Source organism: Salvia splendens, chromosome 19 (genome assembly GCF_004379255.2).
Source record: "Salvia splendens isolate huo1 chromosome 19, SspV2, whole genome shotgun sequence".
In the NCBI taxonomy this organism is placed as follows: domain Eukaryota; kingdom Viridiplantae; phylum Streptophyta; class Magnoliopsida; order Lamiales; family Lamiaceae; genus Salvia; species Salvia splendens.
The window spans coordinates 25,935,627-26,071,206 of record NC_056050.1 but is presented as its reverse complement, the minus strand read 5'-3'; the positions used below and the strand labels follow the sequence as shown (position 1 = coordinate 26,071,206).

General features: G+C 39.0%; 18 protein-coding genes and 1 long non-coding RNA gene across 22 annotated transcripts; 5 read left to right on the top strand and 14 right to left on the bottom strand.

Moving 5' to 3' along the window:
* Positions 1–8,497: 8,497 nt before the first annotated feature.
* On the bottom strand, positions 8,498–15,141 carry LOC121780039 (protein FAM135B-like). 4 transcript variants are annotated; one of them, XM_042177562.1, is made up of 16 exons: positions 14,951–15,141; positions 13,717–14,178; positions 13,517–13,602; positions 12,913–13,067; positions 12,606–12,670; positions 12,245–12,439; positions 11,998–12,067; positions 11,442–11,645; positions 11,218–11,351; positions 10,932–11,121; positions 10,755–10,814; positions 10,408–10,659; positions 9,999–10,257; positions 9,718–9,923; positions 9,572–9,617; positions 8,498–9,160 (listed from the first exon to the last, which is right to left on the bottom strand). In XM_042177562.1, the coding sequence occupies exons 2-16, from the start codon at positions 13,971–13,973 to the stop codon at positions 8,865–8,867; spliced, it is 2,475 nt and encodes an 824-aa protein (XP_042033496.1). In that variant the 5' UTR covers positions 13,974–14,178; positions 14,951–15,141; the 3' UTR covers positions 8,498–8,864. The 4 variants fall into 4 exon arrangements, with proteins under 4 accessions (XP_042033496.1, XP_042033495.1, XP_042033494.1 ...); XM_042177561.1 differs by having other exon boundaries at positions 8,498–9,155; positions 9,567–9,617; positions 13,717–14,183; positions 14,951–15,139; XM_042177560.1 differs by having other exon boundaries at positions 8,498–9,155; positions 9,567–9,617; positions 14,951–15,139.
* Positions 15,142–18,144: 3,003 nt separating this feature from the next.
* On the bottom strand, positions 18,145–21,536 carry LOC121778242 (TORTIFOLIA1-like protein 3). Its single transcript, XM_042175565.1, has 5 exons — positions 20,616–21,536; positions 20,349–20,457; positions 19,252–19,817; positions 18,728–19,141; positions 18,145–18,536 (listed from the first exon to the last, which is right to left on the bottom strand). Exons 1-4 carry the CDS (start codon positions 21,426–21,428, stop codon positions 18,764–18,766), a joined length of 1,866 nt encoding a protein of 621 aa, XP_042031499.1. The 5' UTR covers positions 21,429–21,536; the 3' UTR covers positions 18,145–18,536; positions 18,728–18,763.
* A 6,764-nt stretch (positions 21,537–28,300) lies between these two features.
* Positions 28,301–30,319, top strand: LOC121780179. The gene is made up of 3 exons (XM_042177698.1): positions 28,301–28,508; positions 28,848–28,914; positions 29,165–30,319. Exons 1-3 carry the CDS (start codon positions 28,437–28,439, stop codon positions 30,079–30,081), a joined length of 1,056 nt encoding a protein of 351 aa, XP_042033632.1. The 5' UTR covers positions 28,301–28,436; the 3' UTR covers positions 30,082–30,319.
* A 900-nt stretch (positions 30,320–31,219) lies between these two features.
* Positions 31,220–35,293, bottom strand: LOC121780455 (serine/threonine-protein phosphatase 2A 65 kDa regulatory subunit A beta isoform). Its single transcript, XM_042178089.1, has 13 exons — positions 35,136–35,293; positions 34,189–34,608; positions 33,812–34,058; positions 33,507–33,619; positions 33,092–33,171; positions 32,855–32,996; positions 32,688–32,768; positions 32,488–32,592; positions 32,224–32,406; positions 32,051–32,143; positions 31,819–31,958; positions 31,642–31,708; positions 31,220–31,561 (listed from the first exon to the last, which is right to left on the bottom strand). The coding sequence occupies exons 2-13, from the start codon at positions 34,579–34,581 to the stop codon at positions 31,442–31,444; spliced, it is 1,764 nt and encodes a 587-aa protein (XP_042034023.1). The 5' UTR covers positions 34,582–34,608; positions 35,136–35,293; the 3' UTR covers positions 31,220–31,441.
* Positions 35,294–36,106: 813 nt separating this feature from the next.
* Positions 36,107–38,370, top strand: LOC121779241 (serine/threonine-protein phosphatase 7 long form homolog). The gene is made up of 5 exons (XM_042176558.1): positions 36,107–36,234; positions 36,675–37,536; positions 37,604–37,691; positions 37,772–38,218; positions 38,299–38,370. Exons 2-5 carry the CDS (start codon positions 36,680–36,682, stop codon positions 38,368–38,370), a joined length of 1,464 nt encoding a protein of 487 aa, XP_042032492.1. The 5' UTR covers positions 36,107–36,234; positions 36,675–36,679.
* Positions 38,371–43,000: 4,630 nt separating this feature from the next.
* Positions 43,001–46,084, bottom strand: LOC121778230 (aluminum-activated malate transporter 9-like). Its single transcript, XM_042175543.1, has 6 exons — positions 45,737–46,084; positions 45,519–45,656; positions 44,321–44,590; positions 44,100–44,233; positions 43,874–44,020; positions 43,001–43,791 (listed from the first exon to the last, which is right to left on the bottom strand). Exons 1-6 carry the CDS (start codon positions 46,041–46,043, stop codon positions 43,150–43,152), a joined length of 1,638 nt encoding a protein of 545 aa, XP_042031477.1. The 5' UTR covers positions 46,044–46,084; the 3' UTR covers positions 43,001–43,149.
* Positions 46,085–47,732: 1,648 nt separating this feature from the next.
* Positions 47,733–50,415, bottom strand: LOC121779848 (aluminum-activated malate transporter 9-like). The gene is made up of 6 exons (XM_042177305.1): positions 50,088–50,415; positions 49,869–50,006; positions 48,990–49,259; positions 48,760–48,893; positions 48,543–48,689; positions 47,733–48,460 (listed from the first exon to the last, which is right to left on the bottom strand). The coding sequence occupies exons 1-6, from the start codon at positions 50,248–50,250 to the stop codon at positions 47,819–47,821; spliced, it is 1,494 nt and encodes a 497-aa protein (XP_042033239.1). The 5' UTR covers positions 50,251–50,415; the 3' UTR covers positions 47,733–47,818.
* Positions 50,416–52,623: 2,208 nt separating this feature from the next.
* LOC121779849 (30S ribosomal protein 3-1, chloroplastic-like) lies at positions 52,624–53,454 on the top strand. The gene is made up of 2 exons (XM_042177306.1): positions 52,624–52,940; positions 53,092–53,454. The coding sequence occupies exons 1-2, from the start codon at positions 52,719–52,721 to the stop codon at positions 53,365–53,367; spliced, it is 498 nt and encodes a 165-aa protein (XP_042033240.1). The 5' UTR covers positions 52,624–52,718; the 3' UTR covers positions 53,368–53,454.
* Positions 53,455–53,546: 92 nt separating this feature from the next.
* On the bottom strand, positions 53,547–60,433 carry LOC121779240. The gene is made up of 5 exons (XM_042176557.1): positions 59,961–60,433; positions 59,594–59,687; positions 59,402–59,439; positions 59,183–59,318; positions 53,547–53,962 (listed from the first exon to the last, which is right to left on the bottom strand). Exons 1-5 carry the CDS (start codon positions 60,309–60,311, stop codon positions 53,547–53,549), a joined length of 1,035 nt encoding a protein of 344 aa, XP_042032491.1. The 5' UTR covers positions 60,312–60,433.
* An 11,305-nt stretch (positions 60,434–71,738) lies between these two features.
* LOC121778089 (serine/threonine-protein kinase prpf4B-like) lies at positions 71,739–80,031 on the bottom strand. The gene is made up of 16 exons (XM_042175371.1): positions 79,418–80,031; positions 77,818–78,857; positions 77,556–77,719; positions 76,944–77,140; positions 76,728–76,796; positions 76,490–76,562; positions 75,999–76,155; positions 75,605–75,896; positions 75,396–75,510; positions 75,146–75,309; positions 74,970–75,044; positions 74,456–74,870; positions 74,094–74,157; positions 73,698–73,751; positions 73,534–73,554; positions 71,739–72,156 (listed from the first exon to the last, which is right to left on the bottom strand). The coding sequence occupies exons 1-12, from the start codon at positions 79,919–79,921 to the stop codon at positions 74,682–74,684; spliced, it is 3,039 nt and encodes a 1,012-aa protein (XP_042031305.1). The 5' UTR covers positions 79,922–80,031; the 3' UTR covers positions 71,739–72,156; positions 73,534–73,554; positions 73,698–73,751; positions 74,094–74,157; positions 74,456–74,681.
* Positions 80,032–80,579: 548 nt separating this feature from the next.
* On the bottom strand, positions 80,580–81,188 carry LOC121779477 (heavy metal-associated isoprenylated plant protein 6-like). The gene is made up of 3 exons (XM_042176807.1): positions 81,078–81,188; positions 80,912–80,993; positions 80,580–80,841 (listed from the first exon to the last, which is right to left on the bottom strand). The coding sequence occupies exons 1-3, from the start codon at positions 81,087–81,089 to the stop codon at positions 80,645–80,647; spliced, it is 291 nt and encodes a 96-aa protein (XP_042032741.1). The 5' UTR covers positions 81,090–81,188; the 3' UTR covers positions 80,580–80,644.
* Positions 81,189–81,649: 461 nt separating this feature from the next.
* Positions 81,650–83,072, bottom strand: LOC121778791. The gene is made up of 2 exons (XM_042176188.1): positions 82,637–83,072; positions 81,650–81,988 (listed from the first exon to the last, which is right to left on the bottom strand). The coding sequence occupies exons 1-2, from the start codon at positions 82,812–82,814 to the stop codon at positions 81,828–81,830; spliced, it is 339 nt and encodes a 112-aa protein (XP_042032122.1). The 5' UTR covers positions 82,815–83,072; the 3' UTR covers positions 81,650–81,827.
* A 1,198-nt stretch (positions 83,073–84,270) lies between these two features.
* LOC121779869 lies at positions 84,271–88,162 on the bottom strand. The gene is made up of 6 exons (XM_042177324.1): positions 87,776–88,162; positions 86,511–86,581; positions 86,290–86,412; positions 85,424–86,203; positions 85,118–85,334; positions 84,271–85,010 (listed from the first exon to the last, which is right to left on the bottom strand). The coding sequence occupies exons 1-6, from the start codon at positions 88,059–88,061 to the stop codon at positions 84,568–84,570; spliced, it is 1,920 nt and encodes a 639-aa protein (XP_042033258.1). The 5' UTR covers positions 88,062–88,162; the 3' UTR covers positions 84,271–84,567.
* Positions 88,163–95,283: 7,121 nt separating this feature from the next.
* On the bottom strand, positions 95,284–97,038 carry LOC121780377 (heat stress transcription factor C-1b-like). Its single transcript, XM_042177969.1, has 2 exons — positions 96,694–97,038; positions 95,284–96,167 (listed from the first exon to the last, which is right to left on the bottom strand). Exons 1-2 carry the CDS (start codon positions 96,907–96,909, stop codon positions 95,427–95,429), a joined length of 957 nt encoding a protein of 318 aa, XP_042033903.1. The 5' UTR covers positions 96,910–97,038; the 3' UTR covers positions 95,284–95,426.
* Positions 97,039–100,065: 3,027 nt separating this feature from the next.
* Positions 100,066–102,931, top strand: LOC121779494 (dihydrolipoyllysine-residue acetyltransferase component 4 of pyruvate dehydrogenase complex, chloroplastic-like). The gene is made up of 6 exons (XM_042176819.1): positions 100,066–100,998; positions 101,390–101,581; positions 101,681–101,768; positions 101,850–101,920; positions 101,994–102,077; positions 102,638–102,931. The coding sequence occupies exons 1-6, from the start codon at positions 100,171–100,173 to the stop codon at positions 102,740–102,742; spliced, it is 1,368 nt and encodes a 455-aa protein (XP_042032753.1). The 5' UTR covers positions 100,066–100,170; the 3' UTR covers positions 102,743–102,931.
* A 100-nt stretch (positions 102,932–103,031) lies between these two features.
* Positions 103,032–104,583, bottom strand: LOC121779495 (ACD11 homolog protein-like). The gene is made up of 5 exons (XM_042176820.1): positions 104,454–104,583; positions 104,109–104,364; positions 103,473–103,645; positions 103,242–103,387; positions 103,032–103,168 (listed from the first exon to the last, which is right to left on the bottom strand). The coding sequence occupies exons 1-5, from the start codon at positions 104,507–104,509 to the stop codon at positions 103,062–103,064; spliced, it is 738 nt and encodes a 245-aa protein (XP_042032754.1). The 5' UTR covers positions 104,510–104,583; the 3' UTR covers positions 103,032–103,061.
* A 142-nt stretch (positions 104,584–104,725) lies between these two features.
* LOC121779493 (protein NRT1/ PTR FAMILY 3.1-like) lies at positions 104,726–108,187 on the bottom strand. The gene is made up of 4 exons (XM_042176818.1): positions 108,042–108,187; positions 107,727–107,944; positions 106,741–107,306; positions 104,726–105,660 (listed from the first exon to the last, which is right to left on the bottom strand). Exons 1-4 carry the CDS (start codon positions 108,115–108,117, stop codon positions 104,772–104,774), a joined length of 1,749 nt encoding a protein of 582 aa, XP_042032752.1. The 5' UTR covers positions 108,118–108,187; the 3' UTR covers positions 104,726–104,771.
* Positions 108,188–117,862: 9,675 nt separating this feature from the next.
* Positions 117,863–121,293, top strand: LOC121778321. The gene is made up of 2 exons (XR_006045656.1): positions 117,863–119,951; positions 121,096–121,293. It is a non-coding gene; the product is annotated as an uncharacterized LOC121778321 (long non-coding RNA).
* A 1,797-nt stretch (positions 121,294–123,090) lies between these two features.
* On the bottom strand, positions 123,091–124,009 carry LOC121780265. Its single transcript, XM_042177807.1, has one exon. The coding sequence runs from the start codon at positions 123,900–123,902 to the stop codon at positions 123,306–123,308; it is 597 nt and encodes a 198-aa protein (XP_042033741.1). The 5' UTR covers positions 123,903–124,009; the 3' UTR covers positions 123,091–123,305.
* Between the last annotated feature and the right edge of the window lie 11,571 nt (positions 124,010–135,580).

Genomic DNA, 135,580 nt, shown 5'->3' with positions numbered 1-135,580 from the left:
GCATAGTTCTGACTCTATCTGCACATCTTGACTGATTTCTCAGAGCTGTCTCGTCAAACATCAATTCTCTATTTTCCATGTTCTTTGACCTTTCCTTCTCTAAATGATTTCATTATTTCCCTCATTCCACTTCCTTACATTTCATCTTTCCCTCGTCCCACTTCGTTACAATTCATTTTCCCTCGTTCCTCTTCCTTACAATTCATCGTTCCCTCGTTTCATTCCTTTGGTTTTTGTGAAGTTGCCTCTGTAAACATAACCGTGGGTCCGAACTTGTGTTTGTTTTATGTAAGTTCTAAAGGGTAATTTGCACAAGTGGTTTGTTCGGCAAAGGTTTGTGGCTGTAGGGTTACAGTGGTATCCACATTTTAGGGGATTCCATTTGTTCGGTATATGGAATTTAGTGGAATTCATCTGGAATTTAGGAAATTTAGGGTATACCACAAGGGTTTAGGGTTTAGGCGATTTCATCTGGATTTTGATTTTGCAATACTTGGTCGAATTTTGCAATTCTTGGATGAAGTTTAGGCGAAATTGCATTGCTGATTTGAATTTTATATTGTTGAATTCAATGCAGGTCGTGTTGCAATGTCTTCTTCTTCTTCTTCTCAATCTTTCGGTTCAAGCTTCAACTGGAATTGGCCTCGACCCGAAATTGTGAATTGTAATCACGAGCTTGAGGCTGAGCTTGTGACTTCGAGGACGGCTACTAACCCGGGTAGACGGTACTATCGCTGGCCAATATGGAAGGTTAAAATCATGTGTTTTTGGTCGTTGAATAATTTTGTACGCAGAAAGTTTTAGGAAAAAGTTTTATGCAGGAATATGATTGCAAGTTTTTTCGATGGTTTGATGCGAGTCTATCCCCAAGCCAAGACAGTTACTTTCAGAGAGTGAAACTTGAGCGTGACCAATTCGAATCTGACCTTCGAGCCAAATCGCTACTTGAGAGTGTTCTTCAAGAGAATTTGCGCCTAAAAACTGTGGAGTTTGAAGCCTTGAAGTTACAACTTGGCATGAAAACTGAAGAGTGTGAAGCATTGACGCAAACCATTGCTAAAACGGCAACAACTGTCCGAAAGTTAAAAATCACACTCTTGTTGTTATGCATTGTAATTTTTCTACTTTTGGTATAACAAAGCTATGTCCTGTTGACTCCGATAACGTCTCTTTTGATGTTATTTGAATTTGAATATGTTGTGTTTGCATTCATTTGTTATCACAAATGAATGTGTTAAGACATTCAAATATGCCATAAATCACGAATGAAGTTTACTCCTCTATGCCTGTAATCACGAATGAAGTTACTCAACTATGACTGAAATCACAAAATATGTTCCCATTTATGCCTGCAATCACGAATGAAGTTACTAAACCCTTAAGCAACTATGACTGAAATCACAAACTGTGTACACATCACATGAAAACCAAACCGACGATTTACTGTATCATTTGCCACCCAAATACACTAGAGTAGTTTGTTACAAATCAGTCTGTAACAAAACTCCGATAACGTATAACGTACATATCGTATCATGTTTTCCACAAAATATAAACCAAAATATTGACCAAACAAACACAAGGCCAGTCAATCTTGATCACCGCGCCGGCCACATCTCTGAGGCTGAGTCCTGGTTCGAGTCCTGGTTCGCGTGCTAGGTCCCCGGTCCGAAACATTAGGCTGCAACAATTAATAGTATATTAAGTATATATGAAAATATAGGTACAGATGCTCATTGAATAGTACCTCATGGCGTCGGCGATTGTTTGATGATTCAGACAAAGTATTCTCTTCAATCTCACGTGCCCCGTTGTGCTGCGAATTCTCCCCAACCTGAGAACGAGCATCTGTCCGAGGATCATTGCTGCATGTCCTCCTATTATGACCTTCTTGACCGCACCGGCGACATTTCATCACGAATGTTCGGCGCAATGACTCACTTCCGTCAGCATGAAGACGAACCTGTGGCTCCTCACGCCTCAATTTCTTCGGCCTACCACGCTGTCTCTTTGACCTTGGGGGCGCCAGCTCCAACACACCATCAGAAGTATGCTTGGGCCAATTGTCTACCCCATTGATTGGGTAAAGGACATTCTCGTACAGCATGACCATTGTTGTCTTTAAATAATAGCGGGAGACGTGTCGCGCGACATCATCACCATTCTTGTTGATTGTGGCGATAGCATGAGTGCACGGGATTCCGGTTATCTGTCACAATCTGCATGAACATGTAAAATCGAGCATGTTGACAACATATTGGCCAGCCGGCCCTGATACTTGGTACGAACACTGTCCGTTCCATGTAGCCCTCCATGATGAAGCCAGCGCGTACCACTTATCCAAAAGCTCCTTGATAACAGGAGGGACTGCTTGATCGTAGCTTTTGATCCACTGGCCTCTGATCTGAATCCTTTCCATTTGACTTGTTCGAATGTCCTCCAACATGCTGATAATTGCTTTCTCTCGTGCCAATGCAATTTTCGAATTGAACGTCTCACAAATGTTGTTCAGGAGCACATCACAACAAGTATGTGGAGAGAAAAATGCCTTCACCCACTTTTCTTTGGGAGCAACTCCAGAAAGCCACTGATGTGCTTGTGGATACTCGGTCTTGAGAGCATCCATCTTACAAATGAATTGTTCGAGTGTGGTACTCGAGGCAATCTCCCACAACCGTTCTTTGAAATTTTCACCAACAAATCTCTTCTTGAAATTGTTGTATATGTGTTGCACACAGAAGCGATGCTCGCTCTGCGGAAATTCATCAACTATCAACTTTGCAAGGCCCTGGTGTAACACAACAAAACAATAAGTATCACAAAATCACAATTCCAGTACGTAATGTATTGATCAAAACACAGATGATAATAAATCACATACTGAGTACATTAAGTAATACTGAAATCACGGAAGCCATACCTTTTGTTGGTCAGACATAAACACGTATAGTGGTCCATTTGCATGCAAGTTAAGGTCATCAGCCAAGTACTCTAAGAACCACTTCCACTGGGCATAACTCTCGGCCTTAGTCACAGCCCAAGCAATCGGCCACCAGCCATTATTGGGATCAATTCCCATTGCTGAAATGAGTTGTCCTTTATACATTCCTCGCAAGAAACACGCGTCCAAAAAGATAATTGGCCGACAAAACTGCATCCATCCTTTCTTCAATGGTCCTAGACAGCAGTAGAACCGGAGGAATCTCGGACCCACGGCACCAGAATCTCTCGTATTCTCATAATGTATATGTATGCTGGAATCAGGGTGCGTCCGCTCCAATTCGGCTTTGTAGGTGAACAAGAGCCTATATTGGGTTGCTGCAGATCCGAATATGCCGTCCAGTGCGTGCTCTCTAGCCCGATATGCCTTCATCCTGCCTATCTTCAGCCCAAAATCTTCATCGACACACTGCCTAATAGCTGCCAGTGGTATGTGAGGGTTGGCTTTGATCTTCTCTATGTAACGCTCACCTAACCACTTTGCCGTCAGCCACTTCAAATCCAAAACTTGAGAGCATGTGTGCGCGTGATCGCGGTGCATATTCATCACCACATAATCCTGACCGTTGTGTGTTTCGAGCTTCCTTAAGTACACATACCACTCACAGTCTTGCCCTTTACAAATCACACGAAGTTTGTCGCCGTCATTTCTCCTCACTAAAACCCGCCTTCTGGTCATTATTGCATACTGCCTCAACACGTCATAGAAAAAATCTCGATTCTTAAACACATCACCAGGGTTCCACAACGGTAGCACATCAGGCATGAGCTTGAACGGGGTAAACTTTAACCCACTCTTCTTCAAACCCTCCAAATCGTCAAGGTCGTCCTTATCTTGTAGCTCGTCCACCAATTCTTCCTCGAATAGTGGGTTATATGTCATGTTCGGCTTTTCCACATAAGGCGAATACCTCCTCCGCCGTTTATCCTGTGACCCCCCTGACTCCCTTGTAGCCGCTACGCCGTCACCTGACCCCCCCGTCCCCGGCTGGGCTTCGCCGTCACCTGGCTGGTCTACATTGTCGGGGTCCTGATTCACAGGTTGTTGCTGGAAAATGGATTCGTAATATGAAGTAAACAACTGCTCATCTCGGCACATGTGTGCCAACGAGATAAAATGGTCCATCTCCTCATCTTCATCATCAGTCGGGACTCCCTCGTTATGGAGATGGCAGCCGTCCGGAACGAACTCAAACGATGGAATGTATACCTCCCCTTGAGGATCTACCTCCGACACATTAGCATTTACAAATGATCCACACTGTACTTCGGGTCCAGCTTGTACTTCCGGTCCAGCCTGCACTTCAGGTCCAGCTTGTACTTCAGGTCCATAATGTTCAGACTGTTCGATTCCGAACATTAGCATTTCATCTGCAATCTCCTCGATAATGGGATCATCAGACTGCAGTTGACATTGATGTCCTTCTGAAAAATCCAGCGTTGGGTTGTACACATTTGCGGGAACATGTTGACAGTCTTGGCTATGACTTGATTGCCCCTTCTGATTGAAACATAAAATCACAAATGAGCACCATACATACAAACTTAAATCACAAATGTCGTACAACGGTGTGCACTAACCTCTGCCACGCGAGCAGGTTCTTCAAGTGCCTCATCTTCATGCTGTACTTCTTGGTGGGAGTGATTTAATTGTCCAATCTGACAAAAAAGATTTATCACATTTGCAAACCAAACATAAATCTGAAATCCCAAACAAAATCCCAAGTGATGTACTAACCTCTGAATGGTCGTCTACTGATTCGCATGCATTGACCTCTCCTTGTCCAACAACTTCGTCTACTGCATCATTATGTTCCACCTCAACCTCTTCATCAACCACAACAGGTGCATATTGTGCTCCTTCTGTACTACATGATGCAAATGCATCCAACAGATTCTTACGTGCTGCCTCCTCTTCCATCTTCCATTCCCGACGTTTGTCTTCTAAACTGCTGGTCAAATACGCTTCAAACTCTACATCCCTAGGGTACCACTCAAGCATCAATAATGGTGGTGCCGATGGGTTCCTCTGTTTCTCGGGCTGATGTTTCTTCGTTTTCGGTTTATGCTTCGGCACAACAACTGGTTCTCCTGAGTCTATTTCTTCAATGACCACCTTGCTTTTTTTACAAGATTTGACAAAGTCTAGAAACTCCTGCGCTTCTTCCTTTCGCTTCTTCAGTAAGGCTGCCGCCTCCGTTAACTCCACCACATAAATGTGAACTAGCTTTGTGCTAGTTGCAGCGACTTCCATAAAAGGTTCCAGATGTTGATCGTCAATCATGGGCAGCAATGGCCCTCCTATGTCCACGCCGGTACAGTCAGGACTGTACTTTGGATGAACATAATAGAACTCACAAACGGTTTTCCTAGGATACCCCACCCGCAACACCATACTGGACAGATCTAAGAGCTCAAATTGGAGAATATTGCAAAAGTCAAAGAATGTCACTTGCCCCCCAACATACTTCTTCTTTCCATTGAGTTCGAAGAGTGACCCTCGATGATGAAAACCAACAGAAAACATCCCGATTTTGTCCTCTGTTAGGGTTTGTTTAGAGTTAGAAAAAGTCCAAATTTAAACCAACAAAACAATTTCACACAAATCAATTTCACAAAACACACAATTTTGGTATCCTTAAATCACACTCAACATCACATGCTTGCAATTTTAAATTTCAACTTACTATATTCATCTTCCGGGACAAAGAAATCCAACATAGGATCGCGGATGCTCCATGTTTCTGGGTCTACATCGACTATCTGCGGTCCGCGGCCGTATCTAGGTGATGCCGGAGGTGACGGTGATGATGCCGCAGACGGTGGCAATTGCGTCTTCTTTTTGCGTCGTGAAGACCTACGAGATGAGGAAGCTCCAGCGGTACCTCGGTTCCGTTTTGGAGGCATTGATGAGAAATGGTGCGTAAGATGAGAGAGGGGAGGGAAAATGATGAAATGAATGAAAGTGAAATGGAGGGAAATAGAAGAGAAAAAAAGAGTTATAATATCAATTCTGAGTTTAATTAACCAAAATCGTGCACGATTTTAAAACAAAACATTAAATTTCAATGCAGGCACATGCCTTTTCACAGCAAAAACTAAAATTTCAAATGAGGGCGTCCCTCTACATTCTAGGGAAGAGAAGTGAGATGACATGTGAAATGATGTTCAATGTCACATCAACACAGGCGGCGTGTACATGCAGCAGAAGAAATGAGTCAAATGTCGCATTTGCCCTTTTAAGCCTTGAGGGCACTATGGTCCGAAAAAATCTCATTCGTGATTATATATTTTGTTAGATACCTGTGTAGTGATTTTTAAATGTTAGGGGTGTCTGTTGTTACAAGGCGAAAAGTTAGTGGTCTTTTATGTAGTTCACTCATTTTAAAATGACCAATGAAGTCAAGTTTCTTTATTATTTTGCCAGCTGTTTGAAAGAATAAGCAAAGTAGTAATTTATTGGTATTAAGGTAGTACATGAGAATTTGAAATTGGGATGTGAGAATTAATATGCTAAAGATTAAAGACAAACACTAAGCTTGAAGGATTAATTTCTTTATGAAAATCAAGAAAGTACCTTATACATATTTAATAAGTTTATAGTCCTTCATGATGGTGTATTGTCACCATTATCGAAATAGTGTGATCAATTATTGCTTCGAAATATAAAGAACTTTTTAGTCTCAACTGCAACATCTACCAAATTGCTAGTACTTAGATCATCTCCAGTGGTTCTGGACTTGCAATAGCCCTCCCATAGCCTTGTCACTGCCACATCATCAACACTAAAATCCTCCTGCCACATTATCTGGACATGCAACTGGACATGCAATAGCCCAGCCACATCACTCAATTATGAAAAACAAACAATTAACAATCACACAAAATACGGAATTAAATATACGACACATATACGCGAAAATATACTATTTTCATTTAAATTAAAAAGTACATTTAAAAAATATACTATCTAGCTCTTCGTTCATCATACGCTCGTACTCATCAGCATCCTCACCACGGCCACCACCACTACCACCGGCATTACTCATTTCTCGTTGTTGATCTTGTACAGAAATTAAGATAGAGAGAGTACTCGTTAAAACAAGTTGTGCGAATGAAAATGACGTCCAAAGCGCGTATGTATAGTGTTTCAAAAAATTAAAAGAAAATTAAAAATCTGACGCCGGTATGACGCCGATCCGGAGCCTACAATGGCGCCGTGCGGATCGGCGTGAGAATCGGCGTCAGCCCAAGAATCGGCGTAGGCACGCCGATTTCGCCGACGCCGGCTGCAATGGTTCGACGTCAGCACCGGCGTCCGTGAAAAATCGGTGTGCCGGTGCCGACGCCGCCATTGGAGATGCTCTTACTACTAGTATTGAATTTGCATTCTACTAATACTTTTCCAAAAAAAACACCAAAATTTGGGACACCAAATTCAATTATTCATAATTATAAGATTGTTTTCGTCTCTAACCAATAGTCATGCGTGTTTTATATTATGATTCATTTACAAAAATTAATTATATTTTATTATCTGGCAAATTTTTCTCACGGTGAAGTTCATTCTCTATTAATATTACATTGACAACTGTTTCTCTTTATTTATCATATATTTTACCAATTTTTAACTAAAACTTAGTATTATCATTGACTGTCAAGATTATTATCAGTGGACAGCATAATTACGAAATTACTAATCTTGAACTTGCTAAGTAAAAGCAAATACCTTGCATTATCTAACTAATGCTCGAGGTAAATGAATGGAATGGTGCTACATATCTATTATTAATTGATGCCTTTAATCTTTACACGTATAGTAGAATATATAAATTACTTAGTTTGACATTAGTTAAAAATTAGGGCAACCTAATAACATGACTACATATGAAATGATTCTAGGCACAGCAGCCAACGTGGTACGATAATTATAAACTAATCAAGGTTACTATTGGTCTAAGGCAAGTGATACTAAATATACTACTCCTACTAATTTTTTTTAAGATGACAACGTTGTCTTAGACAAACAAATTAATGGAGGATCTGATGATTTGTTAGAAATTAATTAAATAAGCAATCTTCAATCTTTAGGAGTGATTAGAAATTTAGGGATGGCCCCATCTCCATTATTAATATATTAATTAATTCATGAGAATTAAGTCTTCTATTCTTTTATTAATATATATACAATACATGCAAAACTAATTTTAAATGCAGAAACATAACATGAAGGTCATTGGTAAATAACAACGGAGTTCATTGTTAGTTTGTTTTTAGTATCAACCATAAAAACACACTCATAATGAATTTAGTATTATGTAACAATGACCATTTTTATTTGGATTCTACGTTCTGCATTTAAAATTAGTTGTGTTTCGGGTTCGGGTTCGGGCTGGGGTGGACTCAGGTCGGGTTTCAGTTAGGATCAAGTCCATGCCGACCAGTAAGCGGAGCTCCGACCGGAGAATAAATAAATACCACGGTAAAAACATGGCAATTAGATAGCAAAGAAATGGTTTTAGCCTCTATAACTGCACATCATCAACCAAGCTTTTTACATTGACTATTAACTAAGTTTATGGTAAAATTTTAGGCTTTAATTAACCATGCTAAATTAACAAAAGATACATCTCTGAGGGGTCTCTAACTGAATTTGCATTCCAGAAACTAATTTACACTGCCATGGAGGGCCGCTGTCGCGTCGCGTCGTAGGTCATCCGCACCACGCCATCCCCAAGATTCGGTGACACTTGGCCCCTCGCGTGCAAAAAATCGGAGGTCGGATGGCGCTGAATACAGCTCAGGCGGCGCCAGAGACGCTGTATTCAGGAGGAGGAGAGATTTATTGGCGAGCCGGCTGCGAGTCAACGGAACAGGTCCGGGAAGGACCACATTATGAATTTGGCAAAGATGTCCGTCTCGAGGAACTCGATGTGAGCAGCACGGCCGATCAAGGTGTTCAGGCTTCTTCCCTGCAGGGAGATGTCGAAATTGACATCGCAGCGCAGCAACACGCGGTGCTCGGAGGAAGGTGCCCGTATCTGGTCCAGGTATTCGTTTAGCATCTCGAGGAAAAGCTTGCCTTTTTTTGAGTAGTCTCCTGACGATGCAGGACACATTTCGATCCTCGCAGAATGATGTGGAACGTAGCCATCCTGAGAATTAGATCATGAATGCTCTGTGTTATTTTTGCAACAGGTTCGTTCAACAGTCGTCGTTCTTGGTTTCGTTAAAAAGAACCTTCGCCCAAATTTCGGTTTTTTCTCAAATGCACAAACTTCAAATTGCAATTTTCTCCTAATTTCGTTTTCTTGGAACCATCACGCATACAAAACAGCGTAGTTTTGTCTGCCAACGATGTCGTTTTACATTTCTCGCCAGAAGTGAATTCAGGAGAAAATTGCAACCAGTGAAAAAAGTGTGTATTTGAGAACAAGATTTGGAAGTCATTGTGCATAACTGTGGCAAAGTTTTGTATATTTCGAAGAAATTAACCCGATTTTACCAATAAGTTGAAAGGAAGAACAAAACAGGGGTAAAATCAACCAACAAAGAAGGCAAACTACCTGAGGTGAAGATAACAAAATGATGTTTTTGAAATGCTCCAACGTTTTCTCCTGAAAATTTTATGATTTTAGAAAAGATTATTAGTAAGCTCGTAAAACTAGCGTACGAATTCTACATTGTAAAATGACAGCGAGACTTTTTAAGTTTTACCTTGCAAAGTTTGTATAAGAAAGTATTTTGTAGATCAGGATCATCTGTGAAAGTCAGCTGATGAATGGACTGTGTGCCTTTGAGCTTCTTCAGGAGCCACAAACCGCCATTAAACAACGAGTTTGAACTGTAAAGATAACCAAGATGTGGGCCAGATACCGATAGATACGTGTGCAGGAATCTCAGATATGGTTCCATAATCGTCTCTGCATGGAGGATGCGAAAATTAGCAACGGACAAGTCAACTGAGGAAGGTTTCTTTGAGCTTTTAGAGTCTAAACCTGTAAGTGCAGTTCTCAGAATGATGTTTCCGATGGAATGTCCAACGAAGCTAAGCTTGATTGTTCTCAAGTTCCCGGATCTAGACGCCTTATCCATTTTCTTTTTCACGAAAGATACAACTTCCTTTGCTAGCCTCTGACCCATTTCTCTAAAGTCTCCAGATGTTTTATCTTCATTAACTTCCGACATAAGAAATTCCGCCTTCGGGTCTATTAGAAGCCATTGGTTTCGGACGAGACGCAAGTCCAGATGATGGCCCTGCACATTAAATGAAACTATTGCAATCAATAAGTGGCAACTACACACCAATAGTGTCGTTTTAGAGAAGCCATGGGCGACAAAGCATATGAACGCAAAGTTGCATTTCGCAGTGTTAAATAAAGTGAAGCTGTATATTACGAGCACCACCTGGAATCCATGGACAAAAACTACAATCTTGAGGACACGGCCAGTTTGACGAGTGGTGCCAGATAGCTTGTTTGAGGGGATAGAGTCAGCTCCAGCAACCAAGCCATTTGTATATTTTGGGTCCAGCTGATTGAAAGAAAAAATTCCTTTGGTTGAACAAAGAGGTGCATTGACAGCTCGCTCTACAATTACGATGGGGATGCGTGATGGATCTCCAAACATATACAAGTCTTGGATAGAACGATTATTGATCTGCAGTTACGCGAAACATTCTGAAAATCTTTGTATTTTTGCTCGAAACTCCAACCAATGAGTGAGATAATACCAAAATTGTAAAGAAAGCTAACCCTCATTTGTGCGATACTTCGCCTATGGAGTTCCGCCCTCATAGCAGCAGTCTGAGCAGGCTATAGAGTGTATCCCAAAAAAAGTGAAAAAAGTGAAAAAAATTGAAATTAAATCAACACCGATTGTGTAAAGAAAATACTGAAAATGATAAGGAAGTCGTTATGATGATAAATTACATCGCCAGTTAACTTCCGTAGTGAGGACCCTCGACCACGTAATCCACGGATGGTGGTATCATCCACTACACTGCTTATATACTGATGTGGCATCTCAGCCTTAGTGTAAACCATCCAGATTGACCATTCAGCTTTGCGATCAACAGCCCACTGGTTGCAAAGAGATTCAAGAATCTTCTTCGCATTAGCCCTGAAATGCCCACAAAAATATTTTGTAATTACGATTGGTCCACGTTTGGAAAGATGCTTAGTACTTGATCAAAACAAGTTAACTGGGAAGCCAAACCTGTGGAAATTTAAAAACGTGCTCCACAAGTAATTCACTCGATTGCTGACCAAATCGAATGACTTGGCCAGCTTTTCTTCAGAGAACGAATAGAGAAAATCATCATGCTGAAAATCAACTTTACCATTTTGTTTCTACAAAAAGGAATATAGCAAAAGATTAGGTTGAGATAAAAAGGTCTGTAACGGTGATAAAAAGTTCATAGCCTGAAATCCGCAAAGAACCTGTGAAACATTTAGGGGTTTGCTTGAAATTTGGACTGGGACTTCAGCATCTTCCGAGTCCTGATCAGATCTTTGAGCGAAACCGAATAATATGCTAGAAGAAATATCTTCCATTTCAATTGGTACGTCAATAGCCTTGCTGAGCTTTTGTAGCTCTTCTAGAAGTATGTTGTGAGCACTTGACAACGCTTTCAAAAGCATAACCTGTTCACAAGAAAACATTACGCAATGACAAATGGAAGAGAATGGACTGAACATGTCAAAGGCGTATATGCAACAACACATGAGTTTAGTCAGTGGAAGTTCAGTTGGATCACTCAGAATATTATGGTTTCAATTTTCAACATGAAATTTTGTATACAATATTTGGAGGCTTGATATTTGGATTGGGTTATTGAATAGCCAGACTCTAGAGAGAGCAACAGAACAAATGCAATCATAAAGATATGATTTTAAATGTTAGATATAAGGAAGCAAGAGCAACTGCAACAGAAAGAGATATGATAGTTTTATATGATAGGTTGCGTCTATAATGAAATCTAACGAGAAAACATACTTGTTTTGATTTATTTTGCTCCACAGCAAGGTCATGTTTGTCATCTGTAGGATCACTGGGAAAACAGAAGCTATTGTTACTTCAACAGAGTATTCAAAAGAATTCCGCAAAAGAATGCCTAGGATTATGGTTCAAGCTAGGTACATCATAGGTGGTCATTGGCAACAAGCTACCAAAATTAAAAAGCATATGGAAAAAACAAGCAACAGTCCTGAGCACTGATAAGATTTAAAGAAAGGAAACAAACCTGGGTACCTTCAGCGAGGAAGTGTGAACCTCACTTTTCAGAAGGCTTGCATGTACACTTGTATCAACTAATACAGCGTGAAATGCATCAAAATGAACTGGACAGTAGGCATGCAACCCTAAAAGAGCTTTAGGGGGGAGCCGAAATTCATGGACTGCAGCAGGGGTTGTATCCAAACAAGCATCGACATTATACCTAGAGCAGTAGATTCAAATGACTCAGGTCAAGTTGAAATAGAGCTCAGCATGTTGGTTCATTGTTGATTAACCCCACTCACTAAAACATTCAATAGAGAGGAAACCAGAGTTGTTTCTGTCAATTTCACGAGAAATATATTACAAAGTGGATTAGATCTGTTAACCTGTTCTCCAAAACAGGAGCATACAACAGCTCAAACTTCACAATAACAGCAGAGGTTGAAGGATCCTGGAAAATGAAACAGAAATTCAGATGCTACATAAACTACAATACAAACAATATAAAAGTGGATGTGAAAAATAAAACCACACAGAAGAAAATATGGTGTTCTGCTATAAGACAGTGTCCTGCACAACCTATAGTGTGTGTATGCCTAGATAAATTTGTACACATGGATTGCACATGTCCTGTGCACATAACCCCCCCACCCCTCCCCCCCAGAAAAACAAACATATAAAATTGAATATTACCTCAAGTTTACTGAGAGATAAGTTGAAAGAGACCATCATTGCCAACAGTATATCCTGTCTTGCATATCTGATTCGAAAAGGTTGCGTTGAAAAGCTATGGTCAGTGTCATCAATTCTCCAGACACCATATATATCATCAGAACCCAAATCAGGTGCTGCTCAGATACAAAAACTATATCAATCCTTACAGTTCTCAGAAAAGTGAAAGAGAAGTAAATCCATTAAGTATGGTACCAATGTTTTTCAGCATTCAATCCTGAGTCAACCCACAGAATAGCATGTCTATCGTCTAAAATAGTAATTTTGTTAAGCGAAATCACGTCAACAAAGTAGACAGAGAAATTCATGCCTTGTCTTAGAGAGTTTCGAAACAAATAACGGAAACATGTTAGTACACACCAGAGTCATGGGGGTTGAACCTTCAGTGCCTAATTCTAACTCAAGTTCATGAGAGGGGAGAACATTAGAATCTGGAAGTCATTCTACACTCAAGCTCATAGTATTACAGAGAACGTAAGAAAATTTGCAAAATTAAATATTGCAGAGCCACAGATTAGCTTACAAGCCAGGAGATCTACCAGTAAACTAAAGCTAGGACATTTACCTTCATATTGAACAACTCTTGCTGGCGTTCCGAAGGAGCCAGAATCTTCATTCTCCCACCTAATCGTAATCTTGAGTTGATACCATCTAAGAAGCCACAAAAGTAAACAAAAAAAAAGCAAATAGAATTTCTTAAATACAGCTAAGCATGTGAAAAAAGTTCAGCAATGAAATATAAATTTAAGCTAAAATTGAACTCACCCTTGCTGAAACAAGTCAAGGTTGTGAAATCGGTGGATGTAAATAGAAATCTTATGTATAGCCCCTAAAATAGGCAATTGAACTGTGTCGCTGTTATGTTTGACATTGATAGGATCCAATGGAGACTTATGGGGCTGAACAAACTTTGGCTGATGTAATGGCTTGGCATCAGGACCATTCAACCTCCTAGGACTCATTGATGATGATTTATCGAAACCATTGATCATCCATTTGAAATGCTGGAGTAAAACTGACATTTATGATATACTTCCCCAGTAGAAGTTAGCATCCCTCCAGTTCCTCAAATCCAAACACGATTCTTCATTGGTTTAGATTCTTTCCGCAAAACAAGTTTATAGCATCTCCATAACAAAGAAACTTCTTGTCTGGGAAAAGGACGTTGAAAACCTTTTCCCTACTATATATCAGTCTCTAAAAACCAGCCCCTTCACCAGAGATCTTCTGCACTATGATACAAAGACTTTATCACTAAAATCATAACAAAATAAAGACTTGAGAATACTTGAACTGTGAGAATTACAGAGCAGCAACGAGAGACTTGATGCACGAGTTTTCTAAACTTGTTCCTAACAACATAGTAAAAAATATACATTTCCCCTAGGCAATTGAGTTGTCTTTGAACAAATATTGTGAGCATCTTATTCCAGAAATTATTGACACAATCTCAAGTAAATATTTTAGAAATCAATTGTCCAGTCAATCTTAATTACTCAACGCGTCTTCTCATAACATTAAAGACAGATTTTTTAATCTTCTAGAGCTGGTACAAACCATAATTAAAAAAGGTTCTAAATTCCTACTAAATTTCAGACGAAAGAAATTACTACATTAAATCCTCCCATGACAAACACTGGTGCAAGCAGGCTAGAAAGCTAGCATTTTGACATAGCTACGAAAAAAATCAAGCATCATTCTATAGCAAGCAATTAAAGATCTGACAAAGATCACAACATTTACTAACATCAAATTGTTAACATGCCCCAAACCTCAATTACACTAAATTTGCATACTGCTGAAACTCAGTTAAACTCAAAATAGATACTCAGCATATCCAAGTTGCCTCACACAACAGCAAATTTAAGTAATAAACATAACAATCAGAGTGAAAATTGAATCCCAGATAGATGATAAAACCAATTAGAAAAACATTTCGATGCATTGCAGTTGAATCCAGTAATCTTAACAACAGGGTTTAGCTAATGAGTTAGCAAACCTGGGAACGGGGCCTCCGTTCACCTTAATCCGGCCGGAGGATTAGCGGTAGTTGAAAGAGATGAGGAGCTTTGATCGCGGCGGAGACGGCGGCGGCGCGTGGGGAGACAGAAACAGAGTATTATTATTATGAAGTAAAGGTCGTGTTTTGGCAGCTCAGAACTGGCATTTCTTGTAATTTTCCTCTTTGTCACTCTTTTCAAAGGGTATATTTGGTAGACAAACTTATAGGAAATTGTTAAAATAAAACCCATAATTATTAGTTCAAGAATCATAATTATCTCTTAAGGAATTTTAATTTATTCAATAATTTTATGAGACCGAAAGAGAATATAAGATTTAAAATAAATATCTCTTAAGTATTGTGAATCTGTATATAATCAATTTAAAAAAATTAATTATAGAATTATTTGAGCTCATAGAGTATATTTAGATCGAACTTAAGTTTTGCTAAAGTAGATTTATGAGGGAAAATTGTTGAGTGGACATAACGTTGGCCCATAAGGCCATCCGCAATTGGGCGGACGATGGCACGCCCGATGGCGCGCATCGTCCGCCCCATTGCGGGTGCGTGACATAGGCCGCGGACGATCGTCGCGCCCTATACTAAGGGCGCGGACGATGCTCATCGTCCGCGCCATCGTCCGCCACATTGCGGCCTACGCGGACGATAGGCCATCGTCCGCGCTATCGTCCGGCCCACTGTGGGCTACGCGGACGATGGCACGCGGTTTCGTTTTTTTATAAATAGAGTTCATTTGTAATTTCATTTCACGATTTCACTTTCGAAACTTATTACATTTACATAATTACTACGAAATGAATTCAAGTCCCAATAGTCCTATGTTTAGCGGAGAGGCGGGTTGGCCGGGTACAGAACCCGGCGAATATCATTCGTTCGATGCCGATACCCAGTACGATCCCGATTTCAGTACGGAATCGTACGGGTTGTCTGACATGGAGCCGTCTCCAAACCGACCAAGCGCTCCCTCCCGCCGTGACGCCTCAGCGGCCGATCCCGAACCCGCCGCAACCGCTTCCGCCCCAGCAAAAAAGAAGCGGAACCAGCAGCGAGCGCATAAGTTGCCGCCTCCCGGAAATTTCGATAAGTACGCCCCCGGCCGTACGAACTACACCGACGACGAAACCCTCATTTTGGCCCGGTGTTGGGTAGATATATCGGAAGACCCGATTTTCGCGAACAACCAGAGGCAGGTCGCGTACTGGGAGCGCATCGCCGGCCTCTACAATGAGGCCAAGCCGCCGACCGCGTACAAGCGCAAACGTGAGCAACTCCGCAAGCACTGGGATCAAATGAAGAAGCAAGTGAACTTGTATGCGGCGGAGTTCGAGAAGTTCACGCGGGCACAGGGGAGCGGCGAGAGCTTGAGCGACGTGCGCGCTAAAGCGTTGTTGTCGTACCGGTCGATGTACGGCGACTTCAAGCACGAGGCCATCTGGGCACTCTTGAGGGACAAGCAGAAGTTCCAAGGTGGAATTCTGCACACTGGTGAGCCGAAGAGGACGAAGACCACCGAAGCTGGTGATTACACGAGCAGCGGCAACGGCAATCACCCGGTTGACCTCAACCGGACGTACGTGGATGAAGGGAGTTCCGACACACAGGTGTCCTCCCGGCGTCCTCCCGGCGCCAAGGCTGCGAAGGCCAAGGGGAAGGCGGCCGCGACCTCATCCTCTACCGCTGCAAACCCATCTCCGTTCCCGGAAACGCTCCCGACCCAGACAGCCACCGCGTTTGAGTCGTTGGCAACACTGTCGATGGCGATTACGTTATTGCAGACGCACAAGGCCCTCAAGAAGTGTACCGACCCCGACGAAGCCGAATATCTCCGGGCGTTAATCGATGAGCTGCGTCGGAAGTTGGGAATTGCACCGACTTAGTTTTTTTTTTTTAAGTTGAGTGGTGTAACTTTTTATTAGTAATGCGTCGTCATTTGTTATTTAGACGTTTTTATTTACTCGTTACTTGTTATATGAAAACATTTAAATTAATTAAATAAAATAATAAAATGATGATGTGGTGCGCCATAGGGCGCGCCTTAGGGCGCCCCATTGCTGATGCCCTAAGGTTGATGTATTGGAATTTTTGGAACTAAAACACGAGTACGTAACAGAATTCAATTGATAGTTAGATTTGAGATGTGAAATTTATGCTTCTTGATATGCTTTGTTTTACATAAAAAAAAAATTATTCATGTCACCGGCGGATCCAATTCATAACAAGATCGTACAATTGAACCCCAATATTATGTATAGTAATAATTGTCTAACAGCCACTAATAACATAGTAGTCACATTGGTCCAGTGGTAATGAACTCCTCTCACAGTAGTTATAATCTAAGGCCATCCGCAATGATGTCTCTTATCCGTCTCTTAACCGTCTCATCTTTTAACTATTCATGGGTCCTACTGTACTTTTCACTCCATCTCTTAACTAAGATACAGAATAATCGTCTCATCTTTTAACTATTCATAGGTCCTACTGTACTTTTCACTCCATCGCTTAACTAAGAGACAGAACCCCGTCTCTTAACCAGTGGTAATAATTTTGCTCGATTACACGGAGTATTTATTTATCATTTTTTAATCATGTTTTATTATTTCCTTTTTTGAATTTTTATTTGAAGTAATAATAAATTTTTACCCTAATTTTAATAGGTAAATTATCTTTATTTTTTATTTACTGATTTTAATTACTAGATTTATGGATAATTTTTTCTCAAAAAGATCTCGAGCCATTGCCACCACTCACTCCACTCCAGCCAGCGTCAGCCGTTGTTGAATATAAATAAACTCAAAATTGAATTCAATCAGTAATGTGAAGCAAAATTCAAATAAAGTTGTGACACAAATATGAGTATAAAATAGGTGTGAGTTGTTTGTTAGTATTACTATTTCAAATCACAGCTACGCCTAAATTACTATGGTTGTAATTGGAAGAGTAAGATGCCACTAAACCAACACAAACATATAGGTCCAAATTTTATAGTGGGTTGTTACTTCAGTAATGAACACAATCATTTCGTGTAATGAGAAATGTATATGTATCCATTTTTTTTATCAATCTAATTATGATTTTGATCACTTATTTCTGAATATGATTTAATTTTACAATTAGAAATTAATTAAAGTGGATTTGGTGTACAATTCTTCTGTTCATAATATACCAATCACTTTTAGAAACACAATCAAATTTCTTAGAAAATAACATGTGACATTACATAGCGGTCTAACATCATTGTAACTAAATTTTACAAAGATATGAAGCAGAAGTAATCATTTCTCGACCTTATATGCATCCATACTTGCTAAAAGCAGGATTAGTTCCATTTCTCTCATGACGGGGTACACGTGTCGTACCTTGGATGGACGGGACAGTCTCCGTCTTCTGTGACTCAATTGTGCCTTGTATACACGTGCAGAAACGAAGAATCAAAGGGCTGATACTGGTGTGAGGATCATGCTGTTGATCCTCGTTTCACCAAGGAAATCGTGTATATATGTGGGTATTGAGAGTGTTAGTATCCTTCAAAATGAGCTATAGTAGGCTCTATTTGGTCCATTACCTGCATTAGGAAGCCGGAGATAAAGAGTCTATCGAGCCTTCAAATACATATGATCGAGCGTATGAAGGATAGACGATCAAATAAGCTCAAAATTGTTTCATCTACTAAAGTATGTGGTGGATGCTTAAATATATGCCATGTGAAATCCATAATCAAACGAGTCGGGTTGATAGCTACTGATGAGAGGGTACCTTGAGTAGCCTGGGCATGTAAATGGATGGCACACATCAAGCAGTACTATTATTTACGGCTCCTGTTGAGGAAACTTCAGGTAATCCTGGGGAGCCACTAGGAATGTTGGCCAGTGGGTTTATGACAAGCGCATTGCGACCTTGGAGAAACCTTCGGTGTTCCATGGATGGATTTCCACCAGAAGAAGCTGGTAATCGAGGAGCTGAAGAACGAGATCCTGCTTTTCTCCACAGCTTTGAGCTCAAGAAGTCAGTGCCAGGTATCTTGCAGCACATAGCTCCTGCTGCACCATTTTGGGACATCCTTCCAGTTGAGACCGCTAGGTCAAACGAAATTTCATCCAAAGCAAGCTCAAGACCGTGCACACGTGCCTCTAGGGAATTCATTCCTTTCTGTGAACTTCCAATAAATTTCTAGATTTTGTACAAGAATGTAATGTCAGATGATCTACTGTTGCAATATCTGAGAATGTAGCTGAAGGGGAAAATGTTTAGGGAATTACTAGTGGAAGAATGCTGAATACCTGAAGCATGTCCATCAAATTGGATTGCTGACTTTCAATCTGAAGAAGTTGATTCCGTATCAAAGATAAGTCGTCACACTCTTTCTGGTTCCTACAGATATCTCCCGTTTCATTACTAACAACAATGCTGGTGTCGCCACACGGAACAACACGAGAGACACCTCTGAAGAACCCAAGCTTATGCTTCCCATTGTTCTCCTTGAAAAGGGCACGTTTAATTCCTGACTTTTCAAATGCTTTCTTCTCTCCCTCACTGGTTCCCATAGCATGTTCTCCTCTACCATCGGATGATTCCACTCCATAACAACCAGCAGGAGTGACGATTTCAACTTTCAAGTCAGAGGACTTCTTCCGATCTAACTTCTGGAACATCGCTGGGCCTGTTTTCTTCACATTAGAACCAAGAGGACTTCTTTTCCTTGCAGTCGAAGCTGGAGAGCCATCAGCATGCGGCGTCCTGGTAGCCGGGCTATCCAGAGGGCTTCTTCTCCTTGATAAAAGAGTATTAGACCCAACCGAGCAGGGAGTCTTGGAGACAGGAGGGTAACGGCCATCATTTGCATTTTCTGAACTCGGAAACAAAGAAGTCAATTAAGTATTCTAGGAAAAGAAGCACGAAAATGAACAGATTCAGATGTAAGTATATAGTCATATCGATGTCTGAGACAAAAACGCATGTGAAAACGATACCACGAACCAGCCTGGACACAAAATCTACAGAAAAAATGAACAAAATAACAATTCCAAGCACTAGAAGCAGAATAGATATTCAATAAGTCAAAAGTTGACAAGAACATGGAACATATTAATATAAACATCTGCATCTCAAAGAAGGAATTTAATACAGAAAAGTGAAAGAAAACAACAAAGGCAAAAAAACAAACTGACACCACAGTTCATAACTGCATAAGAGCTGAAAAAGCATAATCAACACAATAAAGCATTCAGCACATGACACTAAAGCAATGATTAAATCACTTTAATCCATTTTCTGAGGAAAGTTTGTCCTGGCATGATTTACACCATGAATTAACTTTGGAAGAATGAATAAGAAACAGTAACAGTTGTAAACAGCAGATGGAAATCATGTATCTTACGCTTAGACGATGCCTCTGATTCCGGTACCGGCGAGAACTCCTCAGGCAGATCTGGAATTTCATTCCAAGCTTCAATCATCTGATTCATCGTCTCCCTTGCTGCCTTCACCTGATCAGATCAATCCATACTCATAAACACACACAATCACAATCTATTTGTTAAGAAACTGAATTCTAGGTCATTATAAAAAATCAATTGATTCAGCAAATTCACTCAAATTTTAGGTCATTGAAATCAATCATTTAAATCAGCTTAAGATCACAGACCTTATCAAATCTCTTGGCCTCAAAAGTCTTCAAGCACGACGCCTTATACTCAGAGAGCGATTCCTTCTCCACGGAGGCGATCTTCACTAACGCCTCCGCAGCAGCCTTCCTCGCGGCCCAGTCATCACTGCTCAGGAAATCCACCAACAAATTGAGCAAATTCCAAACCACATTCCCCGCGCCGACACGCAGCACTCCCTCCACCGCAACAACACTCCCCACCAGCGCCAGAAGCGCCGGCTTCGCCTTGAAACAGTCACTCCTAGCCAGCTTCTCGATCCTCGGTAGCAGCCTCCTCAAGCTCGCGGCGTCAGGACTCCTCGATCCTTCAATCGCCGCCGCCAGGCACAGTGCCGCGCCTGCCTGCGCGCTGGAATCCTGCTCCGTGAACAGCGATTCGACGAACGGCTTGATCAACGACGCGAACGGAGGGGAGGTGACGTGAGACGAGATGGAGAAAGACGCGGCGACGCAGGCGGCGCGGACGGAGGAATCGGCGTCGCGGAGGCGGCGGACGACGGAGGAGAGGATTTTCGAGAGGTAGGGCGAGAGAGAGTTGCCTTGGCTCTCGGAGAGGATCGAGACGAGCTTGAGGCACTGGCGGCGGACGGGCGACTTGTCGGAGGAGTCGGTGGCGGAGACGGAGGAGATGAAGGAGGGGAGCGCATCGGCGGAGAGAGCTCTCGCGATCGATTCGAGCTCCGACGCCGCGGCGGAGTGCGTGTCCCTATCGGAGAGCTTGTGGAGGCACGTGAGCACGCGGTGCCTTAGGTCACGTGCCTTGGCCTGCTTCACGGAATTGGAGGCTGACATTGTCGATATACAGCTCGAGAAATGTGAATCCGTGGTGAATTTAATTTTTCAGCGGTGGCGGAGGCGCCGGCGGCATCTCCGGCGACATTAGTCGGAGAAGATGGTTGAGTCTAGATTTACTATTTCTCCTTCGGGAATATTTATAACGGTGCGGGGTAGTATTGTAATTTAGCTTGTTCTTCGTAACTAACCATGTCAAACGGTGCCGTTTAATGAGTACGTGATTTTATTATAAGTAATTAATTACTGTTTTAAATTCTTAATCAAGAAATATTAATTATACTTTCTTTGTTTTCGTCCCATGCATTCCATAATGTGGAAAAAGGAGATTTGAGTTAATACGAGACTCCTAATTAAGGAAAAACAACTCATTTTTAGCAATTATGGGGTTTATTTAATTTAAATCTCTTGGATGCTCTCTCTAAATCAAGAAATTGAAACCATAAGTATTTAATAGTGATAACTTGTAAGCATCATTTTCCCTCTTTCTTACACAAAAAAAAGAAGCATCATATTCCCCAAAATAAGGTGACAAATCTTTGAACAAATGTATTAATAAATTTTGGTAGTTGATAAGATAACTTGTTAATTAAATAAATATCCAATTCATTATAATATATTTTGAAAAATAAATAAACTACTCTTAAACATGAATGAAGTGAAATTGATTTAGGAGATTGAGGTCTTTGCTATATAATAGGTACACTTTGGATTCGTGGCTTAAGTCAACCATTAAGCAAATAATTAGAGATAACATTGGGCCTAATAATTTATAATCATGATTTATTCAGCCACACTTGGAAATCTGCATTCATGAGTAAATTAACCTTTTTAAATTGATAATCGATAAACTACAATAACTGACACATCATAATAGTTGTCATTTGAAAGGATAAACTATAATTACTCAATAAATTTAAAACTATTTTCAGTAATATATTTATATAATATTATTTGTTGGTTATATTTAATAATTAAAAGGGGAAGGAGTGTAGAGTTGAAGGTAATTGGCAATCATTGTTATTCTTTGTCGGCTAAAAGAAATGTGTTTTTCTTTTTGCATCTTACGTTATTAAGCCTTACTATGATCAAGGTATTGTTTGAGGATCAAGCATCAATGATGCAAGAAAAAGAAAAAAAATACAAAGGGCAAACAAATTCCAACATTAATTTTAATTTATAAAAACATAACATTAAATATTTATTAGTTCGAAATGCAATATATTTTAATAATTATATATTTTCATAGCTCATTGAGCATTACAGACTAATCCATCATAATTAAGCATCAAAATTACACGTACACTACAACACATAGGTTCGATCTAATTATAATTTGACTTTTGGCTATAATTAAATTAAACTATGCAACTGGAATCAAATGGCATTCCTTCTAATTTGTTAATCGCGAAATTCGAGTATGATCGCATAAACATCCATATTATATAAATATACAAGAATCATATAAAATAAATATTACTCCTGTAAGCTAATAATCAATTTTAGGCTGTAGATCACATCATCATCATCATTTTGTTGATTAAATTAATGATCTTTGAGTTTGAATCCATTGAATGATGAAAATTATGTTATTTTCAAAATCATCATTTTCACATCAAATTATCATAGTTTATAATAAATTCATTCTTCTCTAATTTTTTAAATTTTATAGTATTATAATACTTAAGTTTGTAAGGTATACCTTATACTACATATATTTAACATATCCATATTTAATATTTGAGAAAACTTTATCCACCATAATCGATCAACTATGCAATGTTTCAAACATTTATAAAAAAAAATAAAATCTCTTTCACTGACCATAAATTCAGAACATAGTCATTATTAATTGATTCAGTGAATAAATACTTTAAATATTATTTTGCATGAATATAGTATGCCATTTGTTATCAAGTCGCACTCTACCCTCATAAATCGAAACCTATTATTCTCCTTCTTCTAGAAATAATAAATTGTGAATTCATATATACATGCTTCCATTGCTCCACGACCAACTATATATGTTACTCTACTACTTAATTAAACATATTATTTAATCACTTCATTTACATGCAAATAATTTAAAGACAGCATTATTATTATGGGTTTAAGTTGGGAAATAGAAATTTCGTGTCGGTTGTATTTAGCCATTTTGTTAGACAATCAGTCGTATCTCAATCACATCAAACCTATTTTACCAACCACTTTATTTCAAATGATTTCTCGAATCTATTTTAAGACAAAATAAGGGATTAATTATAGATTGGTGGCCTTCTTTTATAGAAAGAATTATTATTATACGATACCATACTCTTTTGGGAATTGTCACTATGTTTGGCTTCATATTCACATTTTCTTATTTTTATAGAAAAACAAAAATTGTTTGGTCCCTTCAAAAGTACTCCTAAATAGTTTTTGTTACATAGAAAATAAAATTTGTTTGATCCCTTCAAAAGCAATAAAAATAGTAGTAATTCATTATGAAAAAGTGTGAATGTGTGATAGCTATAAAATTAGGTAATTATAATATTTTCTCACACAATCAAACATCGCAAGAACTAGACCAATCTGCAACCGTTTGCACAGAACCACAATTATAAACTGTTAATTATAGTTTAACTAAGACACTAATTAGCGTTTTTGTTAGGATTTATTTGTCTTACCATGGAGGTGTTTTGTTTTCCAAATAAAAAATTACTCGTATTAATTTATAAAATATAGTAATGAATTTCAATTGGAGACGATTAGTTATATGCTTCATTAAATATTTTGATACGTTTCACAAAAACCTTAGATAAATGAACGTGAGAATTAATTCATTTTCAGAAAATTGGTAGAGTGTATTTATAGACATAAAACAATATATTCAGTTCTCATTCAATTCAATATCCGCTAAAGTCAACTTTTTTTATTAAATGGAAAATTTGATTAACATATATAATTTCGAAGAAAAATTGCACATAGAAATGCCGACACCGTCAAAACTAGGGTTTGGTATATTAATGTAGGGAGACACATTTATTCAGCATAATTGGTAGATGAAATGTCACACTCAAATATTTTACATATATATTAACATAAATAAGCTAAGGGAGCTAGTGGTCACATGAGCAAACATTCATGGTTTTATGCAATTAGTTAGATTAAATTTATCCCGAATATGTACGTGATGATCTAGTTTGTAGTATTAGGATAACCTATTGAATGAATGGTTATTTGTAATTACTACGTACTAATTTAAAAATATGTTCCATGTTGAAATAAATTAAATCAAAATTCAATGAATTTGGACCTACTTGAAAAATAGGTTATGTATTTCTCTATCAAAAAGATCTTGCATAACAAGTAGACTATCACTTAAGTAAGATGAACTAAAAATTGAATTATTGGTATTAGCTAACACGATATTGACTGCAAATAGACCTTAATTATTTAATATTTTCCTACATACTATGTGAATTAAACAGTGAAAGTAGCCAACTTGATTTGTTTAATTTGTTCTCTTCTTGACAGAATAGTGTCACTTTTTTGGAGATATAATATCACTTAAAACCCAAGGAATTATTGATAGAGTATTCTCACCAAATAAATGAATTGTTTCCAATCATGTAATTCTATATATAATTTTGAAAATATATGGAGTGAAACTATCCATTTTGAGAAATTGATTAGTAGGCATGTCGTCGCATAAGAAATATTTGAAGTAAAGATAGGAAAAATACTGGGAAATTTTCCTAGAAAAAGATAAGGGAGATTTTCAAGGAAAGAAAATATTTGAATAACACTCTTTTTCTTTATTTTATGGTATGACTGAAACTGTAAATTAAGGTTCCCCTGTATCTCATGTGGGATTGCTTCATTTTCAGACAATGAGTAATTGAACTAGAAAGTTTGAATAACACTCTTTTTCTTTATTTTATCATAGGTGTACAGAATCCGCCTTTATGAAATTCGACTAATCCTGCTCGACTGGGTTTGCGGAGTAAGGTCGAAAATCTCCCAGCGGATGGCGGGATTGAATAACACTCTTTAAATAAGTTCAATATTCAATTTGATCAACTAGTTTATGTTTTCTTTAGGAGTCACAATGTGAGAGTTCAATTTTAATAATCAAACAATGTTCATCTCCTATGGGACTGTTAGATTGCAATATTTACTTGTGATCAGAAGCGATGTCTATTCTTAACTATTGTTCGGTTATATTTTTCTCAAAAACTCAACCCTTGATAATTTATCTTGATCCATCTTCATAGTGCTAATATGATATTGTATCTCTCGATTATCCATCTCACATCCAATCACATGACAAAAAAAATCATGAAAACTACCTTCAAATCCTTCAGCTCGAACGGTTCAAGTTCACATCATTAACTTGTTTTAAAATGAGGATCAATAAGTACTATCTTTTACTATTGTAACTGTTGTACCTCGAACCTAAATTTATTGATTAGAGGAGAAACATCTTATCAACTAAGTTACAATTCATTGTCGACGATCTCGCATTGACTAGTTGAAGGTTTGTTGGTTTAGTTCAAATGGAACCAAAATTCAATGTTCATTTATAAAAATTAAATTCGAGCATTTGGACTATATCTAAAATGGGCTTTTTGTAGTGTTCTCTTTCTATATTTATTGTCTGTGGCCTATTAAGATATTGGGCTTGTAAAGTTCGATAAATCAAATGTAGCCCATTTAAAATCAAACAACAACCGTCTTCTTTCATTTAGTAGCAAATTATGAAGATGGCTTTTTTTTAAAAAAATATTGTATGCGTAAATTATTCATGTTTTCACATTTATTTCCATCATAAAACTTACAAAACCTTTACTACGTATATTAGTTCAGTTTACATATATAATTTTATATCCATTCTTGTGGATTTCAAGAGAGAATACTTTATCACCAACTTACTGTAATATAACCAAATAGCACTATTCATATTGAAAATATATACATAAAAGTTAAATACTGCTTATATGAGCTTTAGTCATATGAATATGAATGTTGTTCAGTTAGATGGATATGGTCCGATGCTTAATTTTGAGATAGTGTCACATGAGATTAGTTTTAACTTAAAAGTCTTGATTTTACTCTTAGGAATCATATTCCCGGGATTCATTTTTTTATGAATCATTTTCCTTGCCAACTTTACTTTCTCGTCAACCAAACATGGCCTTAGAGCCAAATCTAAATAATCTCTACCTTAACTTTAAGCTTAGCTACACGTGGAAAATCGTTTGCCCTCTTTTGCGGAATATTGAACTTCCTTTTTGTGCTAGTTGGTTACTCAACGTGTACACATAGGCATCTCTCACTTTTGTGTACACATATATTACTTGTCTTTCTCTCCTTTTTATAGTCTCTTTTTTGTTAGATTTTAAGAATAAAAAGGGCACAATTTGCTTATATGTACCAATTATAATAGGTGCATATTCATAATATAAGAATTGTATAATGATTAAAATAATGGATTTGAGCTAGTCTCTCAATCCAACTACTTATATGAAGTATAATTTTATATCGATTCTTTATAGTCAGTCGCTATATGACCAAATAACACTATTTATATTGAAAATGTATACGTAAAGGTGTTCATTAATCATTTACATAGACTATATAAGATTTAGTCTTACAAGTGTTGTTCAGTTAGATGAATTTGATAATTAATCTCGGGATAGTGTCATGTAAGATTAGTGTTGATATGTAATTTCATCTTCCTCGAATTATGTAAATATTAATTTTATATTGAAACTTTCAGTGTTTTTGGTACATGGTATGGTACGATGCATGAGTGCCTAGAAAATAAAGTGAGTTTGATAGGTTATATGAAAATTAAAATTCAAAGCAACATTGTATTAAAGCATTATTATAAGCAAAAATGAAGGCCAGTGCAATTTTCTACACATGAAATTCATATCCTTCGTTTTGTTTCTCACTTCATTCCGACACGAGATTTTATCACCAAAAATTCCAAAATTGTCTATTAACTTAGATATACTAATTGATTTAAAATAACTTAGAAACTATTGTAGTTTAATATATCATTTTCTTTTATTTTAAAAAATATTGAATTGAGTTATTACAGATGGCATTAATTTTATAAAGTCGAGATATTAATTGATTACATCAAAGATTTTTTTTTTTTTAAATTAACTTCATATATTTATAAATTTTATAAAGTCGAGATATTAATTGATTACATCAAAGATTTTTTTTTTTTTTAAATTAACTTCATATATTTATATCATATATATGAAGGAGGAAATTACAAATCAACTCCTATAACAGGAGGAAAGACAAATTACGCCACCCTGGGTTCGAACTCAAGACCTCCAGGATAGACGCGGTATCCAGCACCCTTTACCGCTAGGCCAAGGGGCTTGGATTGATTACAGCAAAGATTAGACTCGCTAATTTATTGGAAAAGAAAAAGAGTTTTATGTGACCCTATGTATGAAACACAAAAAAACATAATTATTGTATTTATGATTTTTCGCCGTTTTTCAATATTACTACTCCATATAATATCAATTGTTGATTATAATTAAAATAAATTTAGATAAATTTTTTAAGAAATATTTTTAAGCGAAAATTGAAACTTTGGATTAGTATTTCAATTACCTTAAATCCACACTGTCACAAAATGCTAAAATTAACAACATAAAATCTATTACTACTTCCATAACAAAAATATCATTTCTCAACCATATACTAATATTCTGTAACAATAACAATAGTATCACGAAAAAGCCCTCACAGATCCCTAACGACATACATCGGAAAGAAGGTGGAAGGTAGGGGCAAAATGGTCAAACTCGCCGTATTTAAGCAATACAACTGCGAAGCTGAGAAAAGTACAAGAGGAAAAAACGAAAGGGTTGAAACGAAGCAGAGCAGTTGCCGTTATCCACATTCTCTCTCTATATCTAGCGTTTTCTCTCTCCACCCGTTTCTCCGATCAATCTGTTTAGGGTTTTTCAGATTCTGCAACGAGCTTACTTAGCCATGGTTTCCGATTCGATCCCCAACGCCTCCATCGCCTCATCGAACCTTAGGGATTTCGCCAAGAAGAAGAGGGTGCGCGTTGCTTTTTGTCTGTTTTGATTCGTTTGAGAAATGTTTATATCCGCATTTTCATAGCTGCGTGATTAATTGGATCGGAAATTAGGATTTCTGTTGTTTTAGTGATTTTTTTGGGGGAAATTCTTTGATTTGTTGTTTTTTTTACATTTTATCGTTTCGATTGATTTTTCTCTCGTTTTCAAATTTCGATTAGTGATTTTTTAAGGAATCCGGCAGTTTCTAATCTTAATAGACATTGAGCTAGAGATATTTTATTCTCCATTTTAGAAATTTGTGGTGATTATTTGTTTCTGCAATTTCTGAGATCGGCTATTTGTTGATTGGAAACTGTAGGCAAACCGCTCGGCGAAATTGAAGCAGTGCAAGCTCGATGCTCGCCGTGAGCAGTGGCTTTCTTACGGTTTGTGGATTTTCTATTTATTTGATTTTTTTTTCCTTTTTCCGAATGCACAAAATGGATCTTGTATTTGAGGATGATATTTCTCCACTGTTATAAAGCTCCTGCTTTTTCATTAATTGTTGCATTTCCTGTGAATTATTTCAATAATTGTAGCTGTATTTGTGATTTGCATTTTCTGTGAATTATTGCAATAATTATACCTGCATTTGTACGGGATATATTTGGTGATTTGGGGTTTTTATGGAACCAGTGAAAAATAAGGGTGAAAGTAAGGCGGAGGCCAATGGTGGGGTGACTGCATCCACTGGGGCATCTGTGCATTTGGAAAATCTGAGTAGCCAACCGATGGGGAAGCTAGAGATTAAGATGAGAAGTGAGGAGGGGATATACGGAGATGGTTCACCGATGCATCATTACAGTGACTCGGACTCCGTTCAGTCCAACAGCCCGACCAGCCACACCAGTAGTGTTTCGGGAAGCAACGATTCTGGGGCCACTTTCACTGGAAGCAGCGGAAGCAGCAGCAGCAGTAGTACTAATGGTTTCTGTTCAGGGAACATGAGCGATGAAGATGTAGGGGATGCTGGTGATGATGATTGCTTGGAGGATTGGGAGGCCATTGCTGATGCATTGGCTGCCACTGACGACACGCAGAAAGATTCGCCTCCTCCAAAGAATCATGACCATTCTACAGAGTCTGGTTCTCAGGTGGATGCAAGTGACCAGATCCATACAGCCAGTGCTGATCCTGAGAGGGTAAGAACTGCTAATCGTAGGTCCCTGGTAAATTGCTGTGCTTGGAGGCCGGATGATGCTAGTCGTCCCCAGACCTTACCCAATTTGGCCAAGCAGCATAGTTTTCCAATGAAGTCTGAGCGCCATTTAGACCAAGGATCAGTATGGGTCTGTAAAAACGTCAGACCAATCCCCACTGCATGTCCGATATGCTTTGAGGATTTAGACTACACCGATTCAAGCTTTTGCCCCTGTGCGTGTGGTTTCAGGCTCTGCCTTTTCTGTCACAAGAGAATACTTGAGGAGGATTCCCGTTGCCCAGGCTGCAGAAAGCAGTACGAGGTTGAACCTGTTGATGGAGAGGCAACGCTGGACGGAGTTAGCTTAACCTATCGATTGGCTCGTTCTTGTAGCATGGTTGCAAGGTCTTGAAAGTCTCTGTTCCTTAAACTTGTATGTCGGGTCTCTCTTTCTGCGTGCGTTCTTACTATTAGACTGTTTTTTAACAGCCTTTAGATGTTGGTATATAATATCTTTTGAAGCTCAGGGAATTAATCTTTTGATCATGAGTTTTCTTTATGTCTTTTAGTTGTACTGTGGTTATGTGATGTAGAATACCTATTATGTGAATAGATAAAAGGGCAGAGAAATAAAATCCATTGAGTTCTCATCTTGGTATCTTGTTCCATTTTGAAATGATTAATTCTTGATTGTGACACACACTGATTTTTAAATGCGTATAGCAAGCACTCTAGTTTGAGCAAAATTGTCAAGATTGTTGAGACTTTTTAGTTTCTTTCATGTGCAAATATTCAGATGGTTGATTCTTTAAGTTCCAAAACTCCAGTTGGCTTGATTTTGTGAATTTAGAAGGCTTGGTGATCATTGTGATTACTTTGGTGGTGACTTGGAATTTGCTGAAAAGGAACCTATGCTTGAAGAGGACATCTTTGCAATTTATTATTCTGAATCATGAGTTATGTGATGATCAGAGTAAGAATCTTGCTAAGTTTAAATGCAAAAAAGCACTTGTCCATTTTGATCGATTCATACAACCGACTTTTGTTGAAGAACAAGTATACTTTATGAATACCATTAATATAGAGCTTTTCTTTGAGAGTTATAGAGCTTGTTTTTCTAATATCATTCTACAAATTCTACAATAAAATAGAGAAGGTAACACTGGATGAAAGACATGTGATAGTGCATATGGTTCAACATTATCAAATATTAGGGCATGTGTTTCTTATACTAAAATATGTTAGTACATAATTATTAATGCTCCATTCTATCCCTAAAAGTTATACAACATTTGAAATGACAAAAATTTTAATGACCAATTGGTAAAGAGGGATATAAAGAATAGAAAGAAAAAGTGATTGGAATATTGTTAATAGAGAATAAGACTTATCTCCTTAGAGAAAAAAAAATTACTTAAATAAATATGGTCTATTTTTAAGGGTCATCCAAAAATGACAAACGCAGTCTATTTTTAAAAGACGGAGAGTATTATTTAATTAGCTTGATCAATATATTACTAGGCTTAGAAAAACAACCAGTAAAAAAACAATTGGACAAAAAAGGGCTAAAATTAAGACATGAGAGTTGATTGTCTAGTTTTCGACTGTTTTAACCTTAGCTTACAGACAAGAAACTCACTACACTATAAAGACACTATCAACTGCAGATTTCACATAAAAAGGAAGCAAACAAAAACAATGAAACAAGATACAAATGATTTGCATGTTAAATAGATGGTCCAGAAACAACAATGGCTGTCACCTCCATTTTTCTAGCTCGACATCATGGCATTATCGATCGACTGGAGCGCTTGGTTCGCGAAGAAACGGACATCAACATCAGGGTCCTCGGAGAGCTCTACCAAACTGGGACGGATCGTCTTCTCCACCACCTATGAAGAAGCAAGAAAGGCATTTTCAGAGAGATGGTGACAGTTAAATCGAAGCAGTGAAGGGGGTTTGTTTTACTCACGGATTGATCAACGATGGGGATCATCGACTGCAGCACCTTGGCCACGTTGAATTTGATGTTGGGCACCCTGCCAAAGTTACGGGAGGCTCAGATTATCAGAGCCCGTTCGGCCAAGCTTATAAGATGCAACGTCTAGCTTACAAGTTGACAAGGTGTTCGGACAATTGAGTATGTTACCTGTCCTTGGTCGCGTTGACAATGACGGGCAATAATTTAGAGCATGTTATGTCGGAGCCCATGACCGGAGCGAGTAGCGAGATTGCCTGTAGCACGGTCATACGGTACAAATAGTGCGGGTTCGTCACCATTTCCAAGACCTGCATAGGAAACCAGGGAAATGCTCGAGTTTCAACATATACAGCGAAAGAGGGTAAAATAGGAATACGACGAAATCTAAGAAGCAACAGACCTGAGGAACTATATGCTGCATTGCCCATTCGGGACCAAATTCCTCGGCCAGACGCTTCAAATTATTAGCAGCAGCTTCTCGGATAGAGTAAACCTGCAGAATGTAGTACGCAAACTCTTAGAATACGATTGAGGGAGTCTTGTGTAAGAGAGCAGTTGGGATGAATCACGAACCTTATCCTGCAGCCACTGCATGCAAAGGGCACCGAGTTTGTCGTCGAAAAATCCAACACCCAACTGGCTAGCCAACAGAGGAATATACTCTATGATGGCAAGTCTGACTCTCCAATGTCTATCTTCTGCCAGCTCGACAATGGCTGGTAGTAAAGATTGGGAAAGTAGGTCGATTCCTATAACCTGTGCGGGCAGGAAGAAGATATTAAGTATGGTGTGAATAAAGTGAAACAAGAAGAAGAACCGAATCGTGGAGGCACAGACCTGATTGACTTGGTCCAGCTTGCTAATGATATTGAGGCGAACATCAGGGAATTCGTCTTTCAAGAGGGAGAGGAATATGGGAAGAAGTTGTTCGATTGTTGCATCCTGAATAAATTTGTAGAATATAACCAAATTTGAAATAAATAAATCAAGACGTTAGAGCTGATATAATACTTCCAAATCAAGCTGGAAAATTTTACCTTTCCTAACACGGGAGCCATTCCCATGATGACAGATGCCAAAGCAGATCTTACATGTTGCGAAGAATCAGATGACAATTCCTGCAAACGATGATATGGGAAAACGATTAGGGCTAATTCTGTAACAAGTGAATAAGTCGAGCTAAAATTCGGGCCTAGAAGGTTACCTTTACGCAGGGGAGGATATGCTGGATAGCAAGTTCTGGATCAAGAATCCTACAGAATTTTGTAACTTTTCCGGCAGCTGCTATTCGCACTTCAGCTTCATTATCTCGGAGCAGGCGCACATATGCAGGAACTAAATCAGTCCTGAAACATATAAAATTACGTTTAATCATGAATACAACTCATTGTAAAAAGAAGGGAAAATCAAGCTAAGCATCGGATCAGATATAAACACTTACTTAGTAGGTTCAGGTCCCACGGCCTCACAAAGCTCATACAATTGATTGGCGACCATGTAGCGAACACGCCAAGACTTATCCTGATGAGAACAAACGTGTATCAAAAGGCTTTCACTGGAAAAGAGAGGAAAAAATGGCAACATAATCAACTTGGACAGAAGAACAAGTATTTGCAGTTGAAAACTATCATGAGATACCCATACTCAAATGCATAAAAAATAGTAGCTTCAAGCTCACCCAAATTCATAGCAGTATACAACATAATGAGAAATCAAGCGCAAACAACATCATCGAGGTTATATATACACTTAAACTACTTCTTACCAACATTACCAAGGAAAATCTTCAAGCAAGTAACTATAATAAATTCAAAATAAACGGATATAATGCTGCATAGCAATAGTTCCGACTGTACCTGTGAGAAGTTGACAATCACAGGGAGAATGTGGGCAACACAATCTTGAGGCTCCAACAACTTGCCAAGAGCAGCGCAGCTCTCAACAGCTAGTAAGCGAACAGAATCTTGATCTGGAAAGAACAATTGAAACGAGTCACTTTCAGTATACCAACAGTAACATTTACAATCTTAACTTCCAATCGTCTGTAGCTACTTGTGATTTAAGACAACAGAAGTAACAATTCAACAAATTTAACTTTTTCTTGCACTTTTTTGCATATGGTATCTCAACAATGATTTCGAAGACTCAAAACTCAATTTACCATCTTGTGTGAGGTCCTCGAACATAGACATGATATCAGTCTTGAGATGAGCAGCTTCGACCGTAGCAGCAAACTTTCCCAAATTTGTTGCAGCCGCTCTTCTCACCATCGGCATATCATCTTGACACAATTGGCTGTACATTGACCTTAATTCTGTCTTTAGCATATCCGGGGCACTTGGATATGCAATATGAAATAAACCACAAGCAGAGACACGGGCCGTAAACCACTCGCCTGCTGCCAGTCTCTGTATTTTTTAAAAATAGAAACAAGTTGAGTCAAGACAAACGCATAACTAACACCATTGGTGCCTAACCAATCATCTAGACTCTTCAATAGCATAAGAAATGAAGTAACACGAGCAAACTAAATCCAACCTTCACAAGAGGAATAAACGAGTCCACTAAATCACTCTCCCTCATTTGTGATCCAATTCTGCACAACGACTCCACAGCTTTGTCCCTCACACATGTCTCCTCCACAGTGCAAAGTGTTTCTAGAGGCTGGAGCAGCACGTGAGCGTGCTCCTCTCCTCCAACATATGGAATAAAGACACCCAACTCTTCAGCCATGGCAAGCAGCACCTCATCATCGTCATCATTGTTCTCGCTCAAGAATGGAATCAACTCCTTTCTAGTCCTCTCCTCCCCAAGCGCACGCGCAATGGTGGACAGTCTACGAATGGAGTTCAACCGCAGCTGAATGTCTTCGTTCTTCAACTCATCTATCAGGACTGCTATTGGATAAAGTGGCTCATCCACCATCGACATTGTGCCACAAAATAACAGTACGAAAATCTGTAATGCCAAAAACAAAAACAAATCAAGAACAACATCAGCATACCAAACACACATATACAATTGAACCTTTATTTACACAACCAAACACAAAATGAAACTAAATTCGTTTAAAAATCACTCTTCAAACAATATCAAACCCACATGATTAAACTACTCAAAACTTCGTTTCCCAATCAATTTAGACAGATCAAATAGATGCAAAACAGATCAGAATTTTCATAAGAAAGAAGAATGTATGAGAACTAGTATGATCTAACCACGAGATCCCATTACTAATCATGCCAAAAATCACCAACTCAAATGAAAAGGGCTAAGCTCAGGTCAAAAACAAGAAAGAAAGGCACGAAAACTTTATCCTCTCCCACCTAAAATAGGGGAAGCGAATTGATATTATAGAAAAAGGCAGATCAAAATCGATGGGGAGAAATCCAAGATCTGGGCTTTGAATCCCCAACCAATTAGGGCAGATGGAGAAAATCTCAGATGCGTACAACTATAAAAAGAAAGAAGGAGAAGAGATTTACCTAGGGCACCGGCTCCCTCAGATTCAGAGGCGTTTTGGGAGAGATTCAGAGGGGTAGAGAGAGGGAGATATTTATGAATTTGTATTTGTGTTTTCAGACCGATGATTTTCATGTAATTATACAAGAAATGCTACCCAAATACAGTGTCATCAAAAGAGGAGATAAAAATTGGATTTTTTTACTTTATTCATATAAAATCCCCTTATCCAGTAAAAACCTCTTCTTTTATTGTAATAAAAGCGGCAAAGACCAGTAATAAAACCAAATCAACAAGAATATGAAATATCTAATATATCGTGAAGCAATCAACTATTAAGACCTAAAAGTTGCGTCTCGAAACCTAATTTCCTCTCTGAAAACTAAAAACATTTTTAATTAGAAATTTCAAAATTTTTAAAAGTGAAACTGACCCATCCGATTTTGGCCAAGAAATTTGAAATTGTTATTTAAAAGAGAAATAGGCACATAAATTTCTAATTTTATCTTGCCTGTCTAAGATCATTAAGCATGCTGTTTATTAGTTAATGCATATTTAAAAGTTGGGACAAATCACAATATAATTGTATTTCCAAAAGTAAAAAATAACATAAAATTGGGTTTATATTGTAAACAAGATAAATGCACATCTTTGTGGCAACCCAAAAACAATGGGTTTTTTCTATTTTTGTTCTAAAATAGAACTTAGATTCCTCGTTTGTTCTAGCGTTTTTTTTTGTTCCGGATTTGGGAGAGACGCATGACCCTCATGCGTCTCTTTTTAATGAGACGCATGACGATCATGCGTCTTTTATAGAGACGCATGAGGGTCATGCGTCTCTATTTTTTTTTCGTTTTTTTTAACGACGCATGAAGGTCATGCGTCTTAGGTATAGACGCATCTCTCTCATGCGTCTGTTGTTTTTTAAAATATAATAGACGACGCATGAGCGTCATGCGTCTTAGGTAGAGACGCATGAGGCTCATGCGTCTCTATGTCGAATTAAATCAGTTCCGCGAGAGGCAGAAGGCAGAATACACGCGAGAGAGAATTCTGATAGGCGACTTCCGGCGATTCCTTGGCGATTTCTTAGCGAATCCGACGATTTCCTCTCTTTTTCCGGTAAGTTTCATTCAATCCTTCAACATTCCTTCCTTATTTGTTGTTAATTTGCATAGTTTGTTTAGATTTCCCCTAATTTTTGTAAATTAGGGTTTATAACAAATTGCTCAATTTTGTCCGATTTTTTGGTGTTTAGTTAATTGTAATGGATTTTAGTGGCTAAATTCATTCTATTGTATAGTTATTCATATATTAGAGATGCTTGGTGTTGTGATTTTGGTTGATATTGAAGAATAAAGTATAGGTTGAATTGTATATTTTAATTTAACCTTCTAATTTAGTAGCTATATGTAAATTAGGCCTTATAAAGCATGAATGGTGTTGAATTGGAGTGAATCAATCATATGATTTATGATTTGTTGTTATTTTGAAGATGAATTTGAATGGATATGTAATTTGTGTTGTAATTTGTATTTGTTGTTTTGTGAATTTGTACTTAGATTAGATGGAGACTTCAAGTTCTAGTGAGCAATTATTATATGGACCCGAAGACCCGTCCTTGCTAAATTTACAGAAACATCACATTTCACATAAACTCATGAAAGAGGGCACAACCCAAGTATTTAAAGTCCGAAGGACAGAAAGCAAGACTTGGGACGTCGAAATTCACGAGAATGTTAGATATTGGCTTGACGTCTTTGGTTTCAAAGGCGTGATCGATTGTGGGAAGCCCATGAAGGTGGACAACGAGCTGATCACGGCGTTGATTGAGCGTTGGAGACCGGAGACGCACACTTTCCATCTACCGATCGGTGAGGCGACGATCACCTTGGAAGATGTGCAAGCCATTTGGGGCTTGAGGGCGGATGGTCGCGTTTTCACAGGGCGTGACTATCATGACAACTTTTCAGACTGGACCAGCAAGTGCCGCGATCTGTTGGGATGGATACCAGATACTTCCACAGAGACAAAGCAAGACGGTTTGCTGATGACCGCACTGATCAACCAGACAAGGATGCCTCTGGGTGATGACCTACCTATGTACGTATACATCCAAAGGGCACGTATCCATGCCCTAATTTTATTAGGAGGTCTCATTCTACCGGACACCACGGGGTGTAAGGTGCCATTTATGTGGTTGAATGGGCTTGGGGATCCAGAAGAGGTGAAGAATATTAGTTGGGGAAGTGCGGCATTGGCCTACCTTTATCATTATCTGTGCGAGGCTTCCATGGATAAGAGAAAAGAGTTAGGCGGGCCTATGATGCTTCTGCAGCTATGGGTGTGGGAAAGAATGCCCACATTGAGGCCTGCGTTCATTGGACCAGTTGTACACGAGCCATATACACCATGTGGCGCCAGGTATATATCTAAATATTTATTTATTAATTTATATTGGATTATTTGCTTACATCAAATATATGTACAGGTGGAAAGGAACAACGCAGATAGGAAATGCTCCTAGACATTCGGTTGAGCATTATCGTGACCAAATATCTCTGATTAGACCTGGCCAGGTGAGTATTATTTCGGTTTAGACTTCATTTATGAACTTATTACGGAATTATTCAGTGGCATTTGCATTGCTGTTTTGTAGTTTATCTGGACGCCATACGCACATTGCATACTGCCTGACTACTGCAATGATGTGACTGGATGCTCTCTGTGCGAGACCTACTTGGTATGTTGGGCCTATGTCGAGGCCCATGAGCCTGGACGAGTGCGACGACAGTTCAATCGGTACCAGGATATACCGCAGAATGTAGACAGGATGCTAAGGAACGCCGATCATTTAGGCAAAAATGATCGGCGTGGTAAGAAGGGCAACAACTGGGCAACCACGCATCAGTTCTACATTGGGGAGTGGGACATGAGGTACGAAAGGTTCCAAGCTGCCGAATACGCCGCACCAATGTCTTTGGATATTCCCATGAGCCCGAGTTATATGGAGTGGTATAACAGAATTACAGTGACGTACATGACTCGGCCTGGGGCACGGGCCACTGCTGGGATGAATGAGTCGGCTGCTTCGATGCGACTATTTGTAAGTTTGTTATATTAAACTATATGCTTTCATGTGATATAGATTGTTTCTTATTGATATTGGTATCATTTTTTGTCTAGGTTGAGGCTTTTCAGAGGGTTTTCCATTTAACTACGGAAGACGAAATGGACCCCCGAGTGCGCCAGATTTGAGAAATTGTTAGGACTACCCTCGAAGATACGAACAACGGTGATGTCATGGAGTACCCCGCTTCTCAACATCAGGATGTGGTCATGCCGTACCAAGAAGAAGTAGTTCCACGGCGTCGTGGAGCGCGTGGTGTTCGGACTGGGGGACACGGCTACACAAAGCAGTTTAGGATGTCTCAGGCGCCTCCCGATTATGTAGCACCAGAGGCGCAGTATCAAGAGCATGACCCACCCCAGTGGTATTCACACCCGACGCATGAGTCTCAGTCGCAGTGGGACCGTCCACTGCATTCTCCAAGCCAGCCTGAGCCCGATTGGAATCGTCGCCCATATTCACAAAGCCAAGACATGTCGCAATGGAGTGGGGCCCGAGCGTCGGTCGATTCATTCTTCCAGAATTATCAGGTCATGCCTCCTGTACAAGCTGAAGAAGAAGACGATGATGAAGAAGAAGATGACAATATTGTCGAGGCACATGAGGAAGAAGACGTTGTTCATAGCATCCATGGCCAACCTCGTCCAGCTGCGGAGGGTTCATCACGCAGCGGGGTTGGGAAGCTCGTGAGCAAAGTGTACAAGAGACTATCTTCGAGGAAGAACAAGGGGATTGAACCGGCTAAGTACACTCCGTCGTCGTATAAGTAGCATGAAGAATGATGGTAGAATTGCTCGGATTGATTGAACTGTTTGGTGCTCAAATTCATGTTAATGTTTCTATGTTGATGAATTAATCATGTTTCTATTCTATTGAAAAGTCTTAATTGAATATTAATATATTACTATTAATGAATAACTAAATAGTTTATTAATTATGTGTTATAAATATAATTAAAGTAGGTAAATGTGAAAATAATCCGAAAACGCCCGATCGGGCGTTTTCGGATTATTTTCACATTTACCTACTTTAATTATTCAGTGGAGTTGAGACAAATAATTTCCATTTTCCAATAGTCCGAAACACAAGTTTAGATTTAATTGGCAGATACACATAAACAACGTTTCATAGAAACTACACAAAACAAATTAACTACAGTGCTAGTGACATATAGAACAAACTACAATTCATCATAACACATCTCTTCTCCTGCTAAGTCCTCTTTGTCTCAAGCTCCTAAACAAAATAAAAACAAAGAAAGTTATCTTCTTACTTCATGCATACAAAGGTAAATTAAATATATAAAATCAATAATTGAGAAGGAAAAATACCTGCACTGCAGATGTCAACAATTTAGTCGGTGAGGATCCTACATAACACGACCAACTGTGCAATTTCTACGGTCATGGCCCTCTACACCGCAATTCCTGCACTTGCGGGAAGCTCTCGGTTCATCTTCCTCGCGGACATCCATTTGATTAGGAATCCTCCTTGTTCTGCCTCGTCCACGCTTTCGCGGAAGCAACTGCTCTGGTGTGATACGTAATTTCCATCCAGGATTTGCCCAATAGTCTTCGTGTCTTGGTGCTTGAAATGAGACACCATAGTACTGTGCTTCCCACGTAGCTTTGTGGTTGTGTTTATCAATGAGTTCAAACATAGAGTTACCTCGATCTCTGGCAACAGTGCACGCATGGGAACAAGGAACTCTCCACATCTGCCACTTCCCACAACTGCACTTTGAATCCATAAACTCGACGTCTTGTCTGTTATTGCCCTTTGCCTGTCCCTTTTCAACACGGGGACGACTTCGAACTTGGTAATGACCTTTTTCTCGGTCAAGTACTGAACAGTAATGCATTTGCCCCTTTGCATCATACGCAGCAAGTTTGTCCCTCGCCCACGGGGTCAACCGACCTTCGGTATGTTGTATTTCTGTCTTTCTCTCTGCCCACCATTCCACTGTTCTCCAAAATGTCAGATCAACCAAAGCTCTAATAGGTAGCTCTCTTATACCTCTCAACACGTTGTTGTAGCTCTCTGACATGTTTGTTGAGGGCACCCCCCATCTCAGTTCATCATCGTAACAAAGAGACCAGTTCTCTTGTTTGGTTTTGTTGAGCTCGTGTATCGCAACAAGACTTTCCTCCCGTAGTGCACGTCGCCGTCGCACGTACTTGCGTACTTGATTTGTGACACCCAATGCCCATATCATGCCTTTCGCTTTACCTCCCTTATCCTTAAGTTTAGTCAAGATATTTTTCCTCACATGGATCAAACAAAATTTGTGGTGACATATCGGCGGCTTTTTCCATTCATCAGAACGCATAGCCTTTAGGATTCCTTTATGCCTATCCGAAATGATGCACACCTCCCTTTCGTACTTCACCACATGGATTCTGACATGATCCAAAAACCACTCCCAGCTGTCGCCAGTTTCTTCATCGACAACAGCATATGCAACAGGCAGACATCTCTTGTTAGCATCAACACCACAAGCAACAAGAAGCTTACCTTTAAATCTTCCTCGAAGGTGAGTCCCGTCTATTGTTAAAACGGGTTGGCACTCCTGGAAAGCATGTATAGCAGGCCCAAGTGCCCAGAACACATAATAGAAGACTTTAGTACGGCCCTGGCTCAACAACTCGTTGTGCCTCCACTCAACGATTGTGCCTGGATTCCTATACTGCAGTTCAAGCATGTAGCCTGGCAAATCCCTAAATGACTCCTCCCATCCACCAAATACAATCTCTAAAGCCCTTCTCCGTGCATACCATGCCTTCTTATAACTGATTACCACATGAAATTTGTCATGAACAAAATTTCTTACGGCTGCGGCACTGAACTCGGCATTTTTAAGCAACTGATGTCGAATACACAAAGCAATCATTGGTGATGAAAAGTTAGCATGTCCTCTATCATTACGATGGCCTTCACAACTATGTCGTCCACACCACTTCCTAATCTCCCACATATCATCATGGGCCATGTGTGTAACAGAAACTTTCCACCGACATTCATTCGCTTTATCAGCGTCGGTCTCGCTGATAATAGCTGTCCCATCTTCTGTCCTCCCTGCCGGATATTTGCACACGGCATGCCACCTTCTTACTTTGCTCTCAACCACCCTAAATTGCCGGTGTTGCCTCAAACTCCACATAGTAATAACAGTCTTCACATGCAGTTTGCTATCAAATTTTGTTCCCGCATTAATCCGATATGGGTGTTCTTCATCCCAGTACATGGTACTGCGTTCATTACCAACTTCAGGTACCTCAGAAGGACCACTAGGCAGTCTGCGAAAATATTTCAACCCGGTGTGAACGTATTCTGGAAGTGGTTGTTCACCTTGCACGACGGGTTTATACACTACCTCCTCATCACTAGAGTCAGCACCAGAATCATCACTTAAAATCTCATCAGACGAGGATGACGACAATTCTGGATCATCAAGGTCTCTTCGTACAACATGAACATCATCATGCTCTTCTACATTCTCTTGAGTATTCAATCCAACATCAGCAGCATCTGCAACATCTGTTTGCTCATTCATACCGCAATCCATGCTCAAAGGTTCAAACCTCGTAGATGATCCAACACCATGATCAACAATTGGTGGGATGAAGGCATTTCCAACATACGAATACTCAACAAATAATTCAATATGTCGAGTAGAATTTAGAGCCGCATTGAACATATAAAACACACTTTGATCACTGTCAACCGCAGTACATACATAACTCGTACCGGTACCCAAGAAACAATGCCTCCAAGATATTTCGATGAAGTGTTGGTTTGAATCTATTCTTATCTTAACACATATCATTGCAACTAATTCAGATAATGAGACACATGAATCCAATACGATGGAAGCTCTCGCACGAGGAGGATCATAACAAATACCCACTTGAGGAAGTTGATATATTCTACCACCCCAATATAAACTCACGTATACTTGCATGATTTCTGCAAAAATATATATACAAACCAACAACAATTAAAGACAATTTTTTTCATTAAACCCTAATATAGTAAGTATACAAAAGATTTATCAAAACCCTAATAATATGCAAATAAACAACAAATACGAGAACAATGTTGAAAAATTGAAGGAAACTTACCGAAATATGAAGGGAATCGCCAAGAAATCGCCAAGGAAATCGCCAAGGAAATCGCACGGGTTGTCTTCCTCTCTTTCTCTCGCGTATTCTGCCTATTCTGCCGTGGGAACTGATTTAAGCAAGTTAGAGACGCATGAGCGTCATGCGTCTCTACCTAAGACGCATGACGCTCATGCGTCGTCTATTATATTTTAAAAACAACAGACGCATGAGAGAGATGCGTCTATACCTAAGACGCATGACCTTCATGCGTCGTTAAAAAAAACGAAAAAAAAATAGAGACGCATGACCCTCATGCGTCTCTATGAAAGACGCATGACGATCATGCGTCTCATTAAAAAGAGACGCATGAGGGTCATGCGTCTCTCCCAAATCCGGAACAAAAAAAAAACGCTAGAACAAACGAGGAATCTAAGTTCTATTTTAGAACAAAAATAGAAAAAACCCCAAAAACAATAGAAGCTAAAATTCTGGATATTTATTGACTGAAATATGTTGTTCTTGAATTTTATTGATCAAATATCAACATAATTTTCAGATACCCAACTCCCACACAACAATTGACAGTTTAAAGATCAAATCTTTGAAACTTTTGCAGGCAAACTATACAAAGAAATCACCTCTTCGATCTCAACTCTACACTAAAGTTGTTCTTGAATTTTATTGATTCAAATATCAACATAATGCCAACATATATTTCATAAAACCCAACTCCCATACAACAACTGACTGATTAAAGATCAAATCTTTGAAACTTTTTGGAGCCAAACTATATACTCCTAAAAATCACTTCTTAAACGTCAAACTCCTCACTAGCCTTGTCCAAAGGCCTCCACATTCTGTTAGAACAACAACATCAGGATCTATAAACCCTGCCTCCTCACTAAGCTCCTCAAAGCAGTCCACCACAATCTGCAGCCTCGCCACGAACTCAATCAGAAGTGAGGCGAATGTGGCCAGTGACAAGGCGCTCGCGCTCTCATAAGTCTTGGCCTCGTCGTCTCTCACCAACACCCCATCACTTTCCACCAGACAGAATGAGGAAGGCCATGGCACAAGCCTCCTCACATTCTGCTTATGCAGGAAATCTTTGTCTGGCAACCGCGTTAGAGGCTTTTGCACGTAAATGGAAGTCTCACTCAAACACTTTAGCCCAAGATGTTGCAGTGGAGGGTCATCTAGTTCTTCTAGATCCTTCCTCCGGCTGCCAACCTCCCAGCTCTCGGAGTTCACAAGGAGGAATGATCTATGGTCTATCTTCTCCTGCAGCTGCTCAGCCGCCTCGTGCACTTGTTCTAGGATGTTCTTGAATCGTCCCAGTTGCTCCATCTTGTCTATCTTGCTTCCCAACTCGCGCAGAACCCTTGCTCCCTCAGAGCTCACCTGCTGGAGCTCTTCACGGAACACCCTCCTTTTCTCTGGTGGAGCCTGAGATCTTGTAAAGTTAAACCCGAGTAATCTAGCTAACAATGTTGAAACATGACAGAAACTAAAAGGTTAAGTGTCACACCTGAATTTCAGACATAATGCATCCATGGAGTGCCATCACAGTGTAAGCACAGTGCCTAACAGCGTTGCTCGCCTTCACATACGTCCTCCACGGATAATGAAGCTTTCTGTAGCGCCCGTGAGGTGGCTCCCATAGAGCAAAGCCCAACTACATATGGTTTAGAGTTATGTTACCATCTTGAGGCACTAATTCATGAACTAAGTTCAAGTTTTTATTTTTATTTTACCAAGGTTTGCTCTCTGCTTGCAGATTCTATGACTGATTTGTAGCCAAGATACATCTGATCACTGGATGCTGGATCCATGAACCGGCTGCTCGTTCGTTCGTAGTTAGCACTCCTCAAGTAGCCATTGACACAGCCTGATCAAGAGTTCAAGAAACAAAAAGGTGAACTTTTTGGGAAAGAATATGCATTTGTTGTGTTTTTTGTATGAACTAGATTAAGACCTTCCAAAGATGTAGCAAGCTCTTTGAAATTATTCACAACGAGGCGGTGCAGATCATCTCCGGACCAGATAGGGTACACACATATGTTGACGATGAAGCAAGTGCAAGCACCGAGAGCAATCAGCACAAGTCTAGTAAGAATTGCCAATACATAGCCCCCATTTCTGTTCCCAGCTACCATTAGTATGCAGAATGTGAGCACAAAAACACGGAATCCATAATCATATGGCGCCATTGTCGGATAAAGCCTCAAGTACGATGCACAATAGCCTGCAAACCATGATAAAACAGAGTAAAAACCAGTCTCATAAACCTATTTAACTTCATTTAGCAGAAAAAAAGAATGAAATCTTGATTAGTCCCATTTCTTGAAACTTATTCAACTTCACTTAGCAGAAAAAACTGAAATCATGACTAATCCCTTTTCTTGAAAATATTAAAAACCAATCTCATAAACCTATTCAACTTCATTTAGCAGAAACTGAAAAAAAGAAAACTTGATCACTCCCATTTCTTGAAACAGAGTAAAAACCAGACACATAAATTTATTCAACTTCATTTATAAAATGAAATCTTAATTGGTCATTTCTTGATACTGAGTGAAGACCAGTTATACAAGTTTTATTCAGCTTCACTGGGTACAAAAAAACATGAAATCATGATTAATCTCATTTCTTGAAATAGAGTAAAAATCAGTCTCATAAACCTATTCTACTTCATTTACCAAAAAACAGAAAAAAGAAATACTACTATTGATTAGTCCCATTTCTTGAAACAGAATAAAAACCAGTCATATAAAATTATTCAACTTCATTTACCAGAAAAAACTGAAATCTTGATTAGTCCCATTTAAAGAAACTAAGTAAAAAAGCAGTCTAATAAACCTATTCAACTTCATTTAGCAGAAAAAATTGAAATCTTGATTAGTCCATTCCTTGAAAAATAGTTAAAACCAGTCACATCAATTTATTCAACTTCATTTACCAGAAAAAATGAAATCTTGATTAGTCCCATTTATTTAAACAGTGTAAAAAACAGTCACACAAACCTATTCAACTTTATTTACCAGAAAAAAAATGAAATCTTGATTAATACCATTTATTCAAGAATAGTAAAAACCAGTCACATAAACCTACTCAACTTCATTTAGCAGAAAGAAAAAATGAAATCTTGATTAGTCCCATTTCTAGAAACATACCAGTGATGAAGAAACTTATAACAATCACAATCTTCTCCCATGGTCCGGCCAATATCGACAGCCCTGCAAATAAAAAGGCCAGTATTCCAGCCGAAAAGGTGCCTAAACCACGGTTGAACCCCTTGATGAACGTCGCCCCTACACAAGATCACACAAACACACAATTAGTCCTCTCTCTTCCATGCAAGAAACACGCTGTGATCAACGCCCATGCCTACCTATACTGAACTCGAACATCACAATGACAGTAAGGATAGCCCAGATCGAATACTGGGACACATCTTCAATAGGCATTTCCCATAATATGAGCAGTGAAACAAGGGCTAATGCAAAGCCCATTTTGAGTGCATACACCACTTTTCTCGGATCCTTCCGCCCCATCTCCAACGCCTTTCTGGCGAAATCACAAGAGTCGCGCCACCGCTGCTTGAATCCGTTGCACACTGAGGCCAGACACAAGGAGCTGCTCGTGTCTTCCTCAATGTTTCCCATGCTACCTAGAGAAAGCAAGCTAGTTTTGCTCATTTTTTCTCTTTGCTTTGGAGCATTATTGTGATTGATCAAAACATATATAGGGAGTTAGGCATCACATGTGATTGATTTATTTCACAGTTAGTTACAAGTTACAAGTTACCAATTGTAGTAAAATAATACTTGAGTCAACATCAATCACAAATGCTGACGATTTTAATTAGACTTGCTTCCTCAAACTTAGCTGTCACTAACCAGATTCCAGATCTTAATTCTTTTGTTTAATATGTGCAAGAACGTGCGCAAAGACTTAAACTTTATGCATCATTTTCCCCTACAACTGATTTCAAACGTGTTTATGGTGTCACAATTTGCCTAATTTCGAAAAATCAAAAGTTCATCTTGGCATAGCGGTAAAGTAGTAAACACTTGGAACCTTTACTACTCGAGGCCAAAGGTCTTAAATTTGATGTTGCAAGAAATTAAAAAAGGGAAAACTAAAAAGGAAAAGTTGTTGATGGTTCATTCAAGAAGACATAACATCATGAATGATGATGGAAGTGATGAAATTAAATAATTATTCGAAGCTTGTCTGGAAAAAATCAACTATTAATCAACACAGGTGTAAGAGATTTCATTGGCTCTCTCAACTCTGAATCGATATCAATCTCTTGAAGAATTATTAAATGATAAATTGTCGCATTCCACTTTTTATTAATATGCATTTACATGCCATCCAATTAGGTGCTTTCACGTATGGTGCTATTATTGAATATAATACATTTGCATGAATTATTCACATATGGGATTTCACCTCAAAATTGGAACTTTTATCAAATACCATTACAATTTTCTTGTAGTTTTCCATTGATGTGGAAAGGGATAACGTTATTTTTTCAGCACTTTTGTTCATTTCCTTACAAATTAGTAATTCACACATGTCAACAATCATAGATAATTTTTTTTGTTATTTTGGTACATTAAAAAAATCATTTAATTTCTAATTACATAAACTATTACAGATATAACTTGTTTGTTGTCGAATTATTATGCAAGTTAATAATTGAATGATTTTTTTTACGATTTTTATACATGGAGACAGTCGTGTGTAAGATCTGTAGTGCATGATTTTTGTTGGCTTGTTTGATTCTGCAGATTTTCGTCTGACAACCTCCAATATAAATATTTACATGATGACCTACTATTAATAAATTAACCAATAATTTAAGTATTAATTAGCCAATGATTAAAATCTGGTCTTTCCGAAAAAACGTTTGAAATCAAGATAACGCAATCAAAGTTTTTCAAAATAAATTAAAGATAAAATTGTGGGAAAAAAAACCCATGAACTTTTGTCAAATTCTCCTTCGTCTCCCAATTTCAAAAACCAGTAGTAAAACCTACGAATTTTAATATTTTTCTTGATGAAATATTTTGGATTCATATTTGCTCAAATTCATGATTTGTAGTAGCATCTATTATTCAAAGTTATGGAGACTGAGTCAAAATATGATCAATATTATGTGAGGTGCCATAATTTAACAAAAAAAATAGTAATTTGATTTTTCTTAGTAGTACAATTTATCCTTAAAACTCAAGTATTTTATTGGTGTGGGCCTAATTCAATCACAAATCTTATTGAAAGCCAAATTAAGTTAGAGGCCTTCCCTCTTTTCAAGATTCATACCTCTCGTTTCTTTGGAAAATAAACATAAATTTAAACCATGTCAGTTCAACCAAGCATTAAGGGGAGTATAACTAACTCACTGATTAAATCATTAAAGATCAAATATTTGAAACTTTTTACATCCAAACTATACAATATAAAATCACTTCTTAAACCTCAAACTCCTCACTAGCCTTGTCCAAAGGCCTCCACATTCTGTTAGAACAACAACATCAGGATCTATAAACCCTGCCTCCTCACTAAGCTCCTCAAAGCAGTCCACCACAATCTGCAGCCTCGCCACGAACTCAATCAGAAGCGAGGCGAACGTGGCAAGCGACAAGGAGCTCGCGCTCTCATAAGTCTTGGCCTCGTCTTCTCTCACCAACACACCATCACTCTCCACCAAACAAAATGAGGAAGGCCATGGCACAAGCCTCCTCAGATTCTGCATAGGCGGGAAGTCTTCGTCTGGCAGCTGCGTTAGAGCCTTTTGCGCGTAAATAGAGGTTTCACTCAAACACTTTAGGCCAAGATGCTGCTGTGGAGGATCATCTAGCTCTTCTAGATCCTTCCTGGGGCTCCCAACTTCCCAGCTCTCTGAGTTCACAAGGAGGAATGATTTATGGTCTATCTTCTTCTGCAGATGCTCAGCCGCAACGTGCACTTGGTCTAGAATGTTCTTGAATCCTCCTAGCTTCTCCATCTTGTCTATCTTGCTTCCCAGCTCGCGCAGAACCCTTGCTCCCTCAGTGTTCACCTCCTGGAGCTCTTCACAGAACACCTTCCGTTTCTCTGGTGGCGCCTGAGATCTTGTAAAGTTAAACCCGAGTAATCGAGCTAACAATGTTGAAACATGACAGAAACTAAAAGGTTAAGTGTCACACCTGAATTTCAGACATAATGCATCCATGGAGGGCCATCACAGTGTAAGCACAATGCCTAACAGCGTTGCTCGCCTTCACATACGTCCTCCACGGATAGTGAAGCTTTCTGTAGCGGCCGTGAGGCGGCTCCCATAGAGCGAAACCTAACTGCACATGGTTTAGAGTTATGTTACCATCATGAGGCACTAATTCATGAACAAAGTTCCAATTTTTTTACCAAGGTTTGCTCTTTGCTTGCAGATTCTATGACTGATTTGTAGCCAAGATACATCTGATCACTGGATGCTTGAGTCATGAACCGGCTGCTCGTTCGTTCGTAGTTAACACTTTCCAAGTAGCCTTTGACACAACCTAATCAACAGTTCAAGAAACAAAAAAAAGTGAACTTTTTGGGAAAGAACATGCATGTGTTCTGTGTTTTTTTTTTGGTATGAATCAGATTTAGACCTTCCAAAGATGTAGCAAGCTCTTTGAAATTATTCACAACGAGGCGGTGCAGATCGTCTCCGGACCAGATAGGGTACACACAAATGTTGATGACGAAGCACATGCAAGCACCAAGAGCAATCAGCACAAGTCTAGTAAGAATTGGCAATACATAGCCCCCATTTCTGTTCCCAGCCACCATTAATATGCAGAATGTCAGCACAAAAACACGAAATCCATAGTCGTATGGCGCCATTGTAGGGTAAAGCCTCAAGTACGATGCACAACAGCCTGCAAACCATGATAAAACAGAGTAAAAAACTCATAAACCTATTTAACTTCATTTAGCAGAAAAAAAATGAAATCTTGATTAGTCCCATTTCTTGCAACAGAGTAAAAACCAGTCACATAAAAATTATTCAACTTCACTTAGCAGAAAAAAACTGAAATCGTGACTAATCCCTTTTCTTGAAAATATTAAAAAACCAATCTCATAAACCTATTCAACTTCATTTAGCTGAAACACAAAAAGAATAAATTTTGATTAGTCCCATTTCTTGAAACAGTGTAAAAACCAGTCACATAACTAGTTCTACTTCAATAGCAGAAAAAAAATGAAAGCTTGATTAGTCCCATTTCTTGAAACAAAGTAAAATACAGTCACATAAACTTATTCAACTTCATTTACCAGCAAAAAAAATGAAATCTTGATTAGTCCCATTTGAAGCAAAGTAAAAAACAGTCACATAAACTTATTCCACTTCATTTAGCAGAAAAACTGAAATCTTGATTAATCCCATTTCTTCAAGAACAGTAAAAACCAGTCACGTAAACCTACTCAACTTCATTTAGCAGAAAGAAAAAATGAAATCTTGATTAGTCCCATTTCTAGAAACAGACCAGTGATGAAGAAACTTATAACAATCACAATCTTATCCCATGGTCCAGCCAAGATGGATAGCCCTGCAAACAAAAACGCCAGTATTCCAGCCGAAAAGGTGCCTAATCCGCGGTTGAATCCCTTGATGAACGTGGCCCCTACACAATATCACACAAACACACAATTACTGCTCTATTATTCAAGCAAGAAGCGCAGTACGATCAACGGCCAGTGCCTACCTATACTGAACTCGAACATCACAATGACAGTCAGGATAGCCCAGATTGAATACTGGGACACATCTTCAATAGGCATGTCCCAGAATATGAGCAGTGAAACAAGGGCTAATGCAAAGCCCATTTTGAGTGCATACACCGCCTTTCTCGGATCCTTCCGCCCCATCTCCAACGCCTTTCTCACGAAATCACAAGAGTCGCGCCACAGCTGGTTGCAAGCTATTTTTGCTCATTTTTTTCTTTGCTTTCGAGATTGATTGATTGATTGAATGAAGGAAGGAAGGCAGGAATGCAGAACTCTTCAGTTTGTTAACTGAAGATATTGCAGCATTATTGTGAGAGATCATAATTAAATAGGGATTTAGACATCACTTCTAATTGACTTCTTACACAGTTAGTTACAACTTACTCATTGTGGTAAAGTAAAACTTGAGTCAAAATCATATACAAATGCTGACAATTTTGCTTAGATAGCTTCATTACCATACCTAAATTCATTTTAATATATTCAAGCAAGAACATGTTGAACAAAGACTTGAACTTTATGGAGTAGTACATTATTTTTTCACTACAACTGATTTCAAACGTGTTAATTAATGGTGTCATGATCTACTTAATTTCGAAAAAGCAAGTGTATTGGCATAGCGGTAAAGTAATGTATGTGTCTGAAGCTAAAGGTCTCGTATTCGACTTTCAATCTTTAAATTTAATGCTTAAATTGTAAAAAGGAAAAAAGGAAATATTCTTAATTGGTTTATGAAAAGAAGACAAATAAACACCATGACTACTGCTGGTACATCATGGTAGCGATAAAATGAAATACTAATTAATTATGATACTAGAATCATGTCTGAATAATTCAACTTTGAACACAGGTGTAAGAATGTCCATTGGCTCTCCAGCTGTGAATAGTATCACTTTTTTTAATAATTAATAAATGATAAAACTGTCGCATTCAACATTTTGTCAATATATATTTTCAAGCCACCTAATTAGGAGTTTTCACGGTTGTGATATTTATGAATAATTCATTTGCATGAACTATTCACACGGCCTTTCACCTTAGAAATGGAAACTTTTATCAAATATCTCAATTTTCTTGTAGCTTTCCATTGATGTGGAAAGGGATAATGCTCTTTTTTCAGCACTTTTGGTTGTTTTCATTACAAATGAGTAAATATCACATGGCAATAACCATATATATTTCTATCTATCATATAACATATTATCCATATATCAAGTTGTTTATCCTTTAACGACATAAACCACAACTTTTCTCCACACAATCACTTTTGTAAGTTTGTTAATAAGTAACACTGAAATATGAGATGGGGAGAAAATACAGTGAAAGAGAGAGTAATCGATAGATAGAGAGAGTTTAAGAAAATAATATATGGATTATATTAAAAAAATATCCCATAGTAAGCAAAATAAATCATATAAATAAATCAAAATTTTAACAACCATATAAATATATCATAAAGATAATGCAAAATAATAGTAATATACAAAAATATATGTGTATAAGTCGTTGTCAAGAAAAAAGTGTTTCTTCACTTGTAAGTGGAGTACAATACATAGACTATTTAGGAACAAAGAATGTATATACTTTATCCGTCACTAAAAAATATTTTATTTTGGTCAGTCTCTCAAAATTGATCTGCCTTTTATTTATTTTTTTAAATTCACCACACATTACACACTACTAATTTGGTGAATCTACTAATTTTTGTCTCATTATCAACTAATACTGCTTTAACTAATTTTCTCTCTCATATTTTATCAATTTCGTATTAAAACTGATAACGTGGCCTTAAATATATTTTCAATGAATTTTGTATCTCTTTCGAAACTCCTAGAGCCATTCGTCTGTTGGGAACGCGACTAACATGTAAACTTCGGGACTACTACTTTTGAAGAGATTTCATTGTCAAATCATTATGCAAGATATTTATTGATATAAACATTCTTTGTTTTATGATTTTATTTATTTATGGTTTCAGTCGTTTGTAAGTTAGTGATTAATTATAGTACATAATTACTGTTGACTAGTTTGATTCTCTAGATTTTCGTGTGACATCCTCCAATGTAACTATTAAGTTGATGGCTTACTATTTGGTTAGTCAATGTTTAATCTTTTTTTCGTCCATCCTTAATCAAATACTCTACCTTTGGTATAGAGTTACCTTAAATCTCAGTCACATCTTTCGATGTACCTATAATTGAGCACAAAGCAGTCTTAAATCCATGACATGCTGTCACATCCTTCAAGGTACCTATAAATCGGCATGACAACACGTGCAATAATCATTGGATCCGCCGATGCGATACCCATGGTCTTCAACCAAAGAAATCTGATTTTTTAGCCAAAAACGTTTGAAATCTTAAAATCGCAATCCATGTCTTTTTCAAATTTTATTCCTCCGAATAAAAAAATTAGATAAGAAAACCAAGCCTATTTGTCAGTTGTGGGCTTAAATCGATCCTTAGTATTAAAAGCCCAATTGAGGAGAGGCCCATGGCCCCTCCCTTCTCTTCTAGATTGGATACCTTATCACATCAATCCTCTCCATCTCTCCTCCTCTCCTCTCCTCTCCTCTCCTCTCTCTCTCTCGATTTTAAGAAAAGCAGAAGATGTTATCCATGTCAGTGCAACCAAGCATAAAGGGCCCTATTACAAGCCGCCCTTCCTCTGTTTTCAAGAACATCTCCTCCCCACCCTCAAAAACCTCATTTTCTGTGAACCCAAGAGTTTCCCGATTGCGCTCTACTCACCTCAAATTCAAGCCCGCCGCCGCCGCCGCCACTGAAGTAGCTCCGGCAGAAACAGCCGCCAGACTCGTCCCACAACCTCAGGTTCACCTGCACTGCTCAATTAGCTTTTCACCATAAAAATAGATTTAATTTTTATTAGCATTGCTCTATCACAATTTATATATCTACTGTTATACATTACCAATCATGAAATGCACATACTGAGTGTGTGTTTTCGATATATTATTACCAGTCAGCTGTGAAGCAGCCCGTGGGGCGGCCGCAGCTGGTGCTGAAGTTCATATGGATGGAGAAGAACATCGGTCTCGGGCTGGATCAGAGCATACCGGGGCATGGCTCCGTGCCGCTGAGCCCTTACTTCTTCTGGCCGAGGAAGGATGCATGGGAAGAGCTCAAGGCGACTCTAGAGAGCAAGCCGTGGATCTCGCAGAAGAAGATGATCATTCTTCTCAATCAGGCCACGGACATCATCAATCTCTGGCAGCAGAGTGGTGGCAATCTGTCTTGAATTCAACACTTCATGTTGTAATATTTTGACTTTGTGATGTAATTTACCTGCTTGACTCTCAATAGAAAGGGCCCTTTTCATTGCAAACTTATCAAGATATAACACACATTCAAGAATGAAGTTTTAGAATCTGTTAAATAATCAAAGCATTAGTAACAAATGTGTAGTAGTATATAAGGCTATGTCTCTTTGCTGGTGTCTAAACAGAGGCAGTAGGCTACTAGGCCGACTACTGGGACGAATCTGAGAAGATTAACCGAAGCAATTTTGTCTTGTTGGACATTTTGGAGGTTGTCGCCGATCAACCATGGCTGGAAAACTAGGTACAGGCAGATATCCCAGATGAAGGCATAGGCGAGTCTCTCGGATCCAAGATAGTTTTGCAGAAACTCCAGTCTTTCTCCCAAATCTCCAAAATTACCATCTCCTCGGCCGTAAAAGGCCCAAACTATCGACAGCAAGCTTACAAGCCCACCAGTGAGTCCAACAATGGCTGCTCCGTTTGTCATGACTGAACCAAGTTGAGAGGTCTTTCTTGGAGTGTCGTCCTCTTGAGCCTCGTTCAGACGTATGGCCATGTAAGGAATCAAGAACGCTGCAGCCAATAAAAGTAACAATTGAGGACACAATCCGAATCATTAAAACTATAGAATTGGCAAAGGAATATCAAATGACTGTGTGTGTGTGTGTGGCAAGCACAAACAAGTTGAGAAGCATACTGTTTGTTGGGTTTTACACACACAAGACTTTCACACACTCAAGAAGATCACACACACACTCACTGTTGTATGAGATCACACAATGCAGAAACACACACACTCACACTTTGAGTATTGAAGATGATAATCTTGGAGAGAAACTGGAAAACTCTTTATTGATAAAACTACTAACTACATACACGGTTTATGAGCTATTTAAAGCTCTACAATCAAGTAGCAACTGCTACTAACTAATTACAACAAGAATCAAGAAAACAAGAAGAATAACCGCTACATCTCAGCTAACTAACTGCTGCTCCAACGGCTAGTTTCTCTAGGTTGCTTCTTCCTTCTCGGCTCAAAACCGAACTCCTTTCTCGGCTCAAAACCGAACTCCCTTCTCGGCTCAAAACCGAACTCCCTTCTCGGCTAGTTCCAGCTCAAAGCCGAGCTTCCTTCTTCTGCCTTCTTCTTCCAACTGAAATGAGCACTCCATTATTACAATTCTCCACCTGAGGGCTTATCTCAGTTCTTGCATAAACATTGATCAACTTCTTGCAATGATCAAACTTGTCTCTACCTAGAGACTTTGTTAGCATGTCAGCCGGATTGTGCAAGGTGTTAATCTTAATCACCTTCACTCTCCCCTTCTCAATCTCATCTCTAATAAAATGCAACTTTATGTCTATGTGCTTGCTCCTTTCATGAAAACCCGGATGTTTAGCCAAGCACATAGCTGAGCTGCTGTCACAATGAATCACCATTGTCTTTTGGTCAAAACCAAAGTCAGAAATCACTCCCTGAATCCAAAAGCTCTCCTGTACAGCTGCAGTGAGAGCTATATACTCTGATTCTGTTGTTGAGAGAGCAACAACACTTTGCAAACCTGATTTCCAGCTGATTACAGTTCCAAACATGGTGAAAAGATAACCTGTTTGGGACTTTCTGTTGTCCAGGTTTGCAGCATAGTCTGCATCACAATAGCCCTGCACAACCTCCTCAGATTCACCTTCCCAGCCATTGAAGACAATTCCCCAGCCACTGGTTGACTTCATGTACCTCAATATCCACTTAAGAGCATTCCAATGCTCCTTCCCCGGGTCAGCCATGTATCTGCTAGTCACTGAGATAGCATGTGCCAGATCTGGTCTGGTACAGATCATAGTATACATAACACTTCCAACCACACTAGCATAAGGAATAGACTCCATCTCCTCAGCCTCTTGCTTAGATTTAGGGGCCTGCTCCTTTGAAAGCTTAAAACTCTGGGACAGAGGAGTTGATGCAGCTTTTGCATTTTCCATTTTGAATCTCTGCAAAACTTTCTCAATATAGTCAGTTTGAAACATCCACAGCTTCTTGCAGCCTCTGTCTCTCTGAATGTGTATGCCTAGGATCTTCCTTGACTCTCCTAGATCCTTCATTTCAAAGCTAGACTTCAAATCCTCCTTGACTTGCTGAATTTCTGTCATAGAAGGTCCTGCAAGTAGCATATCATCCACATAGAGCAATAGATAGGCAATAGGTGTTTTGCCCTTCCTCTTGATGTAGATGCAATCATCAAACTCTGATCTAATGAAGCCAATCTTCTTCATTTGAGCATCAAACTTCTTGTTCCACTGTCTAGGACTTTGCTTAAGACCATAAAGACTCTTTTGTAGCAAGCACACCTTGCTTTCTTCACCACTCTTCACATAGCCCTCTGGCTGATCCATGAAGATAGTCTCCTCTAGGTCTCCATTTAGGAAGGCAGTCTTCACATCAAGCTGCTGCAATTCCCAATCTAGCTGATTCACCACAGCCAACAAAATCCTAATAGAAGTGTGCTTAACAACCGGAGCAAACACCTCATTGAAGTCAACTCCTTCTTGCTGTGTAAATCCCCTTGCCACCAGCCTTGCTTTGAACCTGATTCTGTCTTTATCAGTGGTCTCTACCTTCTTTTTAAACAACCACTTGCAACTGATCAGCTTCCTCTCCTTTCCATCTGTATTCAGCTTGGATTTGTCCACCAAAATCCAGGTTTTGTTCTTGAGTAAAGACTCTATTTCTTCATTCATGGCCTCTATCCATCTCTCTCTGTCTTTGCTTCTCATGGCCTCTTTATAGGTGAGAGGATCAGCAATATCAATACTCTCAGCAGTACACAGTGCATAATAGACCATATCTGCAAATTTCTCAGGAGGCTTTGCATTTCTCCTTCCCCTATCTCTTGCAATCTGGTACTCTCTGGTAGGATCTGCTGTGGGCTCATCATTTCTTCTACCTTGAGCTGGAGCACCATCACCCTCTGGATCAGGTTCATTTTCTGAGTCAGTGACTCCACCTGCTCCTAGGCCAACTCCCATAGGCTCCACCTTGAAGAAATCACTCTCAACTTCACTGGAGTCACTGGAGTCCAGCTTATCTTTCAAGTAGGGCATCTGATCCTCCAAGAACACCACATCCCTACTCACCACCACCTTCTGCCTACCAGGCTCAATACACCAGAGCCTATACCCCTTGACACCCCTCTGATATCCCAGCAAGATACATTTCAGAGCCCTAGCTTCAAGCTTACTTTGCCTAGCATGAGCATAGGCTGCACACCCAAACACCTTGTATTTTGAGTAGTCACTATGAGCTCCATACCACATGTAATCAGGAGTTTCAGATTTCAGGGCAGTAGATGGGCATTTATTGATGAGATAGGCTGCTGTATACACCGCCTCTCCCCAGAACCTGCTGCTCAAACCAGAACCAAGAAGCAGGCACCTCACCCTCTCTAGGATAGTCCTATTCATCCTCTCCACAACACCATTTTGCTGGGGATTACCAGGAACAGTACGGTGCCTCTTCATACCCTTCTCTTTGCAAAATATATCAAATTCAGCAGACAAGAATTCCAAGCCATTGTCAGTTCTTAGACATTTAACACTCCTTCCTTTCTCTAGCTCCACCTCCTTACACCATATCTTGAACTTAGTGAGTGTTTCAGATTTTTCCTTAAGAATATATACCCACAACTTCCTTGTATAGTCATCAATGATAGCTAGATAATACTTTCCTCCACCAATTGAACACACCGGTGAAGGCCCCCAAAGATCACTATGTATGTAGTCTAAAGGGGCTGTAGAAGAGTGAATACATGTAGGATAGGGTGCCTTCTTTGCTTTTCCAAGTATACACTGCTCACAGGGGTCCATCTTGTTGAAATCTCCAGAGATCAGGCCCTTCTTGATGAGTTCTTTCAAGCTTCCTTCTGCTGGATGGCCCAGCCTCTTGTGCCATAGCATTAGGGAATCATCTGACACAGCATTGCTTTCTCCATCAACAGCCTTAGCCTTCAAATAATAGAGAATATGCTCTCTGTCAGCCTCCATCATCACTGCATCTCCAGATTTCACAAACAATTTTCCTTGACTCATTAATATAGTGAACCCCCTCTGCTCCAGCATTCCCAATGAGATGAGGTTCCTCTTCACTTCTGGAATATACCTCACCCCAGTCAGGATCTTCACAGAGCCATCTTGTAGGCTTAGCTTCACTTTCCCTATCCCTTTTATCTGACAAGTATGATTATTTCCAAGAACAACCGTACCCGATGCTTCTTGAAGATCATGAAACCAGCTTCTATTGGGGCACATATGGAAGCTGCACCCCGAGTCCATTATCCACCTGTGACTGACCCCACTGTCACTAATATTCATAAGTTGAGCCGGGGGATCAGCACTCTCCACACAATCAGATTGGTTGTGTCCCTCAGAGGCCATCTTTCTCTTCCATGCATGACAATCTTTCTTCAAATGTCCAGGTTTCTTGCACCAATAGCAAGCTCTGGTTTCCTTCTGAGCATCAGAACTTGAGGGTTTAGGGCCCTCAAACTTCTTCTTGAAGTTCTGCTTCTTGAACTTCTTCACATTCAAGGCCTCTGCAGCTTGAACATTGGAGCTTGCAGAGCCTCTGTTGGCTGTCTTCTGGAGTTCTTTGGCCATCAAGGCTGAATAGACTTCTGCATAGGTGATAGGTTTATCTCTTCCATAGATAATTGCATCACTTAACTGGTCATACGAGCTAGGCAAGGCATTCAATGTGAGAATGGCCTTATCCTCATCTGAAATCTTGACATCAACAGATCCCAGGTCATCAATGATCTTGTTGAACTCCTCTAGCTGCTCAATGATGGACCTATCTCCAGAAAAACTATAGGCATACAGCCTCTTCTTGAGATACAGCCGGTTAGCCAAGGATTTGGCCAAGTAAACTTCATCCAACTTGTCCAAGATCTCCACCGCAGTCTTGGCTTCTTGAACATCCCTCAAGACCTTATCTCCAAGGCACAGAATCACTGCAGAATGTGCCTTGAGCTGCATCTCCTCCATCTTTGCCTGAGCTTTATCATCAAGCACTGGAGCCTTTCCTTTCTCCTCTGGTTTTGCAAGAACTGCGGCCAAGCCTTGTTGAATCAAAACCGCCTTCATCTTCATCTTCCACAGGCTATAATCATTCTTGCCTGTGAACTTTTCTGCATCAAGCCTTGCTGCCATCTCTGAAACCGTTTGATCCTCTGCAAATCAGCTTCAATATCCCTTCCCACAGACGGCGCCACTTGTTGGGTTTTACACACACAAGGCTTTCACACACTCAAGAAGATCACACACACACTCACTGTTGTATGAGATCACACAATGCAGAAACACACACACTCACACTTTGAGTATTGAAGATGATAATCTTGGAGAGAAACTGGAAAACTCTTTATTGATAAAACTACTAACTACATACACGGTTTATGAGCTATTTAAAGCTCTACAATCAAGTAGCAACTGCTACTAACTAATTACAACAAGAATCAAGAAAACAAGAAGAATAACCGCTACATCTCAGCTAACTAACTGCTGCTCCAACGGCTAGTTTCTCTAGGTTGCTTCTTCCTTCTCGGCTCAAGACCGAACTCCCTTCTCGGCTCAAAACCGAACTCCCTTCTCGGCTCAAAACCGAACTCCCTTCTCGGCTCAAAACCGAACTCCCTTCTCGGCTCAAAAACCGAACTCCCTTCTCGGCTAGTTCCAGCTCAAAGCCGAGCTTCCTTCTTCTGCCTTCTTCTTCCAACTGAAATGAGCACTCCATTATTACACTGTTTGTGAGAAACATCTGAAAGCCCCATAATACATCAATTGATCCCTTGAATCTGTCTCTCAGTTTATCAGTGTAAAGCAGAGGAGCAAACATCAACGTCCACGCAATAACAAGGTTGAATAATCCTTCAGACATCTAAGCAAAACAAGATAACAGTATAAGAAATCAACCTAAAACAGAACGAGGCCCTAAAAGTTTGCTATACCAGTAAAACTTACTGGATGGAGAACTGGTGCCTCGATGAGATGAATACCGACTGCTCTGCCAAAGTACAATCTCACACATGATCACGATACTTCCAATAAGGCATAAAACAGCAGCACATTGATATCACGTAGCATTAAATTCAAGAGTAAGTAGCATATCCGTATAAAATACGACGATGCAACAGAAGAAAGTACTAGTATTACCTAAGTTTGTCAAAGGCAGAATAAAGAAGAAATTGAGTGAAAGGCCTATCAGAGAACTGATTGTGTCTGAACTAATGGCCCAGACAGGATCCCCCTACAAGCAAATATGAAGCAAATAAATCAGCAGTAAAATTCCAATTCATTTCAAAGTTGCATTATGATTTATGCCTAAAGAGCAACATCTGCAATCACATTCTCCTCAGAATCTCAAACATTAATGAAATTTCATAGATACAATCAAACTGAAGTATGAATGAATTGATCCATAAACAGAGCTGCTGCGGAAATAAAAATAACAATACCTAAAAAAGTAGAGAAAAATAGAAATCAGGCTAAATTATTGATTAAATAAATGAGCTATACTTACAGGAGCATAGGGAAGTAAGAAGAGCCAAACGATATAAACAGCCTCAGCTATCCACAGAATGACCTGCAGTAGTTTCCTAGCGCCGTCGTTAAGCTCCGAAACGGAACCACCGCCGCCGCCGCCAGCTGCGGCAGTGGTACTAGAGATAAAATTTCGATTCAAACGCAACCGCCGCGCACATCTACTAGAAATAGACAGACTGCGTCGTTTTCTACGGTCATCGCAGATAAAATCGACAAGTGAAATCAATACAGGTGTTTTGAAATTGACAATTCTCAACGGTCTGATTGAAGCGCAATTGATCGCCGGCGGAAAAGCGGCGGTGCATAATGTCACCGTGGAGGATTGCATCTCCGAATGTATTTAGTCCGGTTTTTCTATTCGACGGCGGAGAAGCGGCGGTGCATAATGTCACCGTGGAGGATTGCATCTCCGAATGTATTTAGTCCGGTTTTTCTATTCGACGCCGGAAAATATCGATTTCACGAGCTAAGAGTTGAGAGAGGGCGGTGATGGGGTGCGTACTAAACAAGCCCAACAGCAACGACGGCCCATCAGCCCAAAGCCCAAGGAAGAGTATGAGTTCGGCATTACCAAAGAGTTCGGCCTCAGCCTACAGCTCGGTAAAAGCCAACCAATCAAGCTCTGCTCTCAGGTCGGCATCAAGCTCTACTCTCAGATCGGCAACCAAAGCAGTTCGGTCTCAGTATTCGACCGAACAAGGAGTTAGTGGACCCATACAGGATTTCCACAACTTCCAACACACCCACTGCCACGTGGTGTCAACTCAGGCCACGATCGTAGGCCATGACCTACGCTACATCCACGATCTTAGGCCATGACCTACACGACATCCACGACTTAGGGTGGTGATGCAAGCCACGATCTTCGTTCAATATATAAATAGAACTTAGATCTGATAGACAAGGTTTTAAGCTCTCTAGAGATAAAATATCATATAGCAAGTCTGTGTTGTAAGCTGTAATCCCAGATCAAGCAATATAATCTTGCCCTCCCTTCTTCCCGTGGACGTAGATTTACTTCAGTAAATCGAACCACGTAAATTCTTTGTGTCGTAGTCTTTATTCTCTACCAGCATTTACTAACATCAGAAATTCGCGGATCCATCACTGGCGCCGTCTGTGGGAAACAGAGAACAAAATTTGTGATAAAGCGAATTTTTGACCCTTTTCCACCCCAAAAATGCGTACCAGATCACGTAACACCCGTAACACCGTTCGCGATAACCAGGAGGAAGCTAGTCCAGCCCGCAGCTCTGGGAAACAGCCTCGGGAGACTACCTCCTGTTCTCACGGTGAAGGAACTAGCCGCTCCAAAAGCCGTCACACCGAGTCTTCCCAGCAGCCCGATTTGAACGAGGCTGTCAAGCTGTTTTTGGCTGAAAAGCAGGAGGAATTCTTAACCTTCCTGCAAAAAAGCCAAAAGCAGCCGGAGACGAAAACGGCGGATTCTCCCTCTCCCTCCATACGAGACAGTCACTACCGCAGTAGTGTCATGTCTTCCAGGAGAAAGAATCCTCGGTACCGGAATCACAGGAGAACTCCATCTCCTCCATACCGAAGAAATGTCGGGTTCGCCATGTACGGAGCATTGAGGACTCCGTTCTCGGACGATATTACCCGAACTCCCCTACCACAGAACTACCGAACTCCGTCGATAACCTATGACGGACTCGTGGATCCTCATGATTTCTTGGGACGCTATCAATATAACACGGCGAACCAGGGTCTCAACGAGGTCCACATGTGCAAGCTGTTTCCCGAGCTGCTCATCGGGAACGCAAGAAGGTGGTTCGATAGCCTCCCCCAAGGCAGCATTAGATCTTACCGAGATCTAATGGATGCATTCCATAGGAGGTTCTTTCAGAAAGCGGAAGTCCGAATCACTTCGGCTCAGCTGCTTTCCATTCGTCAAGGTCGCGACGAAAAAATCAGCGACTTTATGACAAGATTCCACAAGGAATGCCTGCAAGTAGACGATCTCAACGATCTGCTTGTCATCTCGGCATTCCAAAATGGAATCCTGCCCGGAGCTCTCTACAGGAAGCTCGTTGAGTGCGGTCCGCAGACAGCTCAGGAAATGTGGGACATTGCGGACCAGTACTCCCGGGCCGATGAGGCAGACCGTCGCAAACGGTCGTTAGACAGCTCATCGTCCCGAGGAGACAGAAGGAAGCCCGATCATAGCGATCAGGGGCATCCTCGCCGAACTCCATTTGAAAGAATTCAAAGGGCTCCGGTGCAAGACAGATTGGGACCCCGTCTCAATCCCGGGAAGCCGCCCGCTCAGTTCGTACCGCTGAACAAGCCGAGAGCGGAAATTTTCGAACTGCACTCTGACCTGTTCGAAAAGCCAAAGCGGATGACGAAATCAGCCGCGCGCCGACCCCAGGATAACTACTGCTCCTACCATCAAGACCACGGTCACGATACCGAGGAGTGCAGAAACTTGGCTGCAGGTATCGATGTTCTTGTGAAGGCAGGGACATTGAAAAAATACCAAAGCAAGCAGTCAAAGAAGAATAAGAAGCAGAGAGGTGCGAACTGCGCTCCTCAGGATCCGAAAAGGCAGCCGGATCCCGAAGACGATGACGAGCCGCAATATGATGGAGTAATCCAGACTATTGACGCTCTCCCTGCCGGGAAGACCAAGTCGTCCCTGAAGTCAGAGCGCAGAGGCTCCAATCGAGAGGAGCCAACGCATAAAAGGCTGAAGCAGGACGAAGTGATTACGTTCTCGGATGCTGATCCCGTCCCGGCCATCTCTCCTCACCAAGACGCCATTGTCATCCAAGCCGGAGTGGCAAACAAACTGATCCACAGGGTGTTTGTGGATACAGGAGCGTCAGTCAGCATTCTTTTTAAAGAGTGCTTCGACAAACTAGAAGTGGACCCAGCTCGGCTCAGTCCGGCTCCGCTTCCCCTGAAGAGCTTCGCCCAGGAGGACACCCGCCCTGAAGGTATTATCAGCCTTCCGATCACGGTGGGGAAAGCGCCTACTAGCTCCAGTACGATGATTGAGTTTTTCGTGGTGAAAGCTCGGTCCCCGTACAACGTCATCCTGGGAAGAGACTGGCTCAACACAGTTCGGGCCATTTGCTCCACTTATCACCTCACCATCAAGATCCCTACTAAAGGAGGGATAGCGGTCATCCGAGGTGACCAAAAGAGAGCAAAGGAATGTCTGCAAATTGCGCTTAGAAGTGCCGAGCAGTCAGATCGGCACCACCAAGCATAGCAATCACAGCAGCCGGAGTCAGAGGCAATGACCGAAGTCATACCGGAGCCGAATTCGATGACAGTTCAGCTGTACGAAGACGATCCATCCAGAACGGTTAAGATCGGCTTCGCGGGAACGCCTCTACTTCGGGAAAAAACCATCCAGCTCCTCAAGGAGTACAAAGACGTCTTTGCATGGTCTCCGTTGGACATGACCGGAGTGCCCCCTGAGGTAATCACTCATCGTTTAAATATTGATCCTTCGGTCCGGCCGATAAAACAGAAGCAAAGACTCTTTGCGGCAGAACGAAGTCAAGTCATCCATGACGAAGTCCGTCAATTATTGAAGGCGGATGTGTTATTCGAAGTGAAGTATCCTTCGTGGGTGGCCAATCCTGTCATGATCAAGAAAAAGGAAGGAGGATGGCGGATGTGCATAGATTTCACCGATCTAAATAAGCACTGTCCGAAAGATTGCTATCCCCTTCCGAACATAGATAAAAAAGTAGAAGCTTTGATAGGCTTTGAAATTTTTTGTTTTCTTGATCTGTACAAAGGATACCATCAAGTTTTAATGGATGAGATTGACGCTTCAAAAACGGCCTTCATTACTGATTTCGGCATTTTTGCTTATAAAAAGATGCCATTCGGTTTAAAGAATGCCGGAGCCACTTATCAAAGGATGGTAGACAAGCTTTTTCGGCACCTGATTGGAAAGGAGGTCGAAGTGTATGTTGACGATATAGTCGTCAAAAGCAAAAGCACTTCGGAGTACGAGCACAACCTCAAGTCCACTCTCAACGTGCTCAAGAAAGCCAACCTCAAACTTAATCCCCAAAAGTGTACCTTTTTGGTAGATTCGGGAAAGTTTCTGGGTTGTTGGGTTTCAAAGGACGGACTCAAGGCAAACCCCTCAAAAGTTCAAGTCGTTCAGAACATGGCAATGCCGAAGTCCATACATGACGTGCAAAGGCTAACCGGATGTCTAGCCGCACTGAATCGATTCCTTTCCCAAGCAGCCGAAAAGCAACTGCCGTTCTTCAAGGTGTTGAAAAAGGCACCAAAGTTCGAGTGGGGAGCCGAGCAGAAAAAGGCCTTTGACGAGCTCAAAAGTTATCTAGCCGAGCTTCCTATTCTCTCTGCTCCAACCGAAGCCGAAGTAATATTCTTATACTTAGCGGCATCGGATCAAACCATCAGCGCGGTGCTTGTACGAGAAGAAGGCCTAAAGCAGCTTCCCATCTATTTTACAAGCCGAGCACTAAGAGGTCCAGAAACCAGGTATCAACCTCTGGAAAAGATTGCTCTGGCATTAGTAAATGCAGCAAGGAGACTGCGGCCATACTTCTATGCTCACAAGGTATGCGTCTTAACTGATCTGCCACTTCGGCAAGTGTTGACCAAACCAGAAGCATCAGGCAGAATCGCCAAGTGGGCTATAGAGTTGGGAGAACACACAATTGAATATCTACCTCGGAAAGCCATCAAGGGACAAGCCTTGGCAGATTTTCTTGCAGAAGCAAAGTTCGATCAAGCAATTCCTGTTATTGCCGAACAGAAGAATTCTGCCAATGCCGAACTAGCACAGCCCTTGGAATCCGAGGTAGAGCCGCCGGACTGCTGGAGCGGATTCGTAGATGGAGCTTCAAACAAGATGGGAAGTGGAGCTGGTATTTTACTTGTCGCTCCCGACGGACACGAGGTAACCTACTCACTTCGGTTCCTATTCCCCACTACTAATAATGAAGCCGAGTACGAAGCCCTCCTGGCCGGACTCCAGTTAGCGCAAAGTCTGCTCGTCAAGTCTCTCAAAGTCCATTGTGATTCACAAGTCATAGTAAATCACATGTTGGGTACAAGTGAAGCTCGTGACGAGAGAATGAAGAAGTATTTGGACAAAGCGCAAAGCATCAGCCGAAGTTTCTCCTATTTTCGGATAATCCGCATTCCCAGAGCGGAAAATAGCCGAGCAGATACCTTAAGTAAGTTGGCCTCAGATCCGAGCTCAAAGGCGGAAGAATTAATGCATCGAAGCATTGATGAAGCCGAGGTACATTCAGTATCCAGCTCGCCGAACTGGATGACGCCGATCTTGCAGTATCTGGATCAAGGACAATTGCCCGAGGATAAGAGAGAAGCTCGGAAGATCACGTGCCGAGCACTTCGGTACGAACTTCATGAAGGAGTCCTCTTTAGAAAGTCTTACCTCCAGCCGTTATTGCGGTGCGTAGGACCAGAAGAGACGGACTACATCCTCAGAGAAGTTCATGAAGGATCGTGCGGTAGCCACATCGGAGCCAGAGCTTTAGCTAAAAAAGTTCTGAGATGGGGATATTATTGGCCAACCATGGTACAAGAGGCAGTGCAGCTTGTCAAGAAGTGTACGAAGTGCCAAATTCATGCAAATGTCCCAAGGATGCCGCAGACCGATCTATACACTATGCAAAGCCCTTGGCCTTTCATGCAATGGGGCATAGACATAGTGGGACCACTTCCTCAAGCTCCTCGGCAAATGAAATTCCTTATCGTTGCCGTGGACTACTTCACGAAGTGGGTGGAGGCTGAACCATTAGCTACAATAACGAGCTCAAAGGCATTGGACTTCGTCTGGAAGAACATAGTGTGCCGATTTGGCATACCCCACATCCTCATCTCGGATAATGGGACTCAGTTCACCGACAAGACGTTCAAGAATTGGTGCCAAGAGCTGAACATTCAACAGCGGTTCACTTCGGTCTCCCATCCCCAAGCAAACGGACAAACGGAAGTAACGAACCGGATTCTGGTGAAAGGGTTAAAAGCTCGGTTAGAACAAGCCAAAGGACAATGGGTAGAAAATCTCCCTCAAGTCCTATGGTCCTACCGAACTACACCCAAAACCTCCAACGGTGAAACTCCGTATAGTCTGGTGTACGGCACTGAAGCCGTAATTCCGGTGGAGATCGGCGTACCCAGTCCCCGAACTCTAAATTTCTCCTCAGAAATGAATGACGACGGACTGAGAGCAGAACTAGATCTCGCCGAAGAAAGAAGAGAATTGGCGTGCATAAAAGCAGCCAAGTATAAGGAGCAAGTAGCCCGGTATTATAACCAAAGGGTGAAAAAGCTTCAATTTCAAGTGGGAGATCTCGTCTTGAGAAACAACGAAGTAAGCCGAGCAGAAAAGCTGGGCAAACTCGAACCCACATGGGAGGGTCCATATCGGGTGTCAGAAGTCCTCGGCAAAGGGTCTTATAAATTGACTCACATGTCAGGAGAACAAGTACCCCGAACATGGCACGTCTCCAACCTCAAGAAGTTCCACTTGTAAGAGACAAAAGTCCGGTCAGTCCGTCTCGTGTCTAGTTCGGTCATAGGGGTATATGTTTTTATTTGTTTGTTTCTTACTTGTACCTTTTACTTGTCGTTTTTTAAAAAAAAGTTTAAAGTTTTTTTTCCTTCATCTTTTTCATTTTTTCTCTATGTGTTTTGTCTCTATGTGCTTGTCGTCTCTTACAAATGGTACCAAGGTATATCGTTCTTTAAAGACTGATCCCCTTTTTAGATCGATTATTAAAGACTATTGTGAGTCCGAGCTTCTAAGGAGGATACAAGACCACAATTCAGCTTAACAAGCAGTCCGTCTGAAACGAACTGCAACAAGCCAACGACTGTGAGTCCAAGCTTCCAAGGAGGATACAAGACCGCAATTCAGCTTAACAAGCACTTCGTCTGAAACGAACTGCAATAAGCCAACGATTGTGAGTCCAAGCTTCTCAGGAAGATACAAGACCACAATTCGGCTTAAGAAATAAGCACTTCGTCTGAAACGAACTGCAATAAGGGAAAGTCCGATCCACGCGATAAACCTCACCGAATTAGGACGACCAAGTTCGGTCAAAGAAGTTTACCTCATAAGACCGGGGACGACCATGTCTAGTCAAAGAGGTTTACTGCATAAGACCACTTCGGTTAACTGGGAAAGTCCGATCCACGCGATAAAACTCGCCGAATTAGGACAAGGGAAAGTTCGATCCCGGCGACAAAAATCGCCAAATTAGAACACAAACCAAGTCCGGTCAAAGAAGTTTCCTTCATAAGATCAAAGACGAGTCCGGTCAAAGAAGCTTACTTCAAAGTCCAAATACGAGTCCGATCAAAGAAGCTCACTTCATAAGACCGATGACGAGCACGATGAAATTGTTTCGCAGAGCTGTAAGTAAGCAGTGATAAAAGCGAAAGGAAAAAATTTCATTTATTAAATCTCGTTCGGCAGACAATTCAGCTCCCCTACGAGAAGGCATTACGCCATTACAAAGGACTATTCTACTGTCCTCGGTTGCTAAAGTTAAGCCACCTATCTGCAAAATCCTCTGGAAGCCGAGTTCGGTTGTTCCGAGCAGATGAAGAATAAGCAGGTCGACGAGATGCTATCCTCGACCCAACACCTCTTCCGCGAGCCCCAGAAGCTCTAACCCCTCGGCGATGAAGAGTCTCTGCAATAAGCATCTGCTGATCTTGCTCGCTCATAGTCACAACTCCTCGGCGAATTTCAGTCCGTCCCTGTCTTGACGATTCCGGTTGCTCCTGAGCCCGTTCTCGTCTTGACGTTTCCGGCTGTTCCGGAGTTCGTTGTTGACTTGGAGTAGGATTTTGAACAAGGGAACCAGAGGCTTGATCTGGAGTGCGAGCATCTGTTGGCGGGAAATGCCTAAGGAATCTCTCGATTGAGGGACGCCGGGAAAGAATGATGTCGTACCGAGAAGCCCAGCGCCGTAATGATTTCACAACTTGTTGGCAAGCCGAGCTCTCCAGCGCATTGTTCCTCCGGAGTACATGATATTCCTCCCACAGTTCGTCAACTCGACTCTGAACATCTGATATGGTCACTCCCCCGCGCACACGGATGTAATCCTCGTACGCAGTCCTCTCAGCAATGGTCGTATTCAGCTCGGCCTCCAGATCCTTCTTATCGGACTCTAAGTCCTTATTATCGGCCTCCAGCTTCACTAAACGAGCCAGAAGCTCGTCATTCTTCGTCTGATCGGCTATAGCTCTTTTCTCAGCTTCGTCTAAAGCCGAAGAGTACAGCCGTTTCCAGTGAAGTATCTCCATCTCCTTGAGTACAAAGCAGCTATATTAGTTCGGCAGCTGTACCGAGCAGATAGTAAAATACAACAGGAATAAAGGCGAGTACGAAAAGCTATACGAAGACAAGTGTAGAGAATTTTTCATTCACAAGGAAAATTTTTTACACTAGGAGGGCTTCAAGGCCATTTTACAAGGAAGAAACTAGACTAAGAGAAGGGAGACGAAATCATACTCCGCCAGCTTCGTCTCCGGCTCCTCGGTCTGGTTCAGCTTCTTTCTCCTGAGCTACCTCAGCCTCGGCCTCGCATCCTGCCGGCCTCGCCTCCGCCTCCTGATCGGCTTCCTTCTCCGGATGCCCGGCCCGCTCGACTTCGGCCTCCTGCTCCAGCGGCTCGGCCTCACCCTCTCCGTTGTAAGTCGAAGCGGGTGAAACGGGTCCCACGGAGGCAAAGATAGCCTCCAGGTTCTCGTCCCGATCAGCTCGACAACTCCGGACTCGGTCTGCAGAAAGCAGGACCGAGGATGAAGCGAGCTCCTCAAGGAGCGGCAGATTCTGAAGCCGAGCTGCTATCTCTCGGCTGTACAGAGGCAGCACGACGTCGGCCCCCTGCTCGCCCTTATCGGTAATTAGCCTTACCAGACTACCGACAAAGGCCGAGAACTGGCTGCTCAAAAAGAGTTTCTCCGTGTAAACACGGAGAGCCTCCCCCTGGGCAGCCACGGCGGCAGCCTCCTTCTGAGCCTCCCGGTGCTTCGTCTGCTCTTGCAGGATGATGAGCTGGTTTTTGGCTGACCGGGCTTCATCCTGAGCCGAGATCCTAGCAGCTCGGGCCCTCTCAAATTTGGCCTCAGCCTGTTCGGCCAGACTACGAGCAAGATGCAACTTCTTCTACATCTCCTCGTAGTCGTGGGATGCTTTGGAGAGCTCCACGGAGACGAGCTTGGCTCTCTGAAGATGAACAAGGAAAAAACTCAACAGAATGGCCATCAAAAAATGGGGAAAAGAAGCCAAGTCAGAAAGCTTACCTCCACAAAATTCGTCGGCCATTGAAAAGGCTCAGGGACGTGTTCCGGGATGTCTGCAACCACCTCGGAGATGACCAGGTCTTTCCCCGGCACTCTTGGGGACTCATGAAATTTCCCCTTCCCTTTAGCCGAACACGGCTCCGGCTCTTTCGGATCCGAAGAAGAGGTTTTTTGCCTCTTCGGATTCTTCTCGGCTTCAGACGCCGAGCGAGGGGCTCTCTGCCTCTCCGGCTCCACAAGCTCGGAGGACTTTCGGATAGCCTTATTCAGCAAGTTCACTGTCAAAAAACAAAAAAAAAACAACAAAGTCAGATTTTCTTCGTTAAAGCAGTAGAGCATAAAGATAAAGAGAAATCCTCACCCTCGGCCTCTTCGTCCGAAGACGAGATGTCGAACACGACGTCGCCCTTGACGAGCTCAGACTCCGTGTATTGTTTCCTAACTATGGGAATCTTGTTGAGCTCGCCATCGAGCTCGTCCAACGGTTCAGGCCGAGGATGACGGATAACGGACTTCGGCCCTCTCCAGGGAAAACTAGGAGCCGCGGTCCTATCATAGTAGAAGAAGCGGTTTTGCCACTTCGGCCACTTCGTTTTACAAAAGGCCCTAAAGGGCTGTACAGGGATCAAGTAAAACCAAGACCCCTTCCTCTTAAATTGAAAGAATTTAAGGATCGCCTTCAAAGACAAATCCCTTCCTAACTTACGGAGTTCGGCAGCGAAGGCCGACAAGTGCCTCCAAGAGTTCGGAGTCACCTGGCCTAAAGGAAGCTGAAAAAAATCTAGTAAATCTATAAAGGCAGAAGGGAGGGGGAAACGAAGCCCGCATTCTAAGCAGGCCTCGTACACGGTGGCGTAACCCTCCGGCGGGGAGTCAGCCCTATGATCACCGTCAGGTACCACCGCCTTCCCCCCAGGAAAAAAGTATTTTTCGGGTAGGGATATCACAGTATCCTTACTCAAAATACTATGGAAATACTCTACGGTCTTCTCCCCGGACTCTTTCCGGCCAGAAGACCCCTTACCGCCTCTCCTACCGCTACCCGACTCCGAAGAAGAAGAAGAAGACATTTTTCTTACTTTTTGAAGGTGAAGAAAGTCTGAAGAAATTCTTGAAAGCGGAGAGAGAATTTTCGCAAAAAAGAGAGAGTGCAGAAGAAGCAGTCGCAAAAGTGCTTCAATGATGAAGAAAGAAGGTATTTATCAGATTCGGCGAAGATTTCAAAATCGTCGCACCGTTTCGAATCCCACCTTTTCAGGATTCAACGGCCGGTTTTTACTGTCGCATTTAATGCAGTCACGTGCAAGGCACGTCCCCTGACATCAGCCTCCCCCTTGCCTTTATCCAGAATGCCGAAGTGACTCACTTCGCCGAAGTGATTCACTTCGCCCTTCGGGGGGGTAGTGATGGGGTGCGTACTAAACAAGCCCAACAGCAACGACGGCCCATCAGCCCAAAGCCCAAGGAAGAGTATGAGTTCGGCATTACCAAAGAGTTCGTCCTCAGCCTACAGCTCGGTAAAAGCCAACCAATCAAGCTCTGCTCTCAGGTCGGCATCAAGCTCTACTCTCAGATCGGCAACCAAAGCAGTTCGGTCTCAGTATTCGACCGAACAAGGAGTTAGTGGACCCATACAGGATTTCCACAACTTCCAACACACCCACTGCCACGTGGTGTCAACTCAGGCCACGATCGTAGGCCATGACCTACGCTACATCCACGATCTTAGGCCATGACCTACACGACATCCACGACTTAGGGTGGTGATGCAAGCCACGATCTTCGTTCAATATATAAATAGAACTTAGATCTGATAGACAAGGTTTTAAGCTCTCTAGAGATAAAATATCATATAGCAAGTCTGTGTTGTAAGCTGTAATCCCAGATCAAGCAATACAATCTTGCCCTCCCTTCTTCCCGTGGACGTAGATTTACTTCAGTAAATCGAACCACGTAAATTCTTTGTGTCGTAGTCTTTATTCTCTACCAGCATTTACTAACATCAGAAATTCGCGGATCCATCAGGCGGAAACAGCATTGAGACTGTTGACAGAATAATGCCGATGCCGAGGTGGCATGATACTAGTCATTAAAGATTTATTTGCCTCCAGTTACTTACCCCGCTGTTCGTGCAATTTCAACTGAATTTGATGTACTTAATTTTGCCGTGTCGTTCAAATACCAACAACACAGTGCACTTATCGAATCAAAAAATACAAAAAATACAAAAAATATCAAATTTTTGTATATCGAAAGATTTTAAATTTTCAATACAATAACAATATGAATTTGTGTATAGCAATATTTCATAACATTTCAATATATTGGATGTTATACTATATACTGAAAATTGATACACTATAAAAGTACAATATATCGAATTTCAATCCGGCATACCAACAAATCAGTTCGGTAACAATATCGAAAATTAACATACTAAAAATTTAGCATTTTCGAAAACAATTCGTTAAAATTAAATGTGTTCGATCAAAATAATTTCTCTAGTACTATGTAATAATCATTCAAATAGTTTGTTTAATTTTTTCAATACCAGAAATCGTCGCCAACTTCTTCAATACCTTAATATACTTGAGGTATTCTTTAGCTGGATTAGTTTACGTTTTGGTCCAGTTATTTCAACTACATTCAATTCTTATTTCAAACGGAGGGACTTGGTCTCAAATACAGATGAGGATCGTGGTGTCGGCTTGCAGTCCTTCGATGACACGAGGCGAGGCAGGGCATGGCATAAGAGCATCCACAGTGGTTATAGCCCAGCCATAGCCTAACCACAAACTCCTCCTGCCACATCATCAATACTAAAAATCCTCCTGCCACATCAGAAATAGCCCAGCCATAACCTAGCCATATCATAAATAGCTCAGCCACATCAATAGACACATCACTAATAACACAATATACGGAATTTAATTTACGAGACATATACGAGAAACATTAATAATACTATTTTAATTTTTTTTAAAAAAATTACAATAAATTAAAAAAAGTACAAAAATTTTAAAAAAGTACATTAATAAAATAAAATTACATTAAAAATCGTAAAAAGTACATTACAAGTGGTGCGAATGAAAATGAAGTGCAAATCGCGTATATATAGTGTTTCGAAAATTAAAAATAAAAAATAAAAAATCCACTGGGCTATGCGCTGGGCAATCCGGGCGCTGCAATGGAGCCGAGCGGATCGCCCAGCGCATAGCCCAGCGGATTTTGACCGCCTAGCGCTAGGCGAAATTGATTTCCGGAAAACCGCCAATTTCCGGAAAACCGCTCGGCGGTTTTCGGATCCTCCAATGGTTCGCCTAGCGACCGCCTAGCGCCGGCGCTCGGCTAGGCGGTGCGCTAGGCGCCATTGTGGATGCTCTAAGCAACGGAATCCAAACGCAAATAAGCAATTTAGACGAAAATTCAACAGTTTGTACATGGCAGTGTATGTTTAACTGCTATAAATTCTGATAGTATAAATATTATTGCAACAATTTCTAATGAGGAAAATAGAAAAGATAAATATGGATGCTTTATTGGGCAAAGGGACTGTAAATTAAAAAGAACGAAGCTGAGAACTCTGCCAAATATCATCATCTCACAGAATTTGCATATCATTAAACAAAAAATTAAACAGAAAATGTTGCATTGTTTCTGCGTGTATGAAAATGAACAGTGGTAGAAAGTGAAGTTACAAAGCAGGAAGGAAGGAGAAATAAGACCAAGAACACATCAATGACAGATTTAGTCTCTATACATTGGTTCATCGACCAATGAAATAATGCATCACTACTTGTGACCCTCCGGCAATCCAAATTGAATTTCGGAGATTGGGAAGTTTATTCAAGTACACAAAATTCCTAAGGTATTTATGCTTTACGAACCCAGCTTAGCATCGATGCTCTTCACATGGTACACGTTCACATCATATTTTCAACGAACGCAGAAACATTATATTTGAAGAAAAATCCCCAACAAAGTATCAATGAGACGATAATATTGATTATAAGCTTGCCAAAGGCAGCAATAACTTTAAAAGCATAGACAAAATTGATCAAACGATCCTTTTCCAGGGTTTGTCAATCAAAAGTATGGAAACGAACTGGGCAGTAATTTGGATGAAATCGAATAAATAGATAAACATGATGCCAAGGACGTCTTAGCATCAGAAACCTGATTAGCAGCAAAAAAAAAAGAAAGAGACCGAAAACAATAGGCAACACATAATCACTTACCAGTTTGAAGGGATGCTCAACCTACAAACACAACAGATGCCGGTCATGATTTAGTTTTGGAACAACTTAATGAATGGTACATTACCAAAACACCCTCCCCCACCAACAGAGAAAGATAAAGATAAAAAGAAAAATGGAACAGAAATATCAAACGCGAAACTTACAAGAGTTATTTCATGCTCCAGAGCAGCATCCAAACATCTTCAGGGCATACAGTCCTCCAGAACAACCAAACCATGGATCAGATATATGTCAACATCAATGTACGTAATATGAAAGTTCTAAGGCAGAAGCAAGAAAACAAAACCCATGCGAAGGCACATATGGTGCAACAAAAAGCACAGTAGACCAGCAATGAATTTACTAGCAAGCATTCATTCGAACATTCAGATGCTAATAGACGAGTCACAGAGAAGGGCAAATATTGCTGTCAAATTTAGCATTCATTAACTTGGCTATCTAAACCAATTTGACTAATAAAAATCATTAGAATAATTCACGTTCAAATTGGTTAGTTCTTAAAGGCACCACATAAACTCCTAAAAGACAAACCAAGGTACCTTCTCCAGAATGCCTTTAATCATCTAAACCATTGAACAGTTTCCTCATAGCATATGAAGGGTCCTGAATGAAAGATTAGATTAGACTCTCCAGAACCAAGTCCTACAATAGAGTATAGGAATAAAATCCCGAAAAAGAACCAGATTTAAAAAGCATGTCTTATATACATATATATGGGTGGAGGTAATGTTATTCAGATCTCTATGCTGAGGAAACTAGAGCCAATAATGTAACTAATAATACCAGATTGAGAGTAGAAGTAAACCCGAATGACTGAAAAACAATGATTTCTAACGCTTTCTTGATTGTCATCATTAACAATTAGTACAAGCAAAGTTAACGCCTGCAGTGAATTTCTTACAATAGAAACAGAAAACAATCCATGGATAGAACTCCATAACTGCCTTCCCCAAGATCATCTCAAAGAACTCCAACCATGCCCAATTCAATGTCCCCTGAACTCTCGCTCCCAGACAGAAGACAAAGACAGATAAATGTCCAATTAGATAATTCAGTATTGAGACGAGACCAAATGCATGAGTATCTAATGCAACAGCAGTTCTGTAGTCAGAAATCATCATCATGGTTCACTTGCCCGTGATGAAAGGATGGCCCAAGGCCTGTGATACATTCATCCTCTTATCTGGATCCAAGACAAATATCTTTTCCATAAGATCTCTAAAATTAGCAACCATTTTTGGATCCTCGCCCGGAGATCCTGAAATTAATGTGCTAAAGTCTTTTGGCTTGATATTCACAATCAACCTCCTTATTGGCTGCCAAAACAGAGTGAAAATTCAACAAAAGCAAAGATGACATGAAAGTGGAGTATCATCTATAGGGATAGCTAAGCAATCTAAACGTAGCATACCAACCTTTTTGGAGACTGGATCCTCATCTGTTGCAAGAAAATTTAGATCCTGGTCAAAGTGCTGATCAGTAAATGCTCCCTGGAACAAAGTAGCAAGTACCCATGACCATCAAATAACAAAACAAATCAAATAGGGGCATCAAACAATGCCCAGCACAAACAACCGAACTTCTTACTTACCTTACGCAGCATCTTTTTCGGGAAAGGACCTTTCAGTTCCATGTGAAGACGAAGCATGTCATTGTTAGTAGCACCAGGAAATAGGACCTTCCCGGTGTAAAGCTCAAACAAACAGCAACCGACTGACCAAATATCCATAGGATGATCATATGATAGTCCTAGAACTGAAGCCAGAAATAAACCCGATTAATTATGAGAAAAAAGAATAAAAAATAAAGCAATATTACATAGCAAATAGTGTCACACTTACTTATCTCAGGGGCACGATAAAAACGGCTAACAAGATATGGTGTGATTTCATTTTTACCAGCAAACATGGCATTACCGAAGTCGCAAAGCTTCAACACATTTTTTGCATCATTCACCTAGAGAAAGAAATCAAACTTATCAATTCAAAATGGTATACAGGAAAGCTAAAACATAATTAGAAAATAAAAGAAGAGGACGCTGCCAGCATACCAGCATATTATCTGGTTTGATATCACAATGAAGAACACCACAATTTTTCAGGTGTTTCAATGCTATGAATAGTTGCTTAGCATATGCCCCCACAGCTGTAAGCTTCAGACCAATATTACGACCAAATTTCTTCAGAACTTCACGTAAATTCATATGAAGAGATTCAAAAACTAAGCATAGATGGTTCCTGTACTTGAAGGTAGAAAGAAAACGAACACAGTGGCGCTTTTTCTCAGGGTCAGCACCGACTAACTTCTTTAGAATGACCAACTCTTCCATACCTGCCTTATACCTGTATTTGAAGACAAAACACGAACATTAAGATGGTCAGCACCGGGCTTCCAATGATCGCAACTATTTAAAGCTAAATATAAGGAAAAAGAAAGGTAGTCACATTGTTTCATTGTTACGTATGATTTTGATTGCTACTTCTTCAGCATCATCAGATTTTGCCTTTAGATCCTTTGCTCGAACAACAGTTGAAAATACACCTTTTCCGTGGGCAGCTATTATCTCATAACGGCCATCAAGTACTTCCCCAAAACGGTGGCCTGGTAGTCAAAAACATAATAAGGCTACAATTAGATCCAACAGAAAATTTACACTTTCAGAAATAGTGCAGATACACGAATACAAATAGGCATATATAGATCTTGGGGGTTTGGCAATGATCCAAATCATGAAAATGAGACTTCACCAAACCCAACTCCACCAAAAACTCCAATTTTTACCAAGTGTGATGTTTTGAGTTATAAAAGAAACATCTTTTAACAGGATATAGGTATTTAACCAAGCCAAAAGCATCATAAAGATGATATCATGGATCATTATAAAAACATGTATACAGACATAATGAACCAGAGATATTAATGGTCAGGCTCATACCATAGTAACCTTCAGCGTCATCCCAATTGTCATTAAGTCCACTCTTTTCAGCAGCTACACCATCCCCTTTACCCTGAAGAAGTGTATGATCCAAATAAGAAGAGAAGCAATAAATGGCTCCTAAAAGAGAAGCACATAGAAGAACTACAACATGGGAAAGATTCAACAGACTCCAGGGGCTAATAATCAACATGACATCAATTAAAATTTAATTCAGTAAAAAAGAACCAAGACTAACCGTTTTACGAACTCCAGCAGGTGATTCTCCAAAAATATCATCACAGAACATATCATTGGATCTCTCGCTCTGCAACAATTCCACAAGGAAACACATCATTCTCTGACAACTGACATGATATTACAATATAAAGACCACACAAACAACCAACAAAAGGTGTCATTCATGATTGCTGATGATACACAAAATGTTTTAAATCAAGGGCAACAACAATACCTTGGGGGTACCCTCTCCTAGCCCACCAGTTCCAGTGGCCATTTCAACAGTTGAAAGACCATTTTGCGAAGGCGATTTCCCCACCACAAAGGATGGTTCAAGAACATAATCATCTGCTCCTTCAGCCTGATTGTCAGAGTTTTCCGGTAGAACTTCAGCAGATATCACTTGTGCTGAAGATTCTCCCTCTGTATCCACTACTGACACGTAAGATGCAAGAATTAACGAAGCATAAAAATACCATAAGAAAAAAGCAAACATTAAACAACATATTAACATCCAATATCCATATTGACTATGTTGTCATAAAATGAAGTAAAATTTCATATTTAAAAGAGAGAAGAATTTAGGATAATTCAATTATATCCAGCATAGACATCATCATAGTATACTAGCAAATACTGTTATTTCACAAATCCATCTCTATCTTGAATGTAAAAATACGACGAACTTGTGAATACCAGGTAACTTAATAATATGCCATAAAATTGCACATAAAAGTAACATAATATTGAGAAAGTGTTGCTCAAGCTTAACTATTTGCCAAACAGCTAGAGAAATACTCATGTTAGCAAATAACAAAGAGTTAGCGCATATTATCTTTTCTGATACCTTGTAAACGGGTTTCGGGTTTTTGCTGTTTGTTCTTGTACTTTTCAAGGATAGCTTGCCTTCGCCTCCTACTTTCCTCCTTGATTTTATCAAGATCATCCTCTTCCTGCTCAGCAAGTTGCACTGCGATCTTTTCTTGATAGTCCTCTTGTCTATCATCTTCTCTGTGACCACCAAAAGCACAAAATGAACAATTTTAGAAGGTGGGTGATGGAGAAAAAAAAAACATAAATCAACTAATTTCTTTAAAATAAATATATACCTCTCCAACTTCTCATTACCCAGTTTATCTTTAGACCTCTCATTTTCAAAATCACTTCTCCTAGTGTTCTCTGTATGGTAATCTTCATAGTTTCTTCTGTGCCTGGATTCATTAACCCTATCTCTAACAGCATTTTCACACTTGTCATATTTCTGGCGTCTGCTTAATCTATCGATATCATTATCCCTGCTTCTAGCTCTTCTGCTATCTCTAACCCCTTGTCGATCTCTCTCCCGATCCCTGATCTGGTCTTCTCTTACTCGATCCCTCTCCCTGTCTCTGTCTCTCTCTCTCTCCCTGTCTCTCTCCCTTTCCCTGTCTCTTACTCTCTCCCTCTCCCTATCTCTGCCTCTCTCCCTTTCCCAGTCTCTATCATTCTCCCGCATATCTTGCTCCCTCTCTCCTAGATATCTATCTTGAAGCCTGCTTCTTTCTCTTTCCCTTCCAATATCCTCTTCCTTCCTTTCGTTGTCTCTAATTCTATCTCTATCCCTCTCCCTGCTGCCCTCCCTGTGTGTGTCCCGAGCCTCCCTGCTATAGTGTCTTTCTACTCTCTCCGTATATCTGCTGCTAGAACTACGCTCCCGTTCTTTGTCACTGATGTCCCTACTGCTGTGTCTGTATGCTTTGGCATCTCTAGCAGTCCGTTCATCATTAGATCCACTCCGACGTTTCTTCTCCCTACGATAGGGGTCCTCCACGGAAGCTTCACGTACAATACTTCGGGACCGGGACCTTCCCCTAGACAAATCAGGTGACCTCAATAGGTTACTATATGATCTCTCTTTCTCGGAAGATGAAGATTTCCTAAAACTTCTTCGGTCAACTTCATCAACAGAATTTCGAGTTTTCTTATCATCACGGGAGAGATGTGTACTATCCACTTCCTGATATTTATGTTCATCACCCCCATTTGCAAGACCAACGGAATTAGATATTCTCTCCTGATCTATCTCACCACTTTCTTTGCTATCTGTTTTGTCCTTCCCCAGTTTCTGAAATCTTTTATCAACTCTTTCCGGACTATCTTCATTAACTCCCTGAAAAAAAACATATGACAGAAACATTACTCGACAAGCCAAAAATATATATAACCAACTGTGCTTGCAAATTAAGTTCCAAACACGTAACCAAGTCTTACAATCAATTCAAGGCCATCATTTCAGTCTTCTGGAAAGTGGAAACGCCTAAGGGAATTTTGCCTGACACCAAAATGTAAATACGGGGTGCAAGGCTCTTATTCATAAATTTTCAGGATCCATGTTTTGCAGCAAGAATATTTGCATGAAAGCATAACATAATCCTATCAATACAAATATGATCAGAAACTCGACGCAATAAACATAAAAGGAAGTCATCGGAGCTCATGATATCCGGTTCCAAAGAACTGACTTTGGGTCACTTTGCCAGTTGGAACATGTCATATACAAACTGGGAGACAACAGCGTTATAAGAAAACACAAAAACCATGTCCATGAAACATATTCCAGTGAAAAAACTTAGGCAGTAGACATTCAAAGAACCTATAAAACACCATGAAGCAATGAACACCAAATTGGATGAAAAAAATGTAGATATAAGCAAGGGGATCTGAACACACCATGTCAAAATCAACACATCCGTTCGTCTTAATTTCCCCAAATTCAACATCCGATTGCGAATTCTTCTTATTTCCCTCAAATTCAGCATCCGATTGAGAATTCTTCTTAATTCCCCCAAACTCAGCATCCGATTGAGAATTCTTCTGCAACTTATCAGAATCCTTGTTAACCAAATCAGCTAAACCATCATCCTCCACTATCTCTCCTTCCTCCATCTCATAATCCAATCCGTCGAGATCAGATTTATGCTTCACGAAAGAAGCTCCACCGTCCTCCGCAGTACTTTCTAATTTGATTTCTTCAACCTCAGCCTCATCGATTCTATCACCTTCCAATGATTCCAGCTCCGTCGTTTCTTCCTTCTCTTTGCTGCTCCGGTGGCGGTGGTGATGGCGATGCCGGTGGTGATGGCGATGTTTGCGGCGCTTCGATAGCTCCTCCGCGTCGTCGGCGGAGGATCGGTGGTGCTTGCGGCGCGTCGCTTCAATCGAATCGCCGGCCATATTAGCTGGAATTAGGGTTGAGGTAAAACAATCGCAGATTTAGGGTGAAGGCTTAAGGGTAAAAGTTCGCCAAATCTAATTGAATCAAATTTCGCAAACAAATAGCCAAAGAATTTGTGATTTTGAGAGATCGAGTCTAATATAATGAGGGAGAATGTGGGATTTTCAATTTGCCCCTAACTGTTTGAATAATTTGCATTTTGAACCCTATCAAGAAACTGATATTACTTTCTCATCCATCAACTATTCATTAATTGGAAACCTTTCCATATGATAACGGCTGCATTTTCGTGTGGATGTATGCGCGGTGTTATTCTTTCTTTGAAAATCTTCGATATAATGCGGTTTTAAATATTCTTTTGACGTAAGTTTTCAGTTCTGCTAACAATTCAAATTAATCGAAATATTGGAACCTTTTTATCGTCGATGAGAAACTACGTAACAATTATTCTATTATTAAGGACTTTTGCATATGTTAATAGCCGCATTCTTGTGCGATCTGAGCGGTGACACTCTTTCTTTGAAAATATTCGATGTAATGTGGTCTCAAAGGTTGGGTGTTTCGGAAAATTAAATTTCCTTATGAAAGTATTCAATTTAGATCCTTTTATTCTCGATAGGCTAAATGAGAAACAATGTAAAAGTTAAACTCCCTCCAAGCAAAAAAGTATTTTATTTTTATATAGTACAAAAAATAAATTACATAAGCATTTATCTTTATGACTAATAAACTGGTTGTGCTAATACAGGTGGCATTTGATCTATATGTCCATTAACATTGTTACCTAGTTCTTCAATTTCAAGAATCTCAACTCTTCGCTTCATCTTCTTCCTTATCTTTATGGCTAGATCCGCGGGGACGAATCTTCCACACACCGTCACCTTGTTTTGTTGCTTCTCTATCAAATGCGTCTCGATTTCTATCCAAAAAACATGTTTTATTATTATGTTACATTTCGTATATGACTATTACTATAGTAAGGGCGATACCTTTCATCCGAAGGAGAATTCGCCTCATTTTCCGGCAACAAGCATTGCAATCGAGGTTTATCCTCGTCACCATGCAATGAGCCTATGCTTAACAAGAAAAAATTGTTGAAATTATTTGTAAAAATAGTTTAAAACACACACACAAACACATAGTGAAAATACTTGCCTCTTCTAGCATGGAACTTTGATGAGATCCCAGTTTTGGGTGTTGAATTGCCCTAAAAAGTTGTGGAGAAAAGGAGAGGGGAAATTGGTACTTTTTCTTTGTTGAAAAATCATGAATCTTTACATGTCTTGTTTTTTTTTTCGATGGCAATATATATATATATATGTTTGTTTCTTTGAACAAGGAATCTAGTTCTGTTTTGTCCAAGTTATGGAAACCTTAGTTAACATGGATTTTCATGATTCCTTTCCTAGTGAATAACATGATGCTGTCGTGTTCTTGGCTCACTATCATTTCTTGAATTCTTGTTTCTCCTCCACAGAGGGGAACCTCAAAAAAGTAGTTTACGGATAAAGTATATTCAATAGGTTGAGAGTTCGAGTCATAACAGTTACGAAAGTAATTGGGAGAACCACTATTTTACTTTTGTTCTTTACGAAGTAATTGGGGGAATCACTCTACTATACATTTTTTCTTCTCCCACGGTCTCATTTATTGTGTCACATATAACTGAACAACATTTGTAAAACTCAATCTTGTATAATAAACCGTATACTAATAGCATAAAGGGATAGAGCCACTAAAATTATGTTTCATCTATCATTGTAATCATCAATGTTCCAAACATTATTTAACCATGCCAAAAATTATTTACACATCTACAAAGTGGTAACAATATGTGATATGCATCATATATTTTTTTACTTTTCCGATCTCTTTTTTTTGCGTCGAATGTTCTTAGTTTAAGATTTAATTACATGAATAGCGAAAGAGGCGCAATAATAGAGAAGTCTTGCTCCATGAACTCCGGTGAGCAAGTTGTCGGCCGGCCGGCTTTTCATTGGTCGGAAACAAATACGTCAGCGTCACCTTCTTCTCCAAAACACTTACCACCACGGATTGAGTCTCCCCTGCACAACCAAAACGACCATTTAAAACTCTGTAGCTTCTCCACCAAAACTTACTTAGATAAAATGTTTTCCTCATATAAGTACTCCACTTCTTTATTGCAAAAAATAAAAAATGACCAATGTAATTAATTAATTAATACTAGTAATATCTAATTTAGTCAATTGCTCAATAAAACCAAAAAATATAACTCCCTCAATCATTAATTAATCATCCCAATTTGGTATTATTTCCGCCGTGAATAATTATCTCATCTGTTTTTACTAATTTTGTTAACAGACCTCACTTCGACTAACCTTTTCCATCCCTTTCCATTACATTTCTTAAAATCTGAATTAGTCAAACTAAGTCTATTATTGCGGACGAATAGAGTATAAATTTATCAGAAAAAGAAAAGTGAGGCTATGTTTACTTACCCTATCCAAAATAATAAAGAAAAAAATAAATTTACACTGACTAGAAAGGGCCACCATTATCATGAAAAGGGTATCCTATGATGACATCCACAAACAACGCCCCAAATCAAGGTTGTCATGAAAGCCACTACCCATGGGCTACCACCCCGCCGGACCCGGCACCGCCTCCTGCGGCGGCGCCACCGCAAAAAGCAAAAAAGAAGCACAGAATTGAATTATAATTGCGTTACATACCATTCATTTTGGCCATAATCTCAGCCACTCTCCGCTGGCATTTCGGGCACCGGAAGTCAGCCAAGAACACGACCTCCTGCACCCGAGGCAAGGCCAGCGATTCCACGGCCGCGAGCGTTGTGCCGCCGTGGAATGCTGCCACCGAATTCTCCTCCCTCGTCCATCTCCCCAGAGACATACCTTTTGCACCTTTTCACTAGTGTTAATTCTTTGGAAAATAAATAAATAAATAAATAGTAAAAAGATGATCACGAATAAAGGGGAGTGGAAATGGTCATTTTCATGTTGGTGGAAAAAGTGGTCGAAAAAATTTATGTTGGTGGTCGGAAAATGATTTTGCAACACAAAATACAACGATGCTATGTATGTAGGCAAAGAAATGTGGCAACTTTTCACATAAAAAACACACAAACACACAGTGAGATATATAGATATAGGTGTGTGTGAGGAGGTGAAAGTGAAATGGATTGAATTCTTGACACATAATTATAGGGGTAAGGTTGGTTTGAAGACTTTACAATCTTAATTACTACTCATTATTAGTTGTAATAAACCAATCAGCTTCAATTTGGATTAGGTAATAAATAAGATCTCTGTCCGCGAGTAGGAGTCTCATTTATTCATTTTAGTCCGTCCTTGATTATGAGTCTCAGTTCATTGTTACTATAAATGGTAATAAGGTCGCATCTCCTACTAACTCATCTACTCACATTCCATTTAAAACTAATACAAGTGAGAACCCTATTACACTATTTGTTTCACATTTTTTCTTAACATTTCTTAAAATTCGTGTAGGAATGCAATGAGACTCCTAATGACGGACAAAAGGTGTAATATTCTTCCATGTCCGCCTGTAAAAGTCTCATTTTATCATTTTTTCATCCACCAATATAAGTCTTCTACTATAAATAGTAATTAGTAAGTAGATCTTATATTACATTAACTCATTTCATAATAAGGTATTTCACATTTCAATAACTTTTAGTAGTACTATTTACATTTCTTTGTGTTTCTTATAACTCATGTAGGAAAAAGTAAAACTCTTATTCATGTTCGCCTTTCTTCTACCCGTGTCGAGAATAAGTAAGGCTCTTATCTTATTATTGGTCACATTTTTTCAAACCCGTGTCAGAGAAAGTAATGACTCTTAAAACAATCCCAGAAAATAAATAAAAAGTAAGGCTCTTATTACTAGACGGTATTAAGGGTAAAAAGGAATATTTTTGGGTGGACGGTCTTGTGTTGGCTGATAGTTACAATACAAATACATTATCATTTTGTGGATTAACTAAGACTCTGTCTGAATTGACTTATTTTGGCTTAAGTTTGGTAGTTACAATACAAATAGATTATCATTGTTTGGATTAAGACTGTCTGAATTGACTTATTTTGGCCTAAGTTTGGTGGTTACAATACAAATAGATTATCAGATTCATTAACTGTGGAACAACCTATATAATAACTTTGAAGATTTGTTATAGCTTAAGTTTGATAATTACAATACATTCTTGAAATAGAAAGACTTGGCAAAAACAAGGAGTTTTTTACTTGGACAACCCATCTAATGCCAAAGGTCTGGACTTTTTTTCTCTCTAAAATTGGGCTTCCCACAAAAAAGAATAGTTAATCATTCATTAGAAGCTAAAGTGAAAAAACTTTGATTTGAAAAGAATAATTACAGTCTACAAAAGGATTTCCAGTAGAAATCAAGATCCTACTTTTCCTATTACTGGTCAGCTACACCTTTCTTGCTATGTCAAAACTGCCTGGGATCAACATGGCACGCCCAGGCCACCTAATTTATACAAGGGGCAAGCTCGTCGCCCGTCACGATTTGTTAGCCATCTCTCTAAACAAACTACAACACCAGCCACAAATGTACGCCACAAACTACGGGGAGCAGAGCAGCATCACCTTGACATAACCAGGTGTCAAATAGGTGACACCACCGACGAACTGAAGCGAGAATCTCTCGAAGATTTGCAGCGGTCCGGATCTAACTTCATGGATGAGTTAACAAAGACGCCCTTGAATGTAGACAGCCCTGCCTCAGCACAGGACTTGACAGGGCTCCGTCCGCGACTTCTTTTCCCTGATGATCGCCATCGCAGCTTAGCAAGCAGATAATCTCTTGTCAGGTCTCGGGCTGGCATCTTGATCATCTTTTGGTTCAAAGCATCATTGTCCAAGGATACAGCAAGTTTAATTTTAACCGAGGAAGGTGGCTCATCTTTCTTGGTTTCCGATATTTTCTCACTGCCATGGAGTTTCGAGACGACGTCTGGCTTTGGCTTGATATTCTGCCACCCATTGTCGAACCATTCCTTCGAATACCTTAAATCGCCAGCACTGAAAGTATGTTCTTGCTTTTCATCTGGTTGGAAGATGGTGACAGTATTAATATTAGCATATACAGTTATATCAGATAAAACAATAAACAAAGTTAAAGAGTCAACCAACAAGGAAGCTAATCACACGTACCAGGAAAGTACACATTAAACCGATCATCAGATTCTTTCTTCACAACAATCCCTTCCCACCATCCATCATGCATCCAAGCATCAACAACAGTGCCGACAGTTGCTGCACAAGATACGTTTTCCTTTTCTGATGCCAGGCTTGGTCTGACAGTGGTCCTTCCAGACAAACGAATACCAGATGTATCTTGTGTAGCTAGTCGAGAGGCCAATATCCATTCCTGCAAAGTGGAAGAGCAAATTAGTAACTCCATCAACAAGGAATCCTACTTTTGACTAACTAAACCACAAAAACTAACATCGTTCTTACCTCCAGATTTTTTGCATCGTCAACTGCATCCTTGAGATCCCTGTACTGTACTTTGACCTTATCTTTGTGTTTCTTAATGATCAAAGCCCTGAACCAGCAGCCCCTGATGCCACTATCTTGAGAGAGCACCTCAACTTGGGAGCCAACAGCCAAATATTGCTCAGATTTGCATGTTGCAGCATTATCTCGACGAGGTAAAGTTACAGAGGAGCCATGTTCCTTCTTACTACCTTTCTTTAACCTTCCTTTACAGTCTAGATGAGTGTCACTGCTGACTTGCGAACTGGTCACAGCAGACTCTCCGTTGTCAGGGGACTTCGAATATAGCTCACTCTCTTTAGACCAGCGAATTCTCTTGTTGGGCCCTAATCCAACAGACTCGCCTACAGTTTTGTTTGACTTCCTGAATATTTCCTGCTTCCAATAACCTTTAACTCGGGTAATGTCAAAAGGCTTGACATCATCGTTATCAAAGAGTTTACAGCACACAAAAGGCATCAACGCTGTATTTGCTGCTTCACTTATGTATTTCGCATAATGCTCCGGACTGAGAATAGTTGCTAGTCCATCAATGCATTCTATGCTGAGATCTTGAAGACACAGAGAAAAGAAAATCTCTCTGTCATTATAATCATGAGGCAAAACAAAACCAACCTCATCAATTTTGTGAAACCATCGTACCACAACCATCTTGTTGCCTCTGATATCTTCATACATATCATCTAAGTAAGCAACAAGTCTTTTGCCTTCTTCAGCCAATACATACACAAATTCTTGAGCCTGAAAGTCAAAGGGAGGTTTTTAAGAAAAAAGCATAAGATGAGTTAACAACTTAAAAAGGTAACAAATCAGGAACTTATGCTTACAGAAATCACAGCTCCATTGCGACAGAATGACTGGTAATGTGTCCGCTTTTTCCGGCAGGTCCAGGAAGAACCTATCCATGCAGATTTAGTCTTACATGGACCCAACTTCTGTTTCATGACATCCTAGAATGATCAAGCAAAGAGGAGACAATGAGATAAATTAATCACTGACGATAAATGGTTCAACCATAAGACAAACAAAAACAATGTCATTAACTAACCTCAATTACGTCATCATCTAATTTCCTATCCATCCCACCTCCAAATTGTTTAGATCCATTAAGCTGCTTACCTGAAACACCAGGTACAAGAAACAATAAGCACAACAGTAAAAGACCAAGTGATATAAGCTTCACCAAATTCAATAAACTAGCATGTTAATTCACAGTATAGGCTCAATTAAAAAACGGATTAAAGCAAAAATAAAACCGTTAAAAATACGCATTAAAATATTAGATATCTATCTTCAACATCCAAATTATGGCCACCACAACCCAAAGGGGGAAAAGAAGGCAAACTTATAACAAAACAATAGTGGCCGTGAGAGAACATTCAGATGTTAACCTAGAAAGGGAATTTGAATTCCAGAGTATCTCGACCAGCTTTTAGAAATTGGCTTAATATTCCTGCACCCCAGATAAGTGTCAGTCTTTGCGAGCCTCAAGGAAGTCAAGGCAATATAATTCAAGATTGAACAAGAGAAAGGTGAAACAGGGAAATCAAATAAGAACGATTTCTCATTAACAGTGCAACACAGCCTACCATATGCAACATATTTTTAAGCACTACAAAGAAAAGGCTATTATTTTAGGGGGGGGAAAGCAATATCTGGGATACACTAAATTATGGCAAAGAAACTCATTTTGCTGGTCAAGTATATTTGGCTTATGCTCAACACAAAAGAAGTAGCAATAATAACAATTTTTATTCTCATTTCTCACAGCAATATTATCGAAGGGCTGCTAAAAGATGAAAATAGCACGCAGGACAAAAAGATGAATGCCCGAAATGATATTGAATTTCCCAAAAATAGAATTTTAACCTAAAACATGAATCTGCCGTATAAGACTAAATTGGATGCCTCGTCAATACAGTTCCACCCGTTACATTCATCAACACAGCAATTTTAGGATTAAACAGAAAAAAAATACTTCATTTTTTTCCCTTTTACTCACAGATGACAGATCCAGCTGAAAAAAGAGGGGGAGAGAAATAGATTCTCTCCCTTGAATAGCATACCGAGAAAAAAAGAGGAAAACCTTATAAGCTCAAATATTCAAACAGCTAAGGGCTCAGATCTAAATCAACATAACACAAAAAAACAAAAAAAATCGAAACTCAATTCGGCAAACATATCAAAGAGGGACAAGGTGGAATTTTTCGTAGAACTAGAAACTAGGGATAAAAAATTGATAGCCCAATACCTCAAATTTAACAGAGAAAATCAAATCACCCAATAATCAACAAAGGGGAAAACGAACATCACCTGAAATTATCGATTCCAGCCAGTCAACAACCTCACGTCTCGACCTCAGCTTCACCCTCGAAGCGCAGCTCAAAATCGATGGCAATAATTTGCCATCTTCAATCTTGTAACGATACGACATATGCGTAGCGGTCTTCTCCTTCCCCACAACCACCAGATCTCTTCCCCCACCGCCGCAGCGCCTGAGGTAATAGTGCACCTCCCGCCGCCCCTTCTCCGTCGACACCGCCACCTCCTCCCAAGCGGCATACGCCGCCGCTTTATTTCCCGTCGCCGTTGCACCCATCAATCGAATTAATCTCGGAATTATTGGATAAAGTTTTAGGGGAGAGGATGGGGATAGAGAGGAGGATGAATTGGTTTCGAAATTTTCGTTTTTTTTTTAAATTGTGGATTTCGAAGTTGAATTTCGGTTTTGAAAGTAGTTTATATAGTGGGCGGCCTAGGGTTACTCGATTCAAATGGACGGCTGAGATCAAGTTTGAGCGCGGCGATTATACGGAGGAAACTCGCACGAAGCTACGTGCGTTATTTTTCGTTTGCACAAAGGTCCCTAAGCTATATCTTATTTCCTAATGTTGCATTTTCCAAAATTCCCTTTGTTTTGTTTCTCTTTTTTATTGTTTTCGAATAAGAATATGATAGTAGTATAATTTTGGGTTTCAAATATGTGAAGCTACCGAAAATAATTAACTCACAAAAATTAGTTTCATAGCATAAATTATCTTAAATGATAAAATCAATGATTACATGTTCATATAATTAAAATCCCACTCAAAAAATTCAATAATAATCAATTGAGTGTGACCCATTATTTAACTATATAAGAACTAAAGTACTATAAAGTCTAATTTTAGAGATTATGGGGAATGAGGGGATACGCCAAAACTGCTGCACTTTCTTGGACATATAGGTGTTGTGTTGTGACATGGTTAAATTGGAATAAGCTTATTATAGTTATCAAGTATTTAGTTCTATAACCAAGTGCCTGCATATACATCTCAATGAAATATTTGGATCTATATAGACAACTGTTGGGTTATATGAGTATCACTGTATCAGAGCATCGGTTCATTGCATTAATTTGTATCAGAGCGAGAGTTCTTAGCATCGGCTATGTAATGCTAAAATATCAACGAGCAAGTCATAAGCTCAAGTCAATCTCAACGTTGAATTCATAAGCAAAGCGAAAGTTCTAAGCATTTGCGTTATAAAGTCCAAATATCAACTATCAAGTCCTAAGCTCAAGTTAATCTCAACTGAATTCATAAACAAAATGAAACCTCTGAGCATTATAATGCTCAAATATCAACTATTAAGTCCAATGTATCTCTTCAAGACATCTGAAATGCCTATTCAGGGGTAAATACATGTCTAGTATTTGTAAGATATTGACCGTACAACCTATGAATTATTAAAATGCATGAACTTAATATACAATTTCAGAAAGGGCAATTAATAAATAAATTTTAATATTTTTATAATAAGTTTTATTTATACATATATATGAGAAATTTGATGGAGGGCATTTATCCTCGTGCTAATATGCTAGATGCTCCACATGAAACTAAAACAAAGTCAAACTTAAATTTATAACTCTACTATATTACTATTCTAAGGGCGTCCACTATGGCACGGACGCCCGACCGCCGCGCCGCCCCCCCTTCTCGCACAGCCGCCCCACCGCCGCGGCGCCCGCATCCGCCCCGTTTCCACACTATAGGGCGCCGCGGCCATCGCCCCACCCATTCTTCCTCCATTCACCCCAGCCGCGGGCTTGCCCCGAACGCGGCTATCTCGCGTCCGCCACCCCCACTGCCGCGGCGTGTTGTCCGCCCACCTTCCCCACTATAGCCGCCCCGCTTCCGCCCCAAACGCGGCTATAGCCGCGTCCACATTATAGTGGACGCTCTAACAATCACATCTTCATTTAATTTGACTCGTATTTAACAATTTTGATGTAATCCTTTGTCCATATATCAAAATGATTGGACATTACTTTTTAAAAATTCATTTAACTATATCAAAAGATATAGGAGTAAGTGAAAAAAATGACATAATTTGAATTCCTCTTTTACATGGAGTATTAGTAATTTTTATGTGGAGGATTAGTTCAGGAATGCGGGTTTACTGGTGACTGTAGCGATGGCATATCATGTGAGTAAGGCCATTATCGAGTCAACTGATAACAACTCAATCTAAAAAAACCTAATTAAACTAGACTTATTAATGAAATTTTTAAACCGAACATGAACTTGATCTGCTACCTTCAAATCTGAACGACACCTACACACAATATGAACTCGTTAACGACATAATATACCATGCGTTGACACGACACGATAACAAGACGATAACGACATGAACTTGATTTTCACGATAAAACCTTATATGATATGATTTAAACTGATTTACATGATAAAAATATAATTCAGACAATTAAAATCTGATATTACACGCTTGAATTGGATTTCTAAACATGATTTATACGATAAACCCTAATTAATACAATAAAAGCATGACATTACACGAAAAATCAGATTTTTAAATATGATTTACATTGACCTAGAGAATGAAATTAAAGTACTACTCCCTCCGTCCCGGACTACTTGCACTTATTTCATTTCTGGGCGTCCCAAGTTATTTGCACTCTTTCCATTTTTAGTAAAAATTATCACCTACAGCCGCAATTGTTGACTTTGCTATACACTCATTCCTTAATCTCCGTGCCGAAAAGGAAATGTGCGAGTAGTCCGGGACGGAGGGAGTATAACTTTAAAAATAATTTTAAAAATAGTACTCCCTCCGTCCGACAATAAGAGTCACACTTTGTCATTTTGGTCTGTCCCACAATAAGAGTCACACTTCATTTTTACCATAAATAGTAAGTAGGTCTCACATTCCACTAAATTAATTCACTCACATTCTATTATAAAACCAATATAAAAAAGTGGATCTCATGTTCCACTAACTTTTCCAATCCACTATTCTTTACATTTTTTTTAAAACTCGTGTCCACAATAAGAGTGACTCCTATTGTGGGATGGAGGGAGTAGTATTTTTAAAGAGTTATCTGAACCTAACCCCACCCAATCCAAAACAATTGGGTCTTTAACGAATCAATCTGATTATAATACAAACTAATATGTCTTAAACCAAATCCATTAATTTCATGCATGTTCATGTCTTATTTTTTGTGTGGTGCTGAAGTTGACAATCCTACTAAATATGAGATTAATTTATGAAAAGAAGTAAATAAATCATTATATAGGTTGAATAAATACGTAAGTAAAATTGAAAGTAGAAAAATATCAGCGTATACACCATTTATCAAAATAAAATGCTAAACAACATGGTTTTACTGAATTACCTCAAGCTGCAAAGTTGAGACTTGAGACATTCAATGTTCTCTCCAGCAAGAGATTTTTAATTACTTTTTTTCTCTTCAGCTAATATAATATTTCCCCACACTCTATAATTGTAATCCACTGATAAAATATCGTCTTCATTGGTTTTATGTGGTATTAATAGTAGTAGATTTTACTACCTAAAACAAAATATGCAATATAAATCTTAATTATATTATATATCAATGAATCAAATTACCAAAATCTGTGTGTCATACCATAATTACGCATGAATAAATATTCAAACCAAATATATCACGTTTTATTAGGATTTAAGAGTTGTAAGTACTCCCTTCGTCCTATAAAAGATGACATACTTGGATAATAACATGAGATTTTAGGAGATACTCCATTTGTTTGCGAATATTGAGTCCTATTTTTCCATTTAGTCTAATTGCGAATAAGAGTCTCGGTTCATTTTTACTATAAGAGAGCGGTAATAGGGTCCCACGTCCACTAACTCATTTTACTCACATTTCATTTAAAGCTAATCTATACAAGTAAGACCAATATTCAACTATTTTTTTTACCCATGTTTTTAATATTTCTTAAAACCATGCCGACGAGAAATAAGACCCCTAATGTGGACAGAGAGAATATTATTGTTTTGTGTGTTAAGTGGAGAGAGAAAATAGTATACTTATATTAATATGAGAGAAAACTTTATAAAAAAAGAAAATATGACATATTTGATGTGATAAACTAAAAATAAAAGTGTGACATGGACGAATGAAGTGTACGGAGTAATTTATAAGCATAGAAAATTTATCGAATATAAGGCCCAAACTGAAGAACATGTTTGGACCATAATGTAAATATACAGAAATGGAGTGACTAGTGAGAAATAAAGGCGTAGAATCCAATAGAGGGATTGTATAACTATAAATAGATGAGTATAAATAAAGAATACAAGAAAAAAAAATTAAAAAAAATAAGTAAATTTCGAATAAAGGCAAAATAGCTGTAGTAAGTCAAAAGGATACAACCAGATGACAGCTAAGCTGCCGGCCCACCGTATTCTCAAAGAGGCGGGAAAATTATTTCTTTCTAAATTCCTCATTTTCGCTTCAAATTATTCAATTGCTCAAGATTATTACATCATTTAAATTTAAAATTTCTACTTGATTTATAATTGTTTTAGATTAACTTCAATAATCATAAGTTATGACTAATATTACTATGTAATATTATCTATTACGTATTAAATATGAGATTATATTACAAATCAAATACTTATTATTTCCATAAAAATATGAACATATGATATGACACGAAAATTAAATTAACTTAATGGTAAAACATATTCATAATTCGAATAAATGAATAAAAGCATACAAAATTATTAAATTATATATTGGTTCTTAAAGTTACTATAATGTAGTAATCTATAAAATACTTCCTCCGTCCGATAAAAATATGAGCAATGAATATGTCACGCGAATTAAGATAAAATTGATAAAATAAGATAGAAGAAGAGAATGGTATGTTAAAGTAGTGTCAGTGGATAATGTGACATATATTATTAAATTGATATATCTTTTCAAAAATGGAAAGCATATATTTTTATGGGACCGGCGAAAATGAAAAGTGCACATATTTTTATGGGATGAAGGGAATATATTATACACATAAAAATTTAGAATATTTGAAAATTTTCTATTCATTTCAAATTATGCAATTTTTTTGCTTTGAATTCTCGGATAGTAACACAGAAATTGAATTTTTGGAACGTTCATTAAACAAGAATTCGATCATAAATTTGTATATTTGAATATACATCCTTATTACTCCCTCCGTCCAATTCCAGATGTCCATTTTTCTTTTTTAGTTTATCACACTCAAGATGAGATGTGATCTCCTGCTGTGGAGGGGTGCACGTCAGGGGGTGTTGTTCCTCACACTCATTATTGTATTCATAAAAAAAATTATAAAATAATGAGGTGTGAGGAACAACACCCCATGCGGTGCACCCCTCCACAGGAGGGGATTCCACCCCCTCAAGATGTCCATTTTATATATTTGGAAATAAACCTTTCTATTCTTTTTCCTCGTCAAAATATTTAATACTATATTTTTTCTCTACTTACTCAACTTCTCCTAAAATCCATAGTATATAGTATAGAACATTTTGAGTGGACCGGAGGGAATAGCTACTAGACCGGTCGCGAAGTTTTGGTGGACCGGATATATCCATGGTATGATGTGGCGTGGTTGCCCTACATGTCACGTGGCCACGTCTTAATTTTGAAATGTTAATAATTGGTAGTGGTTATCCACTAAAAACTTTGCTAGTGTTATTTTATTCATGTCTTTGGTGGGATGGAAGTTCCTTGCCAAAATATTTCTATGCTCCAACATTTGTCAACCTAGTTTAAGTAGTGATTATGTCGTTATAAATTATAACGATTGAGTGAATGATCTCTTAGGTGGTGTGATACTTTTATATAATTGAGAAGATAGGTTCGAGAATATATGTATTCATCTATTTGAAAAACACTGATATAGTAGTACTAGTAGTAGTAGATTATATTGATCACCAACTTGGACCAACATTGACTGCGAAATTAATGTAGCTTGTGCAACTTGTCTATTGATATTTTTGGTGACTTCCAAATGCAATTCGAAATAAAATAAAATAATACAAAATGAAGATTAAATGAAAGGGGACATAATCATTTTTGTCTTCACATGCAAAATTTTGAATTGTAATTAAATCGAAGAAATATATTTACGAATAATGATGTTTATTTTAATAGGGGGTTTTCGTTATATTTTTTAGAATATATATCAACAACTTGATATTTAATTGGAAGGAAATTGTTGATTTGTGTTTGGGAATTGGGATGAATAAATGGTGGGGTTGGGTTGAAATGAATGGGATGTGAAGACCATGTGACAAGTTGGAATGGTCCACATGAATCAACTCAACATGTCGATCATAATTAGGAATTTTATGTACTGATTCTTGCGTTAAATCACGAGTTTAGTTTTATAATTTCATGCCAAGTTGGTATGGTCCACAAATATCAACTCACCATGTTTTTCGAGTCTCCACTATAATTAGGAATTTTCTACTCGAATTTTGCGTTAAATTGTCTCATTGCATGACAAGTTTGGTAAACTAAATTCATACTCTACTATTTATTATTAATGATAAAATAAGAGAAATAATAGAAAAAAATTAACCTCGTTACTTACAAAAATTAAAGTGGTTAAATTTTGTGGATGCTCAACAAAAGTAAAAATAGAATTATTGATTACGGACAAAGTGAGTTCTATTAATTATTACTCTGTCTTAACATAGATATCTCATTTTGTCATCTAAACTATTTCACCACTGCTTAACTCATTTCAAGTTTATTATACAGTATACAATATAAGTAAATCATATTTTATTAACTCATTCTATTCACGTTTCATTACTTTTTCTTTTTCTCACAATATATGCCTAATTTTAAAGTAATATTTAGAAAATTATAAATATACTATTAATTTGGATCTAAATTTAAATTCATCTTAGGGCATAAATAACGCTATGGGCCGGACCGCGTCACCGAGCGTTGGAGGGGAGGATTTTGCTGCCCAGGCCACGCCCGAATGCAGCCCGGCCTAGGGTCATGGGTGTTCGGGCCGGACCCGAAACCCCCAAATCTTTTTTTTTTTCAATTTTTGCTTATTTATATACCATTTCTTCAACATTATTCCACCAATTTTTCACTTTATTCTATCTCTATTTATAATATTTTATTTTCTAAGATTTGTAATTTTTAATTTATAGGGTTTGTAATTTTTATTTTCTAAGATTTGTAATTTTTAATTTATAGGATTTGTAATTTTTTATTTTCGACTGGACAATGAATTTTCCGTGTTTTAATTGTTCAACGTTTTCTATTTTACGAGTAAAATATGTTATAGTTGTGAATAGTGCAATTTAATAGTTGTGGCCTGGGATTGGGCCTGTGGGGTTAGAGAAGTTGTGGCATGTGACTCAATTTTAGGAAAATGATGACATGGAGGGGACTTGGGGTCTGAATCCGGGCCAGGGTTGTGGATGGCGGTACATACTCTATATTTTGTGCTACATACTTATTTGAGAGTGAGTTAGATCTAAATTGCTAAATTTGACCCAATCTACCATATATACACTATATAGTACTCCTCCATATTAAAACTACACATAATGCATCAACACACTATACTCTTATGCCCGCTTTTAAAATCAAAATTCCTTGGAAGAAAAGGGGCTAAAATCTTCCATCAAGAAGTGAGAAAGGATATGGTGCTGGGGTCTGTCTATCCATCTCAAGATCATCAAAATAACTCCAACTAACTCCACCACCATTCATCGGTGGGGCAAATGCCCCACCACCGCCTCCGCACACACCAACACCACCGGAAAAGAAATCAGTTGATGAGCTAAAAAGATTTCCATAACCATGATATTCCTGCCTGATCACAGACACACCAAACCTATCATCCTCAGATTTCTCACCAATTTCCTCTTCACTCTTGGCTGATGAACTAGGCAATGCCACACCCGAAGAACAAGAGCTCGATGAAGACTCCATAATCCTACCCTTCTTGCTGCTGCTGTCATACGCTAATTGCCTCGCATTTCCTCTATTTAGCATCATTTCAGGCAGACTTTGAGGATCTTCAACAACTTTGCTCAAGAATGTCATCATCTGCTTGGGCCTCCTCTCCGTTGCCTGCAGCCTCCGGCTCATGCTCGCAAGCTCTTCCTCTAGACTCTCTTGCTCGCGTCTTAGCTTCTCAATCTCCATTACCAATTCATCACCACCAGGTACACCACCACCACCACCATCATCTTCACCTTCTTCCTCTTCTTCGTGTTTGCTCACGAATGAAGTGTAGCCTCTGCTCACGTGCTTCTTCCTCACAATCTTGCTCAATAGCTGCGTCTGTCCGCGCAAAAACCATTCGTTTGCAAACTCCCATCTGTCTGGATCAACCTTTCTGAAGCCCTAATCCAGATCAAACAACAAATGGAATAACAAATTACACCACAAATTTTAAAGCTACGAACAAAACGTATCATAGCCTCTGCAACAACAGTTTTTATTTTCTTATAAGCAGCAAACTCCAGCATTTGCGAAATATCAAATGAAAAAAATCAATCACATCTCAGTAACAAAATCCCCAATGTAGCAGCTACATCAATTTTATCCTCTTAATTCAGTATTTTTACACAAAACGCCATTATCATTTATCACACAGATTTTTTCCTTCAAAACACACGCAATCACTTCTGCAATTACACACCGGATCGAATAATCGGCGGCGAGTTTTTCAATTAAGTCAATATCTCAGTCACAAATCATAAAAACTCGAATTGCAAAGTTAAAAGACCTAAAACAAAGAAAAAAAATCAAACATATCAACAAACTACACTTATCTCCGCAAATTAACACAATCACATTCAATTAATAGCTCACCGATCTCCGATCACCGAAAATTACAGCTAAAAGGCAGAAAATCAGAGCTACTCACATAGGTATTGAGCTGGCGCACGAAGCTGGAGAAGTTGTTGTGCTTGAAATAAAGCGGCAAAATCCTCTGCGAAAAATCCAAAGGCTCCAGCACGATGAAACTGTTGTTTGCCCCGCCCCATGCGATGATCCGATTCGTGGCCGGATCGCTCAGGATTTGGTAGGTTTTCATCACAAACGGTGCTATTATGTCGCCGTCGATCTGCATTTCATGCATAAACTGTGAAGTCAATTCTTCAAACTATCGAGCTCAGCTGAACTGTATTTATAATACAGAAAACGTAAGTGGCAAACGCGACTGTGTGAGAGAGAGAGTGTGCAGTGATAAGGCAGAGTCTATGTTCAAAGTGTGTGGCGATATGAATTGAATCTAAAAAGAATAAATTTATATTTGTATAAATAAAATAAAATAAAATAAAATAAAATAAAATAAAATAAAATAAAATACATCAAGTGTTAGTGCAAATATGGGGAAAAGGTTTTATGGGGCTACGTGTCGAAGGTATGCTGCCACGTGTCGAATGGCAGATGGTGGATGCCAAAAGAGGTCAGATGGTACAGCTATTCGAATCGTGTTCGGGTGCTGAAATATACTTTTATTTTATTTTTATTTAAAACACATAATGGATTATATTTATGGAATATAGTAATTTATATTTTACACTCCCCGTCCCGTGATAGGAGCCTATTTAGTTATGCCATGAGTTTTAAGAAATGTAAAGAAATTGGTTGAATACGTTAGTGGGATTTGAGTCCTACTTATATATAATCCTACAAATATAGGGTTGCGTTAAAGATAGAATCATTCTTAAGTGTAGAACCTAGAACTCTACATATTTTATTCATTGGATGAGGAAAAAATGACGGTCAAGATTAAAAATCATACATATTAGACTATGTTTTCACGACATTCCGGACTCACACATGTGAAAAAACTCACATGTTGATGGAAGAATGAATGAAACGAAGAAGAGTCCATGCATGCTTTATTTTTTCACTTCTCTGCATTCACCCATTAATAATAGTTTTGGTTGTAATGGGAAGTTGTTGTGCAAATCAACACCATTGGATTAAAAGATCTAACGACCTCCGTTTGGCATTTGTTCTACGTTTAAGAATGGTTCTATACATATATATATATATTAGTTTATAAGAAAATGTGAGTGAAATAAGTTGGTGAAATGTGGGGTCTACTTGTTTCGTTTAGTTTCATTCGTTTTACGACTCTAACGACCTAGTCATTTATCACATTGGTTGGAAAACTTCTTTGTGGAAGATTAAGAAGAAATAGAATTTAACTATGGGTGTTTGCAGATAATTAACTTGGGATCACAATCCTCGTCAAAATTAGAAAAATAATTATATTTCCAGTGGTTGTATATGTTTAATATACTAGTCATGCTATTTTTAAATAAGTGTATAGGTCGTATATTTTATTTGGTCGATGAATACAATTTTCGACTGTGTGTGGACTTCTCAATTGTGCAAATTAAGTGTGATTACTCATAAAGGCCCATTAAATTTCATAGTGGTCTCCATGTATCATTACGACCCCAACCCAAAATTGCGGCCCATAACCCTTACAAAACATTTTTTGGATAATACCTAATAGTGACAATGGCTTAATAACTAATAGTCAATGGCGAATCCAGGATATAAAACTCGTGGGGTCGGACAGAGTACAAAATATATTATACGGAGTATATATTTTATTAAAATAATTATTTATTTTAAATAATATTTAAATGGAATATTTTTTGAAAGAAATACATTTTAATTTAAGTAATAGTATTACTCCTATCTTTTACTATGTACAATACAATAGTTAATTTGTGATATTAACATGGAATGGAAGGAGTATCTTTTACTATATACAATAGTTGATTCTCACAAATTTATTGTTTGTATTTTAAAGTTTTTTAATTTTAAATATATATGTCATGTAATTTACGATATGTATATAATTGGTATTCAATATATTGTATTTTTTTATGACTTAATATGTGATAGGAAATAGACTGAATATCCATAACACCAAATTTGAAAATTGATAATATTAAAGTACTAATGAATATAAATAATAATGAATATATTATACAGATTTGATGATTTTCAAATAAAAAATATTCTAGAAGAAAGTAGCATTAACTATTTTTTTTATTTAAGCCTAAATCCCCACTATCTCAATTTTTAAGCCCAAATCGACCGAATCGGATCTCAAAACACGATGCATCTTCTTCCCCAAATTTTTTTCTTCCACAAAATTCTCAGCTCTCCTCTTTCTTTGTTCCAAATTTCTTATCGAAATCTTATAAATTTTTTTATCTACGGTGATGATGTACATGTATATCTCTTCTCTTCTTTGTTTCTCTAATTTTTAGTTTCATTGTCTTATCTCCTTCGGTTCTATGGAGAAGGCTGTCGAGGGGGTGGAGGCAGGGTATTTTAGGGTCGGCGGGCCAAGTAGTGGTATTTTCCGGTGGCATTCATGGAACAATGGTGGGGTCGGCCGACCCCACCTGGATCCGCCGCTACTAATAGTGACATCATAACGTCCCAAAACCATTGATACCCAAACGGTTACTCTCCACATCCAACTTTCTAAAACTCATTTCCTTTGCCACATGAAGACGATATAAAATGCACCAAAGTTATGGTTCTACAATGAAACATTTTCAAACATTAGTAACAAAATCCATACTACCACCAAAAGTCCATCCTAAATATCTTTTTAGAGAGACATCTTTGTTGAACTTTAAAGTATCTCTCCAAGTTGGCTGTCAACCAACTAATATAGGCAATTGAGAAATACGAAGAGCTCTATCATCCAAACCTCCACCATCCATTTAGTCATTATGATCTGCATCATAGATTCATAATAGCTTCTGATCTTCTCCCAATTTCCTAGAAAATAAAGTCGTATCTTTTCTTCAATATGTACCAACATCTTATCCCAAAAATCAAATTCCATTTAAACTCATTCCTCCTCAATCTCTCAGAACTAATATTTTGAATTAACCAAACTGTCAGACTAAGCAACTACTCTAAGAAGCTTTTCTCCCCACCATATCTCAAAATGCCTTCCAAGTTCTCGTAACACGTGTAAATAATATTCAGTTCCACAACCACACATGTTGCAAGAATACATCTCCGACAGTCACAGACACCTCCTATACAATCATTTCAATAATGATAAATAACCAAGAGATAGATAAAGATAAAAAAAATTAAAATTATTGTCAACGAAATTGACCAATTACCATAAACAAAGAAAATAAAAAAAAAGACTACTAATTATACATTTTTTTTATAGAAATTAAACAAATTTTGTCACCTAGAGTGTGTGAAATTCACACACAGTAGGCACTTGGCGGTTGTGATGTGAGGCGATCTTCTCAACCAAATTTCCCCCTCGTCTTCTCCGCCCCTTTTTCTCTACTTCATCACTCCCTCTCCTTCTCCTACGCCGCAATCGCAAATGGCTTCCCTCTCCTTCTCCTCCTCCGTCTCCTCCTCCACTCCCTTCCTCCGCCCCTCCGCACTCCTCCTCCGCCCCCGCCCCCGCCCCTCCCCCGTCATCCGCGCCAAGATCCGCGAGATCTTCATGCCCGCTCTCAGCTCCACCATGACCGAGGGCAAAATCGTCTCCTGGGTCAAATCCGAGGGCGACCTCCTCTTCAAGGGCGAATCCGTCGTCGTCGTCGAGTCCGACAAGGCCGACATGGACGTCGAGACCTTCTACGACGGCATCCTCGCCGCAATCGTTGTCAGCGAGGGCGACACCGCCCCCGTCGGCGCCGCGATCGGCATTTTAGCCGAGACCGAGGCTGAAATTGAAGAAGCTAAAGCAAAAGCCGCCGCGAAATCGCCGTCGTCGCCGCCTCCTGCTGCTCCGGTAGCTGAATCTCCTGCTCCTGCTGCTCCGATTTCTGCTGATTCTGCGCCGGGGAAGGTGGTGGCGACGCCGTTTGCAAAGAAATTGGCGAAGCAGCATAAGGTGGATGTCCGTAAATTGGCGGGGACGGGGCCGAACGGTAGGGTTACGCCGGAGGATGTGGAGAAAGCTGCTGGAATCGCGCCTGCACCGAAGGCGAATGTGGCAGCTGCGGTGGCGCCGTCGGCGCCGGCGCCTGCAGCTCCGGCGAAGGCTGCGGTGAGTTACCCTGAGATTCCAGGGGCGAAAATTGTGCCGTTTACCACAATGCAGGCGGCGGTGTCGAGGAATATGATCGAGAGCCTCTCCGTGCCGACTTTCAGAGTTGGTTATCCGATTGCGACGGATGCGCTCGATGCTCTGTATAAGAAGGTACATTTGCTCAATTTGATCTTAATTTCCCCAATTTAATTGAATATATTAGGTTTTCCGTGGTTAATAGATAATTCATGAATTTCATGTTGAATTGATGAATTTGGCAGATTTTTAATGATGAGTAATGCGGTTTAATCCATCGATGTTCTGTAAAAGAATGTACATTTGCTCAATTTCCCCAGTTTACTTGAAAATATTAGGCATTCCTTAGTTAATAGAAGTGTGGTTTGGATGAATTGATGGTTTGGCAGATTATCAGTAATAAGTAATGTGATTTAATCTATCGATCGATTGCGATTGTTTGCTTAAAAGGTCGGTATGAGTTGGTGTTATTTGGCAGATAGTATATAACAGAGATATGAAATGTGAAGTATTCGATTGATAATAGGTGAAGGCGAAGGGTGTTACGATGACAGCCTTGCTAGCAAAAGCTGCAGCAATGGCACTGGTTCAGCATCCGGTGGTGAATTCATCGTGTAAAGATGGGAAAAGTTTTACATACAACAGCAGCGTAAATATCGCTGTGGCTGTGGCAATGGATGATGGGTTGATCACGCCCGTGCTTCAAGATGCTGATAAGGTGCAAATCGAGAATTCGCTGCTTGATTTCTTGTTGTGTGGCAACTGTAATTGTGCAACGGTTGCAAGATCATAACTTGGTTGTGTGCTGTTGTTCTAGTTGGATTTGTATCTCTTGTCGAAGAAGTGGAAGGAGCTAGTCGAAAAGGCACGAGCGAAGCAACTACAGCCCCAAGAATACAACTCAGGTACTCATAGGGTAGGATTTGTATCGATTTCCGAGAACACATATGGTTGCATTGCAACTAAATTACATAATTTATATGTAGGGACTTTCACATTATCTAATTTGGGCATGTTTGGAGTCGATAGATTCGATGCTATACTTCCTCCAGGACAGGTGATGATTTAACCATAATATGATATATATTGTAAAATGTTACTTATGATTATTTACTAAGCTATCTGTTTAGGGAGCTATAATGGCCGTGGGAGCATCAAAGCCTACCGTTGTAGCTGACAAAGAAGGATTCTTCACCGTTAAAAACCAGATGCTGGTAACTCCACTATACTTGTCTAAATTTATATTTCATGAATCATGAATCAGCTCTATAATACCAACTGGTTTATAAAACATGTTTGGTTAGCACGAGTCTCGTAATTAAGGGGTACAACTTACCCTTTGATGGTTGAGTTTATATTGAGTGATTTCCTTTGGATTTACCAAAAGACCCATCTAATTGTATGGCTTAAAACATACCCAATAAAAGGAAGAAATAACATATACTAATTTGTTCTCCCGAAAGAATATTTGAGATAATTTCATGGTACATCGATTCTATCTACCAAGACCTTATGAGCAAAAATAATAGATTAGTAGCTTTTTCTAGGTTAATATGGAAGCTTATTCAAGAAAATGATAGATTAGTAGCTTTTATGAGGTCATAGGATATCGAAAGCCTAGATGCTTAGCATTTATTAGCATATTGTTGTAGTTATGAATAAGATTCATTACTGCAAATCTAGCTTCTACATTAGAGTCATTGTTTAATGTGGAACAATTCAATTTCCTCGGCTTGCTAGCAATATAATGACACTCGAAAAACTTCTTGTTCAGGTGAACGTTACAGCTGACCACCGAGTCATCTATGGTGCCGACTTGGCTGCATACCTTCAAACATTCATGAAAATCATCCAGAACCCAGAAAGCTTGACAATGTAGACGGCTAACATCGAATAAGATGCAGCAGGCAGTCGAAGAGTCTAGTATTTGATTCTTTTCCTCTGATATTATAGTTTTACAATTAAAAATAATGGAATGCATTTTTTAATTTTGTCTATGTGAGCAGGATGATCATCATTTTTCCACATTTTTTTATAATGAAATTGGTACTGAGTTATTATTATTTTATGATTTGGTTCCTGTAATTTAGCATAACTAGTAAATGGACATCTCAACTGTTAGTTCTATACACATAATATCTCTGATCTATAAGCAGAAATTTGCCCGTGTGAGATCCGGGCGACGAACCTCCACAGCCTCACCAATCCAAGCTGATATTTCTCACAGTGTAGAGCTTGTCAATGTATGCTATGACCGGAACCGAGGCTTTGATGAATCTTCTCATCTCCCTCTCCGCTGATTCCTCTGCTCAAAAAAACCGACGTTTTTAGTGTAAAATCACATTTGGCAGAAAAAAGAAGAAAGTCAGGAAACCTACGAGTTTCGTTCATTTTGACGAGCAGCTGCTCCCTTGTAGGAAGAGCGTACATCCCTGCCGAAGCAGCAGTTCTTACAGCCCAAGTGTGGTAAGGTGCGCAGGTTTCTGCATAAGCCGACGTCGCGGCTTCTTTCAAACTCGGGTCACTGTGTTGGAAATTTGTGATTCGAATCATTCGATTAGCCATGAATGAATTGTTTGAAATGTGACAGAATTTGGAGCAAAACATACTCTGAGTTGAGGAAATTCTGGAACAGAGTTGCAATGAGATCAATGCCTTGTCTCACTCTTCGCAGCTGACGAGTAAGACTTCCTTTTGTCTTAACTTTGTCTTGTTTCATGTCATGATCTATTATTTTGCATAATGTCAAATGTGTGTTTATTGCCCCCTTAAGCCCATTCACCTGAAAAACATGGATTAATGTCATGAGAGAGAGATAATATTTTGGTTTAATTATTGTATATGATCCGATCTTTCGATCGAGTTGCAAAAATGATACTCCCTTCGTCCAGAACCTACAGTACCGTTTTTCCATTTTCGTTAATCCCTTTCTATTGTTGACAAGTTTTCTCCCTCTATTGTGGTGGGTTTCATTCTTGATTAATAATATTATAACCATTTTCTTTCTCCTTGACTAATTTTGTATTAAAACTCGCGTTCATGAAACGTCATTTCACGACTAACCCAAAAGGCGACATGTCGCGAAATAGTACCTTTTCACATTGGCTTTGCCGATGTTCGTTTCGAGTTAGTCGTGAAACAATTCCGGCTTCCGAATTCCTAAGGTGGATTGCTTTCGCAACTAATTTACGAAGTCGGGCCATAAACTATGATTAAAGCTATAGAATCGGATGTGGGAGAGATACCTTCGAACAATACTCGAACTCAGCAAATTTAAAGGCCGCGCCAAGGCAGCCAAAGAGAATAGAGACATGAGAGCACGCATCACAGAAGCTCTTCAAATCGAGATCACCGTTAAATCCGGCCTCGTTCACCGTCGCCGAGATGTCCTCGAACGCGTCCGCCATCGCCGACAAAGGCGTGAACTTACACCCTGCAGCAGTGCCAACACCATCCCCCTCAAGCCCCGACATACTTGAGCTCTTAACCAATTTTTCGCTCCTCCAAATTTCGAAAAAAAAAGAGAGAAAAAATAAGCCTATATGTATTAAAAAATCATCTGAAATTCAAGAAATGGGAGAAAATCCTACTTTTCTTTGAATGAGCCTCCTGATCTTGAAAAAAGGGAACGTAATTTGAGGGCCATTCGAAGAAAAAGCAAACAGTTTTTTGTTATAAATAAACGAAAACCGTTTGTGGAAGAGAAAGATGGTTAATGTGAAAAATAGTGGGTAATTATTTATTTATAGTAGTAAAGAATGGTTTGAGAGGAAAAAAAGCAAACTAAAACGAGAAAAGGTCGTTGAAGCTAATAAAAATTAACCGCTATCATTTTTGCTTTTATGTAATTTATAGGCTGAAATAATCTCATAATCTAATTTTATTCAATTGTACAAATTATAATAGTACTAAGCATTTTCTACTAACTCAACTCCATGTTCTCTCTCCCTCTCTTGATCTCCTAATTCCTTTACTTGCAATGGCTTGTATGTATACATTTGAGCACAAATGATGTAGTAAATCAAATTGATGAACTGGAGTAGTGTGATGAGCCAATACACATACTCCAATCTCCCTTTGTTGAGATTATCATCCGGCAGCCAGTTCGATCCGTCACGGCCGGCGCTGTACCGGTGCACCACCGTGATCAGCAGCGTGCTCAAGTAGCTCCCGGCCGAGATCGAGAGCCAGAACAGCGCCGGCGCGGTGCTTCGCATGCTCTCGGGCGCCTGGTCGTAAAAAAACTCGAGGTGCCCGATCGACGTGAACGTCTCCGCCGCGCCGTGGAGGCAGTACTGCGGCGCTAGCCAGAAAACTGACATCGGGATTGCTGCCGCCCCGTCGTCGGTGAGGCCGTGAGCCGCCGCGGCCTCCTTCCGCCGGACCTCGACGAAGCCGGCGGCGAGGGTGGCGAGGAGGGAGACGCCGAAGCCGATCCCAATCCGGGCGAGGAAGGTGATGCCGCGGTCGAGGCCCGTGAGGCGGCGGGTGGCCGGGACGAAGACGCGGTCGTAGAAGACGATGGTGGCGAGCATCGACGCCTGGGTGAGGACGGACATGGAGGCCGGCGGGATCACGAATTTCGGGCCGAGGCGCCGATCCAGCGACCGGGCTTGCATGAGGGAGAAAGTGTTCTGCTGGGCGGCCGCGGTGATGGTGATGATTCCGGCCGCCCATATCGGGGCCATCCGGATTAGGGTTTTGAGTTCCTCGACGCGGTGGACGCTACTGAGCCGCCATGGATCAGGGGCCTTAGGATCGTCGTTTTCCGTAACAACCGCCGCTTTATCAAGGAACCTAATCAAATGAAACATCATTAATTTGCATTAGTTTTATCGAGAAGTATTGTGGAAAACGACTACACATATCCAATCCAATAACACAATCCATGTAAATAATGATCGATTGCGTATAGTTAAAGTGAAACAAAAATTACTAACATGTAGCACATATATTCTGATACTTAATAGTGACAAATTTAGGGGTGAGCATTCGGTTTCAGTTCGGTTTTTTGCCAAAATCGAACCAAACCCGAAAAACCGAATTTAGATCAAAACCCAAACCGAACCGAACCCGAAAACCAAAAAAATTGAAAACCGAACTTCAAAAACCGAACTAAACCAAAAAAACCAAAATTTTCAAAAAAACCGGAAAACCGAAAAAAATATGGAGTATATATTTATATATATATATATATAATTTATTTTATTTTATATATATAGAATATAAATATATATAATATAAAATTAATAGAATATGTATAATACATATTATATAAAATATATTTAAAGAATATATATTATATAGTATATGATATACATGTTAAATTAATAGAATATATAAATATAATATTATATTTAAAATATAATTCGGTTTCTCGGTTTTTTCGTCCAAATCGAACCTAAAAATCGAAATTTTTGTTTTTTTATAACCGAACCGAAAAACTGAAAAAACCAAACCGAATTTCAAAAATTCGATTAGGTTCGGTTCGGATATTCGGTTTTCGTTTTTTTTGCTCACCCCTAGACAAATTCAAGCAGAGTCAAATATGGATAATATAAAATGAAATGTAATCTACATTATCGGGAAGACTGTAGTTTTGGCACTATAGGGAGACATGAACCTTATCTAATAACGTGATGCTAAGAAACATATCACATAAAATCTTGTATCCTTTGGTGGTGGCGCCTAATATATACAAGACTGGTCAAAATTCACATTATTACCCTCCCAAAATAATAGTATCAAGTATGCAACACAAGCTATTTAATTTATGATTAGTTACTAATTTACCTCAATTTCTTTACTCAATATAACTCAGATTTAAAAAAACAAAAATTCATAGTCAAATTACGTCAAACAAGAAAGAAAGCTCACTTCATATTTTCGGTGTGGACGAGTTTACCCCCGACCGAAATAGCCGCATCAAGCGTCTCATTCTCATACAACGCCCTCGTATCGGAAGAGAAAGAAAGCTTTCTCTTCCAATACGCGGCGACGCAGACCTGCAGCAGCCTTGTGAAGGGGCTGCCTGCAGGGTCAAGCTTCCTGTACATGGGGTACCCGGCCACGAACGCCACGACCGACACGGCCATGGCGAAGGTGGGGACGCCCAGTCCCCACCCCCAGCCGACGTTTTCCTGAATGTAGATGATGACGGTGTTCGCCACCAGGATGGAGGCGCCCATGCAGAAGTAGTACCAGTTGAAGAACTTCCACGTCGTCACCTTCTGCCGCGGGTCGCTCTCGTCGAACTGGTCCGCCCCGAACGACACGATGCAGGGGCGGTACCCGCCCGAGCCCAGCGCCGAGAGGAGGAGCGACGCGTAGAGGAAGGCGAGCTGACCTGAGTCCGCCTCCTCGCATCGCACGCTGCCGCCGGCCTTGCACGGCGGCGGCCTTAGGCTCGGGAGGATAGCGGAGACGGTCAAACTTATCATTCCCTATTCAGTGAGAATAATATAAATAATTGCAAACAAATCTAAACTTATGGACAGACATATTAGTTTATTTATTGTTATGTATGCGTTACATTTATCTATTTAGTATATTTAGGCAAATAAATTTATGGTTAAAAACTTAAATTTGTTTCGTATCAACTCTCAATGTTTTTTAGAAAAATATATTCTACCTACCTTTACCTTAAATGATTAAACTTTCACTTTGCCAAAAAGTTCAATTTATTTCTTTATTGACATAATCCGGGGACGAGATGCTAAGTCAACTCGCCAGATTTCTTTATTGGCAAATTGACTGAACGTTTCGTCGCCAAACTATACCAAACAAATTACACATAAATCAAACTTTTCGCAAAAACGGTGAAAGTTAAGGACACAAAACAAGATTAAAATAAGAAACTCTACTATTTGTAGGAGGAGTGAGGCGATTGCGATGGTCCAAAACCTCCCGGCGAATGCATCCGCGATGAAAGCCCCAAGAAGAGGCGTGAGGGCTCCGGTGCCACCGAAATTCGTGAGCGTGTTGGCGGCCTTGGTCATGGGCAGGTGGAGCTGCCCGGTTAAGTAGCTTATCATGTTTGTGTTAAATCCTACCACAGCCAATTTCTCACCTACTTCATTTCCTGCAAAATTACATTATAACCATTATTAATTAGGTTTAATACTTCTATAATTTAATGCTAATTTAGTTGATTTCTTGCATAAATGAGAAGTACTCACCAAAGATGAAGGGCATTGTGATCAAGCCACCTTGCTTCCTTTTGATGGTGGAATCTTTCTTCTTTATCATGGCCATGTTTCTTGATTTTTTTTATGGACCAAATGGAGTTGAAGATAGGCATTTTATAGCAAGGTTGTGTTAAGTGAGCTGTCACTTTCAACAATGTAAGTGATCAAACAACCCTCCAAAAAATGCAGCAGGAAAATATGTGGTTTTTAGGAAAGATGGATTTTAAAGACTCTCATGTGGATAACTCTGTTTATCTTATTACATATATATCTATGAGACTATGACCATATTTTATTTTCTATTAGTAGTTGATGTAGTTCTAGTGGATGAAATTAAAAAGGTTACGATCTCAGAATGACTTGAACTTCACACAGAACATGCGTAACATGCCAATGAATAGTGATGCTTGATGGAATTTGGCCATCGGAGGTTGTTTGACGTGTGAAAACATATTTTTATTGTTTTTATGAAATTTTGTTTTATTTTTCCTTTTGAGTTATTTAAGCTTTCTCGACCTTATATAAATAGTTAGCAAACGTTATGTCGTCAATTTTTTGGATATGATAATAATCTGGTTTTTTTGAGAGACTAGGGTTTTGAATTTTCTCTTGGTTGGATTACTCTAATAGGACATTGACATCAATAGTAAATAAGATCCATGCCCTTAAATACTTTATCGAATGTGATACACACATCGATAAAGTTTGAATAAAATTAAATTCCTCAATATGATTAGCAAGAAGGATTGTAATTTGTATGTGATGAATATTCAAGTAAAGACATATGTTATATTTTATGAAAATATAAATTTTATCTGTGGCAATGAAAATTTGGCTATTTCTTTTCAAAATACTAGTGTGATTAGATATTTTTTGATTTAGATAATGTTTCTCTAGTTTTGGCTTTATTAAGTTATATACTCCCCCGTCCCAACTCAAGTGATTGATTTCTTTTTGGCCGTTGTTTTACGAAGATGATAATAAATAGTTAAAGTGGGAAGAAAGTAAAGTAAGAGATAGAATAATATAGAAGAGAGTCGTATATACATTATTCTAGTATTAATTAGTATTTTACTTCTCTCCACTTTAATTATTTATGTATTCCATTTTCCTCAATCATGTACCGAAAAATAATCAATCACTTGAGATGGGACTGAGGGAGTACAATATTTCATTTCAAAATATTAGTGGTGGTTACTGTTTCTCACTTTTGCTTTATCAGTTTCACCATATCATTTCATTGGAAAATACTGTTTCCTCTATATTTGGCTTTTCTATATTTTCAATGTTAATTAATTTCTTTTTGTCCACGAGGTACAATTCTTGTTCAATTATTGATCTCAAGAAGAAATTTATACGTAATTAAATGACAGTTGATATATACATTTGATTTCAGTAGTTGGCACAAAAAAAAGAGAAAATTCAGATTTCCAAGAGGTTTGGAATTTTGTTAGAATATTGATAATTTCCCCGTGACAAAATATCTTTTTATAGTATTCTAACAAGAGTGGAGATTTACCACCGAATGTGAAAGTAGTCAATCGAATTCAAATCAAATTATTGAATTAGATTAGGTATATATCATGTGACGTTGCTTATTTAAATTTAGTAACTCAAATCAAATTAGCAATTATTGTAAATAATAGAGTTTCGTGTCCCATCATTTCGTGTCTATGAGAATCATAGTGTGAACTTAAAAAAAAATTGGTGACCCATTATTTTGATGGGAAACGGACTTTTTTGCTATAATCCAAAGTGTTGAGGTCCACTTGTACATATGACCACGTTAAAATGTCGCATACAACCTTTTCTATAGGTTAAAATTTCTCAAAAAAATTATAAAATTTGGTTAAATTCAATGAAGCTTTAGAATAAGTCGTAGATCCCATGAAGTTGCTCGTAATGATTTCACAACAAAAAATCTGGTTACACGTCAATATATTGTTGATGTTTCTCAAGCAAACGACTCATTTTTCTTCATAAATAGACAACATCGTTTAACTCATTAAAGTTGACACCAACATATGATTTCACGACTAACAGACTAGTTGACAAATTCAAATTTCATGCGATAGTTGACAAATCCAAATTTCATGATTTTTCCAACTGATTTTTAATATTGTGGGACAAACCAAAATCTAACTAAATCTCATGAATTTTTTGATAATTACCTAACTTTAAAATATTGAGTGGATATTAAATAAAAATATAATGTTTGGTAGAAGTTACGAAATTTTCCACTTTAACATATGGATAATTTGCGGTATCTGATATACCATAGAGTTCGGTGATGCTATTTGATAGATCGATCCAAAAATTCTATATTTTTACATAAAAAAAACATGGTTTTATTTGAATTACATCACATATATGTTATTCTATAGCTATACAATATCACGATCATTACGATAAGATAAATAAATTGGTCACGAGATTTGGATGCCGAATTCCACCAATCAACCAATGACTAAATACAATTATTGAAACAATTAACTGGAGTATTAATCTATAATTCCACTTTATTTAAATTTTCAATTATATATAGAACTATTTTTAATGGGATGATGCTTAAAAAATCTAAATGAAGAGGGCAAGAGATGGAGTTAAAGGCATGATACTTAATAATTTATTGTTTCCGATTATTTATTATCAATAATGATATTAATATAATTATGGTTTAAATACATTCAAGACATGTTAAATATGGTTTTGTCATATACAATAGGCCCATCAAATTGGATTTGGGCCGAATGCAATTAAATTTGGGCCAATCTTGCTGGGAAAATTAACTTGCAAATCATTGACATAATACTGTTACGTATTCTTTTTTATGTGTGAATAAATAGACAATAGGTCTCGAAAAAATTAGACTATAAAATAAAAAGATTTGCAATAGTATGATGGTAATAGATAATTATGTTATACTATTTATCCATGAAGAATATGCTCCAATAACTACATAATGAAAGTGGAAAATTTTGCTTCAATTAAGGCGCACAAACCCATCAATAATAACTAAATTATCACAAAATTTGAATTTAACTAGACTATTATTAATTCTTATTCATTATTTTACATTTTATTAGAATTAAGTCATATACATTGCTTTAATACAAAATTAAAATATAGTGCTTAATATACGATTAAATTTAGGTTTTATTCTGGGCCATTTGGCCCGTTATCAACTAATGGGCCTTAGTTTTGCGAGCATATATTGGGTTTGGGTATAATAGAAATCCTAGTTCCTTCTATGACTTTTTTTTTGTTCATTTCAGTCGAAGATCAATTATATACTACTCCTCTATCCCATAAAAGTTGAATGACTTCATTCCGTGCACTCGTTTTGAAAAAATCGTAATAAATAATTAGAATGGATAAATAGTAAACTAAAATCGAGAATAACGTAGATATTTGTGGGCATCGTTAATACATTAATTAGATGTCTGTGAATCTGTGATAAGTTTGTCCAACATGTTAAATGGTATGATCGACATGTTTAGGGAGAAAGGAATTCTATGATTTGTATTGAATGTGTTTATTTCTCTAGACAATAGGCACCCTTTAAATAGGGCTTAGGAGATCATGTACATGGTAAGTAATTGATTATACAATATTCTATCAATCTCCTAATTTGTGTAATTGATTGTAATTTCAATCTTTCCATATCACACAATTTATTCTAATTGATATCTTCCTTTTCTAACACTCCCCCTCAAATTGAGTGGTGGGGTCTCCAATACTCAATTTGCAAAGAGCATCTCCAAAGGCTCTCGTGTTGACTGCCTTCGTCAACATGTCGGCAAGCTGATCTTCTGAGCGCACAAACGGTAGCTCAACAATTCCCCTTTCAATGTTTTCTTTGATAAAGTGTCGGTCCACCTCGATATGCTTGGTTCGGTCGTGTTGAACTGGGTTTTCTGAAATGCTTATGGCAGCCTTGTTATCACAGTATAGTCGGCACTTCTTTCTTGGAGAGAGGCCAAGTTCCTTCATAAGCCTTCTTAGCCACATTATCTCAGTTAGTCCACTTTTGATACCCCGAAACTCTGCCTCAGCACTTGAAAGAGCCACCACTTTCTGTTTTTTACTTCTCCATGTCACCAAGTTACCTCCAACAAAGGTAAAATACCCCGCGGTAGACCTCCTATCATTCGGATTACCGGCCCAATCAGCATCCGTGTATCCATGAATCTCAAGGTTCCCATTTCTAGAGAATAGCACTCCATGTCCTGTTGTCCCCTTCAGATATCGACAAATTCTGAGTGCTGCCTCCATGTGATCTGTCTGTGGTTTATGCATGAACTGACTCACGACCCCTACGGCGTAGGCAATGCCTGGCCTGGTGTGCGATAAGTAGATAAGCTTCCCAACTAGTCGCTGATATCGCCCTCGATCAGCCAACTCGGCTTTATCATCAACCTGCAATCCATGATTAACGGCTATAGGCGTATCAGCCGGTTTACACTCTAGGAGTCCTGTTTCTGCAAGAATGTCCAGAATATATTTTCTTTGTCTCAAAAAAATTCCTCTCTGTGATCTCAACACCTCGATCCCAAGAAAGAACTTGAGATCCCCTAAGTCCTTCATATCAAACTTCTGAAACAGATTCCTCTTCAAGTTCTCAATCTCTTCCAAGTCGTCACCTGTGATAATCATGTCATCGACATATATGATTAGGCAAGTGATTTTATCTCCTCTCCTTTTCAGAAACAAAGTATGATCAGAGTTGCTTTGTTTGTATCCATAGCTAATCATCGCCCCGGTGAACTTCCCAAACCATACTCTTGGGGACTGTTTCAACCCATACAAAGTTTTCCTTAGCCTACATCCTTCTCCCATCTTGAAGTCCGCTGCGAACCCTGGAGGGGCCTCCATATACACCTCTTCTTCCTTTTTTAGCTCACCATGAAGAAAGGCGTTCGTTACATCGAATTGGTGTAGTGGCCAATCTTTATTTGCCGCCACAGACAATAGGACTCGAATTGTATTCATCTTGGCCACCGGAGAGAAAGTTTCTGAATAATCTACCCCATATGTCTGGGTGTAGCCCTTCGCGACTAGCCGTGCTTTGTACCTCTCAATTGAGCCGTCTGGTCTCCTCTTGATAGTAAAGACCCATCGACATCCTACAGGCCATTTTCCTTTGGGTAAGATGCATGTTTCCCAAGTGTCATTCCGGATCAGTGCGTCTATTTCCTTTTGCATTGCTTCTCTCCAATGCTTATGTTGCATAGCCTCTTCCCATGACTGTGGAATCTCTTCTTCCTCATACAGTGCCTTCTCAAATGCTTGAGCCATTTCGCTCAGGTGACTCGTAACTAGGCAAGCAACAGAGTAGCGAGCCTTCCTGTTAACTCTCTCCGGGGTATACCTTTTTGGCGGAACTCCCCTATTGGCCCGGGGTGGAAGAATGTACCCCCCCGTGTCAGGGTCAATTCCTTCAACTTCTTCTACCCCACTGGTTTCTTCAACCGTGTTTACCACATCGAGGCCTGCTGCTTCCTCTATACTTACGTCATCAGTAGCAAAGAAAACTGGAGAAGCAGGGTTATCAGAACTTACATTGGATAGCCTCAACGGAGAAATAGTTGGCTGTGTGTCACCTTCAGGGACAGGCTTTCCTACTTCAGAGATCTGCTCAGCGGGATCGCTTACTGCCGCCTCTGTTAGGTCCGCTTCAGAATTACTCGGCGTTGGCATTGACGCTGATATCCAACTTAGAGGGTCCTTACTATTATTCTCCCCCTGACTGCTAAGGTGGGTATAGAAGTATTCGGTTTCAAGGAAATTGCAGTTCATTGTGACAAACATGCGGTTAGTTTTAGGATCAAAGCACCTATACCCCTTTTGGTTTATCCCATACCCCACGAAGACGCACTTAATTGCACAAGGAGATAGTTTGGTTCGTTCATGTTTTGGGGTATGAACAAAAACGGAGCACCCAAAGACCCGTGGTTCAAGAGTTAAAGGTGGTGGAATTTTAGTGAAGTAGGACAGGGCTTGGAGTGGTGTTTGGTATTTGAGGATACTCGTGGGTAATCTGTTCAAAAGGTAGGCTGAGGTGGCAATAGCTTCTGGCCAGAAGTGTTTTGGGGCTTTTGACTCAATGAGCATGGACCGGGTCATTTCAAGGAGGGAACGGTTTTTCCTTTCAGCTACACCATTCTGTTCGGGAGTATAGGCACAACTGGTTTGATGAATCAGACCATTTTCTTGAAAAATTTTTTTCATGGCTGAATTAACAAATTCCTTTCCATTGTCGGATCTCAGGATTTTGATAGAATGTTGGTACTGGGTCTTTATGAGGTTAAAAAAGTGTGAAAAGTGTGTATAGACCTCGGATTTTTGTTTCATGAAATATACCCAAGTCATGCGAGTGCAGTCATCTACAAAGATTAAATAGTATCTAAGATCTTGTCCCCCAATAAAAGGTGCGGGCCCCCAAACATCAGAGTGAATTAAGGTAAAAGGGAAATCAACACGAGTATTATTCAATGGATAAGAGGTTCGGTGGCTTTTGGCCAAAAAACAAGTCTCACAATACTCATCATGGTTAGAAACAAAACTAGGGAATAATAATTTTAAGTAACCGATAGAAGGGTGTCCCAAGCGCCGATGCCAAAGCCAAGCTTTCCTATCGGCAGACCCGTGAGTTAGCATGGCGGTCCCTTTTTGAGCTATCTCGTCTACATAGTACAACCCATCACGTTCAGTGCCACGTCCAATTATTTCCCCGGTTCGGATATCCTGCAACAGACAGAAATGAGGTTGCATCAATAATGTGCAGTTTAATTCCTTCGTAACATGGCTAATTGACAACAGTTTATGAGACATTGAAGGGATGTAAAGACAATTAGATAATTGAAGGGTAGGTGATATTTTCACAGTCCCGGCCCCTTCTACTTTTGTAAACTCCCCATTAGCTGTCTGAATATGAGATTTCTGGGGTTTTTGAATTTCTGTAAGATCCGAGGCATCATAAGTTATCGTATCGGTTGCCCCGCAATCAAATATCCATCTATTATTTTTCTCATATTCACTAGATACCTGACACGCAATTCCATAATTTCTGAGGGGCTCAAATTGATTTTTACACAAAATTGGGGTATCTATGGAATTATAAGAAATATGGGGTGATTTCCGGCATTTATTAGAGATCTGGGGTGGATTTTCTAATTTACGAGAAGTTTGGGGCTCTCTAATTAAAGAGGCCCCAAATCCTCTTTTACCTGGAACCCTAGCCAACGCCTCTGTCTCCTCTTCTTCTCCACGCAACTCCCACGCAACTCCTCGCTCCAGTCGGCGACGACGCTCCCACTCCTCCCGGCGACGAAATTAGCCGTCCCTGTCCTGTTCGCCGGTTGGGTTGTGGAGAGGTCGGCCGGATTTGCTGGCTGAGTGGCGCCTCCCATCTCCTGTCCTCCGACCGCTGCGGCGGCATGCCCACCGCGGTTCCAGGGCGTTCGCGGTGGCGGCGGTGGCGGTTTGCCGTGTTTTTCCTCCCACCAGTCGGGATATCCAATGAGCTCGAAGCATGACTCCTTCGTATGCTTCTTCCGCTTGCAATAGGAGCATACTAACTTCGATTTGTCCTCCTCGTCGGCTCGATTCGTGTGCCTCCTTCCATTGCCGCCGCGACCACCACCCCGCGAACTGCCGGTGTGGTTTTGCCACCCTCGGACGGCGAGGCCTGCCCCGATCCCTTCGGGGTTAGCCGTTCCACCAGTATTTGCCGTCTGTAACACCCGGAGACGTGTCTCCTCCTGTTGGACTAGGTTGTATGCGAAATCTACTGAGGGAAGTGGGTTTAATTTCAATATTTCCCTTTTTGTCGATTCATACTTGCTATCAATTGCATAGACGAATTGGCATAATCTCTGATCTTGTATGAACTTATTGTGGATCTCGATGTCTTCTGGACACTTCATTGGATTGCTCTATTTTTGGTCGATTAAGATCCATATCTCCTGCAACTTGCTCCATATCTCGTCTAATGAATTGTTCCCCTGTCTCAGTGTGCTTGCCTTGAACTGGAGATCATACACCTGGATTCTGTCGCCTCCGCTTCCATACGTGACGGCCAACGCATCCCAGATGTGCTTGGCTGTCGGATGTTGCGAAATTCGACCAACTAGTCGAGGTTCAATGTTCTGGGTCAGCCATGTGAACACACAGTGGTCAGCTTGTTGCCACCGTGTGAAGGCTGGATCGGTTCGCGGTGGGGGAGTTGGGACTCCGGTCACGTGAGATATCATTCCCCGACCGCTTATCGCCGCCTTCATAAGTACGGACCAGAGAGCGTAATTCTCTCCGTTGAGTTTGTCTCCTCCGATGTGGAGGGGCTGCGTGTCAATCTTGTATGACACAACAGCTGTTTCTGGTGGGTCGTTTTGGTTTTGATTCATCGCAAAACTATTGCGTATGAAGTTGGCAAATTGCCGGGCAAATTCATCCGTCATGGACTGGTTGGTAGTTTCTATTGATTTATGATCTTCTTGGTCTGACATATCTGCTGTTACAGGTTCGGGAATGGGAAAAAAAATGGAAAAGATACCGGAAAGGACCGAGAAAGGTATCAAGGACGATGATGATACCTTTTCTGAGTCCAAACCCGCTCTGATACCATGTTAAATGGTATTATCGACATGTTTAGGGAGAAAGGAATTCTATAATTTGTATTGAATGTGTTTATTTCTCTATACAATAGGCACCCTTTAAATAGGGCTTAGGAGATCATGTACATGGTAAGTAATTGATTATACAATATTCTATCAATCTTCTAATTTGTGTAATTGATTGTAATTTCAATCTTTCCATATCACACAATTTATTCTAATTGATATCTTCCTTTTCTAACACAACAACACCCTGACGAAATATGCAGAAGTGCATGATGGTCTTTCAGCAATTGGCATACTGTATTGCTATTAATATTGATAGAAATCCATGGGTTCCATCCTAAAACCAATTGGTGATAGGAGGAGGGGCCCATGAGACTTATATACTAGTTTCAGTTTTTATTTTGACACCGATGTGGGACAGTTATATGTTATATTTTTAGTTTCAATTGCCAACAAATATGTCAATCGAGTATCTCTATATTGAGGAAATAACAAAGTACTCATTCCATCCCTCTATAGCTGAGTCATATTCTTTTTTTGGTTGTCCCACAGTAGCTGAGTCATTTCCTATTTTGGTAAAAAAACACAAACTTTTCTTCTCTCTTACTTTTACTCTCTTTTACTTTATTCTCTCTTCATCTCTCAACCTTTTTCATTTTCCTACTTTATTCTTCATTCACTTAACTCATTTTTAACACAATTTCTTAAATCTCGTGCCGAAAAGAAACGCCTCTACTACAGAGGGACGGAGGGAGTAATAAACTGGGCGATCGGGCTGGTCTGCCGGGAACCGGAAATTAGTTTTCTTGATTTCTTATATTTTTGTAAAATATGAATGTAGTGAGGGTCAATTTCATTCCACCACAAATATTTCTTGATAATAACATCAACATTAGCTATTTTTATATTAAAATAAAATATTTTTTTGTTTTACTCATACTAATGATTCATGTTTAAATTTATATTCCAATTAGTAATTATCAATATATAATATATTTATCATCTATTAAATTTTACTCTTTACAAAATTTAATTATTATGTAACACCCCGAGTTTTTGTGTACGGATTTTTGGAGTATAAAAAAAATTTGGACGAAGAGACACTTGGAATTAAAGTGAAAGGAATTTAAATTTTTATGAACTACAATTGTTGAAAAGAAGAAATGCCAATTAATCAAATAGAGGGATTTGGATCCCCTGCTGTGGCTGATAGCACAGCAGGGGATGCTGTTACACACAGCACAATAATTTAATTTAAAATAATAATAATAAAATATTAATATATTTTTTTATAAAATAATGTATTGTGTGTGTAAATATTGGCACTGCCCCTGCTGTGCACAGCAGGGGATCCTTGCCCCAAATAGAGTGCTCTACACCTAATTATATACAAGAAGTGAATAGCTATGTCTTAGCTATTCTAAAGGACAAAGTCTACAAGTTTGACTCTAGCTAGAATTGGTAATGGAATCAAGGAAAGCTTGAGCATGAGTCATCTTCTCATCCCTTCTCGATTTCCAGCCCCACAACACTCCAATTGTGCAGCCCCTAACCTACAAAGTTTACACCAAAAAAAGAGGTTAGTTTGGAACCTATAAATAAAGGAAAGGGAGGACCCAAGCTCAATTAAGAAGAGGAATAGTAGAGCTATATAGGTCAGTCATTAGGCTGCAAATTAGAGCTGGGATCAGCCACATTTTGACCCTTCTCAACTTGCACCAATAAGGAATCAAACAAAGCTGCCACAAGATAAGAGAACTCAACCACAAGCCAAGGATGGGAAGTTAGAACTCCCTTTTAACAGTCAAGGGAGGACTCCCTTCCCTCAAGAATTTCACCAAAATAAGCAGGGAAGCCTATTCAACAAGCTCAAAAGAAGGAGAAACATGTAGTTCAAAGTAGCAAGTTACACTCCCTAAAATCTGCCACAAAAGACAAGGGAATTTGCCTATAAATGCCGTCGCCTCCGCCCCAAACTACACTCTGTTAAATTCCACAAGGTGAGGAGTGCGACGGAGTGAGGAGCAGCGACGGCGCAAGGCGACGGCAGTAAAGAGGGCAGCCACAACCGAGAATCACCAAGCAAGGTAATCCCAACAACCCCTCTTTGCATCACATGAGTAACAAGAACATAGAGATATCACCAACAATTAGATACCATAGCCCCTGCCGAGAATGGAAATGGCGGATAGAACTTGCACACATATAGTAGTTCAAGCATAGCAGTGTGAATAAAATCATCCCAGTAAGATAGATTGTCCCCAAAATCACAACTTTAAACCACAAGAAGCAAATGGAAATTTCACATAGCTACTGCCATAACTCAAAGAAACTGAGAAAAAGGGAATGGAGAAAAGGGACTTAGCTTTAGGGGAAGGAGCTGCTCGGCGGAGGGGGCTGACGCGAGTCGCCGGCAACGGTGTGACTCCCAGCGGAAATGTCAAACTCCCGGAGAAAGGCAGAGAGATCAGCGTCGAGAGCCTGATACGCCGGCAAGGACCCTCCCTCGCGAAGGAGACAGCGGCGCGGGACGACGGCGGGCTCCGAGGGTGCTGTTGGGGTGGCAGCGTTTCGCCGAGAGCGAGAGAGATGGCTCGGAGACCGACGAGCTGCCGCCGACGAACTAAGCTGAGAAAGAAAGTGAGAGAGATGAGATGGCGCAGTTCTAGAGTGATAGAGGGAGATTGGGGGTCTTGACGGAGAAGATAACCGGCTGATTTCCGGCAGTGAGCACTGGGGACAGAGGCAGATATTTGATTTGGGTTCTCAGATTGGGGAAGAATGAAAGTGAGGAATGGGATTAGAGAGAGGGAAGGATGGGTTGATTACTTGGTTGATTTATTTGGGCCAAGGGATTTGTTTGTTGGGCCAATAATAAAAAAAATGATGGGCTGCAGATTATTAAAGGGAGACTTGGGCTAGTATATTTAATTACTTGGGCAGATTGGAGCAAGAGAAAAAAAGTTGTGATTCGTATTTAATTGTTGGGATGAAAAAAATTGATCCTTAGGCCAAAATAAACCAAAGGGGGAGAAGAGCAGTTGAGTCAGACGGAATTATTTTACGAAGGAGCTTGGGCTGAAATTAAGTTGGTCTTATGCTAGAATTCTAATTAAGTTCTTGGGCCATGATTAATTAGGGCATGCATTCTAATTCTAATTAAAAGTTTAAGAATTTTCTTAAGTCTTGTTAGTAAGTTGTGTTGTTTTCAAAAAGGTTATCTCCGCGAGCTAAGGTCGGAGTCAGGATAAATCAAGTTAAGAAGTTTTAAGCGAACGAGGTGGGCTTTCTGTTTACTATAAAGTTTTTGCGAAAAGTATTTTAGTGAGCTTTCTATTTATTGTGAGGTTTTACGTGGGCTTGCTGTTAAAATCACAGTTTTCACGAAAAGTATTTTACGGGCTTTCTATTGTGATATATGATTGCGGGCTTTATGTTTAAAGTGCAGTTTTTATGAAAAGTACTTTATTGGCTTTCTATTTAAGATGTGATGTTAAGTGCGAGCTTGCTTTTTAATGTGAAGTGTTATGATAAGTGCTATTTGCTTGGTGTTATTATATGACGTTATAAGTTGCTTTACGAGTGCTTATGAAGTGAAGCCTCTGTTGAAACTTTTGAGTTCGGCTTTGACCGATAGAAGTGACTTTTGAGTTCGGCTTTGACCGATAGAAATGAGTTTCGATCCAAATACGTTTACGAGAAAAGAAGGGAAGTTTTGATAGTTATGTGTTCGGCTTTTGATGAAAGAAAGATGAGTTATGTCAAAAACGGTTTTATGAGAAAAATAAGGTTGCAAGGGTTATGTCAAGCCATGTTTAGTTTTGAACGTTGCCTATCCGACTGACTAGCAAGGACGATGTCCCTACTAGACCAGAAGTTTCAGTTTTGTGAATTCAGGTTTGTAGTGGGATGAGCCCATACATTCTGTTTCACCAAGAGTTAGTGAATTCGGGTTTGTAGTGGGGTGAGCCCATACATTCCGTTTCACCAGGAGTTAGTGAATTCGGGTTTGTAGTGGGGTGAGCCCATACATTCCGTTTCACCAAGAGTTAGTGAAGTCGGGTTTGTAGTGGGGTGAGCCCATACATTCCGTTTCACCAAGAGTTAGTGAATTCGGGTTTGTAAGCGGTTGAAGCCCTTACATTCCGTTTCACCGAGTTTCGTGAATTCTGTTCACGAGGAGGTTAGTGGGCTTCCGTTCCCCAGGGGTTAGTCAGATATGACATATGTTCCAGGAAAATAGATCGAAAGATCGCTTTTGAAAAAGGAAAAGGAAAATGTTTTAGTGTTCTCGGACTTTTCCTAAAACCCCGAGTTCACTCAAAGAGTGGCTTGACATAATCAGTTTTATGAAAATATATTTCGGCACGTGTCCACTGAGTACACCAAGTACTCAGCCCTGCATATGTTTTAAAAATGTGCAGGTTGAGCAGTGATGACGGCGGGCGGTGTTGAGCATAGACGATGAAGATCCTTCGATAAGAATAGTACTCGGATGCGGCGTGTCTCTATACACAACGTCATCTACTCTTGACTCTTCCGCTGCAATGTAAAAAAATCGAGTTTGCACTATGTATCATGCACTTTGATATATATATACTATTTGAGTTATTTCGGTTCAAGTTTCAGTTGTGACACAGTTTTCCCCTTTCTTCCCCGCTTCTTTCATCCTCCCCCTAGTCGCGATCAACCGGGCTTTCTATCCTTAGAAAGTGCGGTCATGACATATTATTTGTACAAGTAGTTATACTTAAGGTTTATCAAAACTAACTAATAATTCATGTATATTTATATAATTGTTATAGTAAATTTTGCCAAATAATTTTTTTGAATTAATATGAACTTATCAATTTTTATATCTAAAATATTAAAAAATTTATCTATATTGACTTGTAATTTGTATTTAATTATATTAATCAATAAAAATATTAATTACTTTTATCGTCTACTATGAATTTTTATATTTTTTATATTTATATATTTAATATATTTTGTTATATATTAAATTTATTTTATTGTTTATTAAATTTAATAAATTTGTATTTATATACGTATATAATTTGTAAAATAAATAGTGGTTCACCCAATCATATCAGTTGAACTTTCAACCATAAACAAGTACTCTTTCTATCCGAAGTAAGTTTGAGCATCTATCCCAAGTAAGTTTGAGCAGTCGGATCAGTTGAAGTTTGAACCATAAACAAGTACTCTTTCTATCCCAAGTAAGTTTGAGCATTTCTTTTTTAATGACCAAGCTAAGTTCAGTTATTTTCTTTTCAGAAAAAAAAAACAAAATATTCAAAGCTCTTTACTTATTTCATCACCTACTTCACTCTCTCTTTTATCTTTTCTACTTTATTTATCTATCATACTTTTCAATATAACTTCTTAATCTCGGTGCCTAAAAATTGACTCAAACTTAGTTGGGACTAAGAAAGTACTCCCTCAATTCCATAGTAATGGAGGCGTTTTTTCCGGCACAGAGATTAAGAAAAATTATGTTAGGTGAGTTAAATAAAAGGAGAATAAAGTGAAAAATGAAAAAGACATAAAATGAATAGAGAATAAAGTAAGAGCATCTTTAACGCGGAGGGCCGGGCCGCAAATCGCGAGTCCCGGCCCGTCCCACGCGATGGAGGAGGATGCGGCACGGCCCAGGCCGGTCCCGGGGCTGCATTTGCGGCCCGGCCTAGCGGCGATGGAGCTTCCGATTTGTTGTGGGCGGGGACGCTACTGTTCACGGATTTTTGAATTTTTGGAAGAGGAGGGAGGGGGAGAGGAAGAAGAAGGAGAAAGAGGAAGAAGATGGAGAAAAGAGGAAGAAGATAGAGAGGGAGAGAGGCGAGATCCAATCATCACTTTTTTTTTATATTTATATTTTTTTGCATTTTTTTTAAATTTTCTAATTTTTTTTATAATTTTTAGTTTATAATTTATTATTTTGTATTAAAAATGAATTTCTCGTGTTATAATTGCTCAACGTATTCTATTTTACGAGTGAAATAAGTTGGAGTTGTGAATAGTATCATTTATTAGTTGCGGTCCGGGTTGTAGCCTGCAGGGTTAGAGCAGTTGTGAGCCGGGACTCAAATTTAGGGGAATGATGATGTAGAGGGAACTTGGGACTAGAAATGGGGACGGGTTTTTCTTAAAATATGTGAGGAAGAATATGTTAGGACTTTTACTAAAGAGAAAAATAAACTCAATTATTATGAAATGCATCAAAATAGTAAAATGACTCTATTACGAAATGAAGGGAGCAGTATAGTTTAACCAGTTTAGTCAGCGATATAATATTTTTAAAACATTGATAGAAAGAAACTATTGACCTAATTTAATTTATATTTAATCCTCTTAACCCTTGGACCTTAGTCATGTTACAAATTTACATCACCCCTGTAAAATTAATTAATCATTTGTTAACTTCATAATTTCGATCATTTCCATAGATATATCCGTCAAATTAGAGAGCATTCTCCCAACAAACTTTTCTAGATCTATATATGTATTTCGTCACTCTTTTTTCCAGTATCAAAACCGATTAAACTAATAAAATAAAATAAATTGATATATTAACAATATTCTTCGCCTAACACCAACTCCAGCATAAGGTGGGAATAAAAACCCCTCACCCTCACTGCGCCGGCAACGTCTCGGGTCTCCACACAACATCACCCGACCCGAATCCTACATCCGAATAGTCAAACAAACCATCCAGCTCCACGTATTCACCGCTACCACTCTCACCTCCCCCAAACCCGAACCCAAACTCATCAACCTCCCAAAACTCGCTTCCGAACTCAGACGAGTCCGACTCGACCGTCACAAGCTCCTTCCTCGACGGAGACGCCGCCGGAGGTGGAATCCCTAGCTCGTCGTCCGACGCCTCGAGTAGATAGCCCAGATCCGGCCGCGATTCGCCGGAATCCGACGGCAATTCGACGATTCCTTCGTCAACCGCTCCGGATTCGCCGCAATCCGACGCCGAGTCGACGATTCCCTCCTTAGCCGCTCCGGATCCGTGACCGGAAGCGGGAGAGGCGGTGATTTCCTCCTCGAAGCTCTTCATGAACGAGTCGAGGTCGTGGATCGAGGTGCAGAGATCGGAATCCTCGTCGATTCCGTCCAGCAGATCCTGCCTCAGCCGCTTCACCTCCGGCGAGTCAATCTCCTCCGCCTCCGTTTCTATTTCCGTTTCGTCTCTGGCTCGTTTCTTAATTACTTCTTCCATTGGATGAAAAACGAAGCTCCCAGCTCGATTTGCAGTATAGAGAGTGAAATTGAATGTGAAATTAGGGATTGTAGAGAGAGAAATAAGCGAATTGTGCGATGAGGAAGGAGAGAGAGGGAGCGGGTTTTTATAGGTGGGAGGGGGCGATGAAAGCGACGGGGTGGGGAGGGGGAATAAGGTGGGGCCCACGTCACGGACGTCTCGTCAATAATAAATTACACATCTTTTGCTTTGACGTGTCTGCTCGATATTTCTGGTGTGGAATTTAGTATTGCGTGATAAACTGGATTGGAATTTGGGTTTGGGGTCCGTTAGTATGGAAGTGGGGACCACGGTAGCGCTCAATCGCTCCTTGCCGATTTTTCTTTTCTTCATTTATTGCTATTTCTATTTTTCTAATTAAGGGATCTCATGATGGGATATGTAAAACAATATAGGAGTATTAATGATAATTTACTTCTTTTAATAACTGAGGTGCAGTATTTTTATTGCGAATGGCCAGAAAAATTAAATTAAAGTATGAGTATTAATGACAATTTACTTTTTTTAATAACCGAAGTGCGATATTTTTATTGCGAATGGCCGGAAAATTAAGTACCATCTGTCCAAAGACAATTGGAGTATTTTTTATTTATTTATACCATTTAAAAAATAAATATGTTAAAAGTTAAATAGAATAAAAGTAAAGTAAGAGAAATGAAAAGAAGGTAAAATATGAAAGATGAAAAATTTCGAAAAATGAAATGACTTAATTATCTTTAAATAAATAAAAAAGGACAATTCAATATACCAACATAGGGAGTAACGTATTCGTTGGGATTTAAGGGAGTATAATGTTCACCTTCTTAATGGTTGAAATTGTGGGTAGCATTCAAAAAACACATGCAAAGAGTAAATGACTAGTTTGTAACTGTCTATAAATATGAATAGAATAATATAAAAAGGCAAAAAATAATATAGTATCAAATTAAATCATGAAATTTTGTTTATTTTGGTTAGTCCCTTCAAGATTGAAAATATAATATTAAATTATGAAATTTCAATTTTAATAATTATTTCAGTAGTGTACAAAATGACATTTTTGGTGATGGTCAAAGCATTGTTGGTTAATTATAATAAGAAAAGAAATAAAGAAAAGATAAAGTTACTTTAACAAAACAACGTCATTTTTATAAATAAAGAAATGCGATATTTTATATACTAATGGCAAATTAAAAATTTAATATTTTAATTTGAAGTAACAATCAAAATTTAATCCAACTTCTTTATGTATTCAGCTATTATCCCAACGCAAAAATACCTACTTTTTCTTTAGTGTTTTATCATTTGCTTTATACCTCATTTCTTCCTTCCATAAAATATCACCTAAAAAGAAAGATTTTGTGCGTTGCTATCTAATTATACTTAAACCTGAATTTAGTTGGTATCTGATTTTTCTTTAAGCCTAACTTTAGTTGGTATCTGATTTTTCTTAAACTTGAATTTAGTTGGTGTGATTTTTGTTACTTTAATTTAGTCGGTATCTGATTTTTCTAGAATCTATAAACAATTACTATCATATTGGCGGCCTAAAATGAGGATTATGTGGGTTGGTTTCATGGTGTGGGATTTGGACTTAATTAGAAAATTATGTTTCTCCCAAGTTGGGCAAAACAAAACTAGTAGAGTTGACTATATCGAAACCACCATTGAGATTAAAATAAGGTTGATGATAGATTACACCCATTCCGGTATATTTAGGGATGGTTGAGGTTAAAAAATTATATCTCATGATTAAATACATAATTATTTTAAAATAGTTGGATCTCATAACTCCCATATATTTAGGGATGGTTGAGGTTATAAAATTATATCTCATGATTAAATACATAATTATTCTAAAATAGTTGGATCTCATAACTTAAAACTAGATGAATAATCATGCAAAAATTAGTTATAGCTATATCTCAATAAAATAATCTCACAACTTAATCCTATATGGATTATCATATACTCCCTCCGTCCGTGAATATGAGTCCCGTTTTTCCATTTTAGTCCGTCTTCGAATAGGAGTCCCGGTTCACTTTTACCACAAATGGTAATAAAGTCTCACCTTCAGCTAACTCATCACACTCACATTTTATTTAAAACTAATATACACAAGTGAGACCTCTATTCCACTAACTTTTTTTCACCCATTTTTCTTAACATTTCTTAAAACACATGCCGCCAAGAAATGAGACTATTAATGGCGGACGGAGGGAGTAATAATTAGTCATGTTTTATTAAACTTAATTGTATAAATATATCATATTTTATGTAAATAGACGACATCTTATTGAAAGTAAAACGTGTAATATACCATGTTTTATGTAAATAGACAAAATTCCTTCATAATGAATATAACTAAAAATGAATATAAATAATAAAAATTACAAAAGAAATAAACAACAATCTAAGTATTCAAAAGTTATGAATAAATACTTACAAAGTACTAGTACTCAGTATTTTTTACTAATTCTTACATTAATCTATGTATATATTAATATTCCATATAATGCTCTCCTCTCCTCTCCTCGGTAGTCCGATTTGCCATTTCGATCAATCCATAATTATAAGCGACCGTTTCTTTTACTATATAAATATTAAGTAAACTTTACATTTTATTAATTTATTTTATTTATAATTTATTATAAAATTAATATATTTATTTAAGTGGTTCCTATAGTATATACTTACACGTTGCCTAGGTAGATACGTGCGTGAGTACGTGTGCTATTTATTGATAGATTAGTTAATTTCTAAGTCTTGTTTGAGTATTTAAGTTTATTTTATTGATAGATTAGTTAATTTCTAAGTCTTGTTTGAGTATTTAAGTTTATTGTGATGGGACCTTTATTTATATTTATATATCTAGGGGGTCATTAATTGTTAATTCTGTTAACTTATTAACGCAATGTATTAAAAAATATTAATACGATAAATTTTAAATGTCAACACATAATTTTGTTGATATTTCAATCTCAAATATAATATTTAGATAACACTTTTAAGTAATACTAGAACACTCTAGTAGATGGGACGACCCCAACCTTGATTTATAAGTATGCAGTTTGGTTATTCAATAAGAAAGAATAATAAAGACAGCAATTTGCAAGGCGGTTAGTCCAATAATTCCACCGTACATGGTACAACAATGGCGTGCCTTAATAATGGTCCAAATAGTACAACTCTTAAAGCATCTAGATAACTCTATTGTATTTAATTTTATAAATATTAAATTCATTCAACGTTACGGCAAGAGCTTGTCACATTTAGAGCATCTTCAATGGAAATAGGCTAGTCATAGGCCAACCACAAACTCCTCATGCCACATCATCAGGACAAGCAACTAGACAAGCAATAGGATAGTCACAATAAATAAAATTATAAAAAACAAAGATCTTGTGCTTCTGAGCATCTGAGCCCTCCATTCAGCTAAGATCTTGTGCATCGCCGCCCTCCATTCAGCTAAGATCTTGTGCATCTGAGCCCGAGTTTGTTGACGCGCGAAGAAGGCGAGCTCGGTTGGCGACTTGCCAACAGGGGGGATGCCGACTGGACCTCCTGGGACCCTGGGCGACCTCCCTCGCTACCCATTGCGCCCGCCTTTGACCAACCGGGCGAGTGCGGCGAGTAAACGATGGAGGAGACGGGAACTCCTGAACATCGGAAGATTGTAGCCCTGATTCGGTCCCACCCCTTCCGACATTCCTCCCCGCTGTGTGGCATCCCCTCCGGGCAAAATGCCTTGTAGGCTGCTGATATTTTAGCCCACAAGTTGACGATCCTCTGATATGGATGGGATCATCGCAAACACTCACCCAAGCCTTGGACAGCGCGACGTTCTCCGCATCCGTCCACTTCCTCCGTGCCGGGCTGTCGTCATCAGCCGGCTGCGACGACTCGCCGACCACCCTTTTGCCATTCCCCTTACCCTTCTTCTTCTTTGGTGTGCCCCGGTCCCACCCTACTCCCCCCGTTTGAACGGGAGTGTCCGCATCATCGAGATCTATCCTCAACTCCTCTAAGGAGAAAGTCTAACACCCAGTGAATTGCGTCTCCGATAGGGTCAATGTGTGCAAAGAAGCAGTAAAAAATTCAAGACTGGGGCGATAGACATTGTCCCCCCCGGCGTCCCCTGCATCCCCGGCTGCCACCCCGACATCATCTGCATCCCGGGTACTCCCTGCCCGCCCTGCATCCCCTGCCATCCCGGGCATCATCTGCTGCCAAGGGTACATGTTGTAGTACCCGGCCATCGGACCCCATCCACCTCCCACGGGTACCGTGGGAGTTTGAGACCCGCTCGTCACTAGAGTGGACTCGTTGTTGTTCTCCATTTTGCTTTATTGCTCTTGTACAGAAATTAAGTGAGGGAGAAAACTCGTTAAAACAAGCGGTGCGAATGAAAATGACGTGCAAATCGCGTATATATAGTGTTTCGAAATTTTTAAAAAAAAAGTGATGGCCGATCGCCCGCCACAATGGCGGCCAGCCGATCGGGCGAGCGCATCGGCCAGCGCTCAAAAATTCGGCTCGCTGCCTACAATGGATCGGCTAGCAGACCGGCCAGCGCCTGGAATCGGCTAGCTGGTCCGCTAGCCTCCATTTTGGAGATGCTCTTAACAAGTGCGTCACGTCTAACGAATTTTGTATCGTACAAATGGTAAAAACTTTTAAAAAATCGTAGTTACTATTTTTCTTTAAATATGGCCCACATTAAGAAAAATCCAAACTCTAAAATCACTAATTTGTAGTATTAATCAAGTCATATTATATCATCTTATTCTATTTTTATATGATTCAAACTTTTTCACGCTTCTTCAAAAAAAAAAAAAACAGTGCTCCATTATTTTGAGTGAAATTATGGGGTGAAGGTTTTTATAAAATTAAAGACTAAAATGTGTAATAATTTTGAATTTCTACAACCGGTATTAGTAAAACTTTATAATTGATGGACCAACTACTATTTGCACTAGAATTGGAATGATTTCGAATAATCAACTTATGATAAATAAATAAAAAATAGTAGGATGCGTGTTACATCCCGCTGCCCTATTAAGTCACGCTCACACTAAATTATTAATTTATTTAATGCATATCTATCTAATAATGGATATAGATGGTGAAGTTAGGAAATTATAAATAAAAAGACTAGCTGATAGCATCATTAAATAAATTTTGGTACATCACAAAATTTTACGTCTATTTTTTCTACTACTTTAAATTTGGCTGGCAATTCATCAATCTAAATATTTCATTATACCCCTCCACGATCAGTGACGATTTCGCATTGAACGGAGTTAATATAAATTTAACAAACATTAGATTTCCCATTTAATGTATCATTTTGTTATATAAGCAGAAGTGCCTCAAAAAATATTTTTCTCCGTCTAAGATCAATACTCATATCTGTCTATAACAGCGCTCCACCAAAATCAATTCTTTTCCATTTATCATTTTTAACAAGATGGTTCAATTCTGCATAATAATACTATAATTATTTTTTTCTTTCTATATTTTCTTCTATTCTATAAATGTTGCATAGAGATTGTGATTTGCTATAAAATTATTGGAAATTGGAAGAGATTATCAAATTCAAAATTCCTTTTAATATCATTGCTTACATACCTAGTAAATCACATACATTTAGTCCTTGGAAGTTGGAAAACACGATACAATACGATTTCGCCTAATAATAGTGGCGAAATCTAAGTAAGTGGCGCAGCGTAGTGGCGGAGAGGTGCGGGGCAGAGGATTAAAACAAAGATAGCATTGTACACAAATAATAGTGGCCGTTTAACCGCTGAGTCACGTGACTAGAATCAATGCAACGCAGTATGGTGTGTGGGTGCAATACACTGTCCACGTGGTACGATGCTGACAATGCCAGTTACCGTTACCGCGAAGGTACCTCCATAAAGCGGGCCTGTACAACCTCGGTGGTTTGGCCCAGGAAACACGCCGGCCCACTTCCCATGTGATTGCTCCAACGTCATATACTATATTTTTACTATTGATACTTTTTATGCAAGGGCATTAGCAATGGGGCGCCCTAAGGCGTGCCACGTCAGCAGTTTTATCCTCCCATCTTTCCACCTGCAGTGGGGCGCCCTAAGGCGCCCCCTATAGCGCGCCACGTCATCATTTTTTAATATTTACAAAATCCATACGAATTTTAAAAAAGTAATACATTAAAATACGAATTTCATAAACTTCATTTCATTTAATAAAAATTAATACATTACAATGCGAATTAAAAAAAAACGCAAACTCAGCGACGGCGGTTAAGAGCCCACACTTCATTTTGGTGTGGATGTAGAGAGAGAATATGTAAAGAGATAGTCGATATGTTCGTATGCACAACTGAATGAGAAACGAGATTTAAATAGAAAATCAAAACCGCGTGCCATCGTCCGCGACCTCCACAATGGGGCGGACGATGGCGCGGACGATGACTATCGTCCGCGACAGCCGCAATGGGGCGGACGATGGCCATCGTCCGCGCTATCCTCCGCGACCGAAGTATAGGGCGCGACTATCGTCCGCGCCCTATGGCACGCACCCGCAATGGGTGCGGACGATGCATGGCGCGGACGATGCGCGCCATCGGGCGTGCCATCGTCCGCCCATTGCGGATGCTCTAAATTAATACTCCCTCCGTCCCGCACTACTTGCACTTATTTCCTTTCTGGGCGTCCCAAGTTATTTGCACTCTTTCTATTTTTAGTAACAATTTATACCTACAGCCGTAATTGTTGACCTTTTCTATCACTCATTCCTTAATCTCCGTGCCCAAAAAGAAATGTGCGAGTAGTGCGGGACGGAGGGAGTATTAATAATGGGAGGTTTCCTTGTGGAGTTGTGGTAGTACTCCATTTCCTCCGGCTAATTATCCGTCCATAAAAAAAATAGAAAAAGTTATAAAAGGCTTAAGTTTTAATTGATAGTACTTAGTAAACTAAAAAAAGGAAAAATATAGTAAAAATAGTATTAATACCTTAGTAGATTGTGGGGTTAATATTTAAAATGATATGTACAATCACTATTGATTTAAAACTTTTTATTTTTAGAAATGGTTTAATTTTGAAAAACGATCCATAATAGTAAAACTGTCTATCTTTTGTGGACGAATGGAGTATAAGATAGGACTCACGTTTCATGAGATTAAAATATGTGCGGGTCATAAAACTTTATTAAATTTAGTATATTCGAGATGTCATCTGCAATTCTATCTTTTTCATACTAAGTTGAACACCTATATCGCTTACATTTGCCTTTGAACACACGACAAATTCTCTTATTACCTAAATGCTTGAATACAAAAGCTTTGATGTTATAACGTGTTGTGTTTATGTATAAGCATGTAGATTTGAGTTTATTTTTGTTCAGTGTTTACACATTTAAGTTGGTTTGTATAAAGAATCGGTGGCATGTTTTAGCAGAAAGATTTGTGTGTTTAGTAGTGAGATTGGTATGGTCGTTTTTGTAATCCTCTTCATCAATATTCACTTAGTAAAATAAGATCCACAAAACTTGAAAATATCATATGAAATTCGGTGGCAAGTAAATTAATAATGCACCGTTTATTGGTAGGTAAACCATTTATTTTATTATCCCAAGTGATAAATTCCTCTATTTGTACATCTAATAATTATCTCGTTGCCCCTACCAATTAATAATTTAAAGAGATTTTAGCCAACTCCACAAAATAATCTGAAAATTCAAATAAAATATAGTAACAAACTTTGACAAGATATATAATTACAACCACAATTAAATTCTTTGCTTTTGCCATTCCCCCTCTTAAACAACATCAATTATTATACATCACGAAACGACGATACCTTATTTTGTGAATTATACAACGTTGGGGTCCACATTCAACTTTCTATGTACATAGTTTCACAAAAACTAAATCTACATATTAATCAAAATGTTTGTTGAAAATTTCTATATCGAAGCAGGCCTCGAAGAATCAATGTGAATTACACACTATTTTTTGATGTATTATCTGATTAGACAATTCACTAATTTCATATTTTCCTTTCTCGTCCACTAGTTAGTGTTCTTTTTCCATAAGACTTCCTTTTAGTCTTTGAAAGACTATATTCTCATATTTTTTACTGAGATAAATTCGAGTGATTTTTTTTCGTATTATAGTGAGTCATTTTTCTTTATTTAATATTTCAATATAAGTGAGTCATTTTTCTTTAATATTTTAATACTTTATTCTTTTCATTATTTACTCTTTCCACTTTCATAGTTTAGTTTGCTGATGCTCTCTCTATTTTAACTCTTTAAATATTAGTTCCTTAAATTTCGTACCCAAAAGAGAGGTTCGCTTATGACGGGACGGAAGGAGTATATAATAATAATAATAATTATTATTATTATTATCATTATTAAACTCCGTGCTAAAAATAAACGTCTTAATTAACGGAGGGAGTATGTGTCAGTTCTCAGCTAGATTCATAAATGGCCTTACAAATTAAGGATAAATTAAAAATATAAATTGTGAAATGACTCTAAGAGGGTGCTTATTTCTATTCATAAAATTTTTTTACTACAGAAGGTATTGAAGATAAACTCAACGAAAAAGAAAATTCAAGACATAATTTGTGGATATTTCATTTTGATGTGTTGTAGTATATGTCAAGTTATGGTCTCATCTTGTATATTAGCCATATGCACATTTCTTGATGGTTATATTTAAGCAAAACACATAGATAATGAGTGTGTGTCTTGAAATACACGTTTATTGAATCTCAAACCATATACATATAATGTGATAGAATTATTTGATGCCACTTGTTTGCTTTTGTCACACCATATAGGGAATCTTCATGTTCACACATGTGTGTGGTTTTGGATGCATGATGATCATGCATTCCATAGATATTTCATATATTTATATCTTTAATTACTATTGTACTTATTATTGTCTTTTTCACAACCTTCTTAATTACTAAGAACCATTTATTCTATTGAAATATCAAATAGAATTAAAATGGGGTATGTGAGACACGATTAAGTTATAAAAATCACATATTATAAGATGTGGATTTTGCCCATGATTGTTTTTGTATGATGTATGAACATATATGAATTGATGTGTTCAAATTTTACTTTTGACAAATTACAATAACAGATTCTCATCCAATCAGCCTTGTACCGCGTAACGAATGGAGTACTATTTATTTATTAAAAATACATGACTAAGTGATAAACTTAATAAAGACGTGTAATATTTAAATATAAAAGACATTTCATCTAATACCTTGTCAATTAAGTAATTATATGATAAACTAAAATTAAAGAGAATACAATAATACATGGATCATCAAACAAGTTGAGTATGTCAACTAGAAAAAGGATGGTTTATTAAAGTAAAAGTTTTTAGGCTTCAAAACACAATAATTACTTCCACGAGACCAACATTATTTCCACTTTTGATTTAACATTTCTTTCTGGCGTAAATTATTCCAAAGTCAGCTTTACTATACAACCATTTCACACAAAACTATTCACCATCAAAATTCCTTACTTATTGAACAAAAGTTAAATAATTGAATTACATAAAGTTAAATATCTCTCTTTCTTGAGAGAAAACGTTTTTTCTATCTTAATAATGGCTTCTCCTCATAAATAGTGATATTGACTCTTTTTTGTGTAGCAACGTTTGGGATGAGGAAATAAGACTTTTTTCTTTGGTTCACATATGTTCAAACATTTAACATTGATTGTTCATTGCTTCGCTTTCAAGAAAGTGGAGACATATACATATACTACACTTCCATTGTTATATATGTATATTGACAAAACGTGTAACAAGTTATTAGTTCAATCTTATTTTATAGTTTGACTCGATGGAAAACAATATCAAGTAATAGTACTAATTAAATTAAGAGAATTATATTATTCTGAAAACAATATTAATGGGGAAAACATGCTTATATTGAGGAATGATAAGCTACATACCTTATGCGAGCTCTATATGAGCACCACTCTCGTTTGACGCACGTTTAGTGTTCTTTATTTCGATTTATATATTTATAATAAAATATTGAATTAATTGTCATATTTGCATAACTTATAGTAATATGAATTTTTTGACATATTTAAAAGCTAAAATTTAGGTTGAGCATCCAACTTTGATCAGGTGCCTATTTTATTCTCCAGAATCACAAAAGAAAAGAATATTTTATCATAGCACAATTATAAAGGAAAGTAAGAATTAATCCTTATTTGAATAAGCAATCTTTGATCGAATAATCACTTACTAGATCTTCTAACTTTTAGTATTTTTCAATATATATATAGTTGCAACATGCAAGCCACCTGTATTACAAAACTGTATGGAATAAACACACAAATTGTAATTAGAAAATCGACTCAAGCAATTTTTGACATTTTTTTCTCTAAGTGGGAGTATATTCTATAATTTGGTCAATGTTGTAATTAAGTGCATTGTGTATTAGTGATGTGTTGCTACGTCTAACCATGAATTATCAAATAAAGGCACCCAATATATTACTCAAACGCCATTTGTGATTTTTAAATATTGTTACAAAAAATAAATAAAACATGTACTATTATTGTTAGGTTTAGAGATGTAGACATGATGACTTGTTGTACTAGTTATAAGTGGTTGCATAGATTTCTCATACCAAATCTTGTCTTAATGAAAATATCAATGTCACATGGGAGTGTTGGTGATGTAAAATAATGAAACTTTTATAAGTTTGTGTTTGCATCTCTAATCTTACATGTTTTTCTAAAATGGGCTACTAAGATTTATGATTAAGTATAGCTTAGTTGCTAAGACAATTTCCGTTTAATCAATAAGCTGAAGATTTGAGTTACTATGACTATACGGATAAATTGAAAATCATTTGGTTACTTTCAAGAGGTGAAAAATAAGAAAATATTATCAAACTTAGATTAGAAAATATTATTGGCTCTCTTTAGTATAAAAATATACTAGAATAATTTAGTAGCACTCCCGTTTTTTTTTTAATAATTAAGGTATTTTATTTTGAGAACAACTTTGAGAAACAAGTTGTTACTTCACTTTATGTATAAAAAACACAATGCAAATAAAAATAAAAATTCCTTGAATAGTATTTTTCTAGAAAGTTATTCGCAACATAGAAAAGTATATAGTGTGTTACATGAAATTAGTGGTGTCTTCCTTAGGTTCAGCCAACACTCTAATTGGTGACAGTTGCAACATATTAGAATCGTCAACTTATAAATAATTATGTACATAAATATAATAGAAAAGTAGTACTTTAACCATCTAAAGTAGGTAAGATTGTGATATGAATATTTTGACAACTTTGTTTCTTTCTTTTTTTTAAATTTGATAAAGTAAGAAAAAATTATTATAATGAAATTGATTAGGAAACTCGCAAACAAAGAAAATAAGATGTCACACAGGACAAAATTAGATGATGAAATTTTGTGAACTTGTAGTTACCTAGGAGTATTAATTTCTACGAAACTTTTATCACAACATTTCTTGGTAGTTTCTCACCCTCTCCAAAACGAAAAAGGTAATTTATCGTGTCGTGATTCAAAAGGGAAATTATTGTAGTTATATTGGTTCTAAACTTTTTGGAAATTATATAGTAGTTGTAGTATATTATAAGAGT

Coding starts and splice junctions, on each gene's coding strand:
- LOC121780039 (XM_042177562.1), bottom strand. CDS start 13,973: ATGTCAGTTTTACTCCAGCATTTCAAATGGATGATCAATGGTTTCGAT. Junction 13,068..13,516: donor AAGAGTTGTTCAATATGAAG/GTAAATGTCCTA, acceptor GTATCTGAGCAG/CACCTGATTTGGGTTCTGAT. Junction 10,660..10,754: donor GAAGTATCGCACAAATGAGG/GTTAGCTTTCTT, acceptor GCGTAACTGCAG/ATCAATAATCGTTCTATCCA.
- LOC121778242 (XM_042175565.1), bottom strand. CDS start 21,428: ATGTCAGCCTCCAATTCCGTGAAGCAGGCCAAGGCACGTGACCTAAGG. Junction 20,458..20,615: donor AGGCCAAGAGATTTGATAAG/GTCTGTGATCTT, acceptor TGATCTGATCAG/GTGAAGGCAGCAAGGGAGAC. Junction 19,818..20,348: donor ATCAGAGGCATCGTCTAAGC/GTAAGATACATG, acceptor TTCCGAGTTCAG/AAAATGCAAATGATGGCCGT.
- LOC121780179 (XM_042177698.1), top strand. CDS start 28,437: ATGGTTTCCGATTCGATCCCCAACGCCTCCATCGCCTCATCGAACCTT. Junction 28,509..28,847: donor ATTTCGCCAAGAAGAAGAGG/GTGCGCGTTGCT, acceptor TGGAAACTGTAG/GCAAACCGCTCGGCGAAATT. Junction 28,915..29,164: donor TGAGCAGTGGCTTTCTTACG/GTTTGTGGATTT, acceptor TTATGGAACCAG/TGAAAAATAAGGGTGAAAGT.
- LOC121780455 (XM_042178089.1), bottom strand. CDS start 34,581: ATGTCGATGGTGGATGAGCCACTTTATCCAATAGCAGTCCTGATAGAT. Junction 31,709..31,818: donor GTCAACGCGACCAAGGACAG/GTAACATACTCA, acceptor TAACTTTGGCAG/GGTGCCCAACATCAAATTCA. Junction 31,562..31,641: donor TCCCCATCGTTGATCAATCC/GTGAGTAAAACA, acceptor GCTTCTTCATAG/GTGGTGGAGAAGACGATCCG.
- LOC121779241 (XM_042176558.1), top strand. CDS start 36,680: ATGGAGACTTCAAGTTCTAGTGAGCAATTATTATATGGACCCGAAGAC. Junction 37,692..37,771: donor CTCTGATTAGACCTGGCCAG/GTGAGTATTATT, acceptor GCTGTTTTGTAG/TTTATCTGGACGCCATACGC. Junction 38,219..38,298: donor CTGCTTCGATGCGACTATTT/GTAAGTTTGTTA, acceptor TTTTTTGTCTAG/GTTGAGGCTTTTCAGAGGGT.
- LOC121778230 (XM_042175543.1), bottom strand. CDS start 46,043: ATGAGCAAAACTAGCTTGCTTTCTCTAGGTAGCATGGGAAACATTGAG. Junction 44,021..44,099: donor CAAGCAGAGAGCAAACCTTG/GTAAAATAAAAA, acceptor AACCATATGTAG/TTGGGCTTTGCTCTATGGGA. Junction 43,792..43,873: donor GCATTATGTCTGAAATTCAG/GTGTGACACTTA, acceptor ACAAGATCTCAG/GCTCCACCAGAGAAAAGGAG.
- LOC121779848 (XM_042177305.1), bottom strand. CDS start 50,250: ATGGGGCGGAAGGATCCGAGAAAGGCGGTGTATGCACTCAAAATGGGC. Junction 49,260..49,868: donor TATAAGTTTCTTCATCACTG/GTCTGTTTCTAG, acceptor CATGGTTTGCAG/GCTGTTGTGCATCGTACTTG. Junction 48,894..48,989: donor GCTTGCTACATCTTTGGAAG/GTCTAAATCTGA, acceptor ACTGTTGATTAG/GTTGTGTCAAAGGCTACTTG.
- LOC121779849 (XM_042177306.1), top strand. CDS start 52,719: ATGTTATCCATGTCAGTGCAACCAAGCATAAAGGGCCCTATTACAAGC. Junction 52,941..53,091: donor GACTCGTCCCACAACCTCAG/GTTCACCTGCAC, acceptor TATTATTACCAG/TCAGCTGTGAAGCAGCCCGT.
- LOC121779240 (XM_042176557.1), bottom strand. CDS start 60,311: ATGCAATCCTCCACGGTGACATTATGCACCGCCGCTTTTCCGCCGGCG. Junction 59,688..59,960: donor TCTTACTTCCCTATGCTCCT/GTAAGTATAGCT, acceptor ATTTGCTTGTAG/GGGGATCCTGTCTGGGCCAT. Junction 59,319..59,401: donor AGGCACCAGTTCTCCATCCA/GTAAGTTTTACT, acceptor TGTTTTGCTTAG/ATGTCTGAAGGATTATTCAA.
- LOC121778089 (XM_042175371.1), bottom strand. CDS start 79,921: ATGGCCGGCGATTCGATTGAAGCGACGCGCCGCAAGCACCACCGATCC. Junction 75,045..75,145: donor CGAAAAAGATGCTGCGTAAG/GTAAGTAAGAAG, acceptor ACTTTGTTCCAG/GGAGCATTTACTGATCAGCA. Junction 74,871..74,969: donor AGGATCCAGTCTCCAAAAAG/GTTGGTATGCTA, acceptor CTGTTTTGGCAG/CCAATAAGGAGGTTGATTGT.
- LOC121779477 (XM_042176807.1), bottom strand. Junction 80,842..80,911: donor AATTCTCCTTCGGATGAAAG/GTATCGCCCTTA, acceptor TTTTTTGGATAG/AAATCGAGACGCATTTGATA.
- LOC121778791 (XM_042176188.1), bottom strand. CDS start 82,814: ATGTCTCTGGGGAGATGGACGAGGGAGGAGAATTCGGTGGCAGCATTC. Junction 81,989..82,636: donor GATTATGGCCAAAATGAATG/GTATGTAACGCA, acceptor TTGGTTGTGCAG/GGGAGACTCAATCCGTGGTG.
- LOC121779869 (XM_042177324.1), bottom strand. CDS start 88,061: ATGGGTGCAACGGCGACGGGAAATAAAGCGGCGGCGTATGCCGCTTGG. Junction 86,582..87,775: donor GCTGGAATCGATAATTTCAG/GTGATGTTCGTT, acceptor CTGGTGTTTCAG/GTAAGCAGCTTAATGGATCT. Junction 86,204..86,289: donor GCAATGGAGCTGTGATTTCT/GTAAGCATAAGT, acceptor TTTGACTTTCAG/GCTCAAGAATTTGTGTATGT.
- LOC121780377 (XM_042177969.1), bottom strand. CDS start 96,909: ATGCATGAAATGCAGATCGACGGCGACATAATAGCACCGTTTGTGATG. Junction 96,168..96,693: donor TGCGCCAGCTCAATACCTAT/GTGAGTAGCTCT, acceptor GATCTGGATTAG/GGCTTCAGAAAGGTTGATCC.
- LOC121779494 (XM_042176819.1), top strand. CDS start 100,171: ATGGCTTCCCTCTCCTTCTCCTCCTCCGTCTCCTCCTCCACTCCCTTC. Junction 100,999..101,389: donor TCGATGCTCTGTATAAGAAG/GTACATTTGCTC, acceptor GATTGATAATAG/GTGAAGGCGAAGGGTGTTAC. Junction 102,078..102,637: donor CCGTTAAAAACCAGATGCTG/GTAACTCCACTA, acceptor CTTCTTGTTCAG/GTGAACGTTACAGCTGACCA.
- LOC121779495 (XM_042176820.1), bottom strand. CDS start 104,509: ATGGCCCTCAAATTACGTTCCCTTTTTTCAAGATCAGGAGGCTCATTC. Junction 103,388..103,472: donor CAGAATTTCCTCAACTCAGA/GTATGTTTTGCT, acceptor TTTCCAACACAG/TGACCCGAGTTTGAAAGAAG. Junction 103,169..103,241: donor CGTCAAAATGAACGAAACTC/GTAGGTTTCCTG, acceptor TTTTTTGAGCAG/AGGAATCAGCGGAGAGGGAG.
- LOC121779493 (XM_042176818.1), bottom strand. CDS start 108,117: ATGGCCATGATAAAGAAGAAAGATTCCACCATCAAAAGGAAGCAAGGT. Junction 107,307..107,726: donor CCTCACTCCTCCTACAAATA/GTAGAGTTTCTT, acceptor CTCACTGAATAG/GGAATGATAAGTTTGACCGT. Junction 105,661..106,740: donor GTCCACACCGAAAATATGAA/GTGAGCTTTCTT, acceptor TCATTTGATTAG/GTTCCTTGATAAAGCGGCGG.
- LOC121780265 (XM_042177807.1), bottom strand. CDS start 123,902: ATGGAAGAAGTAATTAAGAAACGAGCCAGAGACGAAACGGAAATAGAA.